General features: G+C 45.8%; 2 protein-coding genes across 3 annotated transcripts; one reads left to right on the forward strand and one right to left on the reverse strand.

The window, feature by feature from the left end:
• The first annotated feature begins 26,017 nt into the window (after positions 1-26,017).
• Positions 26,018-91,356, forward strand: MYO7A (myosin VIIA). 2 transcript variants are annotated; one of them, XM_084279532.1, is made up of 47 exons: positions 26,018-26,131; positions 27,929-28,081; positions 34,437-34,621; positions 35,100-35,221; positions 37,331-37,473; positions 37,571-37,684; positions 39,269-39,422; positions 40,053-40,129; positions 40,843-40,962; positions 42,124-42,266; positions 42,703-42,913; positions 43,390-43,525; positions 43,929-44,035; positions 52,577-52,714; positions 56,159-56,317; positions 56,651-56,743; positions 58,070-58,164; positions 60,159-60,243; positions 61,128-61,346; positions 61,514-61,621; positions 62,173-62,382; positions 62,907-63,110; positions 63,906-64,082; positions 66,138-66,227; positions 67,532-67,659; positions 68,953-69,079; positions 73,867-73,986; positions 74,696-74,869; positions 76,133-76,360; positions 77,413-77,583; positions 78,527-78,644; positions 78,935-79,061; positions 79,178-79,347; positions 79,452-79,642; positions 80,096-80,220; positions 81,036-81,211; positions 82,236-82,386; positions 82,503-82,658; positions 83,098-83,203; positions 85,220-85,333; positions 85,863-85,950; positions 86,580-86,686; positions 87,573-87,758; positions 88,497-88,613; positions 89,812-89,895; positions 90,421-90,540; positions 91,252-91,356. In XM_084279532.1, the coding sequence occupies exons 1-47, from the start codon at positions 26,033-26,035 to the stop codon at positions 91,339-91,341; spliced, it is 6,516 nt and encodes a 2,171-aa protein (XP_084135658.1). In that variant the 5' UTR covers positions 26,018-26,032; the 3' UTR covers positions 91,342-91,356. The 2 variants fall into 2 exon arrangements, with proteins under 2 accessions (XP_084135658.1, XP_084135659.1); XM_084279533.1 differs by having other exon boundaries at positions 26,021-26,131; positions 88,497-88,607.
• A 4,404-nt stretch (positions 91,357-95,760) lies between these two features.
• GDPD4 (glycerophosphodiester phosphodiesterase domain containing 4) lies at positions 95,761-118,717 on the reverse strand (the record flags this gene model as incomplete). Its single annotated transcript, XM_084279611.1, has 15 exons — positions 95,761-95,792; positions 96,165-96,247; positions 97,356-97,438; positions 98,494-98,641; positions 101,342-101,499; positions 102,302-102,526; positions 103,275-103,425; positions 104,286-104,368; positions 104,978-105,123; positions 106,447-106,540; positions 109,409-109,507; positions 111,367-111,426; positions 116,665-116,758; positions 117,776-117,879; positions 118,535-118,717. 15 exons carry the CDS (start codon positions 118,715-118,717, stop codon positions 95,761-95,763), a joined length of 1,743 nt encoding a protein of 580 aa, XP_084135737.1.
• Between the last annotated feature and the right edge of the window lie 24,997 nt (positions 118,718-143,714).

Below are 143,714 nucleotides of genomic sequence, written 5' to 3' on the forward strand. Positions count from 1 at the left end.
AGTTCAAAGGATCCTTTAGCCCCTTCAGAGTTGCCCCACTGCCTCCCTCAGATGATCTGTTCAGATGATGCTCAACTAATGATGCCCACAAAACTGCAAAATGAACCATATTTACAAAAAAATGCTTTCCAGAGGGTTGCCTTTGTGATTTTATGGTACATGTGAGTGATCTGGGAGATGTGCTGTGTACATTTTGCTAAGCCCAGCTCATTTCCCATAGCACAAGCAGCTGTAGAGCTTCACAAAGGACATGAAGGTGAGAACGAAGTCCCCTATGCTCATCTGCCAGCAAGGACTGGAGGGTCCAGATGGCCAGTTCGTTGTACCAGGACCCCCATGAATTAGTGTGCAGCTGATCTCCCTGGTGCTCAGACAGGCCCAATCCTTCTTACTGATCCCTGTGGGAAGAATGGAGAGCAGTCTACTGCTCCTCCCCCCCACACCCACCCCCCCGCACCCTTACATTTTGGGGTTTTCTCAGCTGGAAAAGCACTGGGGAAAGTTGGCTGCCCATTGTGCACAACTATCCTTGCAACAGCATTGCAAGAGGACTTACAAAGCATTGAAGATCAAGCCTGGTGGCTTGGGCTAAAGGACAGACTTTCAGAAAATGAAACAAAATCCACAACAGACTCTGGGTACCAAAATCCTGTTTAAAAGCAGGCTGATGGGTATGTAAATACTCTTCCAAGCCTGTCACAGCACATGCAGAAGTGATGCTTAGGGACATCGTTTAGTAGTGGACTTGGCAGTGCTAGATTAAAGGTTGGATTTAATAATCTTAAAAGTCTTTTCCAACCTAAATGATTCTATGACCCATTCAGTACAAGGCAGGTTTTATGCTGGGACTCAGGTCAACCATGGGATAGTGCTTTGCTTCAGCAGCAAAAGAATAAACGACGAAAGGAGCAGTTCTGAGACCCGAACCTGGGGCCCTAGCCCAACCTGAGGGGAAGAGATCCCCCAGACATGGCTTTTGCAACATGGACACCCAATGAGGCAAGCTCACTTAAGCCATTTGGCTTATTAGTATCTAAATCAATTACTGGAATATTTGTGAGCTACCCTGCTGGGTGACATCTTTTCAGAGAGGAAGACTGAGGCAAGGAACTCTCTGATGACTTGTCCATCACAGATATCCTTCAACCAAGGAACTCAAACTATTATCCAACCCAGCGTTCAATGCTGCCTCTACTAATCATCATGTTACAGACCTGTGAAGGACCTTTGGAGAACCTCACCCCGTGTCTGCTCTGAGTCAAGCCAAGACTTCACTGGCTGCTGCCTGTAGAAGACAGTTTTCAGCATCCCAAATCAGTCTCTCTCAGGGTTTACTTTTTGGCAGAGTTAGAAAGTTATTGTCAAGCCATATGAATTAAGTAGAATGTGCTGCAGAGAAGACTCAAACTGACAATTAGGAAAATTGCCTCACAGCCTTTCAGGTATTAAAGCAGGATTCAGATATTAAAGTGATCTTCTAGAAAGAGTAAAATTAATCCATTCATTCATTAAATATGGTCCGTGGCCAACGTTTTTCTAGTGAGCATTTCCTAATGAGTAGTGATGCCTTGGGTAGGTACCCAAGTTCCTTTTCAGGGCAATGCAGAAGGATCATGGAGATGGCTTCAACAGCTTCAACACCTTAGATGGAGAACTCCTGTAACTTTCGGTGACATAGTTGGTTATCTGCCCTCAAATATGTTGGTAAAAATGTGGAGGTGATGCAGGCAGTGTGGTGAGGAAAAGAGGAATAATTGGAAATGCTGTTGATGCTCTGCAGTCCCTGGAGGAGCTGACGGATATAAATCCTGCTGTTCTAGCTATGATGGGAACATCCATGTTTCCCACTGCAGCCGAGGAGCTGCAGAAAATTTAGCTCTCAGGAATCACAGAATCACAAGGTTGGAAAAGACCTTTAAGATCATCAAGTCCAACTGTTCCTGTCCTATGCTAAACCATACCCCTAAGTACTTCATTTACCCAACTGTTAAACACATCCAGGGATGCTGACAGCACCAAAGACTACATTACTGAATGGGATGAATACAGTCGCTGCTGGTGGGAATGAGAGATTGCTCTCCTCGCCATGAGGAAAATGTGTTGGGACACTGGCACAGGGCATTATCATTCCTTTGTTTTTGAAAAGACTGAGTCTGTCCCATATTGTCTCTTTGAGACATCTCACCTGGAGATGGTTGAGGGAGCGTGGAAAGACTTTGCTATTCCTTCCTGCGCCCCCGCTCCTCCCCACCCCAGGAAACGTTCTGCTTTTAGTAGGGAAAGCACAAACCCAAAAAATAGAGTTAAAATCTGAAAGAAAATATTTATGTTTGTATGACGTGTCTGTACCACTGGTCGCTGTAGAGGGAAATGTCTTGTGTTCTGCAAGATTATCCTTCACCAGCCTCCCCATCCCCAGTGTCTCATGGGAGCTGTGCCTCTCAGATAGAGTGCCTTTTTGCCTGCTTTTCAAGGCACAAGCATTTTTACCATACTGAAAAATGTTCCACGTCATAAATATAACAATTACTCATTTCCATGTAGCACAGATGACTTGGAGACTAAAAGCTGCGGAAATTCAATTCTTTGAAAGTGTTTTTCACTCATATGCACCAAACCCATTCAATACTGGGAGCAGCAACCACAAACTCAGGAGCAGCGTGGGACTTTCCCATGTAAAATATATCTGTAAATCACATGAAAGTACAATTTGCACAACAGGCACGAGCAGAGTATGGAGATACTCAGGTATTATTAGCTGCAGGCTTTAGTAGAGGGCTTGGTATTTTCTTTCATCTTCTGAAAGCTGTTTTGATAGAGAGATGGTAATCCATCCAGTCTTGTGGGCTGTAAGGACAGGGCTCCCCTTCTCCATGTGCTTTAATTCGTACCACGGGATCTGATGACACATGTAATAAATCAGCATCTGTCTGTTTGCTGGGTTAATCCTTGGATAACTTTCTAGGACTCAGTTTACAAAATATTCCTTGCATAAGTAACCTCCAGTCCCAGTCTCATTCACCACAGTGCAGGCATTAATCTGGATGTATTAGGGGATTGTCTCTTACTGTCTGGAATTAATATTACGAAAGTGTTTCTAGTTTAAGTGCTCCCAGCCCTCACCCACACTTAGGGGCTGCATCTGTCCCTTTAGGATTGGGACAGTCCCTGGGCTGGGGTCTATGAGTCTGGGTGTCAGTACATTAATCACTGATTTCTTTTGCCTTAGGTCCATTCCTGGTGATTGATTGCTGATGTGTTTATACAGGAACCATGGTCATTCTACGACAGGTAAGGGAAGAGTTCCTCTCTTCAGCATTTCTAATTTTACTCCATCACTCCAAGGACCAATAAAAGTCTTTTTTTGGGGAAAAGGGTCAAGACAGGCTATTTTTATCCTATTCTATTTCCCTAAAAGGACTGTTACAAGATGCAGAGATACTCATTAGCCTTAATCCTTGATTGGCTTAGAGGAAATCATTGCTCTGTGTGTGTGTGTGTAGTCCAGATTAACCTCACACAATGTTCCACTTCTATTTTCTCATCTGGGATGGCCCAGAAGCTGCACGTGAGTCCTGGATATGCAGAAGAATAAAACAGCTTATTGCCTGTGTTGAAGAATTACCTAGTCAAGAATTGATTTTCAGCTTCCAGAGACAGTGCTGCTTTGATTGTATAAAACTGGAGTCCTTTTGAACTTTTAAGAAGAAACTGAAGTTGTGTGTCAGGTCTCATGTTGACTCTAGAATAATATAAGGCTTCAAATTGTAGTGTTTTCCCTGTGTATAACGTGTCTCTATCACTCTCAGCTTCTGGGTTGTCTCATTGCCATGTCTTTCCTGGGGAAGCCTGGCAGTACTGCCATATGTCCTGTGTTGGGGCTGCAGAATGAGGCTCAAATTTGTCAACACAACCAAGTACTGAGGCAATGGAGAAAACCTACCCAACCATTTTGGTTCAACTCTATGTCTCATCAAATACACTTTGACTGCAATTGGAGAGAAAGCTCTGGACCTTTGAAACCACATGCAAGAACTCAGATGGTGCCAGTTTATACCAGTGGCAAGAAGACCTGAGGATAGCTTTAGGAGTGGAAAGCATGACAAAGATCTCATGAAACAACTGAAATGCTCTTTACAGTGTTGCCCTGACCTATCAGGAGCTGTGGCCCAAGAAAAACAGGCTGCACTTTGGTTAGGGGAGATAAGGAGGTCGGTCCTCCTTCCAAAAAGCTATGGTGCATTGGCCCCATGACACAAGCTCTGACTGATTCATTTTGCAATACCAGGGAAAACAAGTGTGGAAAATAAAATAAATTCATATGCTAATTTGAAAGCTCAGAATAGCAGCTGTGGCTCTAAGAAATACCTTATAACAGCTCTGTCTAGGATGGCACCACTGCAGGCAGCCTGAAATATCTCTCTGTTGGAGGCTACCCCTTTGTGGTTCAGCTACTAGTTCATAGTCCTCTGTACTGGCCTGAATTCACCATTTGCAGATCTTTAATTAAATAAACCATCTTCCTAGTTATCTAAATACAAAGTGTTTTGTCTAGGCATGGTGCTTCTAAAGTAATTTCCTTCCCACCTGTCTTATGGTAGGATGGATATCCTTTCTGGATATGTCTTTCTCCCTTGTCTACCTAAGCCCTAAGCTTAGGTGCTTGACATTTAGGTGGACCCAACTGTGAATAGAGAGCTGTGGTGCAGGGACATCATTATTTTCTTCTGTCACCTCTGCTATCATGAAACTAAATTATGTCAAAGGGGAAAAGTAGATGGCTCCAGTAACATCATCATATATTTATAAACATTAATAAGGTCACTCCTCAGTCTCCTCTTCTCCAAGCTAAAGAGGCCCATCTCCCTCAGCCTCTCCTCATAAGGAAGGTGTTCCACTCCCTTCATCATCTTGGTGGCCCTGTGCTGGACTCTTTCAAGGAGTTCTGTGTCCTTCTTGAGCTGAGGGGCCCAGAACTGGACCCAATATTCCAGGTGTGGTCTCACCAGGGCAGAGTAGAAGGGGAGAAGGACTTCTCTTGACCTACTAACCACCCCCCTTCTTAGACACCCCAGGATGCCATTGGCCTTTTTGGCCACAAGAGCACATTGTTGACTCACAGTCATCCTGCTGTCCACCAGGACCCCCGGGCCCCTCTCACCTACACAGCTCTCCAAGCATTACCTCTCTTATCTGTAGTGTTATGCCAGTAAAGCTGGAGCAGAGCAGAAGTGATGCTGCCCTTATGTTAGCAGATAAGGGGCATTATTTCTAGGATGCTGTAATGGAAGGAAAAACTTAGTGGTATTTCTGTACTGAAAGCTGAATGCTGGAGAATAAACCCAGAGCCACTTGTGTCTGATGCGTTCACATCACTCAACTGTTCAAAGCCCATCGCCTCCAGGCAGGTATCACAAGCACCCCTAACAGTGAAACGTTAACATTTGCTGTGCATATTCAGTCTCCTACAGGCTTTTTAGAGAAAATAGTTGTTTTCCATCTTTTTAGCTCATAAAAACTTGGTGTTGAAAGTGTGTAAGGGCCTCCAAGTGGACTCCCAGAAGCTATCAACAGTATTTCATCTATTACTTTGGGATTAGAGCTTCTTTTTATTGAAAAAGAAAAACCCCAGCCTCCTAAAACAACCTGCAGTCTTAAAAAAGGTCTTCCAATTCTTGCTGTTCTCAAAAGTTTTGAGACTAACTCTCCCTTTGGGATCAGATGCAGAGCAGGTGCTGACAAATACCAGGAAAATAAGCTTGTGTAGAAACTGTTGCTTACTGTAAGCATCTCTCTGCATTATAAATAAGGTGAGCAAGGATCCCTCCAAAATGAAACGTGGGAGATTGCCCAGTAGTTAGCTGATACAAGAACTTTAAAGTCACCTTATACCAGTTTTCTGCATCTAAAAGTCCAGCCTCAGTCACACTTGAACCACGATGCTCTCTGTGGTCCAAAGAGCTGCTGTTTATGGTGGTGCATAATCGTAAGTAGCACCAATATATGTATTTTGCCTTATTCAGTTTTGCTGAAAGCTTTTAGAAATATATCTATTCTGTTCCTGATCAGTATGATTTTCCAGAGAGCTTCCCTTCTGTCTTTTATTTTGGGGGTTTTTTTGTTTTTTTTTGTTTGTTTGTTTGTTTTGGGGGGGGTGGGTGTTCAATCTTGAATGTACACATTATGCTTAAGGTCCTCCCCTCCCACCCTTTTTCCATGAAAACTTTCATCACAAGAGCAAACTATTGCTCCAACTAGATCACTGTAGAGCTCTTGTCCCCTACAGCCTGTTTTTCCAGTCTTTACCTGGGTAGAAATCCAGGAATTTTGAAGATGAGTCCATGGAATTGCACTCCTTCCGCTCTCCCACCAAAACTGCTACTGCTAGGACCTCCTTTGGAGGTTGGCCCTGGGCAGCTGAGCTTGGAGTGCAGTGGATGGCCCTGAGCAATGAAGAGAAAATGCACAGAGCTCCTGCCCTGTGTCTTCCACCCAGTAATTCAGAAGAAAAACCAATATTGTTCCTCAGTGGGGGCCTGCAGGGAGCCAAACTTATCAGCTTTAGTCACTAGCAAATTACTCGTGGCAAGTCCATTTCTGTGCACAAAGAAAGGCAAGAATTAAAAAGGAAGGCTTCCTAAATTTCTGCCTTGGCAGCCTGACAAGCTCATTTGGCTCTGCAGCACAGCATCAGCTCGCCCCCGCATGTTTTGTCTTATTTAAAGCAGAGATGCTTTTAGAGCCAGAGCAGAGCCCAGGAGGGTGTGGTGGCCCTGGCCACAGATGACCACAGAACCTGATGAGAAGCACATCACTGCTCCAGGGTAAGGGCTTTGCCAAGGCCGCCGTTGTCCCTGTGCCAAATAAAAGATGTTTGCTGCTTGCTGCATGGCACTTTTTTCAACTGCATCTTCTCGCTCACGTAGACAAGCCTCCTGCAGCCTGATCTTAAGGCCAGGGTTTCCCAGTGCTGTAAATCTCCTACTGCTGGGCAAGACCAACACAGAAATCAAACCCACTTATGTGCCAGGGAATAAAGCATGGTCACAAAATTTAAGTACTGTATGTAGGATCATAGTTCAGCATCCCATGAAGCTCATCACCAAACTAGACTTGGCAGAAGGTTGTCTCTGTATTCTTGTGGTCTCCTGACCATGTCCAGACCATGTGAAGAACATTGTTGCTGTTGTGGGTTTCTCCAGCCTTAGAGGTACCTCCTGCTCCTGGAGTTACAGGAAAAGAAGTAGAAATAGGATTGAAAAGAAACAGCAGGCAACTAAGCTAAGCAGATAAAGGAAAGCAAAGCTCAGCCAGAAATTAGGGTCCTGAGGGATGAAGCACTGTGGATGCCTCATGTTCTAAAACTTGTTTTAGTTCAACACCAAGCCAAGGAAAGTGTCTCCAACTTGGTCACAGATTTCAGCTCTGCTCTCTTGGCTCAGCAGTGCTCCTGGTGGGGTGACTCTTGGGGCAATGCCACTGCTCACAGTTTCTCTGAAGCCATAACCCTGACAGCTCTGGAATTTGAGTATAAAACCTCCAACACAGCTTCAGTTTTAAACCCTATGAAATGAGTTTTACACAAATGACACTGTCCTCGATACATTCATGTCTCTGTTTTCTGAGGATATTTGTGACTTCCTGTTCCTGTGCCAGCATTGGCCTTTAGCTGAAATTGTTCTTTCCCCTTCTTGCCATTTCTCAGGTGTTTGTGTGGAGAGCAGACACTTTCCTTCCTAGCCTTGGAATTGATCAAAATCCTATGAAACTCTCTTTCCCCCCTTGTAAAAAGCCTCTGCATCCTTCTCCTAATGGTTGCAGCCCTTCCTGCACCTGCTCCAGCTTAATTTCTCCTTCCTAAGAGCTGAATTGCACATTGCACTTGCAGGTAAGAGAGATTTGCGCAGTTCATTAATGAGCAGGAATAGATTTTGTGACCACTGGCATTTACAGAGACTTGGTTTGATGCTCCAGGAGATGTTTTCCCTCCATGGAAGTAAGAATAGCAGACACCAGATTTCTAAATCATTCAGTACCTTCATAGACATCTCCCAGCTGGGGTCTGTGAGCATAGGTTTTACCTGGGCTGAAACATGCTGTTTGGGGTGTTATTGGATAATATGCATTCAGCTTTGCTAAGTGATTTATTATGCCATATATTTTGTCAGCAAGGAGGAAGGGGTGGGGGGAGAAAAACGTTATTGCAGGTCTTCTCAGGGCTGATCTGTAATCATGTTATTATAAAAAGCAAAGTGTAAGTCCACTGTTTGGCTTCTCTTTCTCATAAACACTGAATAATTTAAGTCTTCTCCCATTTATGCCTTGTATCTGTCTGATCTATGAGTCTGAGGCTTCCCTGGATAGCTGTAACGCAGCAATGAAAAGTCCAGCACAAGCCAACCAAAGGGCACATTTGCATATAGATTGAAACATGAATCGTTGGGAGCCATTCATTAGTTGCAGTGCTCAAGACATTTGGCACTTTAACAGCTCTCTGCATCAAATCCTTTCCATCAAATTTATGGGACAATTAAAGTGCCGGGCTAGCTGTGTGCAGAAAATGAAGCTGCAGGCTAGGGAGATGTTCTTGCAGTGCTATGGCTGCAGAATATAAATTGCATGGTGTCAAATAAAGGTAGAGAGAGCAATCTCAGCTCTGGTGTGGAGATACCCTGCCTCTCAGGGAGCCTGTCTGAAACATACTCACAGAATCACAGAATCACAGAGTCACAAGGTTGGAAAAGACCTTTAAAAATCATCAAGTCCAACCATTCCCATCCTAAGCTAAATAATATCTCCAAGTACCTCATCTACCCTTTTTTTTAAACACATCCAGGGAAGGTGACTCAACCACCTCCATGGGCAGCCTGTTCCAGGCCCTGACAACTCTTTCAGTGAAGAACTTTTTCCTAACATCTGATCTGACCCTGTCCTGGTGCAGCTTGAGGCCATTTCTCCTTGTCCCATCTCCTGTCACCTGGCTGAAGAGACCATCGCCCACCTCTCTACAACCTCCCTTCAGGTAGTTGTAGGTGGTGATAAAGTCTCCCCTCAGCATCCTCTTCTCCAAGCTAAATATCCCCAGCTCCCTCAGCCATTCCTCATAGGATTTTCTCTCCAGCTCATTCCTCTTTTTGATACTTTAGACAAGCACTCAGGATCTATCTTCCCCAAAGTACAGGTACTGAAACCTTAATCTATTCAATCGCAAGATACAGATGGCTTGGCGTGAGAGTTGTTGTATGTGTGGGTGAGTTTAATTTTGCTTCTTTAAGAGGCAGTAACAACATACCCAGCCAATGAGACATTCATTTGAGGGTACAGGAAACTTCAAAGGACACAATAACAAAATTTACCTTGAATTAAACTTGGAGCCTTAGGTTTCCCCAGGGAAAATCTGCACCCTCAGGGACAGCTCTTGCATAGCAGTTCACATATCATCTTGTCTGCTTGATTGTAACTTCTCTGTGTATGTCAGAGCCCTTAAGATGTGACTTAACTTGCTGAGACCTGAAGTCCAGAGCAAGAAGGCAGCCCTTCGAACTGCCTCTTTGTCTTACGGCATCTAACTCATCATTGCCTTAAGTTGTACCAGGGAAGGTTTAGATCGACTATTAGGAAAAAGTTCCTCACTGAAAGGGTTGTCAAGCACTAGAACAGGCTGACCAGGAAAGTGTTTGAGTCACCATCCCTGGAGGGATTTAAGAGACATGTAGATGCCACATTTAGGGACATGTTTTTGGTGGACTTGGCAGTGTTAGGTTAATGGTTGGACTTGATGATCCAACCTTTCCAACCTAGATGGGTCCTTTCCAACCTAGATGAATCTATGATTCTATAACCTGACTTTGAAGAAGACTCACTGCTTATATATGATTTATTTAAAGAAAAAGCCTGTAACAAATCTTGAATCCCACGTGGCCACTGTGCACCAGGTAGAGCTGGGGACTGCTGGGCCTTCCAGCAACCCCTCTCCAAGAGTGAGGATCAGGGATAGAGGTCAGAAATCCCTCATTTCCACACACACCCACCCCACCAATCATTTTATTCTGCCACTAGGGATGAACACCAGGGTTGATTTCCCTTGGTCCTCATTCCGGTCGTTGAGCATCTGAATACTTGTGGTGGTTTGACCCTGGCTGGAGGCCAGACGCCCACCAAAGCCACTCGATCACTCCCCTTCTCATCTGGACAGGGAAGAAAATACGTATTGAGAGGCTTGGGAGTCAAGATAAGGACAGGGAGAGATCATTCTGCAATCACCGTCACAGGCAAAAGAGACTCAACACAGAATAAAGGGAAGAAAACTCTCTAATTGATGACACTGCCCTGCACCCCCAGTGATACCAGAGCCGGATAATGAGAAGTGTGACCAGATCTTAAAACACCTCCCTCCTCCCCTCCCTTCTTAGCAGACTTCACTTTAGCCAGGATTTCACTCCCTTCTTCCCCACACTGTGGCACAGGGAGGGGCAGGGACTGGGGGAATAGGGGTTTCAGTCAGTTCCTCACAAGTTGTTTTCCCTCTTGGCCGGGGGGGGGGGGGTGGCATTCCTCACACCCTTCCCCTGCTGCACCATGGGGTCCCACCCACAGCAGACAGTCCTCCACAAACTTCCTCAATGTGAGTCCTTTCCCATGGGGCTTCAGCTCTTCCCCAGCTGCCCCAGTGTGGGTCACTGCTATGGGTGCAGTCATAAATCACAGGACGTCTCTCAGTCTCTCAGGCCCAGACTGCTCCAGTCTGGTCCCCCATGAGGTCACAAGCACCCCCAGCAAACCTGCTCCAGTGTGCATCTCTCTCTCGCCCATCTCTGTGTCCCTGTTTCTCTCCACATGCTGCAAGCGCTGACAGGGTCTTGCTCCAACACATGTCACAGCGCCTTCTGTATGTCTCCCCCTGCTCCAGCGTGGGTCCTCTCCATGGGCTGCAGGTGGGGTCTTGGCCTTTTCCATGGGCTGCAGGGGGACACACACTCCACCATGGGTTTCTCCAGGGGCTGCAGGGGCGTCTTTCTCTCCAGCACCTGGGGCGCCTCCACCCTCCCTTCCCCAGCCTTGGTGCCTGCACAGTTTCTTACATCTTCTCACTCCCTTCTCTGGGGGCACAAAGCAGCTGCTTGTGTTTTTTTTTCCTCCTGAATGTGATTCCCAGAGGTGCTGTGACCATTGCTGATGGGCTCGGCCTTGCTCAGCGGTGACTCCGGCCTTGAGCCGGCTGGTGTTTGCTCTGTGGGGCCTGCAGAGAGCTTCTGGCTGCTTCTTGCAGGAGCCACGCTGCAGCCGCCCCTTCTCCACCAGAACCCAGCCATGCAAACCCACAACAATACTGTCTGTAGTGGAAGGAAGTATCTCCATTCCCTCTGCAAACAAAGGAAAAAGATTTCTTGTCCTATCCCACATATCCACCTCCCTCTATCCGCCCTCCACTCTCACGCAGATGTGTGATACAGCTGTTGGTTGGACCATGTTGTCCACAGTTTCACCAAAATCACAAGACTTATAACTATTTTAAAAAATCATTAACATAATTTATTATTTCTTACTTATTACTGGTTTACTCAGATCATTTCTCTATTGGGGTACAGGGAGTGACAGTTGGAGGGGTCTGAGGGTAACAAGTAGACATCTAAGCCAACATGGCTGCTGTAAGAAATGTTTGTGGTATGACAACCTTAATGAAGTGTGGGACCATACTTTTAATCTGTTCCTTATACGAACGGCTGTGCAGCAGGCAGGATGTTTTCCCTGTTCAAGGAGACCTTCCTCTTCATCAAATTCCTCTTGCAAAATTGGAAAATATTAAACAACAGGGCAGTATGAAGGAAGCCCTCAACATTTCATGGATTTGGTGTCATAGGCACACCTGTGGAATGACCTTGATACACCCCTAGTGAAAGATTTGGCCCTTGTGGTATAGAATTTGTTCTTTTTCCAAGCCACAGCATTTGCTAGCAAAGTATAGATATGACAGCTGTTTTCATAGAAAAAAACACTTAGCTCTGGTTTCTGCAATCAGGTTCGAGAAACTGTGTGCAGCTCCTGGGGCCCAGGGGAAGGAAAGCAATAACAGACCTTTTCAATAGCACAAATTGAAAAATGGCATTTCTTTCTCAGGAGAAAGTTGAGCTGGGAGTACAGATAATATCTCCTGAGATGTCATTGTCTGGTCAATAAATAAAATAATTTTATTGGAGTCAAAACCTAACTTTGAAGACAGGATTCCAATGAGAATATCAAAATTATATGCTCCATGTCAGTCTTTAGCCAAACTCAACTGGTTTCACAAAAAGCTTTGTTTACACATTTTTCCTGTTGCATTTCAGGTTTTGGTGAAATGGGATTCTCTGGGAAAGATTTACAGTAAGAATTCTGGAGCAGTAGATTTATTTTTAGTTGTTTTACAAATGCTACTGAAACAGAAGGAGGATTTGGATGTTTGGTAGAAAACACATAAGGAGACTGCTCTGAAAAAAAAACACCCCAACCTGTTAAGAGCAGAGAAAACTCAGTACTGAGAGTGACATAGCCTGAGATATGCTGGCAAGCCAGGTGGTGCTTTAGATACCTCTACTGGGGCTTCCAACAGTGGGGAAGTGGGATAAACAAGTGTGGACTGGGACTCAGGAACTTACATGCTGATGCTTTCCCATTTCCATTTCACCACTCCTGGGTATATTTACAGATACAGCTCTTACGGTCAGCAGTACTGACTAGCTCGTACAGGGCTTGTGCATTAGTCTGTTGGAAGATAACAGGAATTTCCTTTTCCCTTTTGACCATGAGAAGGTGATAGGGCACATCAGTGTCCTCCTTCCCAAATCACCCATTTGCTCCTGTCTGCACACAGGAGGTGTCAGCGGCAGAGGAATGAAGCTGCTTTCTTGTGCTGGGGAAAGGTCAATCTTAAACATTTACAGGGATTTCATTCTCTGTTAGGCAGTTTGTTGAAAGGAAAATTTTCACCAGCAATAAATTATGAGGACTTCTGTTCCTGAACAGAATTTGTTATAAAATTCTGAACAGACTTACAGTGTGCTGAAGTTAGTTTATATTTTAACATGTATAAAATGACCATAGCTGTTCAGATCTAGGTCTGTCCCATCTGGCATTCCATATTCAAACTGATGGTGAACACCAAGGGACAAGGAAGCATATGGTGTAATTTTCTCACAATATTTTCCTATCCTTCAGCTAAGTTCCTGGCCTCCACCTATGAACTTTCAGCTCAAGGATTTCTTGAGCCTGATGCGATTTTTGGTTAGTAGTCCCTAATGCATCTCCCTTCAAAGCATTTGTCCACCTTCCTAACTTATCTAAGTCATCTCCATTGCTTTTTGCTGATCCTTGTACCTTCTGCCTTTGGTTGACATCCCCTTACTTTTGGACTGGAAGAATATTTCAAAGAAGTATCTCTACGGACTTTTCCACTCTACCCTGTCCACATGGGCCAGTGGTGAAGATAAAATGCAACCTCTAGATGGTCCTTTGGTGTGCCTTAATCTTGCACACTCATTTTCACACCCTGACTGAGGCAATCCCACTCCCATCCTGATAGCATTTCTACCTCCCAACTCCTTCACCAAGAAGCAGATGCCTTCCATCCTTTCCACGGTCACTTTAGCAGAACCCAGGAGAAAAAAAGATAGGCTCGTTTTACATGCTGAAGAAGAAAAACAATAGATCGAAAAAAGCTCCTTGCCAGTGATTTGCACACCACAACTTGGAAGCCTGTTGTGCAGCCAGTGTGAATACAGCATAAGCGATTTATGTGCATCTCCTACCACCCAGCCAGACATTTCATTGCGAGCACCATCGATGGCAAATTACTCTTAAGGTCACACACTGCATTTTCATGATCTGCAAATCACCTTTTAAAGGTATTTTACTGCCCCTTAACCCCATAAAACTTCTAGATTCGGTGCAAGACAGATGGACAGACCTTTCCCCCTCATTAAGTAGATGCTTGGAGTTAAACAGCATTTGTATCCAGCAAAATGAAATGGAGGCATTAACTGTATTTCCATGCTGATCTGTCAGCCCATTCCCTACAGGAACATAGGCATAATTAATATATCTATGTGACAATACTCTTGCAGTTACAAAACTAAGGCTATATGGCAATTATTGATTTTCCTAAAACAAAAATAAAAATGATGAGTGTTCTTCACGTGAATTAACTTCTTTTGACATGATTTAGGTTTTCACATGAGCACTAACCAGCTGCCTATTGCTGGACCAGGATCTCTCCCCTGCTAAGCAGCTTGCAAACCCACAACAAAGCCCAAAAGTTTGCTTCCAGGAGTAACATTTAACAAAACATATTTGTAATGCAACCCTTTTCATATGAAAGTGGATAAAATATGAGGGAAAATAACCCTTTGGAGGCTGCTTCCCCCTGTGGAGTATATGCAGAATGTGCTGTTCATGTAATAAAACATCCATGAGGAAAGTAAGAACCACCAAGAATACAGAAATTAGATACCGTGCCAAAATCATGCAGAACTTCTTTCTTTTATGGTTTTATTATTACAGCTACTAGAGTTCAGGACCCCTATGAAAGCATAATCCCGCTGGCAATCTTACTACCCACCATTATTTGATAATTTCATGCAAGAAATAGGTGCAACTTGTTTTTTCAAGCTGTGGCCACTGCTTTGTTTGCAATGGCTGGTGGTTTTTTGGTGGGACGGGGAGTTTGAAGACAGTTTCTGGGTTTGTGTGGGTAAAAAGGAATGGTGTTCAGGGTCTGCCATCTGATCGCTCTCTGAAAGCCAAGCCTCTTCAATATGTGACCAAAAAGCTATAAAGCATTATCTGTAAAGCTGTCCCAGGCTCACAGTTTGAAGGCATCCACAGTGCACATCTGTACATGTCCTGATCCAACCAGGCAACTGTCTTGGCTGGGTCTAACAACTGTGATTTTAACAGTGGTTATCACTATCTCTATCGCCTGTGCCAACCTAAAAAGGGTTTGTCTAGCTGAACCTGCTGACTGGTTTCTTGAGGCACCTTAATTCACTAGGTTGTCCTCTGGGGTCCCTATCCCAGATCCTCTGGGAATTTCACACCTCCCACAGCCCAGCTCTCATGGTGTGAAACTTGGGATTAAAATGAACACTGTCATTTCTCATTCTGCTTAGGGTTCTGTTAGCATGAAAGTTGAATTATAAAGCATGGAGAAATCATCAGGAACAAACCACCTGATGCACTTGGTAATTCCAGAGTTTTACAGCAGATGGGGCTGGTATTGTGCTGCCGGGAGTCCATGTCGCAGCTCTTCCTCTGGTCCACCTCCTCCCTCAGATAGACCCACCACCAGCAATTTGGGAAGTTTTCCAAACCTGATAGGCAGAGGGGCTGGAAGAATCCAGGCAAGTGTCTACAATTACCAACCTGCTCTGGGCTGCAAGTTCAAGCGTGATCTTCCATGCAGCCAACCCTGGAATCTCTAGACCCATGAAACTAGCAAGAAAATATGGTTTATTTTGCTGGTTTTAAAAATACTGGCAGGATTCTTCTTGTTATCTGTTTCCTGATGACAAAAAAAATTCCAGGTACTCCATGTTTTCAGGATTTTTTGGGGGCATCTGGGACTATCTTTTCTTCTTTTGGGGGGATGTTACTTGCACTGCAACAACTCTGTCCTTGTGGCTGGCACCTAAGGCACAAAACTCAGTATCAAGATATTCTCGATTGCATCAGAAGCATTGCCAGCATGATTTGTTTTGTTTTGTTTTGTTTTCCGTCATGCTTGCTGCTGCTATTCATTTCTCTCATGATTTGGCTTTACAAACACAACCCTGGAGAAGTCCCTTAAGCAGTCATATCACAAACTCCCTCAAGATGCTATTGACTGAGCTGCAAACTAACCTTCCTCCAGACCCCCACAGTCTCCTCAGTAACCAAGACAACCCTCAGTGAATAACCAAAGGCAGTGCATGAAAAAGAACAGTGCTGCTCAGATCTGGCATTGCAGAGAAGGGAAAGCAGCATTACTCCCCTTTCATTCAATATTTCTAAAGATGAGACATGATGTCTTAAAAGATAGGGCTTGTCTAGACACATCAGTGCCACTTGGGCTAATGCAGACCCTTAGCACAGATGTGTTTCTGCTGGGAAAACTGATGTATGTGAGGATATATTACTCCTGTATAGGAAAATAATACATTTTCACTAGGATTAAACACTTTCTTTTGTTTTTTACTATATTTCTATTTATGCAGGAATTGATGTGCAGATTACAACAGCCCCACATCCATTTGGTACACAGGAACTAATTGCAGACTAGATCTCAGTGAGTTTACAAAAAGGCAGGGAGGAGGGAAGAGAGGAAGCTCGAGTAAAGACACGAAGGAGAAAGGATCTTCCCACAGCACAAAAGGTGAAGCTGCCTCCACCAGCTGAAACTCTGAAAGATAATTTGACAGCTTGTGTATGAAAAGTAAAAGAGACTTTTATCACAGATGGTGGAAAAATCCTGGTTTATTTCCCCTGGAATTAAATCAGGTAAAACAATTGAATTCACGTCGTGTCTTTTAGATTTCTTTGAACAACCTTTCAGAGACAGGATGAAAAACATCCCTTCTGATTTGCATTTCTCTGTATGATCTTTTTTAAAAAATTATTTTATATTTCCCCTTCATCAGTATTGTACATTGGGATTCAAACTGTGTCCTTTTTTGTGAATCACTCTGATCTTGAAAAGGCTGCATGCCTCCGAGGCAGACAAGTCTTGGTTGGAAATACCTGGTTGCCTCCATCTGTTGCATAGCTCTGGAGCTCTCATGCTCATCGGCTGGGACTCTCCTTTCATGAATCAAATCAAAGAGCTCTCTGCCTTCACTTGGGAAATAAACCTTATCCATGCATGAGGCAGAGCCTCCACCAGCACTGCCTGGTGATGTCACATGTTCCACCTGCCCTCCCTGTTCCTTCACGGGAACTTTGCAGATTTGATGAGCCAGTTCAGGGGGCAAACCAGTGAGACAATTGGTAAAAAAACATGGAATTAGTGCCTCTTGGTTAATTCTCCTAACTGGTTCACTGTGGGATCAATCAAAGGATGGGAGCATGAAGCTAAACTGTATTGTGCAGCCATAGGGACCTGCTGGAACCAGCATCCCTCTAAAATTGTGCTCAGAAAAGGAGATGGCATTCCCTTAATCCCTAAAACCTGACATGCAGAACAGTTTGCATTTAAAGGAAAATGTCAAAAATCTTTGCTTCTGGGTGGCTACGGGCAAGTGGTTTCCATCATACCTCCCATTGCGAACGAGGAAGCTCTTAGCTGTGACCTCGGTTGTCTAGGGGACTGGGATGGCTGTTGTTGGCAGGTATTGCATGGGTCTGAGAGCTCCCAGTGCTGCACCAATGCAACCTTTCTACTTCTAGGACCTGAAGGAATCTGTCTTGGTCTAACAGTATGAAATTACATGCTCCCATCTTAAAGCATCCCCCCTCTGATTCCTCCTGGTCTTATTTTCCCCTCTCTGGTTTTCCGGATCTATGTGTCTTACGACTGCTCTGTTGTCTTCTTGTGGATTTCTTCTATTTGCATTTAGGACAGGACCCAGCCATGGGGCTAAGCCTGAGTCTTCATTTCCTGTTCTACTTCTGCGTCTTAGCAGATTTTTTCAATCACATCCCAAGCAGCCGCCACCAGCTTTTTGTGTGAGACCTGGCACACAGTGCTCTGGCACGGCGTTTGGGTAGGTGATGCCCAGGGCCAGCCTAATCTGCTTGTAACGTCAATGGATTGTGGGATTCTCTGCTTTGTCCACGACAGTAATGCTGTAGGAATCACAGATTAAATCTTCTATCTCTGTGTTTGTCTATGTGCTTAAAAACCACTCCTGAGCCAAGAGGCCCCAAAGAATCGACAACAAACTCCTTGCCAAAAGCCAGGGATGAGGGCAGACGTCACTGGGAGCTGAGCCTTGTTGTACCACACTGGACTGTGCCCCTGCAAATCTGATTAAATCCATCGTCTTTGCTCCTGGAGTCTTTTACTATCCCTCAGCACCAAACGGGAAAATGTCAGGATGGATGCCACGTTTGTGGGTTGTTTTTTTCCCTCCTGTCAGTATCAAAGTTACACGATGAGTGAGCAGTGCATTGATTATTGAATTATTTAACAATTCCTCTTGCATCTCTGCCTGTGCTTCAGAAAGCCTTTGTGTGTAGCACGTTGCCTTAACTGAAAGCCGGTGCCTGATGTACTACAAGAAATTGGGTAGAGAATCTTATTTATTTATGAAATAGGAAAATTATTTGGGTTGCTGACTACCAGCACGTGTGTTTCTTGCACTAGGGTTTGTTGTAAAGTAGAAATTCAAGCCCTTGTCTTCCTTTCCCACTTTTTCTTTATGCAGCTGCACAGCTAACTATGAGTGCAAGGAATAGAGATCAGCAGCCTTCATTCTCCCCTGGGTTGTACAGCTGCAGATCGAGAAACTGAGCAGGGCACACCTATGTAATCAAGAGCTGAATTGAATCAGATAGGTGATATCTAGAGGTGATATGTGTATTTAGTAGTGCACAGACATTATACTGCCCAAAGGATTCAGGTAGCTGGTGGAGTCTGTGCTGGCATAATATGCTGTGATGCGCTAGTGTGTTTAGATTTCAGTTTGCTCCCTAAATAACATTGAAATTTGGAGCTGTGGGGAATGCCTATGCTTGCACTTATGTCTGTGTGCCCTAAGGATTTTCTGCTTCAAATGTGAGCAGTAAGGAAGTAAAGCACTCAGCTTGGATCTGGCTCTCCAGAGACCTGGGTACATGATTGTGACTGTTGAAAAAAAATGACAAAAATTAAAAAAAAAAAACCTGCATAAAGAGTTTGGTTTACATCAGTTGTCAGATGTATGGCCCACACATCACATCTGGCCCACACAGTGTATTGAGACCCCATTCTTCAGGGTATCTTCTTCCCTCTTTTAGGAAGGTTTAGTGCTGCAGGGAGTAACTGGTGGAGCACTGCTGACCTGAGTTCAATCAGCCTCTGATAGCCAGTGACTTTCCATATCCTTCAGCAACTTACCTGCGTACCAGCCCTTAAGGCCCCCCATGCTAGGGGCAGGAGCCACCCAAGCTAGCTTTGGACACCTGTACTGCAGGTTTCTACCTCTAAACTGTTCTCTTTACACATCTCTTTCAACCAGTATCATCTGACCTAGTTTAAATACCTGCTTTGTGCAGAGGTGACTGTGGTGGTGCCTCTTTCTTTCCCTTGAATGGAGAAGAGAAGGGAAGAGAAAGTGAGAAGAGAGGAGAGGAGTAGAATAGGAGTATTTCAGTTGGAAGGAATATATAATGATCATCTAGCAAAGACCTGGATGTCTTGCTCAGAGATGGATACATGCACTGGGCTAATTGAGTCCCACCTGACCTGTTTCACTGAATAACTGAGCTTTTCAACAACAGCTGCAAAATAACTGGTACAAGAACACTTCCTCAGCCCTGGCAGTGCCTGTCTGATGCATTTTCTTTGGGTCTGAGAAACATACTGGGGCAAAGAAACCCAAGCTTTCATTAAAATAGGGTGTTCACATGCTGTAAGGGTGCTCCCCACAGGTGGCATTTCCTTTTTTTACTCCAGCAGTGAGGCCCACACCATCACGGCAGCACTTAATGGGAGCTCAGGTCTCAGCAGCAGCATAAACCTATCGCCTGGGTCACATCAGTTCCTTAGGATAAGCATTTACCTCTTATTGTGCTTGTGCACAAAGTGTGTCACAGCAGGACCTTGATCTCATCTGTGCCTGCTGCCGCAGAGGTGTAGTAAATCATCAGATCAGGGGCCAGCATGGCTCTTTGGGCTCATACTTCTGTCTCTGCAGTGAAGAGTCTAATGTTACCCCGGGGAGCTGTAACCTAAACCGGATGGTACAGCTGATGGGCTGCCAGCCAAGTTTGTTTTCCTCCATCATGTCCCTCCCCTTACTGTCTTAAGTGTGTTTGCTTCCCACATAAGCTATAGCACGTTCCTTTAGAAAAAGCACACTGACAGGAGATTTCATGCTGTTGCTCTGCCCTGTGATGCATACAGAAGGAAGGCTGGTTTCCAGGCTGGGCCATCCCTTCAGAGGGATGGGTTTTCCTTTTTCAGAGGGCTTCATGCTCAACTGTTCAGCCTGGCAGTGCTGCAAACACCAAATGCCTCTGGCTGACACACATGACTCCAGCTAACAAGTCCCACTAGGACTAGGAAAGGAGCGAGAAAGAAAAAAAAATTGAAATGTGTGGAATTACAGACCTTCAGCAGCCCAAATGTCAGGGAAAAAATGAGCATGCTCATGTAATAGGACTGCGGAGAGAGGATTCAGCTCTCCGGGCTTCCATGCCTGCTCAAAGGATAACCAAGAGCAAATCATTCCACTTCCCTGCTCCTTACTTTACTCTTTGGCAGCACATGGAGATAAACAGAAGTATGGTGCAAGGTGTAGATGAGTGGTGCTCATAATGTCTGCTCCAGTGCAAAACGAGATAGATACACTGACAGCTCTTTACCAGATCTGCTGCTCCCACTCTGCTCCACTTACCATGGTCTGGTAGTGACGGAAAGTGTGCTGATGAGCAAAGAGCATCTGTAGGACCCAGCTAAAATCTGAAGTACTCATCCTACACAACCCTTTCAATATATATATGTATCTATCTAGTCCTTCCTTTCACACCATCCCTTGATGTGTTTAACAGACGGGTAGATGAGGTACTTAGGGATGTGATTTAGCATGGGACAGGAAAGGTTGGACTCAATGATATTAAAGGTCTTTTCTAACCTAGTGATTCTGTGTGATTCTATGATTCATGTGCATCCTCTCATTGATTATTAACTATGATTGGACATCTTATCTTGTTTGCTCTAGAGGAGCAAAAATACAGTTGCTTAGAGCACTGTGTGTTCAGGCCATGCTGTAGGTCGATATCTCCTGTGAGACTGTTACAATTCTCTTGGATCTCATACACATTTTTGCTTGCTCCTTTGGTGGACTGTAGATATCTTTCTTATTAATCTCTAACCTGTCTTCTCATCCATGACACTCCACCTCTTCCTTCACCCCACTACAAGAATTAGACACCTTATTGTTTCAGGGCTTTGTAATATGGCTTAAACCTACAAAGTTATTAATCCATTATCTGTCCCTTAGGCAAGGATTTCCTCGCTGTTGTCATTGCTATTCACTGATGAGCAGAAGTAGCTCAGTTTGAGTTTGATGAACTGATCATCGATGGTTGTCCTTGGTGACTGTGTCGCATCAAGGGGCCTTATAAAGCTTTTGTTCTTCTAGATAACTTCACACCAGCAATATATCCTCTGCATCATGGACAAATGGATTAAAAACTTTATGGAATCAAGGCATCAGTGGAGTTCTGCATTAAAACAGTGGTAAATGAGAATGCTGCACCACTATCTAGGCATGCATTGCCCTGGTCTGTACACATAATGCTGAGTTAGATTCAAAATTTCCGTGGAAGAGACGGGGGGCTAGCTAGACTAGCTTTAAATTCTCTAAATGATCAGAAAAGCTTCCCTAGATGAAAATGAGAAATGTCAAGTATATCTAAGATAAGACAGGTAAAAGAAAAATGTGGGGTGAGTACAAAATATCTTCTGCTCTTCTGGTTGATCACCAGTCCTGATCAGTCCTTACGAGAACAGTGAAGGCGACATTGCTGAAGTGGGTCAGTAAAGCAGTCAGTGCGACCTCAATATCTCCATCTTCAGCACATTTTTCATCCATAGCCCCAGCTCTCCTCTCACCTATAGGCACAGAGGCTGTGCTGCTCTGAGCACCTTCTACTCAATTATTTAAAATTCAGTTGCTATGGATCTCCTCAAGGTGATCAGTTTAAAGAAAATGCAGATGGCCTCTGGTTTTGAGTTCCCGCTGTGCTTTGGTTAATTTGGTATGTAAAGGTATTAGGTTAATTAAATGCCATGTGTTGCATGGGGACCGACTGCATTTGTGGATTAATAAGTACCCGGGTGTGTTGTGTGCTGAAAGTCCTCAAGCTGGCAGATGGTTATTTCGCAAAGAAAGGAAGGTAACGGAGAGAAGTCACTGGGAAATGAAGAGCTTTCCTGTTAAATCCTGCAGCTATTTTTCCAGAATGGGTGATTGCAGTGTTCCTTCAGATCTCTGATTAAGTTATCACCCCTTACTGGAGACACTGGAAGAATTTAAGTGAAGAAAAGTAAAGTTGTTCAATCTGCTTAGAGGCTCCTGCAGTGCTGGTCAGATGGAGAGAGCATGCTAGCTGGCCAGTGGAGGACCATGGCTGGTGCATGGAAATTTTTCTGCTAGGAGAAGATCTTTACCAAGAGCCATATTGTGAATCAGGTCAGAGTGTGTCCTGCAAGCGGTCGGCATGGTCACACTGGAGGTCTGAAGCAAACCAGCTCTCTGGCTTTCATAGTGGAATTACATGTAGAAAGCAGAGAGAGAGACGTATACTGCTGCAAAATTTAGGAAGATGCTGAAGAGGAAGAAAGTTGTTTTCATGCAGCCATGTGCTGAGGTGGTGGAAGATCAGGAGAGAGACCAGGGTAGATGGACGCTACTCCGCAATGTCAACCAGGCCCTGAAGCCCACAACCATTTTAGCGGTAAGATAGGGGGGTCTGAAGCTCTGAGCATGGCTGGATGCTTTCAGGCCACTTTGAAATCGGTCTCATCATTTGATGGGATCCTCATACTGCTTATGCCAACTTCTCTTACCTTCCTCCTGAGTCTTTGTTCTCTCTTGCAAGGAGTGTAGCTCCCCTGTTGGGCAACCTTCTCACTCTTTGCATTTGGAAGCTCCTCCTAAAGATCCTCTTAATGGGTTGTGTTGATCTGTGTGTGTGCCCATCATGGTGTTTTCTCCTCTTGCACTGCTGCTTGGTTGTCACTGCTCGTTGTGGGGTCCTGAGGATCCCTCTCCAGACCATTTGAGTCCAGTGGAGGGCTACAAAGGTGATGAGGGGACTGGAGCATCTCTCGTGTGAGGAAAGGCTGAGACAGATGGGGCTCTTTAGCCTGGAGAAGACTGAGAGGGGATCTCATCAACACTTATAAATATCTAAAGGGTGGATGTCAAGAGGAAGGGGCCAGACTCTTCTCAGTGGTGCTCAGGACAGGATGAGGGCCAATAGGCAAAAGTTGGAAGACCGGAAGTTTCATCTCAGTGTGAGGAAAAACTTCTTTACACTGTGGGTGCCTGAGCCCTTGGACATGCTGCTCAGAGAGGTTGTGGAGTCTCCATCTCTGGAGATATTCAAGACCTGCCTTGACACAAACCTGTGTAATGTGCTTGAGGTGATCCTGCTTTAGCAAGGGGGTTGGACTAGATGATCTCCAGAGGTCCCTTCCAACCCCTGGTGTTCTTTGAATCTGTTTGGAAAGATACTTGGACCCAGCAGCTGTGTTGAGGAGGAAGAGCTGGACCACATTGATACTGTAAAGTAACTGGTAGTATTATCACTTCTCTAGTACTCAGCCATGTGTGCTGGAAAATAAACTGCATCAGTCAAGGCATGAGGCAGGTTACACAACTTAGAAGCCGTTGTGCCCAAGCTGGTAAATGCATGAATCACCGTGATTTGCCCTGAAATCCCCAATAATATTTGCTGCTTTTTGGGCTGATGTGAAGGTTATTGCATCAGTGGAAGGAGTGCAATTGACTTCTGTGGGGGTTATATCAAATTGATTAAAGTCAGGGAAGGAAATAGGTCGGCACCCTTAATAAGTGATGGGTTTTTTTAACCCTCCAGATCTTTCTGAGCTTACCGGCTTAGCCCATCCCATAAGACTTGCTTTTTTCACCAGTGTTAAGAACTGCGCTGTAATGTGTTTAGAAAGAGTATTTTGATGGGATGAACACTCTGTGCATTAGGGAGGCAAAGCACAGGAGCTGTCTGAGTGGTAGTACAGTATCACTTTACCTTGGGGAGAGCAGACCGCCTTTTTATCTCAGCTGTATAGTAACAGAACATAGGAAGCACGCTGCTTTCACAGCTATTTAAAACCAGAGATTTAAAGAAAAAAACCAAAAAGCATTGAAATTCTTGTTTTCTTGACTGAGGGCAATTTTTACTCAGGTGCTGAGGTGTCAGAGGGCTTTCTGCTGAGCAGGGACTGAGCAACCTGGCTCTTCTCTTGTTGACACCTTGATCAAGTTACCCACACTGTGCATGAATTTACCCAGCTATGCAGCAAGGATAATAGTGCTGAACAGTCTGAAATGCTTTGAGAGTCTTGGATCAAAGGAGATAACAAATTAATATTAATATATGTGGATTTCTAATGTATCTGTGCATGATTAACTGCATTCATTAATGTTGTTGGGTTTTTTTTTTTTCCTTAACTGAGTTATGAGATGTGAGGATAAGGCAGTTAATGAGAAAAATATCTGAATATTATATTTTTATGAGCTGGGTAAAGATACCTAGTGCTGTACCACACCCCTCTGAGGAAAAGGGAACTCAAACTGAGGGCTGGATTCTCAGCTCCATGTAAGGAGGATGACTTTTTTGATATCCTAGGTAAAACCTAGCAAGCAGGTGCCAGGGGTAGAATTGACCATAAAACTGCTGGGGACTTTTTCTCCATGTGTGGGTCCATCCCTGAGACACTCGCAGTTTAGTATCTTCCAGAAGTCCTGGTGAGCAGTGACTTGGATAGTGAACATCTCACTGTGGTTTATATTGCTAGATGTCTCCAGTTCCCACTGTCCAGAGTGGAGCTGAAGGTTGTTCAACAGCCCCTTGGGCCAAACAAAATCTGCAAATAGTTTGACCGCAGAAATGGTTGACAGTGGATACTCAGGAAAGGGGTCGTACCAGAGCACATGCAAAGTGATCCCTGCCATTTGTCACTTCCCCTACTCCCAGTAGTTTTTCAGGACTTCAGAAGGTAGATATTGCATTTGCATTGCGATTAATAGGTACAAGTGGAGCTGCCCCCCAGGAATGTGGCGTTAGGTGGGGTTACAAGTTCACAATATTAAGCTTGGCCGCATGAAACTGTTCATTTGCTTGCTTGATGTAAACTTACCTGACATAAATTTAACTAGATGGTTGTACAATTTTAGCACCTCTTCACATTGCGTGGGAAACAATTCTGCTTTGCATCAAAGAGTGTGGGTCCTGCTTGTGAGTGTGGTTTGGGGTTATTTGGGGGAGTTGCTTTTGTTTTGAGGAAAACAGCTTCTTTAAAGCCCTTTTTGCATTTAAGTAATTTAATACCAAAAGAACTGATGAGCAGATAGTCCCTGCCCAGCAGGACTGACAGAGGTCTATAGGATCACCAGCGACATGGACTGAGTGGGTAAGGGTCAACTGCTTGCTGTGTCTTCCAAAACAAAACACACGGAGGTCTCAAATGAAAGGGGTGAAATATTTAAAACATGCCAAAGAACACAGAGTATGGATGCTAAAACTTTCACAGCTTCAGGAAGCAATTGGGCATGCTCATGGTAGATAAAATTCACTGAGAAGTATTAAATGCACCTACAAATTGCTGTGGCTGGAAGATGTCCTAAAAAAAGATGTGCATATATACATCTCTTAACCACTTTTCAGCCATCCCCTTCTCACTAGTCTCCAAGGTAGGGGAATATATACCTGATAATAGTTATCTGCAAGAAAAAAATGTGCCACAAGCCTCCAGAGAAGGCTTCCAGAGTTTCAAAACCATCTCCCAAGTGTGGCTTTCTAGCACAGAGGGATTTTTCTGCCTGTATCACTGCTCTGTGACCTGCTTGCTGCTGGATGCATTGTGTGACCAACAATCACTCACAAGCTCATGAAAGAGAGATAGTGCAGTGGGTGTGTGCAGAGTGGAGCATGCCTTGCTGCTGTTACCTTGAAGGGGGTTTCCTGAGCATCTATGAACAAAAGAGGGTTCATGGCTTGACAAGGAAATAATTTGACTTGTACCAATGATTTGGAACCAAAACATCAGCAACTTGTGTCCCTAGGGATGATGAACCTTCTACAGCCCTGAGTGTAACTGTCCTCTCTTTGGTTCCAGGGGGATTATGTGTGGATGGACCTCAAAACTGGACGGGAATTCGATGTCCCCATTGGAGCGGTGGTTAAACTGTGTGACTCTGGACAGATCCAGGTTGTGGATGATGAAGACAATGTACGTACAAAGAACTGTGATAGTCCTTCTTCAGCTCCAAGGCCTGGTTAGGCCAGGTATTATAGAGTCATGATGACTTTGTCATAGGCTTCTCACATCTGGGAATCAATTGTTCCATGGTTTTCTATTTGTAGAGACAAGATAACATTATGTCCCTACTTTTGTAGATGTACTGGGAATGAAAGTTTGAGAAGCTTCTTGAGTGCAATGATAATGAAAGCCTCTGAGGTACATTTAGATAGTGGTTTGAACAAACAGAATCACATAATCATTAGTTTGGAAAAGACCGCCAGGAGCATCGAATTCAACCATCCCCCTACCACCTCTATTACTCACAAAACCATGTCCCTTAGCTCCTCATCCAATCTTTCCTTGAACATCCTGAGGACGGTTATTCCACCATCTCTCTGGGCAGCTCATTCCAATGCCCAATCACTCTTCCTGAGAAGAAATTTCTCCCCATTTCTAAACTGAACCTCCCCTGGCACAACTTGCAGCCATTCCCTCTTGTCTTATTGCTGGTTACCTGCGAGACAGGCTGACCCCCAGCTCACCACAACCTACCTCTACCTCTGATCTTCTATTATCCAGTCCTTCCTGACTTCCTACCAATACAGGATGTGTCCTAACACTGGTTCTCCTTCAATTTCCCTACTCTACCTGGTAATGCACTTGCAGCCCAGAAAACCTACTGTATCCTGGGCTGCATCCCCAGCAGTGTGACCAGCAAGTCAAGAGAGGGGATTCTCCCCTCCACTCCAGTGAGGCCTCTCCCTGCAGTACTGCTCCAGGTCTGGGGTCCTCAGGACAAAGATGTGGACCTGTTGGATCAGGTCCAGAGGAGGATGTGAAGATAATTCAAGGGCTGGAGCACCTCTGCTATGGAGACAGTCTGAGAGAGTTGGCGTTGTTCAGCCTGGAAAAGAGAAAGTTCTGGGGAGACCTCAGGACCCCTTCCAGTCCCTAAAGGCATTCCAGGAAAGATGAATAGGGACTGTTGACAAGGACAGGGAGGGATAGGGAAAGGGGAAATAGCCTTCAGCTGAAGGAGGGGAGATTTAAATTAGATATTAGGGAGGGTGATGCTGCCCTTGGATCTCTGGCAGGGTTCAAGGCCAGGTTGGATGGGGCTTTGGGAACCCTGGGCTAGTGGAGGGTGCTCCTGCCCATGGCAGGGGGTTGGGACTAGATGGTCTTTTCCAACCCAAACCAGACTGGGATTCTACTTCTATGCAGTGATGGCTGTTTTAGAGTAGCATCTACAACAGAAGCAGAGAGTTATCTGAGGAGATTCTCTGTTTTTTATTATTCTTTCTTCCAGACTGACATAATTTTAAATGCTCTGATTCCCTTTAAAGATGGTAGAAAGTGATTTGGTTTAGCAAGGTCCTTGTATCCCATTTGTACTGACTGTTGAAGCTCTTTAGAAGGGTTTGGTCTAAACAACACTCTAAATACTGAGTCAACAGTATTTTGTGTCAGAGAGTTAGCCAGCGATGCAAAAATATAGTTGTGTGAAGGGAAGAAGAAGCCTGCTGTTCATTTAAAACTCTGTATGATGCACTGGATATCCACGCTGCCCTGTGTGTCTCCTGTTACTCCAGTAAATCAAAAGATGTTTTCCTTTTGTTATGAATCTTTCAAATTAGATACTGCCATGCCCCAGGAATAGAAGCTGTGGCCTGTGTGCTAATACTCTACCATGTATGTTCTTCCATCTGAGGTGGGCTGTTTCTGTCACTCATCCCAGTGGTATCTCATTTAACTTACCCTTCTCTGCCCTTGCTATTTCCCCAGGAGCACTGGATTTCCCCGCAGAATGCCAGCCACATCAAACCCATGCATCCCACCTCCATCCATGGAGTGGAGGACATGATTCGCCTGGGGGACCTGAACGAGGCAGGAATCCTCAGGAACCTGCTGATCCGCTATCGGGAGCACCTCATCTATGTGAGTGTCCTCCCCACCTCCACCTCTTGGTCTGCACTGCGTTTCCCGCTCTCCTTAGCTTTGGGGAACCCACAAGGGGGAAATCATGATTGAACTGAGCATCTGGATTTCTACTTTCACCTGGAGCTAAGTGGTGGAGGCCTTCTGCATTGCTAGAGGTTATGGATGCCCCAGTGAAAGATCCCGTGAGCTGGGTAATAAGCAAAGCCCCTATCACCTCACTGTAGAAGTTTTGGGGACATGCATTAACTTTTTGCACACACAATAATCAGTTCAATCCAGACCATGTGCAAACTGTTGTAAACCTAAAGCCAAAACCTTTGACAACTGCATGCTGGATGTGGTCCTTCTGCCTTCTGAAGCATTAAATCATTCAACCCAAGTGGGTGAAGGCAAAGATTGCTGGAGGTGTAAGGAGTGGAGGAAGGATGAGGAGATGTGTGCATGAAGTAACTGAATACAATGAAGTGACCAACTCCCAGACAGCTCTAAAGTATCTCCCCATCTGTGGTTATGACTTGCTACCTCTGGGTTGCCCGGGATCCTGACAGCTGATCTCTGGGGACCACAGTGTTCTTCCTTAGGTCAGCTCAGTCATGTCATGCCCACTGGATCTTGTGCAGTCTTGCAAACCCAACCAGACATTCAGAAATCAAGGAGTTTACATGGAGCCAGCCAGAACTGCATCTCTTTTCTGCAGTTTCTGACACCACAAAGGTCAGCTCCCCAGCAAGACAAGAGTCTTTGCGATGGTTTTATCAGTGCGCTCCATGCTGTATGGTCCACAGCACATTCTTGGTGCAGAAGTATTGGGAGTGTGTGTGTGTGTGTGTGTGTGTGTTTGCCAGTAGCTAATGTGCTCAAACAGCCAATGCAAATATGGAAAATTTCATATTGCTCTCAGATCCTACAGTTTTCAGATACTCTGGTAAGTGCCTGCTGTGTTTTGAAAGCCTTTTCAAAGCCAGCTGGGAATCTAACTTTTAAAGGTTCCAGGAACTGCTAGATTTTCAGGCCAGAAGAAATCCCAGACAGCATAAGCTAACAGCCCACATCCAAGACTTTATCTGTGAAGTGTGCTTGTTCTGCTTCATTTCCAGAGACTTTTCAAAGGATGGTTTTGGATTAGAATTGGGCAGTGATGGGAAATATACCGCTCTATTACATAGGCTGTTCATATGGTTGACAGCCCCTTGCCCCCAACTCTGGAAGATTCCATCTTTTCTTTCAGAGATGGATTTCAAACCTAGAGGAATGGTATATTGCTGATGAAAAGGTACTCCTAATTTCCCAAAGCTTGGAGGAGAAAAGAGACCCCCAAACTCATCAGTCCCCAAAGCACCTTATTTATTGTACATGATACCCACATCCCCTGTATTGACAGTTTAGGAAAAAAGGCATGACCAGGAAATTATTCATTTATTAAATTAGCTGAGTTACGCCCTGGAGCTCTTTTGAGGGAGCCACAGCCATTTATAATGGTAAAGCAAAAGTTAGCAGGCCAAATTCCTTCTTGAGGTGGTGTCTTAATGTGCACCCAGAGCAGTCACCAGAGATATTGATAGAGCTGACAGAGCCAAGACTGCCTTTCAACTGTGCAAACATAGGTGTCTGTCAGATGAGGTTATTGCTTTAGAGCTGTCTGGAGCTTGGGTATCACAGAAGACCTTATGGTGGAAGGAAAATTCAGGCTGAGGGTCTCAGTCTAACCTCCTTCAGCTCAGAGAATGTCCATCTTCAAAGTGGTACTTATGTAGATAGCTAAATTCAACCAACCTGAATGCCACCCAAGAAGCAGAGATAGTCAAGAAATTGTAGGGTATTGGCTCATTCAGGGAATGTGCATTTATCCATTGAGCATTGCCCCTTTCTCTCCTGTTTGCGGGCACCCTGCAGTGGTACCAATTGGATCCTGCAGCGTTCTCTTGCTTTCTGAGAAAACTGGGATCAAGTTGGATATTTTTTTCAGTGATGTCCAGGGTTCCTAGGTTGCCAGGCTAGTGCTGAGTGAACAGAGGTCCTCAGATAACATTTCATGTGTGCAATATCATATAGTTTCTGAGTAAAACCACCTCCTTCAGTAAAGTTCTGCCTCTGAGCTCCCTCACCAAGACATTCACAGGCATCCAGGGAGATTACAAACACAAAAGAGCACTGGGCAGAGAGTTGTTTGGCAACATCATCCTAATAAGAGCTAATGTAAAGAGCAACTGCTAACCTGGAGGTGAGTGTGGGTGGCAATTTGCATTGAAGTGACTCAACAACCATGTGGTTTCTCTACTAGTTTTTTTGGGGTATGATGTTGACAGTGCAATGTGCCTTACAGAGCTCCTGCATAAGGGATGGCCACAGCCACAGAAAGATTTGCATCACAGAGGTTCGAGGTTACTGCACCTTGATGGTTCCACAACCACTAATGGCTTTGGAGCACCTGCCCACTTGTACCTGGGCACAAGACAGCAGTTGGTGCAATGCCAAAACTAGAATGACACTTTCCAAATGACATAGAATGTGTAGCTTGATAGAGAAGCATGTAAACCATCCCTGACTACACATGTATTTTTGGAGGCTCAGGAACCCAGCTTTAGATCTCACCTCTTAAGGGTGGTATCACTAGGAGTAGATTTCTGTCAAATATGGTAAATATTGATGGCAGTTTTGTAAAGCCAAGGTGCTGTATGGATGCCATGTGGGAAGGGAAGGTGGGTTCTTTTCTGGAATATACTATTTTAAAGGTGGTGAAGCTCAGTGTGACTTTTCCTTCACTGCTTGAAAGGATTTCTGAGCCTCCTGAATAACAGGTGACTTTTCCAATGAAACTTCAGTCCCTCTTGCTTCCTCATCTCCTTACCTTCGTGGAAGGTGTAATTCTGCTGTAATAAAATACAATTTTCCTTTTTCTCCTCCCTCACATTTTACTCACAAGACAAACTGCGGTGGGAGGGTAAGTATAACTCTTGGTGCTATCATTTGCAATCGCTGTCATGCTTTCCACCGGATCACTTACTTCTGTTCATCATTGTGGCTTCTCATTTCCGTTGCACCACCATTGCTGCTGCTTCACAAATGCACTGACAGCATCGTCGCCTTTGCCACAGAGCTTGACCATCATAATGAAACTGTAACACCTGCCCAGAGCTGGAAAGTCAACAACCTGTGAATGCATTTAAAGCTCTAAGTGCTCCTAAGGAGTAACCTCATCTTGAAGGAAAGAAGCTTCTGTAGCAAAATGAGAAAAGCTTCAAGAAAAGCTTGTTACCCATGGTTTGGCTTGCATGCACTAAGAGAAACTGTGCCGAATAACAAATGTGTCTGGTAGAGAGTTTGGACTCATGAGTCAGGTTATAGCTCTTTATCTGGAGACAAAGCCAATACCTGCCACTGCCCTCCAAGGGCTGACAAAGTGCAATGATGTTTGGTAGAGCTTTAACCCACTAAAAATCCAGATGAAATCAGCATGGTGTCCTGGGTAGCAAGGGAAGCAGGCTCAGAAAGGATTTGTTTGCAGCTAATTAAAATGTAGGCCATGCAGGCAGTAATGAATTTGCTCTGAGATGTGGTTCCTGTGGTCAGCTACTGCACAGCCCCTGCCTATTGGTAAAGCTTTATTTTCCTTAGACAGGAGGGCTTTTCCCTCACGCAGCAATAGAAAACAGAGATAATATTTCCTTGGAGGTGCCCTTTGACCCCTTGTCAGCAAAGTGGACAAAGCTTTGAGTCCCATCAGTTGTGAGAACTGGGCAAATTGTGAGTATTCATCAACTAGGAATGACCGACAAAAACAAGCTATAGTACAAGAGTTCATGCTTACTAAGTATTTTGTGGATCACAAGGGAAGGGTCAGCGAGAGCTTCCAGAAAGCACTCCTGCAACTAATGGTTAACTCCTGTAAAAGCCTCGCTGGCTGCATTTGGGGCAGGGCAGATCAGTGTGGCTGAAACACAGGGATTTCGGATGCCTCTACGAAGAGTCTGTCTTTTTTTTGAAGAAGAGACCCAAGAAAGACTAGAAGTGTTCCTAAAATTAATGTGGTCCTAAAATTAATGTGTTGCTAAAATTAGCATGGTAAGAAATTATGAAAACAGTCTTTCAAGCATCTCATTCAGAACTGGAAAGAGACAGGGTTCATTGGGGTTCTTGGTGACATAATCCCATTCAGGAATCAAGCTGACTCTTGTGAGCACTAAGCATATCTGCTCTGTCTCTGTTGAAGGCTGCTCTGGGACTTCTCTGCTCCCTTATTTCAATGCCTTCTTCTTCTAACATCCAGGCTACATGACTTCACAGCCAATTTCTACTCTTTGGATTTGTGACAACTTCGTTCCTGAGCTTAAAGAGCTTTTTTCCCTTGACTGGCATGCAACTCCCTATTACAGGGAAGTCTATTATATCCCTTCTTGGTTACCACTGTAAATTCAAACCTCACCTGGGACTGAACAGAAAGTTACTCTGGTTTTGGCCACGAGGCTAGAAAGCGATGAGCCCCTCAGGGCTTTCAGCATCCCTAGGATAGGACAAAATTGCCACCTACTGGCTGCCTCTCAGGAAGCCTGAGGTGGTAGGAAGTGTTGCACAGATGGTGGCAAGCAAATTGCCATCTCGCTCCACAGAACAGTTGAACAATACTAGACTTGATGGGACAAACTTGACCTGGGGCTGACAGCTCATATCTCCCTTTCCGCTCCTCTCCCCAGAAGTGGTAGTTACTGTCCTGCCTTCAGTAATGAGGAATAGCTTGGGCTTGTTTTATTTATCAGACATTTTTCAATAGGCACAAAAAGAGGAACAGCCAGCAGAGCATGAAGAGATTTTCATTCTATAGCCTTCCAGTACCTGAAGGAAGCAGAGAAGCAGGATGGGAATCAACTTTTTCAAAGGGCAGAAACTGGCAGGACAAGGGGGAATGGACTGAAACTAAATGAAGGAAGGTTTAGATGAGATATTAGGGGGAAGTTCTTTACAGAGAGAGGGGTGAGGGACTGGACCGGGCTGCCCAGAGAGGTGGTGGATGCCTCATCCCTGAAGGTGTTCAAGACCAGGTCAGGGGCCCTGGAAAACCTTGTGTAGCTCCAGGCCTGGAGGCTGGTGTGCCTGCCTGTGTCACGGGGTTGGAATTCTATGATCCTTGTGGTCCCTTCCAACCCTGACCATTCTATGATTCTATGATTCTCAGTTCACAAGCATCCTCACCTGTACTGCGTCACTGCTTTATGTTGAAGGCTTATTGTTGGCTTTAGGCTATACAGATAAAAACCCACAGAGATTATTTTTACATGGAGTTTTGAAAAGAGTATATGCAGCAGTGGTGCCACTTTCACTGTTGGTCCCACTAGGAAAGAGGCGAGATTAATCTTGTAACTTTACTTTCCAAAAGTCAACCTAGAGAAGGAGACTTGGCTCCTTTGAATTCATGGAGTAAAAGCCTTCATGTCATACTTGTTGGTTAGCCTGAGATGGGGCCCCATGTATTCACTTGCTCTAGACAGTAACTTAGACAGCAAAAGTAGGGGAAGAAGATGCTTCTTCCCTGTCTTCACCTTGTGCTAAGCCTCCTCACCACAGAGCTGCACATGAGTAAGATGACAAAGGTCATTGAGTCCATTGGTGAGAAGCTTGAGAGAAACAGTTCCTTAAAGAGCAAGACACCATAAAGGGTTTTTCGCCCAAGGCCCAGGACAGCTTTGCTCATTGGAGTGCCACGGAGAGCACGGGATGGAAAAAAAGGTCATTTTCCAAAATAACACAGAAATAGCTGAGAAGGGTCATGTCAGGACTTTGTGAGCCATATCCATGGGCACAGGACAAGGTTTAAATTGCAGCCTGGGGAGGTTTGGTTAGGTAGAAATGGTAGAGAAGAATGCACTGTAGGGGGAAGCTTAGCAGCTCTGTTCTAGATTTGTAAAAACAGGTGAGACAGACATCTGTCAGGACTAGTTTGGATCCAGCTGGTTCTGCTTTGAGACAGGGCAATGGTCTCCAGGCCCCTTTCATTACGACTTCCTCATATCTTTTTGCGATGCAATAAATATGTATGGATATGTGCTGGCTCTGGCAAGTTTTTTGCAAATATGAGCTCAACTTGAAACTCTGAATCTTAACCAAAGAACATCTGAAATATTAATTAAGCTTGAATCCATGTTGTGTGTGAACAGGGCTGAGTATGAACTGATTTAGGTAGTTCAGGTCATTTCTTCCAGTTTTGCTCCAGGCTCCACCCTGCAAGCATCTTTGACTTGAACATCATCTTTCATCCAGCTTTTGAAAAGCCTTCATTTTTCTGGCCTCCACACTCCATCCAAGCTGCCAAAGCCTCTCAGCCACTCTCCCCATAAACCTTCATGTGCTTCTCCTCTAGACATACACTGGTTCGATACTGGTGGCAGTAAATCCCTACCAGCTCCTGCCCATCTACTCACCTGAGCAGATACGCCTGTACACCAACAAAAAGATTGGTGAGATGCCACCACACATCTTCGCAATTGCTGACAACTGCTACTTCAACATGCAGCGCAACAACAAGGACCAGTGTTGTATCATAAGGTGGGTTGGTGAATTTCCAAATGGGCCATATCCTGTAAAAGGATGCTGGTGGTTGATAAGGAACAAGTAATCAAAATAGAATCAGAAATTTGAATGACGATTAAAACCTCTCCATGGGACCAGCTAGTCCCTGGACCATAGGCTCATGGTCTGGTGATTATACCTGGAAAAGCACTGTCTGACTTTCTTACTGCTAATTGAATGTTTATATTTGCTGGAGAGACCCAAACACAAGCCACAGCTCGAGCCAAATTGACTATAAAGCAAATATGGATCTTGGCTGGAAGCTGTCCAGTACTGTGTCCTACCATTTCTCCTAAAACCAGTCCATGGGATGTTAGAAAACCTCTCCTTGGTGGGCTCATTCTACCTGTGCTAACAGAAGAGGCACAGAGATAACAGTTCCTTTGGAGATAAAGGGACATGGGCAGGGATGCAGTAGGGTTTTCACTGACCTTGATTCCTGTTGTCTTCACAGCGGTGAATCCGGAGCAGGGAAGACAGAAAGCACAAAACTGATTCTGCAGTTCCTGGCAGCCATCAGTGGTCAGCACTCCTGGATTGAGCAGCAGGTTCTGGAGGCAAATCCCATTTTAGAAGGTGAGGCCTCAGATGATGGAGGCACTTTTTTCCTGGTAAAAAAAATATATATTCTGATTCAGGAACCACAAAATACAGCCAAATGTGAGTCACTGTTGTATTTTGAGTTTCAAAAGTGACTTTTTTTTTTTTTTTTAAATATCAGAATAATGAGGTAAACATTAGTTAACAGCATATTTGGTTTCTTTCTGTCTGAATTTATATTTCCCAAGACAAATGCTTTCTGATTTGGGCTCTCAAATTTTGGACAACTACTGTTGAAAGCAACATATCTGAGCTGACCCGAAATTTTCAATTGTTTTATTTACTTAAAATTGAAAAATGTGGGGTTTTTTTTCACTTAAATCAGTACTTTTTCTCCCCAAGAAATTTCACAGCATAAACCCAGGTTTCACCTAATTCTCTGTGTAGTCTGGGATTTAAAAAACACTGGTCACCAATACACAAAGCTCTTTTGAAAAAATCTCACCACCTCTTCCAGTGCTGGAATTATAGTTGTATGCAGCACACCAATATCCTGCATTCAGCTAATTAATTTTCTGTTTTAGTTGAGCATAGCTGCAAAAAATCCCATCCCTATTCTTTGCTGGTTCAGCAGAACATCAAAATTAATTTGATCAGATCTTCACAAACTAAACACCTTGCGCTGGCGATGCATAATAGCAAACCCCACCTTTTCCTTCCAAGATCAGTCAATGGTAGCAGGATGCAGAGAAAGAAAGAAAGGCAAGAAAAAAGCAGATAACAAGAATCGGTTCATGGCCTTAATAAGTTCATTGGCAAGATGTTACTGTGATCAGCCCCACTGTTTTAATTGGATGTCTGTAAATTAAATAGGTGATCTCACTCTCCGGCCCAATGTGATGCCAGATGTACCTGTTACACTTACGCAGAAAAACAGCATTCTCCTTAAAGAATAACATTTTTACCTCTCCTGCTACTTAGAGAGAGTAGGGCTTTGCTCCCTAGGAATCAATGGAAATATGAATATCCTAACACCTTTCCATGAGTAACCTTAACAGAGCAGACAAGAAAGTCTCTGGATCAGCTTTCCTTCTCCACGTGCTCCTCTGGAGCTTCCTTCTGTTGTGACATGAAGATGCAACAAGGGCACTGAGCAGCTACCTGACCACTGGCATCATACAGCATCATCGTGCATGTCATGCACACAGGGTGTTTTTGAACATGCACATCATCACTGATAGGACTGAGGAGAAGAGAGACTGTACCTCAAATGCACCTTCATCACCTGCCAGCAATCCTGGAGCAAGGGCATGCTGACCAAGGTGCTCGTGCCAGTGGCCCACACCCACACAGAGGACAGACATGCGTACCTTTCTCTGCATGGTCTGTTTGCAGAGCAAAGCTTCCCTACAAAATTGACTTGGTCCCTCTGTATCTCCCTAAAGGATGAGTTCTTTCCTTTCCCTCTCAGCCACCAAATCACTCACCACAGTTCTGTCATTTCCCTTGCAGCATCACCTCACGCACTGCAACATCCTCCTGCCAGCCTTGCTCAACCTTCTTGTATTTCATCGGCTACTGCCAAAATCCTGCTGTCCAAGCCCTTCTTCCTGGATGAGGTCATTCTGTTCCCATGCTTTCTCCTCTCTTTATTTCTGAGGACAGTCATCTGTGGTATATCCTGTTTCCCCATGCTGACATGAAATTGAGCCAGCCAAACTTAAAGGAAACAATTTACAGGATCACAGAATCAGAGAACGTCAGGAGTTGGAAGGGACCTTGAAAGATCATCTAATCCAACATCCCTGCCAGAGCAGGATCACCTAGACTAAATCACACAGGAATGCATCCAGGTGGGGTTTGGATGTTTTCAGAGAGGAAGACTCCACAAACTCTCTGGGCAGCCTGTCCCGGGGCTCCGTCACCCTCACAGTGAAAATGTTCCTTCTTATATTCCCATGGAACTTCCTCTGTTCCAGCTGCAGCCACTGCCCCTTGTCCTGTCGCTGGCTGTCACTGAGTCTTTAGGGATGATTTTACCCTCTCAGCCATTCTCTTTTGATCATTTTTTTCCCCCCATGAGACCAGAGCCACGATTGTCCCTGCATTAGGTCCTCTCTAATCCACTGCAATTCTTCCCCATAGCTTTTGGGAATGCAAAGACCATCCGTAATGACAACTCCAGCAGATTCGGGAAGTACATCGACATCCACTTCAACAAAAGGGGAGCCATCGAGGGGGCGAAGATTGAGCAGTACCTCCTGGAGAAGTCCCGGGTCTGCAGGCAGGTAAGGGAATATATCTGCAAGGTGCAGGAGTGGGCACTTGGTCAACCTTTGAGGTGTCATTCTCCTCACAGAGCAGACACTTGTTCTTCTACTGCAGGCCCAGGATGAGAGGAATTACCATGTGTTTTACTGCATGCTGAGAGGAATGACAATGGAGCAGAAGAAGAAGTTGGGTCTTGGAAAAGCCACAGATTACAACTACCTTGCAATGGTGAGAGCACAGCAAAGCAGAGGTTTGATGGGGTGATGGGGTGAAAGCTTCTTAGCAAGAGAGATGGAAATGAGAGGTGTTCTCCCTGCAGAGTTGTTTTGCTGGCTACACAATCACAGAATCCCAGATTGGTTTGGGTTGGAAGGGACATTTAAACCCATCTAACCCATCCAGTTCCCACCCACACCATGTGCAGGGACACCCCCCAGCAGCCCAGGGTGCCCAAAGCCCCATCCAACCTGGCCTTGAACCCTGCCAGGGATCCAGGGGCATCCCCAGCTTCTCTGGGCACCCTGTGCCAGGGCCTCACCACCTACACATTGAGGAATTTCTCCCTAATACCTGATTTAAATCTCCCCTCCTTCAGCTGAAGGACATTCCCCTTGCCCTGTCTCTCCCTGCCCTTGTCACCAGCCCCTCTCCAGCTTTTCTGGAGTGAGGGACTGGAATACTATCCTGAGGTCCTCCTGGAGTCTTCTCCAGGCTGAACAAGCCAAATCTTTTCAGCTTATCTCCAGAGCTGGGATCATCTTTGTGGCTTTCTCTTATCCAACAGCTCCATGTCCTTCTTGTCTTGGGGACCCCAGAGCTGGACGCAGTACTCTAGGGAAAGGACTCACCAGAGCAGATCAGAGGGGCAAAATCCCCTCCCTCGACCTGCTGGTCATGATTTTAATGCAGCCCATGGTTGGCTTTCTGTGCTACAAGTGCACATTGCTGGGTCATGTTGAGCTTCTTGTCCACCAACACCCCAAGTCCTTCTCCTCAAGGCTGCTCTCAATCGATTCTCCACCCATCCTGTAGCTGTGCTTGAGACTGGCCCAGCTCATGTGCAGGACTTGCCCTTGGCCTTGTTGGGCTTCATGAGGTTCACATAGGTCCATCTCTCAATCTTGTCAAGGTCAATGAGTCTTAGCAACAGGGTTTGTGAGACCTCTTTGTCCTACCACTCCAAGCCTCGCAGTCATAGCGCAAACTCTTAACTCCTGTGTATAAGACAAGTTATTTCCACTCTTCCTGTGGAGCAGGACACACACTTGGATGGTTTTTTGGCATTTGGTGCCCAGACCACTTGTTTGGAAATAAGCAGAGTATTAGATATGACCCCATGCTCTTGCAGCCATGATGGACAGGGAGGAGTGCATGGCTGGATGGCACGTTCTCAGCAGTATATGATGCTGAGCTGTTTCTGCTCCACATGTCTGGCAGAGCCAACAATCTCCAACCCCACTCCCGGAGCTGGTAGAAGCAGCTGTAATTAAAACTGGCTCAGCAGCAGCAAGGTGGTCTGTCATGTTTCCTTCTTGCTCTATATCTGTATCTCAGGGACCTTTTTCTCCTCTGCTGATTGCAGCCAGACGCAGGGGAGCTGAGGACAGGCCACAAGGCTGAGCACCAACTCACAGAACACGTCAAAGTGCAGAGCCAGGCCCACAGATTCAACACCATCTTTTGCTTATTCATCCCTTAAATAAAACAGCTGCTGATTTAGGGGGGAGCCCTGGATAGCCTAGGGTTACACCTGTCCATGCCAGACGCTCTCTGCTTTACCCCTTGTACTGTACGACCTCTTCGCCTCCCCAGGGTAACTGCACAACCTGTGATGGCAGAGATGATAGCAAGGAGTACGCCAATATCCGCTCTGCAATGAAGGTCCTTATGTTCACCGACACCGAGAACTGGGAGATCTCCAAGCTGCTGGCTGCCATCCTGCACATGGGGAACCTGCAGTACGAAGGTAGAAGGACAAAATACAGGGACTGTGGTCCAGTGCACTTTTACTCCTTATTCTGCATGGTGGGAGGGAGGCAAGCCTAGGGATGGAGGGCCGCCTGCCATGGTTGCCATGCCAGGGATTCAGGTGTTCATGGTGGTGTGTCAGGATAATAAAGGAGGACTCAGCTGACCTGCTCACTCTGCAGGGCTGCCAGACTCTGGCATGCCCAGTGACATCTGCCTTTCCTGAATTTAAGGAAGTAGGAAAGGACCACAGGCCACTCAATAGACTCATTTTTTTTCAAGGAGAGACTAATGGAGCATTTGACAAATGCCTGTGTAGTTGTATATGCTTTTGTAAAGGTACCAAACCACTCTTCTGCCAGAAGCCTAAAGCACTTAGATGCTAGAAACGTATTTGCCCCATCAGTCATTTAGTGTGGCTGGCAGAGCAGAGTACAGGTCCTTTGCAGGCAGCAGCAGGACTCCAGCGGCCACATGAACTTTTCTTTCCCTTTTGATGGCGAGATGTTTCCTCTCCATCACATGGATCCAATAGAGAAAGATCCTTCCCCTCTTCCCCTCACCCCATCTACCTTCTGCAGAGCTGCATCCCTTGCTGACAACGTTCCCTCTGCCTTATTTCCCCCAGCTCGGACCTATGACAACCTGGATGCCTGTGAGGTTGTTCAGTCGGCATCACTAATCACTGCGGCATCGTTGCTGGAGGTTGGTGGCTCTCCAGTGTGGCTGTCCTCTTTCTGACCTGCTCCAGTATTTCTAGTTTTGTGGCAAAGCTACATCTGAGCCAGGCTATGCTTGAACCTCCAGCTCTAGGAGGCGGGAGAGGTCTGGGTACACCATACTTGCACTGCAGCCTGAAGGTGGATGTCTCTATCTGAGCTGGGTGTCTGAACTCCCCTTCATGCCAGTGGAAACAGACACATGGGCAGCACGTCATCCTAAAAAGGACACCCAAAATAGCTCAGCCCTTAAAACAGGGTGTTTCCCTCAGTGTTGTAAAGAGAGTTCATTACAGTACCTGAAACAGATACACCCCTTATACTGTGTGTACTGAAGTGAGGTGAGGTGGCCCTCACCTAACCCACCCATGCAGTGGCTGGAGCGTTCTTCAGTGGCCTCCCTAGCAGGTAACAGGGCTCCTTCAGGGAGATCATCTCATCTCCATAGGCACTTCTAGTCCCAGAGGATGGTCCACAGCTGTCTACAGGCTGCTTTTGTGGACTTTACAGGGTGAATATTTCTTTGGCTTGATATCAGAAGTATGAAAACAGGTCAAGGGGAGGCAAAACTGGTAGGATACAACTTCTACAAGTTTTTCTTCATCTTCTCTCCCCACGCCTCATTAACATTTCACACTAAATCACAAGAACACCTTGTGTTATAGAGACAGCAGCAGTGTTTGGTGGTATCTTTGCCAGGTTGACCCTCAGGACGTGATGAACTGCCTCACCAGCCGCACTATAATCACCAGGGGTGAAACTGTTTCTACCCCTCTCAGCATGGAACAAGCGCTGGATGTGAGGGACGCTTTTGTAAAGGTAAGTCTTATAACAATCCCTTCTGCTCCTGTTTATAAGCTGGAGAAATCTGCCACTTTTGAGACCATCATGTCCACTACATAGTAGAAGTGTCTCACTTGGTGCTCATCTGAGCTCAGATCGGCAGATATCCTTGAAACTGTGTCCTTATTGGGATGCACAAAGAGTTGAGGTAGAAGGAGTCTAGATAGCCTGGTCTTCAGGGGATTTGCTAACTGGATTTGTGACTGTCTATACTCAAAGGTGACCAATGGAAGGAGCCAGCATTCTGAAATTACTTCGCCTCAACTTCAAGAAAACTTCAGCTTGAGCCCCAGGGATAGATCCTCAGCTGCTATAAATCAGAGCAGTTCTATTAACACCTGCAACACCCACACCTGAATTTCAGGATTTGGGCATGTCTGCAGCAGTAAATAAAGCCAGATGTCACAGGAATAGAGATTGAGCAGTTCAGCTGCCATCAGAGGACTTGATATCACTTGAGGCTTTGGGGTGATGAAGGTAGATGGGGTGGATATTCACCACTGCTGTGCTATTTGCAGGCCCATGTAAGGTTGTGAGGCAAATGTTGATGGCATTAGTTGGGACCCCCCACTCTATCTGTGGGGAGCTGGTAGATCAAGCTAGCTGGTTTGATACCTAACTAGTTTGAAAATCCAGACAGTGTCTTCTCTGGTGGTGAAGGGCCTTTAAATCAGGTTCCCCTCCTGGTAGTACTGCTGTAGTTTATACAAAATAAATTAATAATGCTAAAACATGGAGTTCTGGGATTAGCTGAACGTGCTTCATTAAATCAGTTCAGCCAGTGCTGCAACATTTAAGTTAACATCTTGTCCAGGTGAGATGTCTTTGGCCTGCCTAGCAGTGTAACATGGCTCTTATGATCTGTAGAGAGAGATGTTTAGAAACCAAGAAAAGGTTTAGACCAAGCCCATAGAGCCAAAATTTAGGGAATTTGCTTTCAGCTGACTTTTATCTAGGTTTTCAGGTCCATTATGATCTGTGTAATGGTAAGAGTCTTGTACAAATATTTGTGAGCCTGTGCTGATAGATTGTTCCTGGCCATTTTTTAGGGAGCCTGTGCTATCTAAAGTGGTGCTGCAGACTAGCTGGGTGAATTCCTAACCTGTCTTAGTGAGCTCCATCTTTTTGATGTTGCAGGGAATTTATGGGCGGCTTTTCGTGTGGATTGTGGAGAAGATCAATGCTGCAATTTACAGACCTCCTTCCCAGGAACTCAAAAGTGTCAGGAGATCCATTGGCCTCCTTGACATCTTTGGCTTTGAGAACTTCACTGTGAACAGGTATGGAGCCTGCAAAAGGAGAACCAGGTTTTAACCCCCCGTCACCACCCAAAGCTCAAGGTCTTGCTGTCCTTTCACCCCTCCTGAGATGAAAAGAACTGGACAAAGTGGGGGCTTTTTAATATGAGAGATTATGAGAACTAATCACATTTACCTTGCAGAAGTCAACATATTTCCTTTAGTTGTTCAAGTATTTGCCATGTAGTAGCTATAGGAGGTGACCTCCAACTGACTGGTTTAGGCTACACACATCTAATGGCTACATTATTGGTTTTGGGGAGAAAAACTGATTATCTAAAATAATAAGGAATTATCAGCCAGCAGCAACCTTACTGAGTAGTTTATGAGGTCTTAGACTATTGCTTCAAGCATGCAGAGATGGAGAAAGATAGCACAGTGGATCTAAAGTGGCCTTTCCTTTATCTTCCCTCCACAGTTTTGAGCAGCTTTGCATTAACTTTGCAAATGAGAACCTGCAGCAGTTCTTTGTGCGTCATGTCTTCAAACTAGAGCAGGAGGAGTACAACCTGGAGAACATCAACTGGCAGCACATTGAGTTCACAGATAACCAGGATGCCTTGGACATGATTGCCATCAAGCCCATGAACATCATCTCCCTCATTGACGAGGAGAGCAAGTTCCCCAAGGTGTGTTTTAGACTCAGCCCTACTGCCAGTGACTCTCCTGTTTTTACCTGCTTTGCACTTCACATGCTAGCACCTTATGAGAGAGCTGATTAGCCTCAAACACGCAATCACCAGTTGATTCCTTATTCATAGCTTTTATTGCACTGTCACATTTTCTTCCAAGTTACCATTTCTGGTGGAAGAATACACCTGCAAGAGGCTCAAGAATAGCCTTTGACAAAGCTCGAGAGAAAGTAATATTAAATATACTTCTCTTGATCATTATCTTGAATAAGGCAAAATTTACCAGTGATATTTCATCTATTTCTTTATTTTTTCACATTTTGAGATGTGCCTTCCAACACATCTCAACATAAATACACATTGTCACCTGAGACAACAAAGAAATGCACTACTGATTGGAATATTATCTTAATGGGACAAACCCATTAAGATAATTAATGGGTTAAACATTGGATCTTTTTCTGTGTGCACAGGGTACAGATGCCACCATGTTGCACAAGCTGAACTCCCAGCACAAGCTTAACACCAATTATATTCCTCCGAAGAATAACTATGAAACCCAGTTTGGTATTAACCACTTTGCTGGAATTGTTTACTACGAAACAAAAGGTATGGGGCAGCTCCTGGGGCATTGCAGGGCTGAGGAGTTGCTTGGGGGAAGGCGAACTGCTGCTGCATTGGAGCAGAGCAGGATGGTAGCCTGAAGTAGTGTCAGTGTACTCCTTTTCTGGCTGCAATGACTTGGCTCTTCAGTGCTATTCGTGGTGGTGTTCTTTCACTCTTGTGTGCCCACAACAGAATTGCAGTGCTTTGCACCATCTGCATCCTTGATCCAATCTCAAGAGGTGCCTCTGTCTTTCTTCTCTTGGTCCCCCTTTCTCGGACTGCCCATTACACCCATTACCTCCCCAAGAACACCTAGTAGTCCAGCCACCCAAAAGATGCTTGCATGGACATCTTGGCCCTGTTGCACTGAGTCATCTATCTATATGTTGTCGTATTATTCCTCTAGGTTTCCTGGAGAAAAACAGGGACACGCTGCATGGAGACATCATTCAGCTGGTGCATTCCTCAAAAAACAAATTCATCAAGCAAATCTTCCAAGCAGACGTGGCAATGGTAATGCAGGCGAGAGAAGATATTCATTGAGGGGGGGCGGATGTTCCTGGAAGGGGAAGAAGATTTGCAAATAATTATATTGCTCTAATGCTGTTTGGGGTGTTTCAAACCTGTTAGTGTGAGCCAAATATCAGAAAGCACTCATGCGGTGTCACAGGTACGTCCACACTCGCACCCCTAGTTCACTGCATTAGGCTCATCAAATGCTGTTTTGTGCTGTGATTGCTCCTCTCCTTATTGTGTGGGGGTGGAAACAATAAGGTTTTTAACTGTAGAAATCAGAGAGAGGAAGAGCTAGCCCCTCCAGTTGAGTAGTCCAGATCTGTGTATAATAGAATGAGATGTAAGATCCAAATGCTTGTAGATCAAAGCAGAGCAAAGGAACAATCTGGCTGCCCATAAAGCACCACAGCAGGTTAAGAGGGGATCTTATTAATGTTTATAAATATCTCAAGTGTGGGACACAGAGGGAAATGGCCAGCCTCTTCTCAGTGGTCTGTGGGGACAGGACAAGGGGCAATAGCCTCAAGTTGGAACAGAGGAAATTCCACACCAATATGTGGAAGAACTTTTTCACAGTGAAGGTGAGGGAGCCCTGGGACAGGCTGCCCAGGGGGTTGTGGAGTCTCCTTCTCTGGAGATATTACAGATCCGTCTGGATCTACCAGGTCTACCTGATCTACAGGTCTACCTGTGAGACCTGTCCTAGTGACCCTGTTTTGGCAGGGGAGTTGGACCCGATGATCTCTGGAGGTCCCTTCCAACCCCTATTATTCTGTGATTCTGTGACCAACCAACAGTTGTGTTCTACTTTTAATGACAGCCTAGACAGGAGACACCAGTTACAAAGGCTGAACTTTATACCTGCCCTTTCCAGAGTCCAGCACTCCAGAATGCCATGTGCTTGCTCCATGCTCAGTGTGGGATAAGACCATGTGCTCTGAAGCTTTGGAGAAAGGCACAATTTCAGCCTTAACTCTTCCCGCTACATGTAAGCATTTAGCAGAGGGATACCATCTTAAATGCTGAGATTAGTGACTATTTCAACATTAATAACACAAATATATGATATTTTCTTGAGTGAGTTGAACATCTCTATCTCCCTACCAAGACATCAGCAGCCCTGCTCCCAAAATTAAAGGAGAAACAGTTTTAAAATATCAGCCTTGTCAAACCTGGAAGTCTACAAAAGTCTACAAAGAGATATGAAGTTGTAGTCCTGTTTCCAAATGCAAGCCAATGCCACTGATGGTCCAAGGGATCTAGGAACTTTCAGAAGTGCCAAGCCGATTTAACTGCTAAATTTTTTGCCTGCTAAGGGAAAGAAATGTTTAAATTCCCAGGAAAATTATTTAAATAGGCTACGCTCACTTTTGCAAGCCTGTTTCCTAACCTTTAGCCACTCAGTTTTGCTCCTGCTGAAATGAATGATCAGTATCTTTTTTACTTCATTAAGAACAAGGTAACATTTATCAGCCCCAATTAAGCCACGAATTGGCATGACACTCCCAGTGGATTCAGAGCTACCCCCAGATGTGGATACTCCTGCTGAACTAGATGCTAACTCCCTTAGCATCAGTGCTGCCACTTGTTTTGCCTTTCATTTCTTGTTCCTCACTACTTTTGATTTTCAGTGCAAGCTTTGCAGTTCCCCTTGGAAATGATTTCTGGTAAATCAAAGAGAGGGAGCTCTCAGGTTTAAAGAGTTGTGCTGACTTCTTCATGGGAACACTTATCAAGCATCCTTAAATGATGCTGGAAGTACATATCAGGAAAAACAAGATTTTCACCTGGGCATTCACTAGGACTTGAGAATTGAGACCTTTCAAAGCATCAGAGCACTGGGTGGTTTTTTAAATAAACCTTTTATTTTATAGTTCCATTAAATATCTTGGGAATCTGTCCTGAGTGGTGGTCCCTGTGCTTTGATACTTCAATGATCTCTGCATTTCTTTTATGAATAAGATTTGTAATCTGAGTGTACCAGGTCCCTTAATCATACACAATGTTGGTGTGATTTGAGAGAGCACAAATCCCCTAAACACCTTCCAAACAAAGCTGCTCAGACAAAGAGGATCCAAGATGGAGCTGCAATGATTTTGCCATTGCTTTCCACTAAAATTCAACAATCTTTGCAGCCCCTTTCTTAAACACATTCCCAAAAAGAAGGAGGAAGTGAGCATAGGTCATGGGAATTGACTGCATGCAGCAAAAAAAGCCTTTTCTTGGAAGTGTGCACACTTTCCCAGATCATCAGTGAGACAGCCCATGGAGAAACCTTCCAGAGATACTCAGGACAGGTCTATTATAACTAACATCTTCCCTTTAAAAGATACAAGAGGCTGGTCTGCTAAGGACTAATTCAAATAAGGAAATATTTTGCTCACCAGCTTCCAACCTTGGGTCCTCAGGAACTCAATGATGAGTTTGTAGGGTTTCGAGAGTCAGTGAAAAGCAAATCCATGTCTGCATTACATTGAATCTTTCAAATGGGATCTTTGTATGTCAGAAACTTGAGAAAGCCACAAATCAGAGTTTGAAAACTAGTTGAGAGCATTATTTGAATATTGTAGTAACTGTATGGCCCCTCATGGGACTTGATGATCTCTCAAGGTCCCTTCCAACCCCTACAATTCTGTGAAAGGCCTAATATTAGAGCATAACAAAACCTGTGTGGTGAACTGGGTATTGGTGGAGCATGTGGGGCTGTGAAGCCTGATTTACGCACACTGGTCATGGAGGAGGTCTGTCTGCATGTGTTTGCTGAATCAGAACATTGCTTTCAGCAGTGCCATGTGAAATGAAGAATTCAGTGGGAACTGTACGCTGTTCCTCTGAGGAATCAGCTAGTACAGTCTGACAGCGCTGCTTGTTTGTGGAACAGGTAGAAGGAGCACTGGGGGGTGGAAAAATGTGAAAGGAAAAGCAAACAGGGGGCTTTCCCCTTGGCAAAAAAACAAATCAGTTCTGTATAATTTAGATTATTGGATTAAAATTAGAGAGGTAGATGAATTTCTTTAGAATACTTGCCAAAAATTGTTTTTCCCTGGCACCTCCCGAACAGCTGCCTGTTGAAAGCACTGGTCATGTAAGAGGAGGGAGGCATGAGGAAGAGGAACGGGGATGCTTGAAACTGGATAGATAAAAGTTGAGATTAAAAGTTGGAGGAAAGTTGTTTCCAGGAGGCAGGAGCTGGACACTGGTGGTTCTCTCAACTTCAGGGATGTGAACATGGAGATGAAGGAGAAAAAACAGGAGGGAGATAGAGGAATATCTAAGAATTAATGCATTTTTTGTGAGATATTTTAACAGCTGGACCTCCAAGATTAATAATGCCAGGCTCCCATTTCAGTTATTTCTTCTTTTCACTATTTGCTCTTCTCTGTCTCTGTTTTTTGGTTTTTTGTGTTGTTTTTTTTGTTTTGTTTTGTTTTTTCACCTGTGCTTCATGTAGTTTCTCTGTGGCTATGCATCCAGCACATTTGGCCAGTCGCCCACACCCACACCAAAGGTAAACTGAATACATGAGTTCCTCTGTTGTATATTCACCTCTCCTTGACAAGGGTTGTGCTTTGCTCCTGTGGGTTTATTCCTCTTCCTGCACTGTCTATAGAGGATCCATTTCAATGTGATGAGGAGTAATTTTACAGCTTGCTGAATAGATGCAGGTGTATGACTGTGTGGTTTATTTCTAGGATTCAACTCAGAAGAGCTTTGTAATGATGGGAATTTGGTTTGGATAAAATCAGAACCAGCCCGAGCCAAAGTCTGGGGGATTTTTTTCTGATATTTGAATCATTTCAATTAACTTCAGATGGATCATCTGAGGGATCTGACTGCTTGTTATGGTGCCACCATTGGCTTCAACGGGACATTATTCCTCCATGCAACTGCAAATCTGGCCCTGTTTTGCCCTTTTTGGAGCAGGAAGCCAACAGTTGATGTATAGAGTGAGACGCCTGGATTGCATTTCTGGGCCACTTGGAAATGCCATCATTCTTGGGAGAGGTTAGGTCTTGTTCAAGGGAGAACTCAAAATCCAAGTCTTAAAAGATGAAGTTAATGTTGAACTATGCAATGATCATCAAAACAGGCTCTTGGCACCTTTTTTAGGTCTTTTCTGTTGCATCTCATCTCCTGACTGGTTCTGATGGCTTCCCAAACCTTTCTTGATAGATATTTGGCCGTAGGGTAGCATACTGTGTGCTAAAGGGTTTGTGATGTTAAGCTTTGTGACTCTGCTCACATTTCCACAGCAATCTTCCAATAGTCAGAGGATTATGTTAGACATGAACCTGACTTTGAAAACTGAGATCCTTGCATGGGGCTGAATTTCAACCTTCTTACCTCTGCAGTGTCTCAGGATGTTTGGACTTGGAATTCCAATGAGGGGAGTCTGACCCAAAATGACCCAAATCCATTCATTCCAGGGGTGGATTGCTTCTCCTTTGTGTCATCATTGCAAATTGTTTGGATAGCAACATCTCATTGGACCTTGCTGTAGGGTTGTAGCAGTAGCACACGCCAAAAAAATAATCCTTCCTGAGTTAGGATATGGTGGGATTAAGCTCAGGAGACAGAGAAATGAGAGAAGTAACACTGATGATTTCTGAGTTTTGTTCTTGTCACATTTATTGTCATAATACAGACTCATGTTTTGTAGGTTTTCTAATGATAAAATAATTTATCGTATTTGTTAGTCACTGAGGCAAGGGTAGAACAGTGAAGCCAAAAAAGATTTTCTAAATATATCGACATCAGTAAGATCTATAAAATGGGGGTTGAGTCAAAATAGTGATAATCAGCACTGTTACATGGCTTATGCCAACTTTGCATCTGAAGGCATGATCCAGACTGCACAGCCTTTAGGAGAGAGACTATCTCTTCACCATACGTCACTGCTGTGAAGGGACATCAACTTTCAATGGTCACTTGAGGCCACCAAAGTGACATTTCATGTAACAGAATAATAAGCAACAAGCATTATTTCTGTCAGGCTGCAGAAAAGGATGGGAACCAGCATGTCACATTGGCATGGCCAAGTTTAGTGACCTCACAACTGTAAAGAGATGGGAGGACAGTCCTTCATCCAGACCTTTCCTCCGAAGTATTGCTGGTGGTACATCAATTCCTCGTCCTTCCTTAACTCACCTTAAGTAATTAATCTTTCTGCATTTCCACTGAAGCAGGTCACCATCTCCCCAGCAAACCTAGCACTAATCACAGAGACCCTGATGCACCATGCAGCCTTCTCCTTTAAGCAGGAGAAAATGCAGCGGTATAACAGGAGGAACTCTTACCATTTCTGACTCAATGACATTTCTCCTTCTACTTGCTTTTCTCCTTGCTTCTGTTTACTTGGTTTAACTGGTACAAAGGAGAAAAAATAACCCAAACCAACTGATGATTGCCCTAGCTGGAAGTCCCACTCTGTATTAAGACCATCCTACTTAACATAACTTCATGTCCACCTTAATCCACTGAACCCACAGGGTGCAGGTAGGCTGGTTATTGCTTTCTCAGCCCTGGACACATGATAAGTACATAAATATGTCCAAGATAACAAAAGAAAGAGTCTGAAAAGGCCCCTAGATATTTTATAGCTTCACAGAGATGCTGGGAAATATTCTAATGCTCCATTTGTGCCATTGGGGATCTCATGGAGAACACCCTCTTGTGTCCTGCTGCTAATGCTCTACCTTGGCTTTTGTCTTTACGTTACTGCAAACAGCCATCTACCTCTCTGCCCAGACTGGCTTGAGGTGGCAAAAAGAGATGATGTTGAAGCATGTCTGAATGTCATGCTGAGCTGCACATCTTTGTGAGCATCTCTTTTGAGATGGTGTTTCTCAGTAAATCATGTAATTCTCTTATTTTTCATATTTTTATCTTCTTTTTTATTTTCTTTGATGATGAGCACAGGCTGAGTGATTACTCAATGCTATTGCACCTGTAAATGCTGCTCATCCTTCTCTATGACACACAGGTTATATTCTCCTGTATGCTAGGCTCTGTGTAGACACCAGTGAAGAGATAGTCTGTGTCCCAAAGATGCTACAGTCTCAGATTTTGAAAGCTAAAACATGTCTAGCCAGGAGAAAAGAATGTGTTCAGCTCTTTCTGCTTCAAGCTACATGGACTGTGCTTGTTTTGAGCTAAAAAATGCTCCTTCTCTGCAGTAAAACCTGTGGTTTTGGTGCCTCACTAGACTGTGTAGACAGGCTACTTTTTTTTGGTGCTGTATGGTTGGAATAAGGGAAGAGGTGTGATTCTCCCCATGCTGGTGTTGAGGTGACAGGGGAAAGGAACCCTAATGTCCAATGCAAAGCCTTCATCTGAGGTTTCACTGTGAAGGTGAGAGCCTAGTTAGTGCTTGTTTAGCTGGTGTGTACCCAGCATTGAGAAGGGTCTGTGCACAACTGTCAGGCCCTGGAAGCATGGGAATGGCTGGGATGTCTCACTCTTGAGAGGAGGAGCCCAGACAGCTCTGATGATTTACAAGAAAAGTTGCTTTCTGGGCGCTGTCCCTTTGCCCCCCTCTCCCAGCAAAAATCTCTCACATGTAAGGATGGAGATGGCAACAGTGCTTTTTAGCAGAGCCAGATGCATGTGATGAATAAATGCAAGGCATCAGCAACCTAGAGAGACAGGTCCTACCATCTAGGAGTGCACCATTCATGTGTTTCCCTTGTAGACCCCTGTACAAAGTCTTTCTACTACCATGGCTAAAAACTTCCAGCCAAGTCCCATTGATAAACCTGGCTAACATACAGTTGCTTCCAACTTTCAGCCCTGCTCCTGCATCTGTTGCTGCTTTTAACCCCTGCAGGTATCCTTTCGTGCAGAGCTAACCCCTTGCACATAATTAGCAAAGTGATAAGAAAACATTAATCAAAGCTATCCAAACCAGGATTCTTGCTGAAACAGCCTATTTCTCATCAAATATGTGATAGAATGTGACCACCACACTCTACAGTGCTCTGTAGAGCTGAGCAGTTGTATCCATTAATTACTCAAGATCTTTTAATGGTTTGTCCTTTGGGAGGGGGTATTTTGCTGGGAAAAATCACTGAAAGCCCCTGTGCCAAGCTCTGCTGGACAAGCAGGCCAGGTTTATCTGGTGTGTGCATGAGCTGGGTTTTCTCTTGTTGGAATTCCATGATAACTTTCTGTTTGTGTTGATTGGATTTGTCTCATCATCACATCCAACCTGAGCTGTGCAAACTCCTTCCCCATGGCAGGGAGGTTGGACTAGATGATCTCTAAAGTCCCTTTCAACACACACCGTTCTGTGATTTGATTGAATTTGTCAGTTTTGGGGTGGGGGGAGGGGGGATGAGGATGTTATCTATCAGGTTATTGATCATATACAACGAAGCATATGTAAAAGTTTTAGTAAAAATAGAAATAAAACTCACTGTCTTGCAAAACGTAGCAGCAAGACTAGTCCAAATGTAGACTTTATGACTCCACCCATGGCTTGAAATCCTGCAAAGAAGAGTAATTTTGGAGGAAACATGCAGTAGAACACTTCTGGAATCCTCCCTTTGCAATACCCCTGGCCATCAGGTCATGCCATAGTTTTCCCTATTTTTGATTCAGAGGAAGTCATATCGTGGTGCCCAACTCTTCCTTCAGCCCACCAGCCACACTCACTGCCCCACAAAGGCTCTCTGAACACCAAGCCCTACAAGATACACATCACCACTGCGGCTGATGTGTAAGGAGCTCAGGCAGAAGGGGCTATTTAGGGAAACCACTCCACTCTGCTCTGGAAATGCTTGCCCCAAACTGGAGATTGGATTATAAATTTAACCAAGGGAGTTAAAACAAGGAAAATGCTCAGAATCATCCTGATTCACCCCAAATACCCACCTCATTTGGTTTAGTTAATATTCTTTTCCAAACACAATTTGAAATTTCCATGTAGTACAGGCTGAGGACTATAGACTTTTTCAGCTCCAACTGGAGCTCTTGCAGTCACCCCACAGTGAATATGCCTTTAGCTTGTTTTTTCACCCTGCATGGGTCTCTGGTCCTACACCCCAGGGAGTAGAAGAGGCTCAGCCTGACATAAGGAACCACAATAGAGGGTTGGCATGGTCATGCTGCGAGGCATGGGGCCAGGGAGGCCCAAGCCATTCCCCAGGAGCATCCCTGGGCAAATGCATCATCCCAAGCTGCAAAACAGAGATATCTGATGGCCCAGAAGGGACTATCTGTTCTCACGGGCAGATCTTCCTCGTGGATCTGCACAGGGAAGTGGGGATTGCCACTCACACAGGGAGGTTTTAGCAGGAGAAACGAAATCATGTCACTTTTCCTCCCTGGGTACCAGCATATGGAGCAGGCTGCCAGAGTCTGGCCGTTGTGAGCTCACTAGCTCTGCCCTGCCCCTCTCCTGCTGCAACGCTCAACCACCTCTGGCCCCGATCCCTCCTCCAGCCCCGGCTGTCACAGGAGGTTCCCAGGGACGTGGCCAGAGGGGAAAGGCACTGTTATCCTTTCATTTCCTGAGCCCGCTCTGCTGCGGTTTTGCAGGGAGCAGAGACGAGGAAACGCTCGCCGACACTCAGCAGCCAGTTTAAGCGGTCTCTGGAGCTGTTGATGAGGACTCTCAGCGTGTGCCAGCCCTTTTTTGTCCGCTGCATCAAGCCCAATGAGTACAAGAAGCCCATGGTAAGTCCTGCTTTTGTCTCTTGGTAGGTTTTTGTACAGGGAATGCCTTCAGGGTCACTCTGCCCTGGAGCCAATGGCAAAAAATTCATGGAGCTGGCATTGGCCCTGGGTGCTTAGATAACCAACCTTCAGCCCTTTCTGCAAGCAAGGGAGTCATCAGAGGATTGGCAAAATAGGTCACTTTCTTTGTGATCCAACAGCACCCCAATACTTTTTGCGGAGAGGAGCTCCTGCTTTTGTCCTTCTTCCCGAGGACAACCTCAAGGAGCCCTTTATCCTGTAGGAAATGCCTCTGGACTTCTACAGGGTATAGGTGCCTTCCTACTAGAGGCTTCAGCTGAGCTGTAGGACCCTGGGTTTGATCATATTGCAGGGTTCAGTGTTTCCTAAAAGTGATTCAGTGCTCATGTGTGTTTTCTACCAAATCTTTGCTTCCAGGGACTCTCACTCTTTCACCACTGTTAGATCCTTCCAACTGTTTGGGGCATTTTTAGTACCAAATGTGAAAGCACAATTCTAAAAGCAGAGGGAAAAGAGGCAAAACAGCACACAGGAAAGGTGAGAGGAATTATTTTGCTGATTCCCTGAGAGTTGCTACAAAAGCAGTGAACACTCCAGGGACAACTTGGGGAGCAAATGAAAAGGGATGAGATGGCTGTAAATCCTGCTGACCACAAACAGGTCATGGAAGGGACTCTGAGCTTTGCACGAAAAAGTAAGCATTAGGCAGGTGTGGAATACTCCATACCCACTGCCAGCACCTTGCAGGATGGGACCCTCGTGCTGTTAGCAATCACTGTTAGCTGCTCATCACTCTTAACAATGATACTATTTGGGGAGGGAAGTTTTATTTAATAACCATTTCAGCTTCTGTGAGTCCCATGCCTTTGCACTTCAGTAGTAGTTAATCAAGCCAGAGCTGGAGCTTTATCTAAAGTCTGTTAGCAAAGCTCAGCTGAGAGCAAAAAAAGCATAAATTAATGAATTTCAGAGTTGATACCTAAAAGCAGTGTTTTTCTGCAACTTATACTTGCTGTTTGGTGAACTTAATATGATGCAGGAGAAAGTTTGGTGGCTTTCTCAGAGCAGTTTATGGTACCCTTATCCTGGTTTTGGTGAGCAGAAAAAGGCACCTAATAGCAATTTCAGGGAATATTTTGGGTTAATATTTAACAGTATGTCTGGTTTGAGATTATAATCTGAGTTGAGATCAAACCAAGAACATGGGAGATGTTGAAAAGTCGATGTACGTTCTGATGCTAACAAATTATTCCCAATGCCCTTGCTGACTTTGAGCTGCTTCTATCCTGCGATACTTATGATTCAATCTGGCATTTTGTGTCCCACACAGCAGGTCTGTATTTCATCAGTTCTTAGAGGTGCTAGGCCAGAAGTCTCTGTCCAACCCTCTTACCTACAAAACTTTCAGTGGACATAAAAACAGCTATAAGTTTGAGAGAATCAGGCACAGAAAAATTAATTGCCCCATTAAGGTGGATGAACTAGATATAATTTATTGCTAAATTTATTTTTGGCCCTGGTTTAATAACACAAAGGGGAGAAAAAATCCCAGATAACGGTACACAGAGCTGTGCAGGCTGATTGCAAAAGAGAACATTTTCTGGGAGTTCATTTTCTGTCCCTGACTTTGAAGGAAAGTGTACTGATAGTGATAGGAAATGGAATAGTGGGAAGTGAAAGGTCAGTGGAAAGTCCTGACTGTTACTTTATGTTATTTTAAAACTTTGCTTCCTTCTAAAATGTGCTTTGGGGAAACAAAAAATAAATTGTCTGTATCAGGATGCTGGCTGGAGTGCTTTGGGTCTGTACCTTGTCCCATGCTGCTGCTCCTGAGCATTGCTCTGTTTTTCTGGTTAGTCTGAGAGAAATGCATGGGATGAATTAGGCAAAAAATAATGCAGAGAAAGCCAAAACTGTCTCCTACAGTCCATTAACACGGGTGCCTCATCAGACCTTGATGCCAGAAAGCTCACTGTTTCCCATATGTGCAATGACCTAGCCCTGCAGACTCTGGAAGGTTGTTTTGAAGCCCACAAATACCCTTCTGTTTCACGGTGGGGGGAGACAGTAACACACACCTCTTCCATTTGCACAGCTCTTGTCCCCACTCTTCAATACACACTGTAGATAATGGTTTGGGTTGGAAGGGACCTTAGAGATCATCTTGTTCCAATTCCCCTGCAGTGAGCAAGGACAGTAGACCAGGTTACCCAAAGTCCCATCCAGCCTGGCCTTGAACAATTCCAGGGATGGGGCATCCACAACTTCCCTGGGAAACCTGTTCCAGAGCCTCACCACGCTCACAGTGAAGTATTTCTTCCTTATATCTAATCTAAATCTGCTATCTTCCAGTTTATAGCCATAGTCTTTGGGGATCAGGATCTGTCTTATGTGAATCCAGCCCTTTCATTGTTAAGTGGCTGCTATGAGCTAGTCAGGGCAGATAGATAACACCCTGGCAATAACTCTTTGGCCAAGGCTAGGGTTTACTGTCCCAGCTTTCTGTGGTGTGCCAACACCATGGTACATCTGCCTTTATTTTACACTTTTTGGATGCTCCCAGCAGACAACATCAGGTTCCTAGGAGGTGCACTAAGGGCTTCAGGATCCTCCTCAATGCACTAAAGCATTGAGGCAACAGCAGGGATGTTCCCAAACCTCTGTTTCCTTCAGAGGATCTGCCCATCTAGCAACACCATTCACTATCCACCCAGAGGTGCCTAAAACAAGGGACAGCAGCAAGGTTTATAACCAAAAATCTTATAGGACTGACTGGGTTACCTAAGTCTACTGTCTGGCCTTGAAACAGTCCATCACTTGTCTGGAGCAGCCATGGACACTGGTCTGAGATTTGTCCTTTCCCTAAAACCTTCAGCTGGTTTCATTTCATGTTAAGCTCCTCAGATGTCCTTCTGACTACAGGGTGGTTTGATGATTACAGGCTTATTTCAGAGCCTCAACATCTCTAAGGCTGCATTCTGTGTGACTTTGGGGTGTCATCTACTGGTACAGACCTTTGAATGTCTGAGCCTTCACTGATATAGTCTGCTTCTTCTGCCTGCAAAACAGTACTGCCTTGCCCATGCAGGAGTGCTGTGATCATGCTGGCTGGTAAAGCTCAGAATGGTGGTCAGAAGTTTGTGACCATGAGGGGTCATTGCAAGCATGACTGTACAGTTTGACCCTTGTAGATAAGGCATTCTGCCCATTTTTCCAAAGCAATGTTCACTGTTGCATCTTGCTCTCCAGTTCTCTCAGGCCTTTGTGTAATGCATAGGGCACACTCCTGGGTCCACCATGTGAAGGGTTTGGTTGGATGCCTGACTTGGTTGACCAACACATCTTCAGAGTCACAGCTCTTTGATGGCAGACCCAGGCCAAGATGTGCAATCAAACCACTGTGTCCTGTAACCTCCCCCCCAGCTGTTTGACCGGGAGCTGTGTGTCCGTCAGCTGAGGTACTCAGGGATGATGGAGACCATCCGGATCCGCCGAGCCGGCTACCCCATCCGCTACACATTTGTGGAGTTTGTGGACCGGTACCGGGTGCTCATGCCTGGGGTGAAGCCAGCGTACAAGCAGGTCAGCATTTTCTTGCACCAGTAACGATTGCTCTCCAGAAATACTTACAGGGTCCATATCCTCTCCAAAAGCAATTTTCAACATTTGATCCTCAGATGTTGCAGTGGTGCTCTGGGCTTTCACAGTGAAAGAAAAATGGTTACGGGGCTGTGAGGGACAGGTGGCAATATTCCGCCTGTCCCTCTCTGTCACCTTGAATGTGGTGACAGTCAAGCCGTGATAACTTCATTAGCAGAAAACTGCTGGAATTGGGACCAGAAGAGGTCCCTGATGGGCTTGGGAGGAGCAATGGGTGAGGCTGGTCCTGGTGAATCTCACATCCTCTCCTTCCAGGGTGACCTGCGTGGTACTTGCCAGCGCATTGCTGAAGCGGTGCTTGGGAAGGATGATGACTGGCAGATTGGCAAGACAAAGATATTCCTGAAGGTAGGTGGTTCTCCATGTCCCCCCTGCCATCTGGGACCTTTATACGTGAAGGGGTCTCCTATCATCCCCTTTTTCATCACCAGACCCTTTCCCATGGTCTATGGGCTGTTGTGCAGTGGGTTTGGGGCCGGTTTAGGAAGCATTGGGCAGGAAGAAGTCCTGATGCTCTGCCAGCATTGGTGCATGCACATACCCATATGGAGACAGAAATACACAGAGCACACAGCCTATTGCCTCCAGGGCTGAGCCACTCAATCTCACTTCCTGCCTTCACCCAAAAGGCACAGCAGCTGGAGGGATGTCCATGCAAAGACCTGCAGAGAGAAGGACTAAGAGCACAACAGGCTTACTGTGATTTCAGCATGTCCTTGCACAGCCCAGCATATTCCCACAGCCTCCCTCTCTGCTTTGGTCCAGCTGACACAGAGCAGCCCAACGTTGCAGGTTGCAGCCCCATTCACACTCAAGTCTCCTTACAAATCCACTCCTGCGTTGCTCTGGGAAGGTGAGGCTGAGCTGGCCAGGAATTAGGTTGGAAGTTGCCTCTCTTGCACAAAAATCTCAGCAACAAACCCTGACTGCTTATGCCTAAATTAACCCCAACCCCATCACCAGTACAAACACCCCCATCTCTTACCCAGAAGCTGTTCCCACTAGTTGCTCTTTCCAGAGCCTGTTATCAAGATCTTGCAGCTGTCAGGGCAGGAAACAGAGAAATCAGGAGGCCCCAAGGGACTGCATGAGATTGAGCAAAGCAGGAAACGTGTGGAGCTGCCTCTGCTGCACCCAGCGCAGCAGGGCTCAGAGTGTTGTCACTGTGAAAGAAAGAGGAGTTACAAATTACATGGGAGGAATCGATAGAAAATGTAGACTGGTGTAACTGAAAGCCTCAGGGCAAGGAAATTCACTATTTTGAGGAGCTGTTTTGACCTTAAAGTATAGAAGCATGGCAGCCTTGCTGGAGGGAGCAATGGGACTCGAGCAGCCTGGAATTTGTTCCCAAACCTCTCCAATGCAGCTAGGAGCTGTTGGCACTGTCAAGGAGATCTGCATGAAAGGAAAACATACTTTGCTTGATTTCAGACTCTAAAGTACTGTATGTGCAGCTTCTGGATGCTCTGGCTCTCTTGGGAATAAAGACAGTAGATCACTAGGGTTTAGGTTAGGATTTCCCCAGTGCATAGGTGAGGTGATACATGGGATGTAAAATGTCCCAAGAGTTTATTTTAGACATCTCCTCTGGGGAAGTGCCTTGTATGATCCCTCCTGCCACATCAGGCAGACGGAGAGCTTCAGACATGGGTGCTGTGTTTTTTCCTCCCACAGGACCATCATGACATGCTGCTGGAGATTGAGAGAGACAAGGCCATCACGGATAAAGTCATTCTCATCCAGAAGGTGGTCCGTGGGTTTAAAGACAGGTAGGTGTGAGCCCCACTGCCAGGCAGGAGGTGAGCTATGTGAGATGCTTCATCCAGCAAGGAGCTCACCCAGTTCTCACCTGACCTGTCTTGCCTGCTGCTAGGGAGAGGGGACCCTGATGTGTTGGCGCACAGGTGCAGCAAGTATTGGAGGAAAAAAGTAGAGGAAACGAGAGGAAGACTATCATCTGCCTCAAACATGGACAGAATAGGACCTTCTGTCCCTGTTCAGTCTTCGGGGAAACTGTTGTTTGTTATGGCCATGCAGCAGTGGGACTCTGAGCCTGGACTGCAATGGGACCATTGGCTTATCTGTTGTGATTAATGTTGCTCTCCCCAAAGTCCAGTTGGTTCATGACTCCTTCCTTTGGAGACCAGTTGCCAGACAAGTAGGAGGACAAGTAGCCCATTAGAAGCTTATGGAATAGTTGTGGAAGAATAGGAGGGGATGTAGCCAAGGACATCCTTCATCAACAGAGGAGAGACAGTTCTTGGGGCTTTGTCCTCTTTGAGTGTCTGAGCCATGTCTGTGACTCAGGTTGTGCCTTGGGTTTTTGTCATGGTTTTGTTCAACCCAACAGCTAAGCTCACTCCTCCCCTCCAAAGGTGATTGGGAGGAGAATGAAAAAAAACCTTGTGGGTTGAGATAAAGATAGTTTAATAGGATAACAAAAGAAGATAATAATAATCACAGAATCACAAGGTTGAAAAAGATCTTTGAGATCACCAAGTCCAACAGTTCCCATCCTATGCTAAACCATATGCCTAAGTACCTCATCTACCCTTTTTCTAAACACAGCCAGGGAAGGTGACTTAACCCCCTCCCTGGGAAGCCTGTTCCAGGCCCTGACAACTCTTTCAGTCAAAAAAACTTTTTTTCTAACATCTAATCTGACCCTGCCCTGGTGCAACTTTGTGCCATTTCCCCTTGTCCCATCTCCTGTCACTTGGCTGAAGAGATCATCGCCCACCTCTCTACAACCTCCTGTCAGGTAGTTGTAGGCAGTGATAAGTTCAATTATTAAAAACAAACAAACAATAAAACTAATAAATATTATCACAATAATAATAATAAAAATACAATTGTGCATCACACATGCAAAAGAAGAATAAAGCAATCTTACACCCAGTTTGTTTCCAAGCAGTGATCCCACTTCCCAGCTTGCTTCCCCAGGTATATCTGGAGAGTGATGTTCTACAGTCAGGAATATCTCTTTGGCCAGGCTGATCAGCTGTCCTGGCTGTGCTCTCCTAGCTTCTTGTGCACCTGTCAGGGTGTGAGAATCTGAAAAGTCCATTACGTAGTGTAGACACTACAACAACCTAGCAAGTGGTAACTTGGTAAAAGCACTAACTAAAGCATCAGTGTGTTATCAATATTATTCACATACTAAATCCAAAACACAGCACTATGCCAGCTACTAGAAAGGAAAATTAACTCTCAGTTGAAATCAGAGGAGGTTTGCAGAAAGGTCATATGCCAAATAACTCAGTAATCCTTTCCACAGTAATCCCAGTGAGATCCCAAAGTCCTTCCAATGCAGTTGTCCCCAAGGTGTCTACAGGTTAGATCAGGTCAGTCTAAAGAGGGTGGGAGAAGAAGAAAGGGGTAAGACAGTGGTGCTGCTGAAGTTTGCTCTTGATCATTTGGGTGAGATAGAATCTGGGACTGAAGCAGGGAGAGCAGGCAGGGAAGGGAATTTAGATGAGAGAGGAGAGTACAGCAGGGTAACAGAAGGGGACCAATCTCAGCATCTGCTGCTTTGCCATTCACATAACCTGGCAGATTCTGCCTGCAGAGACCTATCAGAGAGAGCCCCTCCAGATCTTTTTACGATAGCAAGGAGAGCTGGGGGGGAGGGAGAAATTTTGAGACCGAACGTGCAGTGTTTACTTCACCTGGATGCTCAGTTTCAAATCTCCAGAGAATGAGGCCCAGGAGATGATAACCTGCATCCAGACCTCAAAGGCAAGTGACTGAAATGCCTTTGCAGGTCCAATTTCCTGAAGGTGAGAAATTCAGTCCTGATGATTCAGAGATACTGGCGTGGACATAACTGCAGGAAGAACTATGGTGCTGTAAGTATGGGGGTGCTTTGTCACACCTCTCACTTCCTAACTTTTTCATCTGGGACATATGGAAGAGTTTCCTGGCTCAAAATATCTCACTGAGTATAGGAGGGGGTGGGATTGGCTTTTATCAGCTGGTACAATGAATGGGGGTCTGCTTTTGCTGCTTTGCCTTCTCATTGAAAAGAGCATCTAACCACCTCCTAGGTATCCTTTTCCCTTTTAGATGACCATTGCACAAACCGTTCACTTGGGGTTTTAAAAGTCTTCCCCTAGTTTCCAGGTGACTGAAAATTCAAGAGCAGCTTCCTCTGAAAAACAGATTCCATCTCCAGGTGGGATTGTACCTGGGTTTCTCCTCAATCCAGTCATGGCCCTCTTCTCTCCCTATCCCAGCTGATACTAACATAACTGCAGGACATTGGGAAAGTGTGTTTGGGTTTTAAAGTGTTTTGATATCATCCTCCAAGCCTGCAACCTGATAGGAAGAGCCACTTCCAGGACGTTCAGGATGCTGCCTCCTGCCATGAAACAGCACCTTGGCTGTCAGGCAGGAGGTCTGCAGATGTTAGACCTCCATGGGAGCAACCCTTATGGCTTGTGGCTACCTTAAGATGACCAACCAGATGTCCTGAGCCCTCTCAAAAGCAGAAACTCTGTAGGACTCGGTGGGGAAGAAACTGCCCTTTTCCTTCCTGGGCTTTGAATCAGTGTGGCAGCAGGAGGGCTTAATTTCTCCACCCTCTTGGAGAACCTCCCTCCCAAAGTCCTGTCCTAGTGGGGGCTGATTTCTTATTTACAGCAGTGTAAGAAGGAGATTAGCAATGTAAATCTGCTTAGGATGGGGCGAGCTCCTGGGCAGCGGGGTGGTTTCATCCTGCTTCCTCTTGCAGATGCGGATTGGCTTCCTGAGACTGCAGGCCCTCTACCGATCCCGCAAGCTCCACAAGCAGTACCACATGGCTCGTCGGCGCATCATCGAGTTCCAGGCGCGATGCCGGGGCTACCTGGTCCGTAGGGCTTTCCGCCACCGCCTCTGGGCTGTCCTCACCGTCCAGGCGTATGCTCGGGGCATGATCGCCCGAAGGCTGTACAAACGCCTCAGAGGGGAAGTAAGTAACATGGAGGAGAGGTCAGTCATGGGAACTGGAGGTGGGGAGAGAGGAAATCAACATTCTTCTGCATCAAAGATGCAGGGATAGGTTTTTAAAGAGCAAAAATAGAATTTAAAAAATATATATATGATTATTCAGAAGGGCTGTTGTGTTTATTCCCTCAGTATCATCGACGCCTGGAAGCAGAGAAACTTCGTCTGGCAGAAGAGGAACGACTCCGTAAGGAGATGAGTGCCAAGAAAGCCAAAGAGGAAGCAGAAAAGAAGCACCAAGTATGCGGGGACTGATCTCTTTCTGGGGCTCTTTCTCTGTTTTCCAGGGACTGTTTTTGCTCCTTTGAGAGGGAATGCCAAAAATATCTGAGGGATTTCTGCCTTGCATTTAGTTCATTAAAGCACTCTGTGCTGTAACTAGTTTGAAGCTGCTCCAGAATTTCTGATCTGCTGCACAGGAATGCCAGAGATTACAGTTATTACTTGCTTGCTTTTGCTGCCATACAAAGGCTGAAGGGTGAACTGGGACACTGTGAGTGTGTGCACGCACACAGGGTTGTTGTATAAAAGATAAAATTGAGGTCAGTGAGAGTTTTTGTGCATGGACCAAGCCCTCTAAACAGGCACTAAAGAAGGAGAAAATGCTGTTGCTTTGTCCTTCCGCAGTTATGAAACCGAGGCATGGACGTGTCACTGATTTGCTCCAAGTCACATTGCTGGGATACTGCCCCAAGCACCAGGCAGCTTGCCTTCCTAAAGCCAGGCTCTGCAGAATTTAGTCCCAGCTCTTTGGATGGATAAGTTTAGTCATTGTACTTGTCCTCTTTCAGGTACGACTGGCCCAGCTGGCACGGGAAGATGCAGAGAGAGAAGTAAAGGAGAAGGAGGAGGCACGTCGGAAGAAAGAGCTCTTGGAAAAAATGGAAAAAGCACGTAATGAGCCAGTGAATGACTCAGAAATGGTGGACAAAATGTTTGGATTCCTGGGGACGACCTCCTCCCTGCCTGGACAGGAGGGACAGGCACCAAATGGCTTTGAGGTACTGGAGATATCCATGAGCTTGGCTATGACATGGAAGACTAGCAACACATTAGTGAATCAGGGGGAAGTGGGGCAATCCAAAAGGGGCTTTGAAGGCTTCCTTCAAGACTAAGCTATTTGCATGGCCTCAGAGGGGATCCATGCTGTGGCTGGGGACAGGCAGGCAGTTTGCAGGCTTTCTCTGGGGCTGCTGTATGGAGGGAAGCAGTATTGCACTTGAGATCCTCTGCTTTGTGGTTTGTCATGGCTCATGACATTTAGCTCTTAGACATCCTTTCCCCATGCTAGGAGTGGGGCCGTGCTTGATGCTTCTCCTGTGTCTCTGGGGACATGCCTGGGTACAGGCATGCCCTTCGTGACTTGGGCTTTGCATGGGCTATAGAGTTATATGTCACAGCTTTCCCTCTAGATAGCTGCTTCTTTTGGGATGGGAATTGAATGGGCAGAAAGTCAGGCCCAAGGCAAAATGGTAGTTCAGTATCCAAAGGCAAGCCAAATGCCTCACATGTCCTTTCCCACCAGGATCTTGAGAGAGCTCAGAAGGAGCTGGAGGAAGAAGACCTTGATGCAGCATTACCTCTCCCAGAGGAAGAGGAGGAAGACCTCTCAGAGTACAAATTTGCCAAGTTTGCTGCCACATATTTCCAGGGCACAACAACACACACATACATCCGCCGACCTCTCAAGCAGCCTCTCTTGTACCATGAGGATGAAGGAGACCAGTTGGTGAGGCAGGGGATGAAAAGCCTCAAGCAGGGCAGGGTGGGTTGGAACAAGCCAAAGGGTACCAGAAGTTTCTCTTGGGGATATACTGGTATGCTCATGGTCTGATAGAGACCACAGCCCTCATCCACTGCTCCTGTGTCAGTAGACATTGTCCCTCTAGCATGCTTTGAGCACTAACAAGGTAAGTGTTGGCGGGACATAGCGATGAGTTCATCTCTGTACCTTGATATTTGTGTTAGGATAATTAATGACGTTCTCTGGGCTCGGGGCATAGATGACGCAAATTGTTAAGCAATTGTCACTTGTGAAGCAGCTGCTTGGCAGCTGGAAAAGCTGCTTCTTACCTTACCAGTGCAGAGCTAACAGAGGAGAAATGCTTGCCCTGTAACCAGCAGAAGAACCATAATGAACTTGGATGGCTATAGTGAAGATTACACTGGCCATGAACTTGTCTTCATCATGGTTCTCCTTCCCCTCTGCAGTGGGTTAGGAGCTGCCAATTGCAGCTCTTCTGCAAGTTTGGCATCTCCTAGCTAAGAAGCAAACTTCTTGCAGTGTGCACAAAGACACCCATGATGGCAGGAGCACAGAGGCTGAATTTGTGGTCCCAGCCACCAGCCTGCTTGGCTTGCTCAGGTGGGATGTTGATTGTGGGGAAAAACTGTTATGTTTGGCATGGGAAAGTGTTTTATCTCCTGTAGATGTACAGGGAGATCACAGTGGTGATCCTGATGGACTCAGCACAGCTTGACCGCCCCATCTTTGGCTAATTAATGTAACTTTCCTTTCAAACAGGCAGCACTTGCTGTGTGGATCACTATCCTCCGTTTTATGGGAGACCTCCCTGAGCCGAAATATCATACAGCCATGAGTGATGGTGGTGAGAAAATACCAGTGATGACAAAAATCTATGAGACTCTTGGGAAGAAGACCTATAAGAAAGAACTGCAGGCTCTGCAGGGAGAAGGAGAGGTAACTGCTCCAGCTGTGAAAGAGATGCTGTTGTTAGGAGCTGGATATTGAAATGTGTTGGAAATAAATTACTTGTGGGGCTTGCTGCAGGCAATCAGTTTGTCAATTTTATTTGCAATTGTGCTATGAAGGGAGAATTGCTTGTGTCAGGTGATGATCCTGTCCTTTCTTATTCATTTCCCCCACCAATACAGTAGGGAAAGTGCCCCAATATCTCTCATGGGGACTTTGATCTCTCTCCTCATCCTTGTAAGGCAGAAATACATGGCAGGGGAATGTGATGTCCTGCGTCATCATCCCTCATTTGGGGATTTCTTTCTGATCTGCCCTGGGTGAGAAGAGACTAAATTAAAAATGTGCCCTTAATCTTGGAGCAGGAAGCAAAGAGTTGCCAGGAGATTAAGCTGCTGAAATAATTAAAGAAAAAAAAATCCCTATTGCATCCTCAGTGCATTCTGGGATGTCACTTTGTTTTAAGACCCCTCCCAGATAAGACATTGTTCTGGATAAATTGCTGTCCATAGCACTGATATGCTTTCATCTTTGACAATTGTTTTATTCAATCAGACAAGATATTATCTAGTACTGGGGTCTTCTAGATGGCACTGCTGCGTTTTCCAAGAAGTTTTCTGTGGTATCAGGACAAGCCCCTACAACATTTGGAGATGTAAACTAACAAATCTCCTAGTTTTTAGAGACAGTGATATTATTCAGCACTTTCAGTGAATTACCTGAAGAGAGTAGCTTCACCTGGATTGTAATTCTGTAAGAATATACACCAAGAATCACCTTTAGTTCCTTCTGTCTATTGTTTCTTCCTTGTTTATTACAAAAAGTCATATTTTGGCCAATTGAGACATCAGATAATACAGAAGAGAAGGAAAATTTAAGCTGTCATTTTTGCCTGTGATTACATCTGCTCTGCAGTGTACACAAAGGTGCAGAGAGACGTCTGAGCTGACCCTGAGCATGATGGTATACAAATCCAGGTTTGCAGTATCAGCTTGGTTTTATAATGGATATAAAGATACAAGTGGATATTACACCTGTGCAGCTCAAAGTGATGATCTGGTATAAATGAACAGTCTTTTCAAAACTTTTTAATGGGGAGAAGTTAATTGAGTTAATTATCCATAACATTTTAATCCCACAGTTGGCATACAGTTGACATAAAAGTAGAAAGCCAACAGTAACTTGATGGTATGTAGTCAGTGCCTGGGTCTGTCATCAGATTTGTTCTTCTGGGAAACCTGATAGACGACGGAGGTGGTTGATGGTGATGAAAACACAATGGGTAACTACCTGTCCATGAATTGACTTCCAGCTCACAAGCCTGCTGTGCAAATGGCTCATCTCCAAGAGTGGTCTTGCTTATCTCATTTGTGATGTATGAACAATTCTGAATGGGACACAGCAGAACTGGGTAGACAGAAGTTGAAACAGACACTTACCCTGTAGGGATGGGATGGGATATGATAGAATGGAATGGAATGCAATGCGATGCAATGTGATGCAATGCGATGCAATGCGATGCAATGTAATGGAATGCAATGGAATGGAATAGAAGAGTGGGGAAGAGGGAAGAGGGAAAAGGCTAGAGGGAGGGAAGGAAAGCAGGCAGGGGAGGAGAAATGAATAATATTTCAGTTGAAAGGATCAATAATTCAATTGAAATGTACCTATAATGATCACCATCTGTATGACCACTTTAGGACTGACCAAAAGTTAAAGCCAATTAAGGACATTATTCAACATAACTTTTTTCAGATATCCCCAATATGTAGTTTTGGTCTTGGGGGGTGGTTAGTGTTTCACCGATTAGAGAGTATCTACAAAATTCAGAGTCAGATCTGGGTTATCTCAGGAGGCACAGAAATATGGGTCCACACTTCTGCTTCCAGCCAGGCTCTGAAAGAGCTCAATCAGTGCCCAGGATTATTGGAGTTTTGCAGAAGCCCAGGAGAGACAGATAAAGCACATACTTGGCCAGGGGAGCACTTACAGGGCAGGGTGCTGTGTCTCACCTCATTGCACCTCACGCTTCTTTCTTTGCAGAGTACTCACATTGATGGGCACAAGAAGAACAGTGTGCGGCACAAACTGGTCTCCTTAACACTCAAGAAGAAATCCAAACTGACGGAGGAGGTGAGAGGAGACATTTGGCCGCCTGGCAGCACAAGTGCCGTTGGATTGTCTGCAGCCCTCTCTGACTCTCTTCTGCTTTTCCCTAGACAACATAGAACCAGCCCTCCTCTGGGTTTGGCGCTACCTGTCTCTCTGCCTGAAAGATTTAAGGAGTGTTTAAGGGGAAAGGTTGGCTTCCCGTGTCTCCTTGAGTCATTCTGCACTTCGCGCCGGCCTCCCCTCGGCTCCCGTTCTCCATCCATCCAGCACCTTCCCACCCCTCTTGCACTGCCCTCCCTCCAGCTATTGATACCTCCCACCACTCTGTGATGGTCTGAATGTTATCCCTGCTTTTAGTTTCCTGCCCTTCACTGTGGCATAGGCAGCAGATGTGGGGTCTCCAAAAGCACTCATCCATCCTCTGCTCCTCTCCAGTGCCAGGGAAAAAAAAAAAAACCCACTCTGTGGAGGCAGTTTGCCTAAACTGAGAGCTTTAGAAAATCCCATCCCAAAACAGTGAGGAGCAATAATTATTTTCTTTTTTTTTCTTTTGGGAGGGTGGGGAGGAAGTGAAAGCAATGCAAAGACATGCATTCAGTATTCTTTTACACACTGCCTTGTCCACTTCAGGGAAGGCATCATCTCACCTGGCTATAGCTGCTTGAGAGCATGAAGATAGTCACCCTTCTCTCTAGAGTCAGTGGGGTGAAGTAGGACACAATCCTGCTCACCTTAATGTGGATTTAAACAAACTCTAGAAATGCCCATCTTTCTGCAGTGTCTCTAATGGGACATGGGGCTGACTAGCTAAGACAGAGAGCTGGAAGGTGGAAGAATGCCATCCCTGTTCTCAAAAACAGCACAATGCTGATGTGCTTTCAGCTGCACAATTAGCATGGGGAGCAGGTCCACTTTGTCAGTGTTTTAATTATATATGTTTTTAAATATGACTAAGTTAAAAGGACAGGTCCTCCTTGGCAGTAAGCTGGAGTTAGCAGTGAGCTGGAGTTATTCCAAAGATCCTTGGTCACCCTATCCCAGCTACAGGACCAGCTCAGAGCTGTACAGTGCCAATGTAAAAAGCCTGAGGAAAGACCAAGCAGGTGGGAGTGTCACTAGATAGGACTATTTTTAGGTTCACCCATACGTGATTCTTGCCAACAAAATCAAACCCTCCCATTACTGTTAAAGTGGTAGATTGAAGAACTTCTGAGACCCTTTCTGGCTGGTGGAGTCCTCCTCCTGGGGGGGAACCATTTGGGGTGGGGGTGGGGGGAACACAGTAGCTAGCAGTACTGAAAGAGAGCATTGTGTCTGGTTGGCAGGTGACAAAGAGACTTCATGATGGTGAGTCCACGCTCCAGGGTAATAGCATGCTTGAAGACCGACCCACGTCTAACCTGGAGAAGCTCCATTTCATTATTGGTAATGGCATCCTCAGGCCAGCCTTAAGGTTAGAAATCAAGACAAAGGCATGAACATGCCATTCTTCTCATTCCTTCTTCCTTGAGCTATTCTTGAGATGTTCAAATGATTTTTCTACTGTGTGCAGCTTTGCAAAGCTCTCATTATATCATTTTCCTGGTTGTATCATGTAATATGGGCTGTTCCTTACTGTCAGTTTCAGGCCTGATGGAAAAACCATGCAGAGAGACTCAAATAGTTCTGTGAAAGTGCTAGTGTTTACTGGATTGGTTTTTCAATGCTCACTCTTGCTGTTCATTACCCTTTGTTTGCTGTTTGACCATTCAGATGTCTTTTGTTTGCGTGAATAATTTTAATGAACTATTGAATGAAAATATGAATGCAAACCTCTAACTCATTTCAGTTGCTAAATTAAGCATTCAAAAATTGGAAAGTGCTGAATTAAGGCCAACTGCCCATCTTTGATTTAGCACATTTATTTGTGTGTGTTTCAGTACAGTCCTTGTTTATGTAGACTCATGTTCTTTCCACTGACAACTATCTGTTCACTCCCAGTTCACCATGAAGCCCTTAGCCTTACTTGTCTGCACAAAGCCTGCTCTGAAGGCAGACCTGCTAGCATTCCATTGACCTTCCCATGGGGTTTGGCTAATGTTTTTGCTGCCTCCCATGTAGATGAGGAAATACCCTCATTTTGCATGGAGAGAACTAAGGTTAAAGTCAAAAGTGGACATTAACTCCCAAACTGAGATACCCATCAATGTACAAGCCTGTTTATTTGTAAGAGCTGGACAAACTTTGACCTCCACTGTAGCTGAGAGTGCTCAGCACTTTCAGAAAGCAAGTTGAGGTGTCTCAAGAGGAACAGCCAGCAAATGAAGACTCCTAGCTGATGGCCCTCTATCAAATTTTTTAGAAGACTCTTGGTATCACTAGGAAACCTTTGTAAGAAACCAAGGTAGACTCCGTCATCTAGAAGAGATATTCAGCTGCCTGAACCTTGAGACTTCCCTTTATTTCCCTCTTCCTCTATGCAGTGTCTGTTCAGCTGTGGGAAATCTCAACTAAAGCATAAGGAAGACTGAAGCATAGGGAAGACTCAGCAGACATTACAGGACTGTTGATGGATGACATGTTAGAGATGGTGACACAATCATGGTGACCCTCATTAGGGCAGTGAAGTTAATAGCCTTGTGATTCTAAAATGAACTTTTAACTACCAACCACATGCAGTCAAGGTCTAGCTCTACCTCTGTAAATGTTGAAAACACCACCTTGTTACCTCTAATGTTTGGGGGGGGGGTTGTGTTTCCCATTGCAGGGATGAAATCTATTGTCAAATCTGCAAGCAGCTGACCCAGAACCCATCCAAAAGCAGCCACGCCAGGGGTTGGATCCTGATGTCCCTCTGTGTCGGATGTTTTGCTCCTTCTGAAAAGTTTGTGAAGGTAAATTGTAGATTATATTTGTCTTGTGAATTATCTGCCAAAATGTTTTCTTTTCCATCCATGGGACCAGTTTTCTCTTGGGTTTCACAGTAGAGGGAATCCTGGTCTTTATTTTTGCAAGGACTGTAAATGACATAAGGCTCTTAAGAAAATTGTGTGTGATCCCAAGCTCAATGCGTAAAGTGGATCAGATGATCTCTTTCCTGTGACTCTACAGGGAGTATAGACATTTCAGTTCAGATGATGCCTCCTGCACTGCAGATGTGTGAAGATATGATTATGTGATTTCTGGCAGAAATGTTCATTGTGGTAGGCTGCAAGTGGAATTTCCACACCCAGAATAGCCCACATTTCTCCCCTGCAAAGGTCTAAGCGTTCATTCAAGCATCTACTGGCTTTGAAAGTATGACCTCAGGCATGTACTTTTAACAGAATTGGCAAAGAATGGTACTACACAGCTAATTATAAATATAATTTGATATAAAAAAAATCCACGTGGAAAGGGATGGGTTTAATTTACCTGGAAGTATGTTTGCATAGTGGCTTTCTGCATGCTACAACTTGTCCCACCATGTGTCATACTGAAAATGTCCAAGTCTACATAGATGACATGTAAGGTATCTTCAGAAACACTGAAGGTTCAGCAGGCCTGAAGTCAGTTGGACATGCTAAATGGCTGACGCTTTTGAAAATCAGGTTGTTCTGAAGGGTGGTGGGTGGGGTTTTTTTCTGGGCAAAGTTTTCTTGCCTGGATTTGAACAGTCTGCCTTCCAAATAAGAGTAACCAGAGACTAACACCCACTGGACTGTTCAAGTTAATCCCATGCCTAAGAGTTCAGCTGAAAGAGGGCAAAGGGCTCAGCACTGTGTCCTTGCATTGCCATGACAAGACCTCCTTTGTCCCTTTCAGATCTTTGCAGGCTGGAGCATGGACCAGCTCCCAGCCTGCTGGAGTTAAAAGTATTCTATTAATTTCCATAGATATCAGATCAGGTAATTGTTCGTCAGCACTGAAAGAACTGAAGCCAAGAATAGAAATCCTTCCTTCATCACCAGGCCTTGCCAGCATGAAATCTAATAAAGCACATAAATTCCTGGCAAAGTGTAAGAAAAATAAATTATGTCTGGAAATGAGATCTGAGAAAGCATGCCACAGGAGGTTGTGTGGGTTTAAATCTTTAATAGTGGAAGATTATTTTGGGCGAGTGAAGCACTTCTCAGGAATAATTTATGGGTAGCTCAGAAGACTCAGACATGTCCCTCAATCCAAAGTTAAGGTCCATGCTGAAATATATGGCAATATTCTCAAAATCTTTGGAGACCATTTATGCTAATTCTGCCCTTATTCATCCTGGAGAGTAGAGGCACCTTTAGACCCGGGGTCCTACTCTGAATGTCCTTCCAAAGAGGTTTCTGTCCCCATAGGAAACCTGTGGTGACTGAAGCTCTTTGAGTACCAATACCCCACTCTGTGGTTATGCTTCAAAGTCCCAGCCTTGCAAACAGCAACACACAGGCAGTGACTCTGACAATGCCTCAGAGTTCTTCTGAAGCCACTATATAGTTATCCTTTGGCCATCATTTGCACCTTCTAGCTTAAGAGCTACAGATGTCATCTATCTGTTTTTGTGTAAGACCTTTGACATGGTCCCACCCAACATCCTTTTCTCTAAGTTGGAGAGATATGGATTTGATGGGTGGACTGTTCAGTGGATAAGGAATTTGCTGGATGATCGCATCCAGAAGGTGGTGGTCAAAGGCTCCCAGTCAAGATGGAAGAGTGTGACAAGTGGTGTTCCTCGGGGGTGTGTGCTGGGACTGGTGCTGTTTAACATCTTTATTAATGATCTTGACTGTGGGATTGAGTGCACCCTCAGCAAGTTTCCTGATGACACCAAGCTGAGTGGTGAGGTTAATGTGCTGAAGGGATGAGAGGCCATCCAGAGGCTCCAGAGAGACCTGGACAGGCTGGAAAAGTGGGCCCAGGGGAACCTCATGAGGTTCAACAAAGCCAAGTTCAAGGTCCTGCCCCTGGGTTGGGACAATGCCCGTTATCCATACAGCTCAGGAGATGACGTGCTGGAAAGCAGCCCTGCGGAAAAGGATTTGGGAGTATTTGTGGATGAGAAGCTGGACATGAGCCACCAGTGTGCATACGCAGCCCAAAAGGCCAACCCCATCCTGCTGCATCACAAGGAGTGTGGCCAGCAGATGGAGAGAGGGAATTCTGCCCCTCGGCTCTCCTCTGCTCTGGGGAGACCTCACCTGCAGTGCTGTGTCCAGCTTTGGAGCCCTCAGCACAAGAAGGGCATGGAGTTGTTGGAGTGCATCCAGAGGAGGCCACAAAAATTACCAGAGGGCCAGAGCACCTCTCCTATGAAGATAGGCTGAGAGAGTTGGGCTTGTTTGGCTTGGAAAAAAGAAGGCTCCAGAGGGACCTTATAGTAGCCTTCCAGTCACTGAAAGGTGCCTATAGGAAAGCTGGGGAAGAATTGTTCCTGAGGGCATGGAGCGATAGGACGAGGGGTGATGGTTTTAAACTAGAAAAGGTAGATTTAGGTTGGGTATTAGGAAGAAGTTCTTCCCTCTGAGGGTGGTAGATCACTGGCACAGGCTGCCCAGAGAGGTGGTGTAGGCTCCATCCCTGGAAATACTCAAGGTCAGGTTGGATGGGGCTCTGAGAGACCTGATCTAGTGAAGATGTCCCTGCAGGGGAGGTTGGACTAGATGACCTTTAAAAGTGTCTTCCAACCTTACACACACTATGTTTCTATGAAAATGTTATGTTTTGAGATAAAACATTCTCATGATGAAATGTTAACTCTGACCCCCAACCATATATGTTCCCATCAAGAGCTGTTTTTTTGTTTTTTCAAAAAGCAGAGGAATATTAAAAATTTGTTGAAGTTCAATGACCAGTTCTGTTTTAAAGCTACATTAACCCAGTCCAGTCTGTTCTGGTGTGGGAGACAGACTCCATGTCAGTGCCAAACCTTACTTTCAGATTCTTAATCTACTAGTATCATGTTTTCAGGAGTTAATAGTCAGCCAAAATCTGATTCACTATGAATTCACTGACTACTGCTTCAACCATGCAACTTCTACTATTGAATGTATGACAGCCACACACGGGCTATCAGCTGTTTAGCTAGATGATGCTTTGGTAACCCCCTGCATTATTCAATTGATGCCCTCACTTCTTATTTAGCAATAATTATCCACCATTTTAATAGAAGAAAAAGCATATAAGGGTAAATATTTCCTCCTATTTCCTTCCCACACTCTTCTGTGCAGTGAATGGTGTATCTGGCTCATGGTTACTTTTCTGCTGAAATCTCTAAGCTTCAACTTTAATAGCAGCAATATTATGGGGGGAAAAAATGAGAAATATCAGGAAATTGTTGTGCCTGGAATTTTTTCCACAACTTTCAAAAGTGTCGATTATGACTGAACATTTTGAGAAGTCTTTAGCTGATAATGAGGCAGTCTTTGATATGTTTTCCTGCTCCCAAAGATGAAGGTCACACTTTGAATCCCATTAGCTACCTTTATTACATCATATGCTAAGCATGGGTCAAGACACATTAGCACTCCTGTTCTTTGTACCTTTCTTTCAACTAATAATAGACTTCAGCAGGAAGGATCAGTCAAAAGGAAGGAGGAATACAAAAAATATGCAATTTGCATAGTTCATTATTAACAGCATAATTAAAACTACACTTTTACACAGAATCAGCTGCAAGCAATCATTTGTAACATCTCCCACCCATATAACGTGGCTGTGTTACTTTGTTATTTCACAGTATAATAATATTATAAAATAATCAATTTTATAAAATATATTATTATAAAATAATCCTATAGATTAATTATGATTGATTGACAGAAATGTCTGTGTCTGCTCCTGTTATTTATGGACTGACAGTGTTATAGAGTGGTCTGTGTAACTGAGGGAACAGTTGTGTGTTATCATTCAGAGAACTCTATCTACAAAGTCTGTCTGTAAAATGGGATTTACAGAACTATCAGTCTTAGCTACCTTTTTATCTAGATATTTATGTAATATTTTAAAAGTGTATTATCTTTCATATCATGGAAGTCACTGGGTTTAGTTTTCTCTACAGTAATGTGGTTGCATTTTTTACATGTGGTGAAGTGCTTCAAATTCTGATTTAGTATCTTCTAAAATGCAATTTAAAATCTGACCAAAGAAACATCTGTTGAATATCATGTTGAAAGATCTTTTGCACTGACAGCTAAGTGTTCTGAGTGGCATTTACTTATACTTCCAGTGTTGGATCATTACTTACAGGTCTTTTTCATTCACTCTAATCTTTTTGGCTAACAATTAATAACTTACAATGCATCTTTAAAATACAGAAATAGAAATAAGAGGCAGAAATAGCAGGAACAGAAATGCTGCTGCACTAGCTTTGATCAAAGGTCTTTCTAGGCTGGAATCTTATCTCCACTGAGGCAAGAAATGGACAGTATAAGAGTGATATGTCCTAGGGAACCTGCTTTGGCAGGAGGGTTGGATCTGATGATCTCTCAAGGTCCCTTCCAACCCCTACAATTCTGTGATTCTGTGATAAGACAAGGATGCAAACTGTCCTACTCTCTAAGCCTTCAGCAATGTGGTGTAGGAACATTCTATGCCTGAGAGGTATCACTGCCATTGGCAATCCCAGAGGGCTTTTCTCCAATGAACCAGTGCTTTTTAACTTTTGCAAATGCCTAGCCCCTAGAGACGATGGTCTAACCAATGTGTTCCCTGCTGCCAAAAGTATTTAAGGAACTTTATCAATGGAGGTCCCCCGGGTTATGCTCCCTACTGCGAAGAGAGGCTAAGGCGGACGTTTGCCAATGGAACCAGGACACAGCCACCCAGCTGGCTGGAGCTGCAGGTATGAGCCCCACCATCCCCTCCCCAGGTATCTGGAACTCAGGGTTTGAGCCTTTCATTATGACAGGAGCCACATCTCTGGCAGGGCAAAAAGTAGCATGAAAAAAATGTTTATTTCTCTCAAGAATATTCAGATATTTCCAAGGTACTGCATCCTGGATTTGCTCCAGAGCATGTTGAAGATCAATCCCTTTGACTACAACAGTACTTGTAAATTAAATGTGCTCAAGAGTGCTCTCAGGCACTGAGGCCAGCTGGCACGGATCAAGCCACCATGTATGCTAGAAAACTCTTCCAGGTGAAGGTGGCTGCAGGCAAGATGTGTACTGAGAATAGTCCCTGGGACTTTTTTGGGGATAGCTGTAGCTTGAACAAGCACAGTTTGTACAATAATTGCTCCATTTCTACACTGTTTACTAGCACAGACAGCTGTGCTCCAGTGCCCAGGAGCATTCCCAGGCATGCATGGATTTATTGGATTAGGCACTTTGATGAATTAAGGTATTAAATAAAAAGAGTCTGGGACTTCCAAGTGCTTCCAATGGCTGGCCATACATTATCCTCTTGGAAAGTATATTATGGTAATATTGAAAGCAGTCAGAGGGATCAGGAATTAGAAAATAATTACCACAGTTGGGTGGAAGAGTATGTAAGCAAATAGTCTGGATGGGATTGAAATACCTTTATAAAGTTTGACTTTAATCCATTAGGCAACCAAGTCCAAGAAACCGATCATGCTGCCTGTCACATTTATGGATGGGACAACAAAAACACTGTTGACTGACTCTGCAACAACTGCTAAAGAGCTCTGTAACTCTTTGGCCGACAAAATCAGCCTGAAGGATCGATTCGGCTTTTCGCTTTACATTGCGCTTTTCGACAAGGTATGTCTGCAGTTATGCTCCTGACTAGCTCTGGGAAAGAAAAGGGAGGTTCTTGTTGCCATCACGTAACTTCCAGAGGGCAGAAGGACCTTGTGCCATCAGCAAATGGCTGGCCTTGAGGTCAGGGATGAACATTACTACAGTGCAAATGACAGTATTATTTTCACGGATAAGAGTAGTCAAATGCTGGAGCGGGGTTGGAGAGACACGTATATCTTCCTCCTTGGAGATATTAATAATTTAATAGCAGAAGGTGCGGAGCAACATGATCAAAGATTGTGGTGGGTTGACCCCAACTGGAGGACAAGTGCCTACCAAAGCTTCTCCATCACACCTTCCCCTCCACAGCTGAACAGGGGAGAGAAAATATCATGATAGGCTTATACTGTCAGTTAAGGAGAGGGAGAGAGCATTCATCAATTGAGTTGAATTTCTAGTAAAACAAATAGCCTAGATCTTTATGCAAGGGAGCAACTATTCTTAATTGGAAAGCTAATCATTAAAATTAAGTTTCAAAAATTAGCTAAAGTCTGAACTGCCATACCTGCATTAGCATTTATCCTAATTTATTCAATCTAAAAAACATACCCTTTTTTCAAAAATGCCATAAAAATAACGGTGAGCATAAATGAGAAGGGAAGATGGACCTAGGGTAAAACTTCATCTCATGAGACAACAGCTGCAAGACAGTGAAACAGAATTATTGCCATGGCTGGTGTATATTCTCACTTGCAGATATGGTCACTTCTGCCTGTGGGTGAAGAAGAAAATGGTTTAAACTCGATCTTCTTGGTCTTTCGTGACAATATGTTCATCTAGGGATGTTGTCTCTGAGGAGATACAGTGTTTTAGGGCCTCATACAAGATGATGGTGAGGAGAGGTGATAAATCTTAGGGAACAGGACAAGTTTTTTATTCTGAGTTTGTCTGGTGCTTAGCATGGTGGTATCCAAGTCCATGATTTTGAAACAGGGTGTTACAAAGCACAGTGTGAATAAACAATTTTTATAATGGGACCGTTAGTTTTGCTAATTCATGTTGATGCTCTCCTTTCATTCTGGATGGGAAATTGTGGCTCAAAACAAAATGGCTCACCTAGATATGTGTAGATCTATTCAATCTTGGCTGTCGAGTAGAGATATATACTTTGATTTATCTTAATTAGAAAGGAAGTCTGGACAGATGACTCAGAGATAGGTATCTCTACCTAGAGTGGTCAGAATTTATTCAGGTGAATGCCAAATTTCTTTCTGCACTGCCTAGGTGTCCTCACTGGGAAGTGGCAATGACCATGTGATGGATGCTGTCTCTCAGTGTGAGCAGTATGCAAAAGAGCAGGGAGCACAGGAACGCAATGCACCATGGCGGCTCTTCTTCAGGAAGGAGATCTTCACTCCTTGGCACAACCCAAGTGAGGACAATGTGGCCACCAATCTCATTTACCAACAGATTGTGCGAGGGGTGAAGTTTGGGGAGTACCGGTGTGACAAGGTAAGTGATCTCAGCAGCTACTGGTCTGGTCCAACATTTATCTTTGACAAGGTGAAATAAGTGTCCTCCCTGAAACCCTTTTAGCTGGGGGTTTACAGTATTCACTTGGGAAACAGTAACTGCAGGAATACTAGAATTATAGAATGGTTTGGGTGGAGGGCACCTCAAAGCCCATCCAGTTCCAATGCCCTGCCATGGGCAGGGACACCCTCCACTAGACCAAGTTGACCAAAGGCCCATCCAAGCTGGTCTTAACACTTCCAGGGATCCAGGGACAGCCACGACATCCCTGGAAACCCTGTGCCAGCGCCTCACCACCCTCACAGTAAAAAATTTCTTTCTAATATCAAACTTAAATCTCCCCTCCTTCAGTTTAAGGCCATTACTCTTATCCTATCACTCCTTGCCATTGTAAACAGTCCCTCTCTAAATTTACGGTAGGCCCCTTTAAGTACTAGAAGGTGCTCTGAGGTGTCCTGGCAGCCTTTCTCTTCTCCAGGCTGAAAAAGCCCACCTCTTTCAGCCTGTCTCCAGACCAGAGGTGCTCTAGCTCTTTCATCATCTCTGTGGCCTCCTCTGAACTCGTGCCAACAGCTCCATGTCCTTCTTATGTTGGAGGCCCAGAACTGGATACAGAACGCCAAGGGGGTCTCACCAGAGAGGGCAGAATCCTCTCCCTCAATCTGCTGGTCATGCTGCTTTTGATGCATATCAGAACATGGTTGGCTTTCTGGGATCCAAGCACATATTGACACCTCATGCTGAGCTTCCCACCCACTAACACCCCCAAGTCCTTCTCAGTACTGCTTTCAATATATTCGCCACCCATCCTGTAGTTGTGCTTGGGATTGCACCAAATCATGAGCAGAACCTTGCACTTGTTGAACTTCATGAGGTTCACATGGACCCACCTCTCAAGCCTGTCAAAACTCCATCTGGATGGCATCTCTTCCCTCCTGTGTATTGACCACATCACACAGCTTGGAGCTATGAAGGATGGATGTTGAGGTAGTGGCCTGGTTAAACATTGTTTGCTTTTCTGGCTCCCACAGGAAGAAGATCTGGCAGAACTGGCTTCACAGCAGTACTATGTGGACTATGGGTCAGAGATGGTACTGGAAAGGCTGCTAAATCTAATTCCATCCTACATCCCTGACAGAGAGATCACAGCTTCAAAAACAGTGGAAAAATGGGCTCAGCTTATTATAGCTGCGCATAAAAAGGTGGGGACAATTGACCACCTGGCAAAGGCCAAGATGTGCTTCAATAGCTTTGTGTGCCTTTTAAACATACATCAGACATCATAGCTCTGTTCTTAGCCTGGCCTGATCAAAGAGAAAGGGCAGGTTTTGTACTAATCATATTCACCTTTACCTCTAGTCCTGAGGCAAGATCTGGCAGAAGAAAACAGCCTGCAGAAATTCACTGTATCACAAAGCCATCTCTGTGGTCTCATTCCTGTATCATACGATTGTGGTTGTATTATAGTGGCAGTTCATGCCTCCAGACAGTCAGGACCTTATTGTGCCAGGCATTGTCTAAAACTTCCCTGAATTCCATAATAATATTTATTACACCCTCTCACAGCAAAACCTTCCATAACTCATTACCCATAACTCATGATCAATCGTGAGGATTGGTCATCCAGGTATGAGAATTGGCACTTATGTAACAGTGAGACTCATCTTCAGATTAAGATGCCTAAAATGTAGTTCAGTTGGATCTTGCAGGTCCTCCATCAGCCTGCTGGCTACATACACAAGTCTCCTGTATCTGAGGATAACTTAAGTGAAGCTAGATGCCTGTGCTTATGGGAGGCTATTGAGCGTCTGTTTCCAACTAAAGGACTGTCAAGCTGAAAGGTAGATGCCTATGTACCTTAGGAAACCCAAAGTTAGCCAAGATGAATCCAACCCAGACTGATCACTTTAGATGCAAGCACAGTCTTCTCACTGTTAAATTATTCCCTGAAGTGGAAACCAAAATTTTGCCAGATCCTTGTCCAACCTATCACACATTCCTGTAGGACTTCAGCCCTTAGCCTCACTAGGACCTAAATTCATATTAGTTATAAGATCCTCAGGTGATGTGAATTAGCTTTGTTTGCTCTCTTCCTGCTTTCTTTGGTTTGTGCTTCATGTTGTCTTTAATTTGCTCTGTCTATAGGGAATTTATACTCAGAAGAGAGCAGACCCCAAGAAAGTCAAGGAAGAGGTAGTGGATTTTGCACGTTTCAAGTGGCCTTTGCTGTTTTCTCGGTTTTACGAAGCCTTCAAATTCTCAGGTAAGTCAACAGAGCACATCCTTGGAGCACAGGATGCTCCTCAGCAAAAGAAAGGAGAGATACAGACTCCACAGACAAAAAGAGTTATTATCCATTTAGCTGGTCTTTTTAAGATCTGTTATTTTTGGTGCATCTTTATTAGCAGTGGCTTAAGCTATGAGTCTGCTGCTATTTCTCTAACTAAAACTAGCACTAAGGTTTTTGACCATCGCATCTTCCCTTGAAATGTCCATGTTTCCTGCATCCTAAGACCCTTCATGAACTGATTGCATGTCTTGTCTTTAACCCAGGGCCAAGCCTGCCTAAAAATGATGTGATTGTAGCTGTCAACTGGACGGGGGTGTACTTTGTGGATGAACAGGAGCAGGTTCTCTTAGAGCTCTCTTTCCCAGAGATCACAGCTGTGTCAAGCAGCAGGTAAGGAGGAACAGACTTAGCTGGTGATCTTACCCTAAAACAGCCTTTTTCCAGGTTTTGCCTCTTGATGCCATTATTTTTCTTCTTTATGTCTCCTATTAAAATATATATGCCAGAGGGGGAAAGCTGCAAGGGCAGAGTTTCACCTTGGCCACCATTAAAGGTGATGAATACACTTTCACCTCCAACAATGCAGAAGATATCCGGGACTTGGTGGTGACTTTCCTTGAAGGACTAAGGAAACGATCCAAGTATGTGGTCACTCTTCAAGACAACCCAAACCCTGGTAGGTAAATGGCCCAGCCTGTGACTGGTAAACACAGATTATTTACTCCCAAGGAAATTGTGGAGGGTTCTAGAAAATAGAACTAATTGCTGTTTTTCTTGCAGTGGGAGAAGAATCTGGGTTTCTCAGCTTCCTCAAAGGAGACCTCATAGTTCTGGACCAGGACACAGGAGAACAAGTAATGAATTCGGGCTGGGCTAATGGGTTCAATGAACGGACCAAGCAGAGAGGGGATTTCCCAACAGATTCAGTCTACGTCTTGCCTACAGTCACCATGCCTCCACTGGAGATCGTGGTAAGCTGTCTTTGAGAATGACACAACTTGATACAAAGTCTGAGGAGGTCAAAGGCCTTTCTGATGAGATCAGATCTAGACCAGAATCTTCCTGACAACAAGGTGGATGTAAGAGTGGCTGAGAGAAGTGACAAGTCCAAAGCAAAAGTGATCTCACCTTTTTCTCTGGTTTTTGAACATCTCAGTCTTATGACTTAGAATATCCATGAACCCTGCTACGCCCCTCCATCTGGCCTGATTACTTCTGGGTGTATTTAGGGTTGGTGGGTACATTCACATATAGAGCTGTAGGACCAAAAGCACATTCTCTTCATTCTTACTATTAATTGGAATTAATGGATTATTGTTGCTTGCTGGATTTCTTTTCATTTTGCACCTGTTTTCTCTTTCTGGATACATCTAATACATATTATATCAAATATACCAGGTGACAGAGAATTTTTCATCCTACAGGCACTGGTCACAATGACCCCCGATCAACGACAAGATGTTATCAGAACCTCTCAGCTGGCAATTTCTGACAGTGAAGAGAGGGTAAAGCCATACACCTTGGAGGAATTTTCCTATGATTATTTTAGGTGATTTTTTTTTTAAAGCATCTTCAAAAATTTTAAGAGTACGAATTCATCTCCAAGTAGCTTGGGAATCAGGGATTATTTTTGCTACTGGAAAAGAAGCTGAATATCCCCTTGTATAACTTTGTAGAACTACAACCTCCTGTTTAGTTCATGGCATTTGAGATGTAGGTTTTCCACAGATAAGGTTTTATGAAGAATTTTGTCAGTTTGGCTCAGCACAGGTGGAACAGTGCGAAATTTGGTACTGTACGGGAGGCTGTGCTTAGTGATCTGATATTGTTCTTCTGTGATCCCATACACAGCCTCAGGCCATACAGGCAGCAGCAGATTAATTAAGTGTGGACATTTTCATCTCAGCTCCAAAGATTTAAATGTGCACCACTGCTGACCAGGCTGATCCCAAAACTCCCACACCTGTTCAGGTGGGCTGGCAACCCAAAAAGGCAGACCAGAGCCTCTGGGATGTCTTCACCCGGGTAGGTTTGTTCCACTAGGCAATGTTCTTTCAGCACTCCTGCCCTGCCCGCCCATCACCACAATCCTTCCTCTTGTAGTTAGAAGCTTTTTTTAGAGGAGTAGAGAAGGTTGTTTTGGTGACAGTGCTTGAGTAAGGTCCTTAAGGGACTGTTTTGAGCCCTAGGAAAGGAGAAATGGTTATCTTTGTGTAGAATTGGAGCTAGCTACTTGCTAAACTGTATAAGAGTTTGTTAGCCAGGTGCTGTGAGCTACCTTCTGCGGTGAAGCATTGGCCACCAGCAGTCCTTTTCAGCCCTGTAACCTCTGCACCTTTCCTCTTGTTTTGCCTTTGCCACCAGGCCGCCTCCTAAGCACACCCTGAGCAGGGTCATGATTACCAAGAGCCGTGGGAAGGACAAGCTGTGGTGTTACACCCGCGAGCCGATCAAACAGCCATTGCTGAAGAAGATCCTAGGAAGTGAGGAGCTGTCTCAAGAAGCCTGCATGGCCTTCATTGATATCCTTCCACTGGCTAGTGCAAGTCCTTGGGCAACAGATCTGACATGCAAAGAGATGAGCAGGCTCTTTAGGGCCCCAAACAAAGCTAATGGGCAGGTCTCTGGTCCCTCTTGAGGGCTTTGGGACCATGTCACTGGCTTGTGTCTGATCCTGAAATTTGTACTCCAACATTCTTGAGATCTGAGGGGTACTTCTCAATAAATGAGGGCCATGAAGCAAGTTATTGAGTCCTGCTGGTCCTCACTGCTTAGTGTTGAACTCACCAGCTCATGCAGAATAGTTGCAACATGGCATGATGGTGAAAGTCGTCATTTGGCTTATGTTACTGCAGCTCCACTGGTGTCTGACACAAACTGAAAATCTGGTCTCTTACAATAGTACCTGTACAAGTGATCAGGTAACACATGATCACATGCACCTTGCGTAGGTCTGCATAGCCTGACTTCAAAACAATTTTTTCATCCTGAGATCACAGAATCACAGAACTGGCAGGGTTGGAAGGGACCTCCAGAGCTCATCGGGTCCAACCCCCCCTGCCAAAGCAGGGTCCCTAGGACAGGTCTCACAGGTCGGCGTACAGACGGGTCTGGAATATCTCCAGAGAAGGAGACTCCACACCCCCCCGGGCAGGCTGTCCCAGGGCTCTGTCACTCTCACTGTGAAAAAGTTCTTCCACATATTGGTGTGGAATTTCCTCTGTTCCAACTTGAGGCCATCGCCCCTTGTCCTGTCTTCACAGACCACTGAGAAGAGGCTGGCCATTTCCTCCTGTGTCCCACACTTCAGATATTTATAAACATTGATTAGATCCCCTCTTAGCCTTCTTTTCTCAAGGTTGAACAGCCCCAGATGCTTCATGATAAAGGGTGAGAGCTTGCTGGACATCTCCTAAATCAATTTAAAGTCTTTACCATACACTGTGTTCCCTCCACAAAGCTGAATTCTGTAGTCATGTGTTAGATGTCTTTAATGACATCATCCACTCAAGGGCTTCCCCAAACATCCTGGTTACCTGAGCCTTGACTCCTACCTCCCACCAGTCCTGAAGTATATGGGTGACTACCCATCCAAAAGGACCCGCTCAGTCAATGAGCTGACAGACCAAATATTTGAAGGTGCCTTGAAAGCTGAACCCCTGAAGGATGAAATCTACTGCCAGACCCTCAAGCAGCTGACGGACAACCACATCAAGTAAGAGTTGTTCATTCTTCTTGGCCCAAATGCACTAGCCTGTCTTGGGCAGAGCAGATCTGTAGTGTCCATGCTGTGAGTGATTTTTTTTAATTCCTGGGTCTCTTCTTGTGTAGGTACAGTGAGGAGAAAGGCTGGGAGCTCTTGTGGCTGTGTACAGGCCTTTTCCCTCCAAGTAACATCCTCCTGCCCCATGTCCAGAGGTTCCTGCAGTCCCGGAAACATCACCCCTTGGCAGCAGACTGCATCCAGAGACTCCAGAAAGCCCTGAGGTATGGAATCAAATGACCTCCTAGTCCTGGACATGATTCAGCATCCATATACGCATGAGAAAATATGCAATAGGAGATACAACAGTGCTTGGGGGGACAGTGAAAACTCACAGCATCTCACTGCATTCAACCAAGTTGAACAAAAGGGGCATTGTGGGAGGGATGCCGCTGATAAACTGTGTGGCCAAAGACAGATAAATTAAGTTGTCTCTATCAAGGCCCACTTAAGTCACCTACAACTTATTCCCCACCTACACCACATTCCCCATTACAATTTTTCTTTTCAGGAGGGAAAAACCTAATATTAAGGGTTTTTTTTAAAAGGAAAAAACTTAATGAATAAAAAAGAATATGTATTAAACACTAAATTGTTTAATTTAGATGTAAACACTAAATTCTTACTTTAATGCTGTGGCACTTGCCACCTCCTGTTTTCCAGGAACGGATCCAGGAAGTACCCACCCCATCTGGTAGAAGTGGAAGCCATTCAACACAAAACCACCCAAATTTTCCATAAGGTTTACTTCCCTGATGACACCGATGAGGTAAACAGGGGGAGAAGGAAATTCTTCATTTCTGGCAGGATGGTTGTGAACTTTCTTATTAAAATCTCAGAAGTGGCAAATACTGGTTCTGATTCAGAAAATTCAGCCTTCCCTGAAGACTCTAGACCAGAGCAGTGTAAGGAAAACTCATCCTTATCTATCCTGACCATCTGAGGGGGTCGATGGACTCCAATTTACATTTTTTAAGATGCACAGATTCACAGAGTTGTAGGGGTTGGAAGGGACCCCCAGAGATCATCAGGTCCAACCCCCCTGCCAAAGCAGGGTCCCTAGGACAGGTCGCACAGGTCGGCGTCCAGATGGGTCTGGAATATCTCCAGAGAAGGAGACTCCACACCCCCCTGGGCAGCCTGTCCCAGGGCTCTGTCACCCTCACTATGAAAAAGTTCTTCCACATATTGGTGCAGGACTTCCTGTGCTCCAACTGTAGGCCATTGCCCCTTGTCTTGTCTCCACAGACCATCAAAAAGGGGCTGGCCATTTCCCTGTGTCCCACACTTCAGACATTTGTAAACAAGATGTGGGTGCTGTGCTGGTGTTTATGAGAGTCTTTAGAGTATGACCCCAGTAAGAAGGAAACCAGTTGGGTTCATCTCCATTCACTTGGTAGTTCATAAGCTTTTGGTATCAGTTACTTGCAGCCTAGGCCAACAGATACTGTCCACCCTATTTCGTACGTCCATCTCCCCATGATGGGGCTCCCTAGGGACTGGGCAGACTCTGGCAGCACTGGAAAGTAGGTAACTGAAATTATAGCTTCTGACCTGAGGTGACACAGAAATCATACCTGCACTTGGGAACCTTTCATTAGGCATCTTACATGCTAATAAGGCAGCTAGTTATGCTGATGCCAGAGCAGATATGCATGTCCTTGCAGATACTGCTGTCTCATGATACTGATTAATCTTCCTGTGAGGCTTGCATCTTTCTCCCCACTCCATGCCCTTGGGCACAACTAAATTCTTGTATTTCCAGGTGGGTTTATGTGCAAAGTAGTGTGCACCCATGGAAGAAAAAGAATGATTCCTCTCCAGAAGCTGTGCATACTTTATTTTTAATCTGTAATGGAGAGTTAAAAGAACTGCTGGGATTTCTTATCACTTCAGTTGTTTTTCCTGTGTGGCCAGCAATAAGCATAAGTCTGCTTTATGCACTTGCGTCTGCATGAGAGCCAGTAGAAGGAGGCAGTGGGAACTTCTGCAGTTGGATGGGTTTGCTGTGATCCTTTTGGCCAGTCACTAGGTGGACTGGTAGAGGAGCATCACTCTGGTACAACATGCATCCACAGCAAAGGTCTGCTGAACAACCAGCAGTACTGAGCTCCAGGCTGGTCTCTCACAAGATTTGGAATATGGGCCCTGGTGGTTTGGTGGTTCAGGCTGAGTCATGCATATGGTGTTCAGCAGCTTAAATTCCTTAAACTGCTATGAACTGAATCTCTTTTAAGTGGGCAGAGTGAAACTGAGGCCACAAAAATGCTGAGCACAGCTCAAAAGGCAAAAGAGGTGCCAGGATCTGCAAGCAGGTGGCACAGTCCTTTGGATGTCCCATCCACACATAGAGCAGGAGTCATCTCACCTCTCCTCAGCTATCCAGAAGTCAATCATTTGGCCTAAGCCAGGCATCTGACCTCATCGTCATCAGTGGAAAGACATTCAGGACAAATCCACCTGGAGGTATCTCTCTCTCCACCACCTAGACTAATGGCTCTGAGACCTAACTGTCAGCTCAGAAAAAATCTGTTGCATTGACTGGGGTCCTTTTGATAAACCAGCATAGGATGTAGGTCATAAAGCACAATGTTGCAGCAATAGCATGGCTGAGATTCTGCAAAAGTCCCTTCCCACATCGAGCCACATTCCACGATGTCACTGACTTCATTGGTGGTGGGCACCTAAATCCCTTCATGTGTCTGAGCCCAGAGTTCCTCAAAGAGAGTATAAAGTGGAAATTACTAGTGACATAGCAGTGGTGAGGATTTTCTTTTCTTTACAGGCATTTGAGGTGGAGTCCAGCACAAAAGCCAAGGACTTCTGCCAGAACATCTCCAACAGGCTGCTCCTAAAGTCCTCTGAGGGCTTCAGCCTCTTTGTCAAAATCTCTGACAAGGTGAGTGGCCCACCGAGAGGCTGGGGTAGCCCCAGCTGCCAAAGAATACTCACTGGTGGTGCAGAGCTATCTGTACCCTCAGAGGTGAGATGCCTTTCTCAGCAAGCACTGTGGTTATATCCAACCATTACAGGTGGTCTGGCAGACCTGGCTTACAGCAGTCATCCCAAAGGGCTCAAGACACAGACAGGCAAAGTTCTCCAGAGTTGTTGCTAAGCCAACTTGATATGAAAGGACTAAGAAAAGCTTACAAGCTTAGAGCTGCCTTGAGCAAGTGAAAGAAATCTATGGAGATTGCCATCATGAAGGGAAATTAATTGCTCTGGTTAAACAGGAAGCTGTAATAAGGAGTGATGGGTGAAATTAGAGACACCAAGGTGCTGGCTGTGGCTTTCTCAGTTTGCAACACGTCTGTGTAACTGGGATAAAGCAGTGAGTGAGAGGTACAGGAGATGAGGCAACGGCCAGCCCTGCCTGTGGTGTCTTGTAACCATACCTAGCCTTTGTAACGATGTGCTGTGCCCCCCAGGTCATCAGTGTTCCTGAGGGAGATTTCTTCTTTGACTTTGTGAGACACCTGACAGACTGGATAAAGAAAGCAAGACCTGCAAAAGACGGTAACAGTGGCTTTTCTCCATTGTGGGTCACACGGAGCTCTCCTAGAGCCCTCCAGCCCTTTCAAACAAGGTTGACCCCACAGTCTGCCATGTATGTGGGTCCATACTACTGTGGATGTGCTGTCTACACCAGCCCTGGGGACGTCACCTGGGAGATGATCTATCCAGGAGCAGCAAAACATCTGTCTCAGGGTTATAGCTGGCTTCCATAAGGAGCATCTGCTGGCAGGCAGCTCTCCAGGGCCTGCCTGGAGGGTTTCAGCGGTGGGATTCATCTCACCTTGCTGTTCCCATTTGCAGTGGAGCTGTCTGCAGCTCTGCTGAATGTATCAGTGGCTGCAACATACAGGTGCCTCCAGGAGGCAATTCCTCCTTCCTCCATTAGTCATGAACACTGTCATTGAAGCACGGGGGTGCAAATGAATCCAGACACTCTGAATTTTATTAAAGCTTTGCAAGGGAAAGATGTGGTTTTCTCTGCAAGGTCAGAACCCATGTGGCCTTGTGAGTGTCCCCATCCCTGCAGTTTATGAGAACACATAGGCACCACTGGCTTGGAGGGACACCGATTGCCAGCTGGTACTCACATCATTGCTCTTGAATATCTGCTCCCTGCTCCCCTTGCACAGGTATAGTGCCTTCCCTCACCTACCAAGTGTTCTTCATGAAAAAGCTGTGGACCAACACAACGCCTGGAAAGGACTCGATGGCAGACTCAATCTTCCACTACTACCAGGTATTCCAGGAGCCTTGGGAGAAATTGGGAATGGGTTACAAACACATTGGCCCTCTGCAGATGGACAAACTCTTGCATTAAATGGGAAGAATTCTTGCCTTAAATAGAGCACTACAAAAAGCACTGTTGAACTGTGTGGCAAGGAGCAGCCTTCATGTGCTTTAGGGTAAACAGCTCAGCTGGGATTTGGGCTTTAGGTGGCAGCAAGAAACAGGAGAGAACATGTCCTGCTGGCAGCCTCAGCAGGGAGGTTCAGATAGCAACATCCTGAGAGTTTTCAGTCACCTCCATTCATGGTTATGAGCTGTGATGGCCTCAGAAGTAAGAAGTTACAGTTCTTCTGGTCTTGTTTCTCCTGGGATGGAAGAGACATCTTCATGTCGTAAAGCTCTCTCTCACATATACTTCCTGTTTTCTTGCCTGGATAAAGTGGTTATCCCAAAATGACTGTATCCATTAATGCCTGAGTTAGTAACCTGACACATTTTCAGATACTTCCAGTAATGAGGAAATAGGTATTTTTTTTTAATTGAAAAAAATATAAGAAAGCACACTCAATTCCAATTGGCCATTACTAGGGGTGGATTTCCTAGGATGAGGGAGGGTGAACAAGACTGTAGGTTCACACACCTGACAGCTAACATAGGGACCTTTCTGTTCCACATAACAGGAGACTGTTTTAGACCCGAGAGGATCTTTAAACGTCCGGTGTGGTCTCAGCTGAGCAGCTGCTTTTCCAGCACACTCAGCACAACTACTATGAGTGTTTCCCTAGGCACAGACTCTTATCCAGGGGCTGGATACCTCCACGAACTCCTTTTAACATCTGAGGGTGAAGGTCCATGGTCATCCCCTCTATCTCTGAACTGTTCTTTCCTCCATGCAGGAGTTACCAAAGTACCTGCGTGGCTACCACAAGTGCACGCGGGAAGAGGTCCTGCAGCTGGCATCTCTCATCTATCGCGTGAAGTTTGAAGATGACAAATCCTATTTCCCCAGCATCCCCAAGCTCCTGAAGGAGCTGGTGCCTCAGGATCTTGTCCGGCAGCTCTCTCCAGATGACTGGAAAAGGGTAAAAACAGCTGCTTGACTCATATTGACCTGTTTGGGGGAAGCCCAGAATCTTGGGTAGCTAGTTTGATATTCAACATTGAAGTGGGGCTGCCAGAATGAGTGACCCGTGGTCCCTCTTAAACCTTAGCAGAACTGCAGCTTCCCCAACATCTCCAAGAGGAGGAACTGTATGTGCAAGTTCATACACACATGCCTTGCAGTGGGTTTTGTTTGCCCAGCATATTGCTGCAGCTGAAGTGGTGGATGCAGCACCATATGGACATACATAAAGGCCAACTGTTTTAAGTCCAACTACTGAGTAGAGGGGTAAGTCTTCCTGGTTTACACAGGGAGAGCTGTGACATAGACCCAGGCAGGTCTATAGCCATAAAATAATCTATATGCTTCACTGCCAAGAAATAGCCTAAGACCTATCTGTTTCCTGAGACTTGAACTCATCCATGTGAATAAAGAGCAGGCTATCGGCTTTTCTGGGTTGAAGGTCTCTCGATCTCATCTGCTGCATAGATTCAAGGATCAGAATTTATAATCTCTTTAATGGATTCTCCAGCACAGCTCATCTAAAGAAAGAAGGACCTGCCTTGGTTCCAGGCCCTGCTCCAGTGACCAGCCAGCACTTCTGTGAAGTGTTGGTTGGAGCAGAGGCTTAGAAACAACCATCTTTGTGGGACTGATGCTAACATCCCCAGTGCTAAGTAGTGCAAACCCTCCATCTCTATTGTGTTCTCTGTTGCAGTCAATTGTGGCATACTACAATAAGCATGCAGGCAAAACAAGAGAAGAAGCCAAGCTTGCCTTCCTAAAGATTATCTTCAAGTGGCCTACATTTGGATCAGCATTCTTCGAAGTGAAGGTACCTGCCCTGTTTGGGCATTATTTTGCAGCTTTCAGCCAAGGTCAGGAGCCCTACATCACAGAGTGTTTCCAGGTATTTAGGGTTGTCCCTGTGTCTGGACCAGACTGGGACAACCTTGATGAAGCAGGGAAAGAGTGTGAGACTCTCCATCAGTAAAGAATCCACACACTCGTTTGTTGCTGCGCTGCCTCTTTACACAGACAGAGGCACTGTAGAGCTTCAGCATATCTCAGTCGTTGGGTCTGTACTGGTAGCTGTGCTCCTGAAGAGCCAAGAGCCATTCTCTGATTTGCCAAGGCAAAGGGGAATGTTCAGTTTTCCAAAGGATGTGTCTGCATTCACCCAAACCAAATCCAGACCACCCACCACGGCACCCGTCTTCCATCAAAGACAGTAGAGTCCAGTAGTCAGTAAGTCTGTCCAAGTACTCTGCACACCTGGCTGCAACTCCATATTCTCAATGACCACACAGGGAGCCTGGGCTGGAAACAAACTGCTGAAATTAATCATCAGTTCCTTGAACCTGGGCACCCCATTTTCACAGATTCACATATTTGTAGGGGTTGAAAGGCAACTCTGGAGATCATCTAGTTCAACCCCTATTTTCTGTTATGTCCATCTTAGGTGGCAAAAAGGATCTGATAATATCCTGTGATTTTTTTCCACCAAAAGTGACTTGGTAGCCAAGAAATCTGTGGAAGGGCCAGGAGCTGAGCCCCATATTCTGTGCACTATCTCATCAATAGAACAAAATTAAGGTCCTTCATAGCATGGGGCTAGAAGAAAGGTTTACCAGCAGGAACAAAATTCAATGTAGAGGTCAGAAGGGGACATAGCAGTATAGTCTTGCCCTGGAGGTCCACAGCAGCAGGCTTGAGGAAGACCAGAGGGGCTGGAGGGGAAAGAAGACGTCTGTGGTTTGTCAAGCTGTCACAGCTCTTCCTTGCCAACGGCAAGGAACTTAATGCTGTCTGAAAATCTCCCATTGGTTATCATGCATTTAGGAGATCTATACTTAACTAGACAGTCCTAACTATTGCAGATACCTTAATGAGCTCTATGTTTATCTTTAAAGGATAAACTGGGTAGTAGTTAATGGGCCACTAAATGCTGACAGAGCACAGAGTGAAAGAAAATAGGAAGGGGTCTGATTTTGCATGACACATCCCTAATCAGTTAATCTCATTTCCAACAGCAAACTACAGAGCCAAATTATCCAGAAATCCTTCTAATTGCCATCAATAAGCATGGAGTCAGCCTCATCGATCCCAAAACCAAGGTAAGCAAAACTGAGGTCTTCACCAGATGTTCCTGAGCCCACTCCCCAACCCCTCACCGGGATCATCCCAAAGAGTGTGTTGTTCAAAACCTGGGGACTTCTCATTAAGCCTAGTTAGAAAGGCTGGACAGACAGAAAAGTTTCTGGAGGCAGAAATTCACTGTTGCACAGAGCCAACCCAGCCTTTTTCAACAAAGGATGGCTTGGGAACATCAACTATTAGGAGGATACAGTCCTTCCTTAATCCTTTCACAGACATTAGGACAGGAACTGGAGTAAATGAGCTCCTACTAGTTTCTTGCACCAGCCACATGGTCATTCCAGTATGAGAGTCCTCCTCAAGCACTGGAAAATCCAGAGTCTTGCATCTCACTGCCATTTCCATGAGGTTGTGGTACAGTCTCATCTCAGTAGACATCCTTGGTCTGCTTTGATGGACATGGAATGTGGATATGAAAGGTCTCCACAGTGCCTTGTGAAAGTTGAAGCTCTCATGTATTGACTGTCAACCTTGTGTTCCCACAGGATATTCTCATCACTCACCCCTTCACCAAGATCTCCAACTGGAGCAGTGGCAACACATACTTCCATATAACCATTGGCAATCTGGTGAGAGGAAGCAAGCTGCTCTGTGAGACCTCCCTGGTAAGGAGCATTAAAGATTATGGGACGCAGATAGACCACAGCCTGACTTGTCCAGGCAAAACGAAGTGTTTCCAGAAAATTGTGTCTCAGGGATTCTCTGGGCTTAAAGTGGTCTCTTAGAATAACCCCAATAGGTTTTATTTTTCTGGATTTCCTATGGCTCTGCTCAATGGATGAGGTCCATTATCCACCTTAAGAGCAAGTCTGAGGTGTTTGGGACATTGCCATCTGAGGAGCATGGGACATTGATCCCTGTTACTGAACTGGGCTCAGGGGGTACTTTTGAGCCCTTTCACCAAGATCCTTTGCCCGACTTGTCACTAATAACAGTCACAGCAACAAACCTCCTCCTAAACTATCTTAAACCCAAAGCATGATGGACAAAAAATCCATCTGGATTGTTATTACTTTGACACATTTTGACATATTTTGTTGTCCATTTGAAAAGCCAGATTCCATCTGAAGTTCCTTTTGTCGTTCACCTCAACAGCATCATGAGATGGTGAGTTCCCCCATCTCAACACTGCAAATTATGTTTGGACTGTGTTCACACTGGTGGTGTGATTTCAGTCAAGAAAAATGGTGGAACAGGTCAAAATGTACTTTGAAATCCTGAAAGGCAACTATTGGTAACCAGTTTGTTCAGGAGGCACAAGCCAGAAACTTTAAACTGTGCTCTAAAGGCAGATAACAATTCTCTCTCCTCCTCAGGGGTACAAGATGGATGATCTTTTGACCTCATACATCAGCCAGATGCTAACAGCCATGAGTAAACAGAGGAGTGCAAAGGGTAGCAAGTGAACTGCAAGAAGCCACTGGCAGGTGGCCATGAGGCTAATTCACCAGCTGAGGCCTGTGGGATACCCATGCAGCTGGGGGAGAACCTTTGCCTCCCAGATGTGGAAGATGAGCCGAACACCGTCAGGGAGTTCACTGGACTCTGACCTTGAAGTCTCAAATCCCACATCCCCTTCCAGCGAAGATGACTATCTCTGACCTTCTGTTCTCCTTCCCCACCCTGCACCCTGACTCCATCTTGCACCTCAAAGATTTCCAGGGGACACCACAGCTCTCAGATACCGACTGAGTAAAGATACTCCAGCAGGAGGTTAGCCTGAACCCAACGTCTGGCATCGCAAAGGCTCTTGGAAGAGGATTTTGTGTGTGTGTGTGTGTGTGTGTCTTGGTTTGTTTTGGTTTTATTTTTCTTAAGTAAGAGAGAACTATTGGGATGCTAATGGCTTTGATGATGTTATGGGTATTTCAGGTTTGAAGAGGAATAACAGCACCCTAACCTATGCTGGAAATCTATCTAATGAACACTGAAGGGCTTGTTTTTTGACATTACAGAAGAATATGTGGTGTTCTTCAGAAGGACAGAAAGAAAAAGCAGGCTGGGAGGAGCACATTTTAACTAGGAATGAGAATAAACAAACCACTGATCGAACAGGCTAGAGTACTAAAGTGCTGTCTGTGCAATGCTGGAAATATTTAAAGAACAAATTTTACAGTTCTGTTTCTTCTATTTATTTTTTAAAATATTAAAAAGAAAAAAAAAAAAAAGCCCTGCATTGCATGCTGGTATCTGGATGCTGATGTGGGGCTGAAGGCAACCTGCAGGACAATCCCTTGCCCAGGGATTTCCCCAGAGCCATGACTGCCAGAGGCTGACACATCTTTCCCAACTTACAGGCTCATCTGCACATGAAGCTTGGAAGACGAATTATCTCCTTTTGCTCCCTGTGCACAGGCAAAATAACCTTGTGAGGATCTTTACTGAAAACTTCAGTATGGATGTGAGGGGTTTGAAGTTCCCATGCTTGGAAGACTGAGACCAAGCCTGTGTTGAACTGTAATTCAAACACAGACTCGGCTGTAAGGGTTGGAAACAACTACTGACTTTATTGTGCTTTTGTATGTGTTGCTGTACAAAATGGCTCTTTTATGGGTCCCAGCTGGACCCAAACCACTCACAGCGAGGGCAGGCCCTTGATTTTGGTGGGCTTTTATCCATCTTTGGTTAGCTGTACTAATCTGCTGGCTGGCTGTCCCATCTTCCACCTGATGTCACAAAGGTTGGGGCAGCCCTTTTTGGAGCAGAGATGGGACCAGAGAAGAGGCTGAAGCCCTGTTGTGTTGGGAGGGCATGCAGGGGAAGGAGCCTGGAGTGTCTTTCCAAAATCCAGGCTTCAAAGGAACATGTGCCTGGGTGTGTGGCATCAGGAGGGGCGACAATTGTCCACCGAGATCTGGTGCTGGCATCACTAATGCTGAGTGGATCTCAGTAGATGTGTGAGACCTCTCTTGGTCCCATGAATTGGGCTGAGTTTGGCTGCTTTCATGAAAGTCCATATTGTAGGGTGTTGTGTGTTGTTATGTTCAGCTCAGCTGAGCTCAGTCCTCCAACACCATGGCGTGCTGGGCAGTCAGCAGCACTGCCTATCAGACCTCAAGGAACGTGACATCCAACTGGGATGTAGCAGTGTCTTTGGGTCTCAGTTGTTCCACCAATGCGAATGAGATGCTGCACAGAGACATCCACCATCCAGCCAGGGCTGCTAGGAGATCCCCTTCCTCCACCATCCCCCCTACCCAAGGCACTCTGGTAATGGGCATGGTTACACCAGCCAAGGCTACACTGTGAGCCAAGCTGCCTTTTCACCATCCACCTCTGATGCTTCTCTCCCCTCCCCAGCTACCACATGTAGCCATGATCCAGCCATCCTAGGAATCCCATCTGCCCTTGAACACGTGTCCATCATCCCCCACCACCACCACCACCACCACCACTGCTTTTTGTGAGTCTCCAGCCACCCCTGCCTCCCACAGCACGCTCAGTAGACCATGCAGCACAGCAGTGCTTTAGAGCACTGTCCTGGGCCAGTTATCCTTCGCCACCGCCCTCATACTTCCACTCACAGCTCTGTCAGCCTCCCAAGCACCCCACCTGTTGGCTGGGGGAGGCGTTGCCGGGACTCTGTGTGTGTGTGTGTGCCTGTGTGTCATATGTATTGTTGTCTGCTGGCCTCTTTGTATTCACACCAAGTGATGTAACATGAAACACGTATGTCCAAGCTAAATACTCAAATTAAAAAAGCATCAAGTGTTTTGTGGGAGGCTGTTCTGCTCTGCGTGGCTGGGGTGGGGTCTCCGTGGGGAAAGGTGGGCTCAGGGCTCCCAGAGGGGCAGGATTTCTCCTTGCAGAGTGGGAGTCCAAATGAGAGTATCTAGCAACTGGGAGCAACTGGAAGCTAAGTGAAATCTTTTGGGTAAAACACTGGAGCCTCAGAAGTCTCGCTCACCCTCTAAAACAAGGTCTGGTTGTCTAAGACAAAGGCCAGTTTTGGGCTGAATCACTGGATGTAAGAAATACTGGCTAAAAAGTTTATGTGTGGGAATCAGGCTACCAACCACATGCTTCATGGCATTGCAGACCCTGCTAGATGTGAAGCAGCAAAAAAAAATAGCTGAGATGTGACAGAGCATAAGGCATTGCAGGAAGCCACAGGTCTGATTTTCCAGTCTTGGCCTGGAAAAAGTTGCTGAGGATGAGGAAGGTGAGTACAGGAAGATAACACTGCACAATGGCCAAGCAGCAGTTAGATACGTGGATGAAGGTGCATTGAGGTGGCTTTTCCTAACACCTACTAAGAGTAGTGGTTGGGGGATCACAGCCGAGTTCCTCAGCTGGGCATCAGGGGACTGGCTGAGGACCCCATGATGCTTCACCATGGCTGAACACAGACACTCTCCACCTCTTATTTTTTGCTCCTTACATACGTCCACATGAGTGACACCCACAACAAAATAACACCATCAGTAGCATCTTCTCCCAATGCTTCGTAGATCTGGAGCTGCTCTACACTAATCTAAGAGCCCTTTAGCCCCTTCCCAAAGGCTAAATGCTGCTTTTTGCATGTCTAGCCTCCAAAATGCTCCTAAATTGCAACTTAGGATGGTCTGAGTGCTTCCCAGTACCATTAACTCTGAAATTTAATGCTTCCCTGTCACAATTCACTTGTGATAGCTTTATTTAGCAAAAACATCAAGCTGCAGGAGACTTATGTAGACTTATATATGAGAAAATGTTTATAACCTGATTGGGGCAAATAGTACTATTTTCTTCCTCTTTCCCAGTCCAACAGAATAAGAACAAAACAGAATAAGAGAGCTAGAATGTATTTAAAACAGCACTTGAAATTTACCAAAAAAAATAATGTGTTGTTATCTGTTCAAGTAGAAATTTATGGCTTAAACCTGGGAGGTGCTCACATCTCCCCACAGAGCAGGGCAGAGACCCCCTTCCCCCTCTGTGCCAGCAGCAACTGGGAGAAACAAACATCAGAATAAATCCCAGGGTGAGAAGCGTATATAGAGACCTTCCCAAGGGAAGAGCAAACAGCACACGTGGTGGGACCAATTCACATGCAGCTCAGTCCTTCTGGAGAAAAGTGTTGTGCTCCTGGTCATTGTCCCAGGGATTACATGGCCAAGGCATGAATGAGTCCTTTAATGTCTGGAGAAAGAGATCCCTTTGCCAAGGGGAAGAGGCAGTCCTGTTACAGTCCATGGCAGGGCAAGAGTGGGGAAAGGGAAAACCTAAGCTGCTCCTGCCTGCATTATAAAGACGTACGGTCCATGGTGAACCAGCCAGCAAAACTTGACCATTGTGATGGGGTTGGTGTGCTCTTGCAGCTGGAGGAAACCTGTGAGGGGGGAGGGAGCATGTGAAGAGTCTGGTCTGACAGGAGAAATGTGGGTAGCCATGAAAAAGGAGGACCAGAGATGCTCAGATATTTGCAGGGTGTGTAAAACAGCTGTGGAAACAGAAAACTTGCACATGGAAGGAGGTATCACTGTATGATTGCCTTGTGAGGTGCCAGAGGTCTCAAAGGGAAATGGTGGTTCCCGTGTGGTTGTTGCATCTCATGATGGTGCACAGTTTCTTCATGGCTGCAACTCTATCTGGGCTCCCCTGCATCCCAGGGATCCCAGCCAATCACAGGATTTCAGGAGAAACTGTAGGAGAAGAAACTGCTCATGTCTAGCAGGGTCATGCAGGCAAATGACTTGTCCTCACCAGGAGGATCTGAGTCCCTCCCACCCCCTCAGCTGGCCTCCATGGAAGGTTGATGTTTGCATTGCAGGAAGGGGCATCAGGGGAGGGTCTGTTCTCCAGTCCTCATTGAGATGGCAGGTCATGTTCCCTCCCCGTCCCTGTCAGGCCATGACAGTAGGCATGTCACTGAGCTCTGGAAAAGAGAACAAGCAATGAGCTACCAAAACATCTACAGTTGTTTTGCCAGCTGTCATGAACAAATAATCTGACTGAAAATGCATGTAGCCCAGGCCAGGTCATTTTATCTAGATGATAGCTCCATGGGTGCAGAAACCTGGGCAGGGAGTGTCCCCAGCCAATCCCACCCTGCCTTGGTCAGAGTGCTCAGCACCTCCGGGCTGTCTTTTCACAGCATCATAGAGTAATTGGAAGGACATTTGGATGTCTCTGCCTTAACCTCTGCCTGAAGAAGGACCAATTAGGCCAACCAACTGCTCAGGGCTTTGAGCCATTTGACCCTGGTACCCCCAACAGAGTTGGCTCTGACCCTCCTTGCCCTGCTCACCTGTCCTGAACTTGTTGTAGGTGCCGCTTTCCAGCATCGGGCCACCATCTTGGGCACAGCAGGAGAAACTCCTCTCTCGCCACCTGCATGGGGCAAATCACCTTGGTCAGGCCAGTGCTTGCTGTGGTTCCCCTCACAGCTCCCTGGTGCCCTGGACAACGTTTTTTCTGCTGCTCATGGGTGAAACTGCCCTGGTATTTTGGGATTTGCTCAGGTCCTTCCCAAGAATTGACTCCACATGTGCAACAGCATTTTGAAGGCAACCTTGCTACTAAGTCCTGTATTCTAAGAGATATTTAAGAGCTCAGAAATGTTTGTAGTTGCTGGTTCCTAAGCAAATAACAGAAATTTAATAATAGTGATATTGGTGCATTCATAAAGCTGACAAAGAAGACCATGCTCTCAAGCACTAATGACAGCTCTTCACTCCTAGCAGAGCCCTTGCTGCAATGCCAGCCCAGAACAGGTCGTTACTTGGCAGGGCCCTGGGAAATGCACACACAACATGAACTGAAGCATGGAGGAGACAGGCATGATTGTGAACCACCCTGCAATTTGAAGCCTTGAAAGCAGGGTGAAAGCGTCTAAAGCAGAACCTGGGAAGGACTGCAGAGAGCAGGGCAGGGTGAGGAAGGGAAGGAGACACTTCGTGCCTCTCCCAGTTTCCCCAGTTATGAGATTCAATATCTTTGACAGCCTTTGACAGGGAGGAAACAAAACACAGTGTCTGTGACATACTCAGACATTTTCATCTGGGATGACGAATTTCCTCAGGGGCTCCGACATATGCAGATAACACACAGGGTGCTCAAATATTAACACTGAGACCTTTCCTCCTAAGTCAATCCAATGCAACAGTATATATATCAACAGTAAGAATAGAAAGATCAGTTCCTCTCTCAGCCCATCAGCTTTGGTCACTGGTTTATGTCCTTACTTTCAATATACCAGGCCTCCACTGATTCCTGATGGTAGATGCTGCCTGAGCTGCCAAAATGGAAGGGGGAAATGAGAGCAAGCAGGAGAAAAAATCGAGAGATATCTGGAGACTTTTAGAGCTTTCTTCTAGTTCCTGAAGACAATTTTCTCAGGAGTAGTTTTGACCGTTCAGATTACCTGGAAGCATCCCTACTTCCCTCCACCTGGCACAAAAGATCAGGTTAGCATGGCCATGAGCAACTTAGTAGTTACCAGTGCAGAGCAAAGATGAGTGAGATGAGGAGCACAGACGTCAGATCTGTCAGGATCCACATGATGTTGTACTGTTGTGGAGTCTGGAAGAGAACAACAGAGAATGTGTCCACCACCAATGACCCCATGATACACAAAAAAGTTGCTCGAGCTCTTTCTTGCTCCTCAAATATGGCCATTCAGATGCCTGGTTTGCATGTGCCCTGACATCCCTCAGGTGTTTGAAACATTTGGTGGCATTCCAAAGAGGCCACTCACCAGTGGGGCCTGGTGCCAAACCATAATCTTTCATAAAAACAGGGCTGTTGTGCAGTCAAGGAGATTGCATCACATCACAGTGAATATAACGGGGAACTTCGGTTTGTACGAGAAGGCCCTTTAGTTCACTCCACTTCCCATCAACTGTTGGTATCTCATTTTCCCTGGCAAAAATTGTTCTTTAGTGAACACCAAAGGGTCTGGAGTGGCTCCTGCTTTAAGTCTAAAAGCATCGGAAGATTCATCCTTAGACTGGGCCTCCAACCTCTCTCAGAAAGGACTGAACCACTGCAGCTTTCTGGATAAAAGCAGCATAAAACCTACTTCAGAAGCATGAAAACAGTTATTCAGTAATACTGGTAACCTTTAAGCTGGGACCAGTGTCCAGGTGCATCTTAGCCCTACAAGTTATCCAAAGCAGAGCAGGAAATAGGTAAATTATATGAAAAGTTCCTCCCTGCAAGGAAGGGTTATTTCTGTGTTTTTTCCCCTTGGGCAGTGGGAAGCCCTGAGAAATGAGGAAATTCTGACATCAATAAGGTGCTTCAAGGCTTAGAAATGGAAATTCTCATGCATCAGCATGTGTCATCAAAGGCCTGTCGTTTCTCCCGGTACAAGTCTCAATGTGGCTTCTTTTCCCTCATTCTCAAGCTGATTCTACCTGAGCCAGGATAAAAGAGAGGAAGGGTATGGTGGTACTTGGAGTGGCTCACTGGTGTCAGGTAAGGCAGGTTTCAGCTTCGGTCCTTTTCTTGTGAAGGGTCGTATCCTTTATCTGTGCATGAACTGGCCCAGGGTCTCCAAAGGTAACCATGAACATGCCAACCTTACTTCCTGCCCCTGGGGGTGGTTAGAGGGGATGGGGGGAATTTTTGCTTACCATGAGGAAGAGTGGCTGGCTGAGATTCTTCAGTGTGTGGATGGCATTGGTGGTCACAGAGTGTACTCCAGAGCACCATGCCAGGGAGAAAAGCCATGGTTCATTGACCACATAGAGGTTGGTGGTAATGTTTGCCTCAGCGTATTTCCTTTAAAAGACCAAAAGTCAATAGCTTTCATTAGGCAAGGAGGTTAGTACTTCGGGCTGAATCAAGAAGCAATAGCAATTTGCTTTAGGAACAATTTGCTTTAGGAACTAGATAAGGAATGGAAAGGAAAGCCAACCAGTCAATAACTCATTGTTCACAATTGCTCAAAACAGAATACCTGTTCTGCTGGAAGTAAATGCAGTTAAAGCTCAAAACATTGCTTATCCTTCTGCCGTATGAATCTGTGTAATGATGTATTTGTAACCCCCCAAGAATGTGTTCAAAACCACCTCAAAGCTGGTCACTCATGTTTGTTATGTTAGCTGCATCAACTCATCATTTTTCAAGTTCTTATAAACTATTGAAATTTAAGATGAATTAAGACTATATTCTGTAAAGGAATGTATCATCAATATCAGCATTTGTAAATCTACCTAGGATCCACCCAGGGTTTACCCAAATGGGATCTACCTAGGATTTTATATCCTATGAAAATTATCATTGAGAAAGCAGGAATATTACTCTCATTCAAAGGTTTAAACTTTTTGTTTTTTTCAAATATTTTTTGCAAGGGAAAGAGTAAAAAAAAATTATTTTTTGGCACTCCAGCCAGTAATTCAGCTTCACTGGGGGGGCAGCTTAATGACTCCATCTTCTTTATTCCCTCCCATTAGATGGTTGACTCAAAATGGGGAAGAATAACCCCCATTTTTAAAAAAAGGGAAAAAAGAAAGTCCTAAGGGACTAAAAGCCAGTCAGTCTCACCTTTGTGCCTGGCAAGCTCATGGAGCAGATCTTCCTGGAAATTATACTCAGACACATGGAAAATAAGGAGGGATTTGGTGACGGCCAACATGGCTTCACAAAGGGCAAATTGTGCCTGACAAATTTGGGAGCCTACTACTACTGGGTTACGGCTTTGGTGGATAAGGGAAGAGCAACTGATGTAATCTAAATGGACTTGTGCAAAGCCTGTGTCACACCGTCCTGCATGAAATCCTTGTGCCTAAATTTGAGACACGTGGATCTGTCAGACAGACCAATCAGTGGATAAGGAATTGGCTGGATGGTCATACTGAAAGGTTTATGGTCAACAGCTCCACGTCCAAGGGGGGAACCAGTAAACAAGTGGCATTCCTCAGGTTCAGTACTGGGACCAGTGCTCTTTAACATCTTTGTCAGTGATGTGGACAGTGGGATCTATGCACCCCCACAAGTTTGCTGACGACATCAAGATGTGTGGTGCAGTCAATGTGCTGGAGGGAAGAAACACCATCCAGAGGCGCCTTGACAAGCTTGAGAGATGGGCCTCTGCAAAACTCAACAAGGCCAAGGGCAAAGTCCTGCACATGGGTCAGGGCAATCCCAAGCACAGCTACAGGCTGGGTGAGGAATGGATGGAGAGTACCCTTGAAGAGAAGAACTTGAGGGTGTTGGTTGATGAGACTCTCAACATGTGCAGCAGCAATGTGCACTGGCAGCCCAGAAAGCCAACCATGTCCTGGGCGGCATCAAAAGCAGCATGGCCAACAGGTCAACCGAAGGGACTCTGACCCCCTGATCCACTCTGGTGAGGCCTCTCCCTGTAGTACTTCAACCAGCTCTGGGGTCCCAGGCACAAGAAAGGCATTGAGCTATTGGCACAAGTCCACAAGAGGCTACAAAGGTGGTCCAAGGGCTAGAGCACTTCTGCTATGGACACAGGCTGAGAGAGTTGGGATGGTTCAGCCTGGAAAAGAAAAGGCTCTGGGGACACCTTAAAGCAACATTGCAGTACCTAAAGGGGCTCCAGGAAATCTGTAAAATGAGTGGTTACAAGGGCAAGGAGGGACAGGACAAGGGGAATGGTCTTCAGCTGCAGGATGGTAGATGAAGATTACATGAGAGGCCAAAATTCTTCCTGTAAGGGTGGTAAGGCCCTGACACACAGTGTCCAGAGAAGCTGGGGCTGCCCCTGCATCCCTGGAGGTGTTTAAGGCCAGACTGGACAGGGCTTTGGGCACCCTGTCCTGGTGAGGGGATGTCCCTGCCCATGGCAGGGGGTGGAACTAGATGGGCTTTAAGGTCCCTTCCAACACAGACCATTCTGGGATTTGATGAACCATTCTATGATGGTTCATGTAATACAGGGTTTGCCTTGTTTTGGGTTTTGATAGAAAAAAAATATTTTGGAAACTCCTGCAATGAACATGGAGTCTTCCACTGGAGACATGATATTTTCAGAGTGTCTCAAGCAACAGAGAAATAGTAGCAGCAGAGACAAGAAATGAAGTCTCCAAAACACCAGCTACAAAGGGTGATGTTCTCTCACCACAGCACTATGCACTCACACTGATGTTTGTGGAAGAGCCATGGGAGGTTAAATGGTTGTTCATTCTCCATGATTCAGTGTTGGTGGGACTAAGGATGACATGAATAGAAAGACAAGTGATCAGGAGATAGCTGTGTTTTTCTATTCAGATGATCTTCAGAACCTTATCAAGTAAATATGGACTCAGGTACCTAGGGGTGTATTTACATGTGACACCTCTTGGCCACACACAAGGTCAACAGTAGGAGTGAACTACAGTCCAACAGGGATGGCCACCTGGTGTAAAGCAGCTCTTCTCAAAATGCCATAGATCCTGGAGCTGGTCACTGGAGGGAGACATTGCCACACGCATGAGGCAAACAGTATTTGGGGCTGAAACTGCCACCTACCTGATATCTTCACTGGACATTTCAGTGTAGGCCAGATTGAGTTTGACAATATTGTCCATCAATAGGTCTTCCACTGGTGCCTTACTGCCCATCGTCTGCTGAAACCCAGGGGCAACAGACTGAACAAAGGACCTCATGTCATTCTCCAGCCATAGGACCTGAAGGCAACAAGACAACCAGTGAATTCACAGTGGACTTACTAATACACCCTGCCCTTCACAAAAACCAAGTAAAGATAAATCTTGAGGCACTTAACCCTGCCTGTCAAATCACACACTTGTTACAATGATCAAAGAACACTGGATGCAGGGTTAGAACTTTCACCAAGAAATAAGTGTTCACTGTTCCCTGCTTATCAACTTGAAATCAGTGAGCATGTTTCACACAGCCCAACAAAAGATGTGGTGCATGAAATGCATGAAAAGTCAGCTTCAGTTTATGGGAAAGGCCACAGAAAATACTCTCTTCTCCCATTCTCCCAGCACGGGAGAAAACCTTCAGCAGACAGAAAGCAGGGTAACTCCCCAGACAGCAGTGGATAAACTGATCCACATGGATTTAGCATCCCCCCCAAGCAGAGAATTGTCTGGGGAATGAGGAAGGCAATGAAGGCTCACAGCTTCATGTGCTTTAATTTAAGCCAGGAATTTCTATGCAGTATATAAAATAAGCATGGGTGGCAGGGATTAGGCTACCAATTCTTACAGCAACAAAAGGATGGAGTTTGGGGGGTTAAGGTATCAGCTGGTGTATATATGCTTATTTCTGTCATACTGTAGGGTTACCCCATTTTGTACCTGCTGAGGAACCAATAGTAGGAAGATACTCCAAATGATGCCTCTTAAAACAAGTTAAAGTAACAGGGCCAGACTTTATGTAGATGAAATTGTGAGGGTATGATCTCAAAGTCCCAATTCAGAGAGCAAGAAAAAAAGACAGAGAGGAGTGAGGCCACCCTACCAGGTGGGGTCTAATCCCCGACTCATTGAGGATGACTTCCAGGGTTCTGTTGATCCATGAGTTCCTGTAAGGATGTTTCTCTGGAGGGCGGTAGAGATCAAAGATCACAAGTTTATTCTGACTGTCTGCGAGGCGCAAGAAATTACTTAGCTTGTAAACTGACTGATTCATTGCCTGGTTTTGATCTGCCCTTGACAGTGAGCCCATGCATGAAAACGGTTTGTCCTAGAAATAAACAGATACAGAAACAGCAAATCAATCAGGCAGTCAACTCTGGGAGTCAGCTGCATGCAAAACCCTCGTTACTCTAAGGGAAAAATGTTTGATACCGGCCTTCGGTCGGTGATGATTTTTGTTCTTTTGCTTAGCTCTTCTACAGGAGAAAGAAGGGAAATTAGCCCAGGCTGTGATGACACTGCTCCTGAGACCTAAACCGTGTTGTTCACAGCTAGTTCTGTTGTGCTTCTCTGTCCCACTGTTATACACGGCACCTTGCAAAAGTAGCTGTTGTTTTCCTCCTCTAGACAATACATTCTGCTGCTACCACAATGAGGAGCCATAAGAACATCCACCAGCCAATTGTTACAGGTCTCCAAAGTCTAAAGGCCATCTGGACAAAGCTAGGACACCCTAATTGAAGGATTTTTACTGACTTTGAGTTTTGGCTCAACCTCTGGTCCCTAATGATCAAGCTATTAAGTTTTTGACTCTGAGGGTGGTGGATCACTGGCACAGGTTACACAGAGAGGAGGTGGAGGCCCCATCCCTAGAGAAATTCAAGGTCAGGATTGATGAATCTCTGAGCAATCTGATCTAGTTAAAGGTGTCCCTGCTCACTGCAGGGGGTTGGACTAGATGGCCTTTAAAGGTCCCTTCCAACCTAACGCAATCTGTGATTCTATGACTCTATGAAGTAGTAGCCAGTTGGTGCCACTTCCACACCCAGTTCATGACAGTACTTTATGGTGCTTACCTTAAGGAACCATGTTCCAGCATTCAACTCCTTCAGAGTATCCCAGGAGAATAACGCAGCATTTTGAGCAGTGTCATTGGGGTAGACCTCATTGATGTTAGTTGTCCTCCTCAAGGTGCTGTCATGCATGAGGAAAGGAACCCCATCATAGCTGTTGGAGAACAAGAGCTCAGATCACATGGGGTGCGGGATCATTTGTGGCATGAGCATTGTGGCATGAGTATGTGGGCCACTATGAAAGCAGCAGTGTAACCTCCTTCAGTGCTGAGGGTAGGATAAGGAGGAAGACTGGGATTCAAGACACAAGGTTATTTCCAGCTTAAATACTGCTGGGTAAATTGGAGAAGTCAGGCCTGCCTGTGCCTCAGTTTTCTCAGGGGTAAAGTGGAGATTGTGGCATTTATGGCTTCCAGCCACTTCCAAAATGGATAGTAACTTACAGTTGAAATCTCTTTTTCCTGTTCCCAAAGTGTTTATATGGGTTTCAGAGGACTGAAGTCTAAATGGACAGTGATAGAAAGGCAAAATTTTCACTTCTAGAAAAGTCTACATTAGTAGAATGTCTAAGCATTAGTATTTTTTTTTTCATTCAGTGCCTGGAAACTGCTCATCCTGCACAGCACGTTGGCAATTCACCTCAATGGGTCTTCCAAACAAAAGATTAAAGATCTTATAATGAGGGCGATGCCATCACAAGTCTGAACACAATCTTCTGTAGGTTTGTAGTCCAGATGCAGTGTGGCCTGGAAGTCAGACTAGGGTAGGGACTTGTCTTTATACTCTGCAAAGCATTTAAAATATACTGTAGAAATAACAATTGTAAAATCAATAGCTACAGCTTATTGACTTGGCTGGGAACAGCCATGCCCTACAGCCCCTATCATCATGCGCCAGCTGAAGGGCCCTGTCCCATCCATCAGTAAAACCTAATTGTCTGGAGCTGTGTATCTTCAAAGGCAACTCTTAGAAGAAAAAGTGTGTATTCCATGAGATGCAATGTTTTCCCCTTACCTAATGGTGACATCTGTTTCAAGACCATCCCCACCATGTTCAATTGTCTTCTGAAATGACATCTCAGTGTTTTCTGGTGCCAACTGGGAAAAAAAAAAAAAGAGCAGATCATTCTCAAACACATTCTGGAGGATTTAACAAAAACTCTGTAAAACACCCGTGGTTTTTATTAAGGAGCCATCATTATCTTATTGATGTCTACTGCTTGATTTCATCCACTTTAGCCACCAAATCCACCCTGTTCATCAGGAACAGTGTTATCCTTGCTAGCAAACCCATGCAGCCTTCGGTGTGTCTCCCCTTCCACCCTCCACAGATTTCATGGGAAAAAAACAGAAGATGATGATGAAGGTAGCAAGACATACGGTAGAGAATCACAGAATTACAAGGTTGGAAAAGTCTTTTAAGATCATCAAGTCCAACTGTTCCTGTCCTATGCTAAACCATATCCCTAAGTACCTCACCTACCTTTTTTTTAAACACATCCAGGATCCATGATTCAACTCCCTCCCAGGGCAGCCTGTTCCAGGCCCTGACAACTCTTTGAGTGAACAACTTTTCCCTAACATCTAACCTGAACCTGCCCTGGTGCAACTTGAGGCCATTTCCCCTTGTCTTATCTCCTGTCACCTGGGAGAAATGGAAGAATGGGAAAAATAGAAGAAATTAGTTAAAGTAACATCCAGACCTACCATTGGTGCTCCACGGTGTCCAATGAGAGCTGGCTTTGGTCCAAGTGTCCCCATCTCTCTGATGCAAGGAGAGTACATTCCCAGAGGTATCAAGAAAAGAAAGAGAAGGATAGCCAGGTATGGACCAACAATTATCACCTGAACAACTGAAAGAATTTGAAGGAGGAAGGCTAGAGTTAATCCATGTGGTAACATAAGGGTCCACCTTGTGGCTTGACTTTTAACACAAACCACCTGGTAAATAGCTGTTGGACTCTGTCCCATCCCTTTTCCCACCCCTTCTTCCTCTAATTTAATCACTTTGTCTCCAAACAAGGCAACCCAGGGAAAAAAAATGGTCAAAGCAAGGACATGGAATAAGTCAGGACTGCAGGTTTTGTGCCCTAATTACATCTCATTATGCCTTACATCCACACCTGGTCTTATTCCCCATCTGTGCAATCCTCAAAATCCTCAAAAGAAAGATGCTCATTTTTTATCTGACTCAGATAAGAACAAACAACATTTTGAAATTTCATTCATAGTGAAGAGGAGGAATCTTTCTCCTTCAACTATGTTACATCCCCTTAAGGTGAATACTTCCCTGGTTCATTCAGATTGCTGACAGTGACCTTCTGTCTGTGACCTGCAGTATCCTACAGACTCTGACTGCACAGGTATTGAATCTCAGAAACTTGCCAACTCATTTTACCTGTTATCTTCTCTGCAGTCTGTTCACATGTTGCCCAAGAGCCCCAGTGAGCCTTCACCCCAGGGAACAAAACAGTTCTGCTGAGAAATGAGCTCCTATTCACCAACATCTCTTTCTTGAATGGGCACCATCACCCGTCTGCACGTTGTGCCAGCGGCTTAGAGGGAGCTTGGGCTTACACCAAGCTGATGTATTGAACTGAGAGACCACTGGGATAGGGTGGACTGTCATGTCTAGGGTACCAGCATTTCCTCCTCACAAGCTCCACAGCTGTAGTTCAATAAGAAAAATCCTGGGCAGGAAAAAAATATTTTCACCTGCCCATTCTGTACTTTTGATTACAAATCAACATCTGCAGATGGGTGTCATATAGATAATTTTGGCTATATGGAGAGACTAGGTCAGAGAAAATCAGCCAGTCCCAGAGCCAGGCAGTTGATTTTGGCATCTGGTCTTGCCCTTACACTACTCTGTCACACTTCTCAGACATGGACTTCCCATGAGATTACACTAGGAATGCTCTTTCCCCTATCTCAGATGGCTTCTCTTGATATGCACTAGTCTGAAGTGGATTGACTGGACTGGAGATCCCTTCTGAGACAGTGAAACTGAGCTTAGCAAGCCAAGGTCCACCAAGAGAGCTTCTGCTGGCTGCTTTCTCCTGCAGAGGACTGACCAAATTTCCATGAGTGACTCAAAAGGGGCTCCTACACACCTGCTTTCCCACACTGATATTTGTCTTTTATCACATAGAGAGCAAGAAGCAGAGCTACTGTACCTTTCTTATCTGCTCTGATGGCATGAAGAGCCACGGGCCAGGACAGAAGGACCATGATGGTTATTGCCCCTATGTGGAGATAGGGAGCTGTTATCTAGCAAGGAGACAAATGGATTTTTGTCAAAGGATGAAGCATGGAGATATATAGAAACAAACCCCAACATGGCTACAGCCTTTCAGCTGGATGGGCTCCTGCTGCAGACATCAGTTCAACCTCTGTCCTGCAACTGTGTTGCATCCACCAAAAAAACCTCTGGAGCTGGAGGAGAGGTATGTGCCTCCACCCAGGCTGAGGAGTGCTCCTCACTGCACTACACAGATCTGTCTTCTCCTACATCAGTGGAAGGAGACAGGGCTGTTCTCATCCATAAGGACACAGTTGCCATTACTGCAATGCCATAATCTATGAGCATCTTCCAAGGAGCAGCCAATTCAATCCAATCTAACCCAATCCAATCCCATCCAGGTAATTGTCATCTCCATACCAAACAGCAGCTAAATCATTAAACTAATCTCAACAAACCTGAGTGATAAAATGTAGTATTTACACCTTTGTGGAACTAACTATAGTTGTATAGGACTAGTAGTTAATCTAGTACACGACCAATCACAGACTTTATTAGACTCATGTACATCCTGCAGTGCCTTGTTTCCCATATTATCAATATATTCCAGAAAAAACAACTTATTTTCATTCATTTCAAAGCTTTTAATTCATCTGAATGAGGGCTAATTGCATTTTTTCTCTTTACTTTTGCAGATATTTTTCTTGATTTATTAACACAAAAAATATATTCATTTAATGCTTATGATATATTACAGAATGTCTATTGCTGGACAGATATAGCACTTGGACTTGATTTATTTTGTCCTGAAGATTAGACAAGAAGATCAGAAGCTAAGAAGCCCTTTTGCGCTTATCAGAAATGCACAAGCAGAGCTGGAAACCCAGCAGAAATAGCTTGTCACATGTAGAAACACTGAATGCATGTTGGTATGACACACTTTTCATAAAACTAGGAAAATCTGTCAAAGAAACCAGTCCATTATTTTCTCACGCTCATCAGAGCCCATGGATTCTGTTCCAGTTAGAACCAAGAGTTATTAAAGTATGTGCTACCAAAAAAAGCTATCCATATTCAAGTTTTTCCTATTGCTTACTCCATGCCTGCTTCTCTAAGCTGGAAGGGTGGAAGAAAGCAGCAGTCATTGAGAGATGTTACTGCATATAGCACTGTCTGCCCCAGACACTCGATACCAACATCTTTTGATCAGAATCAGCATTCAGTTATGTAAACAGAGGTGCCATCTGAGATGTCCAGGATATTTGAGATAGCCCTTTAAGGCTAATGGACATGAGGGAGGATCTACAGGATCTACAGTTCTGTTTAATATCTCCAGTTCTGTTTAATATCTCCATTGACGACCTTGATGAGGGAATAGCATCCACCCTCAGCAAGTACGCCGATGACACAAAGCTGGGAGGAGTGGCTGACACGCAGGAACACTGCGCTGCCATCCAGCGAGACCTGGACAGGCTGGAGAGCTGGGCAGTTAGAAACCAGATGAAGTTCAACCAAAGCAAGTGTAAAGTCTTGCACCTGGGAAGGAACAACCATTTGGATCAGTACAGGCTGGGGGATGACCTGCTGGAGAAGAGCTCAGTGGAGAAGGACCTGGGGGTCCTGGTAGATGACAGGTTGGCCATGAGCCAGCAGTGTGCCCTGGTGGCTAAGAGAGCCAATGGGATCCTGGGGTGCATCCAGAGGAGTATAGCCAGCAGGTCAAAGGAGGTGATCCTCCCCCTCTACTCTGCCCTGGTCAGGCCCCACCTGGAGTATTGTGTCCAGTTCTGGGCTCCTTGGTTTAAAAAGGACAGGGATCTCCTGGAGAGAGTCCAAAGAAGGGCCACGAAGATGATTAGGGGTCTGGAACATCTCCCCTATGAGGATAGGCTGAGTAAGTTGGGACTCTTCAGCCTTGAGAAGAGAAGACTAAGGGGGGACCTAATTAAAGTCTATAATTATCTTAAGCAGGGGATGCAGGGGGAAATGGCCAGCCCCTTTTCAGTGGTCTGTGGGAACAGGACAAGGGGCAATGGCTGCAAGTTGGAGCACAGGAAGTTCCACACCAACATGCGGAAGAACTTTTTCACAGTGAGGCTGACAGAGCCCTGGGACAGGCTGCCCAGGGGGTGTGGAGTCTCCTTCTCTGGAGAAATTCAAGACCTGTCTGGATGCCAACCTGTGTGACCTGTCCTAGGGACCCTGCTTTGGCAGGGGGGTTGGACCCCATGAGCTCTGGAGGTCCCTTCCAACCGCTACAATTCTATGATTCTATGAGATACACATCCTTTGGGAAAAGCATCTGGAGAAAGGTGGAGCATCTCATATGTCATGAACACCCAAAATAAACAGCATTTGGGTTCCCTGCCAAAAAGCAGGAATGTGCAATTAATTACATCCTACAAACCCTACATTTGTGGTTCCTCTTCCAGTCCATATGCACTGTTCTCCCAACATTCACAAGGAGTAAGACACATGGGGGTGAAGTGGTAAGCCCAAATAACATCTGCAAGTCAGCTGTGTAGTCAAAAGCTATATGTTTCTTCCTCCTCGATAGATGTGGGGACCCAGATGCTCAGACACTAAACAGCACTGGGCATCACCATCTTCAGATATGGTAAGAGCAGAGGAGGCCAGCAGACCGTGCAGCAGAACATGCAACCAGCATGTTCCAAACTGAGACATGTTACATCAGATAGCTTGAAAGCCAGCCTCAGGTCTTGGCTTCCTTTCTCCCAACAGGAAATGTGGAGTCATAATAAATGTTTACTCAAAACCATGTACCCTGCCAGGAAAACACATTTGAAAAACACTCACATACACAATATTTTCTACCAATTACCAAATTCTTCTATAAACAATTTGTTCTTTCAAACAGACCTCCCAGCCCATTTTACCTGGAATGACAGGCGGACAGTTTTCCATTGATCTCCCCAGAGTACTGATAAGATGAAGAGGGCTGTGATAGAAAAGCCCAGGACAAGAAAAGTCCCAATCTGGGGAGACAAAAAACAAAAGACATAAATCAGTTTCAGCATTTCTGCTGAGGGTGTGCCATCCATTTGACTCACAGGCTTATTTAAGCAGCTTGGACTCGATAACTTTGGGATGCACAAGCTTGACCGTGCCAGTTCAGAGACAGAGAGAAGCAGTGTGACTAAAGCCGGAACAACAGTGCTAAAAGAGACAGCAACATGGCTTCTTTATAGCATCATAGAATCTCCTGAGTTGGAAGGGACCCATAAGAATCAAGTCCAACTCCTGGCTCCACACAGGGCTGGATGAGTCAGAGCATGGGACTAAGCGCATCGTCCAGATGCTTCTTGCCCTCATCCCAGCTCGGGGCTGTGACCCCTTCCCTGGGGAGCCTGTGCCAGTGCCTGACCCCCTCTCAGTACAGAACCTCTTCCTAACATCCAGCCTAAACCTCCCCTGGCACCGCTTCACACTGTTCCCTCGGGTTCTATACCTGGACCCCAAAGAGAGGAGATGGGCACCTGCCCCTTTGCTCCCCCTCATCTGGAAGCCATAGACCACCATGAGGTCTCCCATCAGCCTCCTCTTCTCCAGGCTGAACAAACCCTGGGACTTCAGCCTCTCCTCATAAGACTCCCCCTCCAGACCCTTCCCCATCCTTACTGCCCTCCTCTGGAGACTCTCCAAGAGTTCTCTGTCCCTCTTGTCCTGTGGCACCAAAACTCAAGGTACTCAATCTGCTAGCACAGCATAGAGCAGAACAATCACCTCCCTGGAGGTGCTCATAAGCTGCTTTGCAACATAATTCAGCAGCAGCTAACACTCCTATAAATATGATATGAGAGTTCATTTTTTAACCAAAAAAGCAAGGATGTACCTCAACCTATTTTTGGTTTCTTGCATAGTTTGTTACCAGCACAGTTGTTCTGTCAGTTTGTTCTTGATACTTCATCTGTCTGCTGTAAGCACAAGTAGAAATTGAACCCATGTCCTAACCATTCTTCAGGGAGATCCTACAGATCAACACCTTAATAATCCATCCCTAATCATTTCCACCCAAGGATGCAGTTTCAATTTTTTTTTACAGATTATTCTACATCCTTCTGGTTCTTCTAGAAGCCAATTTTCAGTAGTAAAGATGACTGTGTTTCCATTGCTTAAGTGAAGAAACACAGGATGTCCAGCTATTCCCTTCCACTGCAAGATTTGCAATCGCATTATATTCTCCCCTAAACTGCATGGCTAGAGACTAATTTTCTAAATTACTCTTACAGCCTCAAGAAATTCTTAAGGAAAGTGATTCTACTGCATCTTTTTGCAGCAACAGCTCTCTGAGGATTTGTTTCTGCACTTTCAAAACTTCAGGTAGTGTTTTCCAAACCACGTAAAGATGAAAAAGCATAAGGCACTAACATGCCTTGGAAAAGCCAGATTCCCCTTCTGCAGAGATAGAAGCCACTTTTTTGGTTGGTTGGTTGGTTTTGTTTTTACCACTGCTGGACCCTGCTACACAAAATTACATTGTTTTTCTTGGAAAATTTGTGCTTTATCTTCATCTTAATGAGTCACCACAAGCTCCTTATGGAGTCAGTGGGGGAAGAAGGTACTTTAGGTGTGATTCATCTCAATTTAGGTGTCTGTGACCAGCTGGATGAATTCTCAGATGAATAATTTCCCTCCACTGACTAAAAGGTAGTTGAGGTGATCAGCTCAGTTGGAGACATCATTCTTATGGGCATATAAATTATCCTAAGACTAACCTCTTCCCTACCTTCCTTCTCTCCCATACTACAAGTTGTTTATCATGCAGAGAAACACCACAGACTCAATTGGTTTAAAGCATGGAATAGAGATACCAGAAAACCCTGACTCTCCTCACCTTGTGACTCCAGTGGAGGTACAGCTGCTGACCTTCTGCAAGCAAACACATCGCTAGGACCTGGGAAATCAAGAAGAAATTGTTTGCATCCTTTGTAGAAAATGGTGATATGTGTTCAGGGAGATACTTCTGGAACTAATTTTGCATTGGGAAATCACTTTATACTAGGTCTCCCTGTACCATGTCAAGGCTGTTAGCAGCCAGGTACATGGAGAGAAGTGTTTAATGCTTCAAAAATGCTTTTGAAATAGCCAAGCATATATCAAGGCTGCAGTGCAGGATCAAAGGCCTTTCCCAGGTAACAAATAATTTGGCACTTTGAAGTACACAATTTTAATGACTTTTCCTTGTGGCCAGGATCAACTTCTATGGTAGGAACCCAGTCAGCACTAACCTCACCTATTCTCTGTGTATTTGTTGTGATCAGAGGTGTATCAGCCATGGGAGAGAGGCCAAGGATTAAAAAATGCCTCCAAAGCACCATAAACATACAGAGCAGACAGCAAAGGAGAATACACTTCCACAGTAATCACAGGAAACACAAGAGATAGACACACCTCAGAACTGGGAAAACTGCCTTGAAGGTTAAAGGACTCTAGTTTTTGGTGACTGGCACTTTCCTTCCTCCTGCTGGCAAGTTGGAGCCCTTGGGGAGGGTTGCTGTGAGGCATGGCACAAACCCCAGCCAGAGCAGGAGACAAGCAGAGAACCTTTGGACACCAAGAAGCAAAGAAGGAGGAAAGCCAGTCCATGGTTCTGACAGAGAGTTTCTTCAAGTTGTCCCAGACCTAAGCAGCCAATGAACCTGGTGATGAATTTCACCAGGAGAAATACCCTGCTGCTGTGAACATGCATGGGTCTATGCTCAGGAATCTGTGTATCTGAGGCAAGCTTCCCAACCACCATAAGGGACAATCTGTGGAGCAGTATCACCAGATCTCAAGGATTAAAGAAAAGTATCTCCTAGCAGACATCAGTGCTCCACAGAAGGACATTCATGATCCAGGTCCCTTCAGATTCTAACACAGTGGTGCTGTGTGAAAGCAGAATGTACAGATTATGGGGAAGGGGCTCTGCTGTCCCAAAACACAACTACAAAGGAATCTAAGCTGGTTTCCATCCAGCTACAAAAATACTCTCTCTTTACAGGATCATGTTGATTTGAAGTGAGATATAAGCTCAGCAGAGAACACGGATCACTTAAAAAGTGCTTCTTGACATGTTAGCCTCCTTTAATTGAATCCTACACCCTGTACATGATGAGTAACCATGGGAGCAGTTAAGATAGAATTTAATTACTGCTGAAGATCTTAAGCCATTTAAATAAGCCATTTCAGAAAAGGGAAGAAGACACAAAAACACTTTAAAAATTGTCCCTTTTCCTCAAGCAATGTTACAAAGACCTGATCTTTGCCTAAGGTACAGCCAAACACTTCACAGACTGTGCTCAAGTGGTACCTCTGGTCAGTGTAGTACAGCCCACCTTGATGAACCAGTGAGCTGATATGATAAGGACAAGGTTTGTGCTCTGGCAAAATCAGCTTGAGCTTGCTTTCTTTGGTGCCCCTGAAGCTTATAATCTCAAGTCATAATAACCTAACTGCATCCTGCTCCTCAAAAGCTGATTCAGGAACTGTCCAATGTGCTCTTCCATAGAGAGCAGCTGCCTTTAACAATGTCCCACAGGCTTGTACCTAGAGCAGGACCTCCTCAGGTAAAGGGATGACCAGCACCTGCAGGTCTGGCTCTTCCAAACTGCTGCCATACTTATCCTGGGACTGTCTAACACAAGTACACAGACATGTTTAGGTGACTGATACATGTCTGACTACTACTGCTGAGGCTAGAACCCAGATCCCTCTTGTCAGCCCTATCACCTCTCCGAGTCTTACAGCCTCCAACACTTGGATTCTTCTCTTCTTTACTATGAGGTGTGGAACTGTCTCCCCTGCACTGTGTACCTGCAAAGTGGTAATTAAGGGATGCTTTCCCATGGCAAGAGAGATGTATTCGCTGCAACGGGGAAATTACACCTCTGCCTCCCTCTTTTTTGAGTTGGTTCAATGAACATAAAGCTGCAAAAGGATGGACGGTAGACCTTTAATCTCACTCTGCTTCATGGGAATGGCTATGTGGTGATTTCAGTACTGCTGGTGAGGCTTAAACAGGCTCTGAACTCACCACCACAAGTTGCAGAGGCAAGCACTTAGACACTTAGCTCACCTAAAACATCTGCTCACTTAGATGTTCACAACAACAGAATTCAGGCCCTTCCATCCATTTTCTGGCAAAAAATGAACTTCTTTTGCACCCTAGTCTCTTAAGAATGGAATTTTGAGATCACTTTTTGGACTTCAGTGCCAATGCATTATTTTGAGTGCTTTCTTAGCCTACAAATGAAGAGGCCACAACATATCTGAACCTCTTCCTATTGGGCAGTCATGAGTCACCTCCTCAAAACACTTGGAATAAACATGCTTGAACTGCAGAGAGGAAAATATTGTGTTGGTGCTTGAAAGACTGAACAAGAAAAGTTTTCTTCTTCTCCACTGAGCATGAAGTGTTCTGCAATGAGACCCCCCTCAGTTTAACCGTTTAATGCGGATGAGAAAATTGCCTTGCAGAGTGATAACAATTGAATTAATTGAAACTTATTGTCTGAAAAAAAATTACAATGATGCAAGCAGACAAGAGAGCATCTTTGCACATGCCTCAAGTGCTTTGTTGTGCAGCATTGTGTTCAGCCACTGGTGGGCAGAGGCGTTTGCTTCAGCGGTTCACAATAAGGTCACAGAAGCAGGCTCACAGGCTCCGCTTGGGCGCCATCATTAAGAAAGAGGCTATGGTGCTCACAAACAAAAACCCAGACCTCCCACTGGTTGCTATAAATTCTCTTTGCTCCAACAAGGGCAACAGTGTGCTCAGTTTTCTGATGCAATGGGCTGCTGATGCCAAACATCGCAAGGGAACATTGTCTGGGAGAAGGTCTCCGGTCCTTCCTGCAACATGCACAGGGATATTCTCCATCCAACGCTGTTCAACCAGACCATGGGATGTAGTTCATCATGGTGGGCAAACTATTGGGCCATCAGTTGTCTGAAATGTATGAAAGTGATTCAGCTATCAGATAGTACCACACCGATAGATTTATTCGGATGTGGAAGAGGTGAATTGCACTTAGCCTGTAAGGCTGCTGGTGTTTTCTGGGTGGTTTATCAAAGGCTACAGTGAAAGGCCAACCACAGTGGCAGGGAGGCTCTGCAAACAACAACGGAGTGGTGATTCCTGGCAGAGTCCTTCTCTGAAAGGAGCCCTTCTGGGTGAGCACCAAGCCACAGTTGTCATCACCAGACCCTGAATGCAGGCATGTGACTCTCATGTGGCCCTGCATAACTTGAAACAGTGTGAGCATGGATTGTAGTGGTGATTACTCTCCTATGTCCCTTTTCCTTCAAGACCTAATCCTACTTCAGTAACAGCTCTGACAGCATGAGGTGTCATGCTTTCCAACAGTCACTACTCAACACAGATGCATGCAGCGATCTTGCCAAATGAGACATGATGACATGGTGATGCAATCAAGCAGGATGCATGCCCTTAGAAATACCCAATAGCTTTGGGTGGGTGCTTAAGAGCTTCATAAAAGCAAGGAACAAGTGGACCCTCACTGCAAGGGCTGTCCTCAGAGCAGAGGCGCCTCTGAAGGACTCCTGTAGGACTTGGATAAAAAATCCTCATATCCTTTCAGCTGTATCTTCATCTCACCCTCCTGAAGAAGGCAAATGTTGCTAGACTCAGATACAGCTGAGATGCTGAGAGGAGGAGGATGTATCTACCTGATGAGAAGTGGGCCCAAGGCTGAACTGAACCATGTAGGACACCAATTTCACCTTGTATTTTCCGCCTACCTTTCTGGTTTTACTTTGCCCATCACCTGCCCTGGTAAGTTGTGACCATCTCATCTGTTCTGCCAAAGACATTGAGCTCCTCTGAAAAAGGTCACTGCTTGGACACTGGCTGATGTTGGATCCAGAGTGAGTATGACCAAGCTGACACACCAGCCCCAGGGCTCTCCTGGCTCCTCAACACCAGGAAATCCTTTACAATCCATTTCTAAAATATGCTATGATGGGCTAGTCTGATCCTTAGTTGACTCCAGATCCACAGTCTGCTGAGGTATGATCTCAGAGGTATCCGTGTCACATGGGCATCACTGTGAAAGCACAAAAAGCTGAGTTGCCCAAAACAGCACCAAACCACTCACACTGTCCCACAGCCACTGGGAAAACCAGGTAGGCTTTGCTGAACAATAGCCATTGAGGCCTAGAGTCACCAGGGTGTCACAGAATCCTTGTAATTAAATGCTGTTATTTGTCCTATTCAGAGCTGCCAGCCTAGTCCACAGCATTTAGGATGCTATTGATTGCTGTGGGCATGGCCAAGCAGCTGCTCTATTTATTCCTTTGATATTTTTATTGCTAGCCCTAGAATGAAAATGACTATTTATTTGTACTTCAGTAGGGACAAAGGACCCTGGAAACCTACTGTGTTAGGCACCACATGAGCAATTTACAGACTGACTATACGATGACACATCAGGGAATGGGTAAGAACAGCAGGAACTGATGGTAAAAACTGATTGTCATGGTCACAGAGGTGAGTCAAAGCCATAACCTCATACTTGGCACCTGGAATTTCAAATGAAAGTTGGAGAAGGCATAGGACTCAACATGGACTCCAGTCCCTGGAGTTAAAGTGATTTCTTAGCCTATAGCTCTGGATGCAGAAAGTGGAAGCACAGACACAGGTCTGTCTGTATTTGGGGTGACCCTATGAGAGAAAGGGAAGGGAACCCTTCAGCCAAGCAGAGACAGTCAAAGCCTCCTTCTAATGATCATTTTTCTTCAGGACTAAGGGAATAACTCAAGTCTGACAACGTATCACCACTGCTACATGAGTAAGAGCCCTTTACTTCCCTGCTGTAGGAACAATAACATTTAGCTTACCCTAAATATAGATCCAGCAACTGCTTGGCACATCTTTGCTTGGGTTCAGGGAGAGACTCAACAAATTCAAAGGGAAATCATAGAGAGATAGCACACATGGCTTGGAGACCCACAAGCTGAAATCCAGAGGTGGGTATGAGGAGGAAGAACCTCGTGTTGCCAATACTCCCTAGGTATCCACTGTCATCATATGCAGGGCGAGGCTGAACTTTGGTCTGACACATTAAAACCATCTCTGTGCTTACTTTTTAGGGCTATAAATCATGGTCAGCTTACAAGGAGCTTTACTTACCAATAACAGTGTAATGTACGTAAACAAGATTGCAGCCACAATCAGGAGAACAAGAGACCAGAGAAACCAGAAGCCCAGGTTCCCATAATTATACCTAAAAATCAATAAAATATTATGCCAGTGTTTATATTTAACATATTGACCGAGGGGAACAACAGCCCTGCTCCTTGAAATTTTCAAAGCAGTAAAACAAAGAGGGAGAGAGTAATAACCTACCCTGTAAAATGTAGAAGGGGTTAAAAGCCTCCTTCCCCAAATCCATGACTGCATTAGCCACCTGACTAATACCCCAAGGTGCTAGGGTGGTAAAATACAGGACCACATGGATGGTCTTGCTCCAAAGAGCTCTTGGTCTGACAGTAAAACCTTGCTGCAGGCAAAGTAGACTGGGGAAACAGTGAGATGTCATGAATCAGCCCAACAGCCCACCTTGTCTGCCTTCAGTTGTGTGGGGCACTGCAGCAAAAAAGGGGGATTCAAGACAGATTTTGAAGGAGAAAACACCAAAAAGCTGGAGGGTCTGAAGAAGGGTTGCCCAAGGAGAAAGAGAGGGAGGCTTTACTTTCTACCCAAAGGCTCAATAAGCATGAATAACATTATTTTCACCCTTTCTGCCCATAACATTTGAGCTGCTTTGATTTAATTTTAGGGGCCAGATTTGTATAACTGTTACCAACATGCTGCAGATGGAAAGGATTTGCATAAATCCCTGCTGGTTATTTCTTACTTTTGAGCCCAGGAACATGCAATTCTCACTGCAGCGAGATAGCTGGTGTGATGCCTTTGATGACAGCCACTACATTTCTTCAGAGGAAATGGGAGGGTGGGGAGGAAGACTCAGAGAAGGAAAAGAGAGACATTCAGTCCCTTGCACTCACGATTTTTGTGGTGTCCCTTTTCTCCCTAATTCACACTTACATCTACAAACTACAGCCAAGCAAAGGACAGACCCTCAGCACCTCTAAAGTCACTGGACATTAATTTTGGATTCTGTAACAAAGAGTTCAAGGAACCAAAGTTTTGGCTCCCTGCTGGGGAGGGTGTTCATCTCTTTACAGCCATGCTGGGGACATGCCTAAGGGGTGAGAGAGGAGGAAAAATGGTTACTTACCAGTCAAAGTTATTGTAGTCATTTTTTGCTTCACCCCACATGTACAGAAAGATCAGAGAAAAGCAGAAAGCTCCAACAAGCAATGGGAAAAACACACATTCCCGCTGCAGAGGGAGAGGAAGGACAAGTGGTCAGAGTCTTGTCTACCCTAAAGCAATCAGAGCAAATGTCTGACACTTTTAGGCTGTGCCTAAAACATGGCTTGGTGCTGGACCACTAGAAGCAGAGATGGAGATGACTTCCCTCCCTGTCCCCCGTGAGTGGGGAAAATACCCTCAAAAGCATACTCCACAGTATTTTGGGGAAAAACAGACCACACGACTTTGCAAGTGTACAGGATGTTAACCACCTCACTGCACCAGGCAGAAGTCCTCTGTGAAATTCTTCGTGTACACCCATCCCGAATTTTCCTTCATTAATTTGATCTCATGGCTTTGAAATGTTTCACTGACCCGGAAAGTTTGGTGCCACCACATAATTGTTAGCTACATGGTGGCACATACTGGATGTTAGGAAACATTTCCTCACAGAGGCAGTTTTTAGGCATTGGAACAGGCTGCCCAGGGAAATGGTATAGTCACCATCCCTGGAGGTATTTAAAAGACGGGTAGATGCAGTGCAGAGGGACGTGGTTTAGTGGTGGCTTTGACAGGTTAAGTTGATGGTTGGACTTGATTATCTGAAAGATCCCTTCCAACCAAGACAGTTCTATGATTCTACACAGGAATAAATGTTGGGACTGATTCTGAGCTAATTTACCGTCTTGCAGCAGCATTTCCCAGGCTCGGTCCTTCTGCGCTGGTACCGCTTCCACCGGCAGCTGTAGAAACCAGCCAGGCAGGAGATGAAGGGCTGATGTTCATACCTCTGCAGCAAGTGCCTACGTACCACCTTCAGCTTCCCAAACTTGATCCTCTTGAGGCTGGCGGAACTGGCCTCCATCTGAGTGGCTTTATCTCATCTTCCTCCTGAAACAAGACCACAAGGATTAAGGGGAGACCCTCCTTCCCTTTTGTGTAAGCCTTTCACATCAGAAAAGAAAGAGAGGAAGTTTTCTCAAGAGGATACTGCAGGAAAGGGTGCTGAGGACACCCCGCCTAATTTTATATACCTCAAGTGAGATGTCTAACAGAAAAGCATGGGCATTGCACTCAGTAGTCAGTGGTGCTCCCAGTTGTAACTTGAGTGCTCTAAATCACCTCTCTGAGGGAACCTCTGCCTCCTTGTGACCATACAGGGAGCTCCGGGGAAACAAAATCGCTAACTCAACCATTCTGTGCAGATCCCCAAATTATGCCAGATGAACCTGAGCCTAGGCTTAGCCACGGGAATTAACATCACCGTGACCTGTCTGCAACCTCCTATCAGTTGATTTAGCTCTGCAAGAAAGGCACTAAAACAGTCATTTAAGAACAAGAATTAACCATTTGCTGCACTACTCACATGGACAAAATGCACACATAAATATTATGCAAATAACTCAGAGCCTAGTGTGTCTTTATGGAAATCAGTGGATGAGTCCTTGCAAATTGGTACTTCCAAAAAACAATCAGTTTGCAGAAAGCATAAATAATACAGAGATGTAAGACATGAGTCAAAACTGAGATGACACATTCTTCATACTCTCCAAATGTCCCAGTCTATCTGCAGCTGGGGTGCAAGGAGAGAGGATAGAAATGCAACAAAAGGGGGGTTGGTTAAGACTGTTACTAATGAGCAGTGCCCAAGCATGCCATGTCCTGAGTGCTTTCCTGAGGCAGACATGTTTCCCCATCCAGGACAGGACATGGAATCACACACTCTGGGATATGATGGGGTCAAGCCACTGCTAGAAACTCAGTAGTATTGGATCTGGGCACCAGTATGTTACCACATAGTAAAAAATTGATGCCAATCTCACATAGCAACATGGGGATCCTGCTCTTGAATTACCCAGAGCACAGAGCAGGGGATGAGAGCATTATGCCACTGGTGATTGGTACAAATGACAGCTGATCCCACCGTCTTCATCAGCCATCCTCAAGGATACCTGGCATATACCCAGAAGTTACCCAGTTACCCCAGATACATATTTGAATATATCTGTCCCCTCAGAGCTCCTACTAGAAGGGTGTCAAGTGCCATGGGGTTGCAGTATTTGTTACTGCAACCTGTATCTGTTGAGGATCACGAGTTTCCCTATCAACGCAGCACAACATCAGTTCCTCCCCAGCCCACCTCCTTCAGCAATAGGAATTCAGGACACTGGAACAAAACCAGCAGTTTTGTTGGCTGAGAGACAAGGCGTGTCCCTCATGATGCAAAGTCCTGGTGTGGGCACAAGGCTCACACATCAATATTTACCTGTGAGCACACAGGAGTCAACAGGAAAACAGATTACAGAGAGCTCAAAACGTTGCTTGCTCCATCTGTCTGATTACAGTAGCATGTCAGGTGTAAAATCTAGGGGTTAGTCTTACCTACCCATAAAAAAGGCCAATGATGGAGATCCCAATAGCTTCCAAGGCAGGCTAATTCTGACCCATGCAGGTTTTGTTTTTCCCCCCAAAGCCTAGTCTCCTGTAGTACAGATTAAGCACACAACCTAATGCCCTGTTCATGGTGGATATAGAAAACAGCCTAAAATTTTCTTCTACTACATATTTCATGTATTAACCTTTGGGTGCCTCCTCTTAAGTCTTCTCTAGCCTGAACAACCTCAGCTTTTCTAGTCTCTCCTCATAGTTCGCACTTTCTTCTCCTCGGAGCATCCTTACATGGAGTCCAGAGTCACCTGCTATTTGGGGTTTGCATTTCCTTTGGGTTTTGGCACCTTTTAGCAGTAACAGGATGTGGTGAAAAACCCAGTCCCTCCAGGGCAGACCTGTTCCCCATAGCACAGGCTACTTGATACTTGTAGCATCCAGTTTCTTGCACATATCAAACACATCATCTGGCCTCGGCCTTCTGAATGCTTAAATAATTCACCCTGGACTCATTCCCAGCAGCAAGGGAAATGTGTTTTCAGCTTTCTGCATCAGACAACTCACAGCATCACTATAATTAAGAATTTTGTGAAGTTCTGTCTTAGCCTTCCCATACATCATCTCTCCAAGCCTAGGTGTTGTTAGGGAATTGATCCTTCCTCTCAGAGGCAGCTGGGGAAGGATGGAGAAAAGAACATAGCCTCCTTTCCACAACTACCTCCGCTAACCCCTGACCCTCTCAAAAATATCAGGCTAGCCGAAGAAGAGGAAAACCCTTTCATGTCTGGCATTCCCTGAATCCCCATTGCTGCTGTTGTCTAAGATGTTTGGCAATAAGACCTTTCAGTATCAAAATATTCAAAGAGCTTTGGGCTCTGGCTTTTGCTGTTACAGCTTGCTTGCTTGTTGCTTCCTTGCACTGCCCCTTCTCCTTCTCTGCCCAGAGACCTTTTTTGTCCTCTCCCAGGACCCAACAGACAGAGCTACCTTGTCCAGATACTCCTCTGCAGCCTGAAAAGGGTCAAAGCATCCCACAAAGGCAATAAAACTGGGCTGAACATTCATCTTGTTGAGCACAGATACTATCTCCATTCAAGTAAATGGAGATATATTGGACTATACAAGACAGTCTGGCCCACTGAGGAGATACATGGTCCCCACAGACCAATTACTCTCAGCTGTCTCAGTGGTTCTAGGCTGAAGTTACAAACTGTTTTTATTTCAGGAGCATTTCACAAGCTTGGGTGTTTGAAGGCTGTTTCCAGTGGGAGGAGAAGATATGGTTGAAGTACAGGAGCTCTTGGATGCACTGCAGTATCTGAACATACAGGGGACAGTACAGCAGAAGGAAGCCACTACAAACATTGTGTCACCCTTTTCCTTTTCTTTGGGATGCCAGTCGAGGGCTAGGTATCCGTCATGGGTTCAAACTTTGGAGTCCCCAGTGCTAAGAGAGGATACCTTGTCCAAGAGCTGAACCCAAGGTCCTCAGGGCATGCTAGCACTCAGCCCTTGCCAAACCTTGGGGAACAGCATTTAGAAAGCTTAAGCTTAGGCCTTTGAATCCACAAATTCTGTTCCCAAGAAATGGATGTTTGAAGCTCTTTATAAGAAATAGTCCATCATTCTCTCCCATACTTTATCAGCACCTACTATTCCTCTCCAACATGAGCTGACTAGGGAACAGCTCATGTGGATGAAGTCCTCCTCTGCTCAAAAGAGAAATGCACAAAAGACCTTGCAGTCACCTGCCAGACCCATCCAGATATACAGCCAGAGGCTAGTGACCAGGGAAGCCAGTAAACCCATTATACCACATCTACTGGGGTCAGCAAGCTCTCAGGCAAAGAGAAAACCAACCACCCAAGCCCCAGAGCGTGACTTGACCCAAGGCTCCTCCTACTCCCTCTGGGCATACAAGGGTCACCTAGGAAATGAGAGACTTTGAGCTAATCTACCCCATCATTATAGGAGAGTGATGGATCTCTGCAAGACTGCTGGGTCTCTGCTGAGGAACAAAGAACAGAGAGAGAGACACCAGACAAAAGTCAGTACTTGTGGGTAGATGCCAAGGAAAGAGTTGAAGGAAAACCAGAGATTACTCACCAAATATTTGGGCTAGTTCACTCTCAAGGTAGTGAATTCTAAGAAGAGCTCATCTCCCTCTGCAGCCCTGCAGGTTACGAGTATCTGCAGTCTGTGCTCTTGCTGGTATCAGCAAACAGTCCAAGAGAGGTCCAGGAGAAACCCATCTTAGAGGTGAAAAGTCCCATGTGATGGGGCATTCAGGAACCATAATATCTCTCCCAAGGTCTGTCTGAATCTGTCATGCCTCAGATCACAGAATAATAGAGCTTAGAAGGGACCTGTGGAGATCATCTGGTCCATCCCCCTGCCAGAGCAGGATCACCTCAAGAAGGCCGCAAAGGACAGTGTCCAGGCTGGTTTTTGAATGTCTCCAAAGATGGAGACTCTACAATCTCTCTGTGCAGCCTGTCCCAGGGCTCTGCCACCCTCACAGTGAAGAAGTTCCTCCTCATGTTTGGGTGGAACTTCCTCTATTCCAGTTTGTATATTCAAGTTTATTTAGGATCACGTCAAACACTGAAACATTTGAATTCACAAGTGTCTGAATAACAAATATCACAGCATCTGGACCCAGCAACCAACTGTGGATCAAACACCACCCCAACACAGGGCAGACGCAGAGGCCAAAAAAGAGGAGGCTTTTGCATTAGGATTTGGAACAAGGACACAGCAAGAGACTTTACAGTGCTCCCACCTAGATCTGATGCACGGTGCTCCTAACTTTTACAGGTTGTCTGCAATCCCTGCCCACCTCGACCAGGCAAATGGAGCAAACTTGAATACACTCACTGGGAAAGCCACAGGAGGAGAGATCAAGCAGGAAAACCTGCATCAGTAGGAGAGCAGAGTCTGGGACTCCTTAGCAAGCGAGCCATGAAAGCGGTAACATATGTTTTTCAGCCCTATAAACCCAAGAGATCTCAGGTATTTCCCTTGCAAACAGAGACTTTGTTTGCTTGCAGATAAGAGCCCCCATGATTACAGGCAGTTGAACAGGGCTGCTCATTTCCCACTGCTTGGCAGAGAGTGAGGAAAAGCACGAGAAATAGCCCTGGAGGGATGATGGAGGAAGGAGCAGGGCAGAAAAAGCAGGAAACATTCAGCTGCATGAGCTGAAGGCAAGAGGTACTGGAAGAGGGATTTGCCTGAGAGGACAGTGCACAAGCAAAGAGAGTATCCTTGCCTTTTTTGGCGCTGTAGAGCTAGGACATCCAGCTTTGAAGGGGCAAAGAGGTGCAGCAGCCAAATTTGGCATTGCCCTATAGCTTTTTCCTTGTTTTTTTTAAGATTTTCCTCTTTTTGCTTTCTGCATCTACCCATCTTTCTCCACCACAGTATCCTACAACATGTGGGCAAATGGGTGCAGGGCTCTTTTCAGATATTATATACTTCCCAGTCAGCTGCAAGAAGCAAATTGGGGGAGCAGGGTGGCAAAAAACTTCCATGGGTACCAGCAACCGTGTGAGGAAAGTGGAGATGGTTGCTTCTCAACACCTGAGCATGTCCAGCTTGCCTTGAGCATCTTAATGGTGTGGGAAGACAGCAGATAGGAGTGATGCCCACTTTGCCCATACCATTTCCAAGTGATATGGAGAGAAGATGAAACCTGTACTAAGGGAGGGGCATGCCTTGAGGTTGAGCTGGGCCTCCTTGGCACCTGCAGCTCTCTTACATGGGGATTCCTGGTGCCACCCCACCACTCTCTGGGGCATCATTTCCTGCCCTTCTACACAGGCGACTCTTCCACAGCATTGTACCAACACAGGCAAAGGAGTAAAATCAACCTCCTGGCAAGCTGCTGGTTGATCACCATCACCACAATCTGCACACAGACCTTGCCACCAGCCAGAAAACCTCAGCAAAGGGTATCTCTTATACCTGCATTTCAGGCCAAGGCTCTGGATCACAGTCTAGGATCACTTCTATTTCACCATCTTCTGCCTTCAGATTCTTTTCAGGGGATTAATGAGATTTAACACCGGAAAGGAAAAAGGATCAAATAAAATAAAGCTAGTTGTGATCTCCCTGTGAGAGTGTATATATTCTATATCCTTTCCCTGGTAGTTGATAATTATAATTTATGACTAAGACTCTCAGCAGTTTATATATAAGCCTTAATTAGACCTTAATTCTGGGTGGGATCCTAGGGAATATGTGCAGCCTGGGAGAAATACATACAAAGTATGCCTCATGAATTGATTAGCCTTTGAGGTGAAGATCACAGCCATCAGCACAAAGAAATGATAGGGATTAACATAGGAGACAACTAACAAATGTGGAAGTAGAGGGGGTTAACGAGGAGTAACTGCTCCTGTGACTGCAGGGACAGTATTTCTCCTGTTTGTTGCAGTACATCTCCAACATGCAAAGGGTGTGGTTTTCAAAGCAACAGGGAGTTTTCCATGTTTTTTAATATGCCACCACACCTTCAAAAGGTAGAAATAATCAAACCCATTTCAACCAAATTAACCTACATATAGAGCCAAAATCTTACATTGGTTCACAGAATCACAAGGTTGGAAAAGACCTTTAAGATCATCAAGTCCAACTGTTCCTGTCCTATGCTAAACCATATTCCTCAGTACCTCATCTACCCATCTTTTAAGCACGTCCAGGGATGGTGACTCAACCCCCTCCCTGGGCAGCCTGTTCCAGGCCCTGACAACTCTTTCAGGGAAGAACTTTTCCCTCGTATCTGATCTGACCCTGCCCTGGTGTAGCTTGAGCCCATTTCCCCTTGTCCCATCTCCCATTCCCTGGCTGAAGAGACCATCGCCCACATCTCTACACCCTCCTGGCAGGTCAGTGTAGGTGGTGATAAGGTCTCCCCTCAGCCTCCTCTTCTCCAGGCTCAACACCCCCAGCTCCCTCAAGCCGCTCCTCAGAGGATTTGCCCTCCAGCCCCTTCCCTGGCCTGGTTGCCCTTCTCTGGACTCGCTCAAGGACCTCCATGTCCTCCTTGTTGTGAGGAGCCCAGAACTGGACACGGCACTCAAGGTGCAGCCTCACCAATGCCCAGTACAATCCCCAGACCTACTGGCCACACTATTTCTAATACAAGCCAGGACACCGTTGGCCTTCTTGGCCACCTGGGCACACTGCTGGCTCATGTTCAGTCAGCAGTCACCCAACATCCCTAGGTCCTTCTCTGCCTGACAGCTCTCCAGGACTGCACAGGGACTCATCCCCATCAAGAGGACACTGTGCTACAGTCCAAAGCTCAGATACCCAGGAGGAGCTGTGCTGGAAACCGTTGTCCTGGGCGGCTCAACTTTCAGTCCTGGTATCTGCTGAGACCAGTATTCATCTGTGGTTGCATGCAAATACTTTAGAGCAAGATCTTCTAAGGCAACCAATTGATTTTGTGTGTTCAGTTTGACAAGTGCTGGAGGAACCCCCATGGCTATGAATAATACAGGTTTGGTAACACATCATGGTGAAGCAAGCCTCCCACCAAGGTGGGATCTATTAATATTAAAGCAAAGACATATTGACCATGAGAATTTAGGGTAGAAAAGGCACCTTAATCCGTGGTTTTATTGTTTTATTCCAGAGTAATCATAAATAAAATATAAATAAATAAAACAAAGTTCAAAGTTGAATCACACTGCACACAGATAATTTTTCCCTCTCCCCTCAACCCTCTCTCAAAAACCGTTTGGTCTCTATCTACTCCTCCAAGGAACCTCTCTCAAAAGTCTCTCACGCCTGGAAGCATGTTCAGTCCCCAGGGATGACTCATTATCCACAACCACTTGCAGAAATCTTGTTTAATCATTATCATCATTGTTTGAAGATGAAGAAAAACAACTGTAATTTCTAAGTGCTTTGCAGGCTACATTAAAAACTGTGTGCCCAGGAAATTACTGGCCAAGCCTCAGAGCATTTACAAATGATTTTATACAAATGCTTTCAGCCTTGTATGGAAACAGGCAAGGGGAAATCATCATGCTTGTGAAAGGGTCTCAGGGAGGTACAATAGAATTTCCCTCTCTCCTGCTAGGAGAAAAACGAGTGTTTTGAACAAAGCTGATCAATAGAAGCTTTAAAAAAAAGAAAGAAAAGAAGGGGTGGAGAAAGTCTTTTCACAAACACCACATCTTTGGCTGGACTCAAGCACATTCCTGTCCATTATCTTTAACATCTCAAAAAGGCTGGGTGCTTTTGGTTCTGTAGAAGTTTGCGGGCCACTGGCATCCCTCCGTTGGAAGGAGCCCCCCCGTCTGCAAGGGGTATGTATGGTTTTCAAAGCAATGGGGAGTTTTCCATGTTTTTTAATATGCCACCACACTCTGAAAAGGTAGAAATAATCAAACCCATTTCAACCAAATTAACCTACATATAGAGCCAAAATCTTGCATTGGTTCACAGAATCACAAGATCGGAAAAGACCTTGTAAGTCCAACCGTTCCTGTCCTGTGCTAAACCATATCCCTACGTACCTCATCTACCTGTGTGTTAAACACATCCAGGGATGGTGACTCAACCCCCTCCCTGGGCAGCCTGTTCCACAGCCCCACAACTCTTTCAGGGAAGAACTTTTCCCTCACATCTGATCTGACCCTGCCCTGGCACAGCTTGAGCCCGTTTCCCCTTGTCCCATCTCCTGTCCCCTGGCTGAAGAGAACATCGCCCACCAATCTGCACCCTCCCTTCAGGTCAGTGTAGGCGCTGAGAAGGTCTCCCCTCAGCCTCCTCTTCTCCAGGCTGTACACACCCGGCTCCCTCAGCCGCTCCTCAGAGGATTTGCCCTCCAGCCCCTTCCCCAGCCTGGTTGTCCTTCTCTGGACACGCTCCAGCACCTCAATGTCCTTTTTATGGTGAGGAGCCCAGAACTGGACCCGACAGTTGAGGTACAGCCTCACCAATGCCCAGTACAGATGCAGAAAGACTCAGGATGACCAAATTGAGGTGAAACCTCCCACAATAGCATGGTCAAGAGGAGAAGGGAAGAGCTTTGTCCTCACCATGCTTGTTGCTATGTAACATCCCCAGAAGCAATGCATGCAGCCATGCTCAGCTCAGCTCCATGCAGCACGTGGGGCACAGCCCCAGACTCTGCCCCTGGGTGGCCTGCGGCTTTCTAAGAAGTCGCTCTCCCACCGTTGAAAAGCCACTGTGGGGAGGCAAAAAGTGCTTCCACGGCTCAAAGCCTGCCTGGGGGGAGGAGGGGGAGGAGGAATAGGAATAAATCCCATGGAAAAAAAAAAAAAGAAGGAGCTCAGAAAGGGGAGAAATATTTCTTTGAAGATAAATCCTACTTTGTGCAATTCAGCATGCCCTGGCTTGAGTCCCTCTCTGCTCCTGTGAATGCCTAAGCAGCTCTTTGTGTCCTGTTGTAAAGAGACGAGGAGATTGGGAGGCAGCGTGGGGGACCCTCTCCAGCCCCACAGCCTTGCACACCGCCACGAGCATCATCTCCAAGGGAAGATTTTGTCCTTTGGCCAAGAGGAGGGAAGAAGAAAGGTTTGCAGATCGCATACCTCCCCCAGGCAGCTCTGCAGAATGCTATTCAACTCAGACAAAGGATGGGGGCCCTGGATGGCCACCCTGCCGAAGCCCTGAGTGCTGGCCCTCCCCCAGGCTGTGAGTATTAAAGTTCAGACCTTGGAGCAAAATAGCTCTGCAAGGAGAGGAGGAAAAGGGAGGAAGGGGTGCTTTCTGTGCTGCCAGCTAGAGGTTTCTCTGTTTAGACACCTACAGTATCCAACTATGTCAGGGCTGGCCCATTCCTGCAACATAAGAATGTGGCTCTGCTGTTCCCAGGGGAAAATCCTTTCTAGCAAGCTAAACGCTACCACATTTCTGTGTAAGCTACCTCAGAAAACTCTTGAACCCACCACAGAGCAAAAGCACAGTCTGGCACACAAGGTCCACGCTCAAACCCCCTGAACTAACTCCAACCTACTGACACAGAAAAGCCTCAGTTTCCTGTCTTAGGGATGCACCAACAGTGCAAGATGAGCAGCAGATGAGGCCTGTGAAGCTCATTTGATTTTCATCCATCTACTGGTGTAAGCCATGGAGTTTGCTTAGTAAGGCAAGAAGACCAGTGTAGACAACCCATGGGCAGAACCTTGATGGACCTCCCCCAGGCCCAGAACACCCAGCAGTCAAGTCAGCACCCACCAGCAGTCACTTCCCAGCAGCCTTGAGGAAGGGAGTAATTTGTTTAATTGCAGAGCTTGGGGTACATGTTTTTATTCCTCCCTTGGTCTTCCTGGAAGAGCAGTTGGACTCATCTCCTCTGTGTTTTGAGTGGTCACCCTGAGCTCCCAGTACAGCCAGCAAAGAGCAATGGGTACAACTCAGCTCATCCAAGGGCAGAAGAACTGTCTCACACAGGTCCAGAGTGCCAGGGCATGAACCCAGCACAAGACAAAGGGACATTCATCACTCCAACCCAGCTAGCCCAGTTAAGCCCTGTGACCCTTCCAGCTCACCTTCAAGGAATTTCTGCATCCTGGGCTTCACAAGCTGCCTTCATATGGGCATCCAATCACCCCTGTAGAAAAGCTCAGACTGGGCAGACGTCAGCTAATGGGATGAGGGAAGTGTTTCCCAGGATCAGGGAGAGCCAGGCACCACCAAGCACATGATGGACCTTGCCCTGCTCAGTTTTTTTTCCCTGCTCAGTTTAGGTCCTGCAGTGCTGGGAGCCAGGCCTGGACATGTGTGCCAGGGTTGAGGCACAAGGGTTCTGTGCCTATGTCTGACGGTGACAAACATGCACCAGCATGGTGCCAGGAGCCAGCAGGCAAGCTTCTGATGTCCCATTCGGGTTCTCCTGACACCAGCCCTGGTGGCATTTCCAGATGACTATGTTTCCTGGACCTCTGTTAAAGCCTTTGTTGTTTGTAGCTTGTGCTTCACTTCCGACCATGTCTTTCTGCCACTTGCATCCCTCCCCACTCTTTACAGGGACAGGTGTGGTCAGGGCCACTTGTTGCCACCCAGTCAGCAGCATGGAGAGGTCAAGGCCACCACTGCCAGTGGGTTGCCTTCCCCTTGGCTGTAGGTCTATCCCTGCTGCCATGCAAAGGGCGGCCACAGAAATTCTCCCACAGGGTTACATGAAACAAGTTATGGAGACCACGGATTGTGCCACATAGAAGATACCAACAGGCTTATTGGTCAGTAATTCTCAACCCTATAGCACCTCATTCACACAGAATGGCCAAAAAAGCATGCCCCTCAAAACAGCCTTCACCACGAGTTGTGGAGGAATATGGGACAAGCTCAGCTTGGTAGCTGGTTGCCAACTGGCAGCAGGGAAGGAAGGAAAAGGTCTCAGCATTAAAGCACTAATATGGGGGCTGGAAAATCTGTGGGATGGAGAAGGTAAATGGGTTGGTGTCACCTGCCCTTCTTGCAAGAACTGGGTTTCGCTCAACCAAAAGTTCTTAAAAGCTTCACAGGGGAAGCAAGCTCTTAGGAGAGAGCCCCTGTGACCCCATGGAACCTTTCTGACTGCTCTAAGGCACGAATCAATTAAAGCAATCATGGAGCAAAGGTTAATCAGCAGCAAGTACATCTTAAGAAATAAGTAGTCTTTGAAAAAGCAATTGCTCTGGCCAAATTCTCCCCCTCCTCCCCTCTTCTCTAAAGTGTCTTTTATTTCTCCAACTCTGGAGACCTTCCAAAATAAGTTCAGTGATTAAGGGCAGCTGCTGAAAAGACCAGACTGAATCATGTTGCAGCAGCCAGGGCAATGGGAGCAGAGGAATGGACCTGTTATTGTCACAGAGGTTCGTTTCTGTACAAACATCTTGGGGACTGAAAAACCTTCCAGGGATTCCCAACCTAATTAGAGCAGATGGAGGCTGGAGAAAGAAGAAATTGCTCACAGTTGCTTGGGAGAACAGAGGAAATGAAGTGGGAGAGTAAGGAAGAGACTGACTCCAAAGAACTTCCACATAAGCAACGAGACTTCAGACTGAGTGTGCAGGTGTCCAGTCACGTTTTGAGATGCTCCTGCACTGTGTCCTGCTTGCAGATACATTCTTCGTCCTTCCTGCTCCCAACAGTGGAGTTGGCATCAAAAGATTACCCATGGCCACAACCTCATTCAAACATGTACACATTCCTCCCACCCAACTCTGCCCTGTCTTCCTGCTTGCTGCTCTTATAGCGCACCACCATCTCTTGTGCTCATCAATTCCCCATGCAACTGTTGACTAAAGAAAAGAGTTGGTGTGCTGTGATGGCCCCAAGAGCCTCCCCTGGGCACCAGACCTGCAGAGGACAAGTCCCACAATGGGGTTCCTCACCTCTCTACTGCCTCATGTGCACTCACAGAAAGGACCTGGACAGGAGGATGGAAAGTCTGTCCTGACCCTAAGGGCAGGTCCTCACCATGCTTAGCACAGCATCTTCCCTGAGGACACCACAAAGGCTCACAAGGCAAACAATGACAGGGGAATAGGACCAGTAGGAGACCAGGACATGGGCAGGTTCAATTTGTTTGGCTTTCTAATGCATCACTCTTCCTTCTTCCCTCCTTTTTGCTGGAGAAGATGATAAAGGTTTGAAGCACAGAAAACACCAATGTCCTGCTGGTGTGGAAAATCATAGGGAACAGGAGCCAAATCCACCCTCAGTTACTGGGATCTTATCAAATGCTAACCGATCAGCCACCAAAAATCAGTCAGCTGTGGCTTCTCCTTGAACGCTGCTGGGAGAGCAGGACCCAGCACATGAAGGACAGGATGACAAAATGCTGAAGATAAGCACCTGCAAGCTCAGCTCTCTCATGCAAAGTGTCTGGAGCTTTAGTAGAAGTTGCAATATGGAGCCAAGACCATGCTGCCACATGGCTCAGCCTGCCATAGAGGCATCATGGGTCACCTGTCTACCCATGCCACCTCCCTTTCTTTCCTTCCAGTAAGATCTGGAGCCCAAAGGATCTTCCAGACTTCTTACCCTATCTGCTCTTTTTAAAAATAGCTCAAGATCCTCATTTATCCCACACCTCAGAGGTCTCTGGGGCACTCCTACAAGCCAAACCGTAGGTGGTCACTCCGAGATCACAGAATCACAGAACCATAGGGGTTGGAAGGGACCTCCAGAGCTCATGGGGTCCAACCCCCCTGCCAAAGCAGGGTCCCTAGGACAGGTCGCACAGGTCGGCATCCAGACGGGGCTGGAATATCTCCAGAGAAGGAGACTCCACACCCCCTTGGGCAGCCTGTCCCAGGGCTCTGTCACCCTCACTGCCAAAAAGTTCTTCCCCATATTGGTGTGGAACTTCCTGTGCTCCAACTTGAGGCCATCGCCCCTTGTCCTGTCCCCATAGACACTGGGAAGAGGCTGACCCCTCCTCCTTCAAAGTATCCCAAAGCATGGAGTTAGGTTTGGACTGTAGCCAAGCTGCTGCTGCACGCACAGTGAGGCTCTCCATAGGCACCAACCATCCCAGAGCTTCCTCCAGGCAGTCTCCCACTCAAAGCCACCGAGCTGGGACTTTGCCACTGGGCAGGATCTGCTCCACGCTGCGAGGGGGCAGGACCACACGTATCTCAGCTGATGGGTGGCAACGTCTGAAGGCAGTTGCACACAAGGAATGTTTGGCTGAAGGAGGGTTTCTGGGCTCTCACACAGTGAGGAAATGAAGAGCACGTTGTCAAAGGGCCACAAACGTAGAGCAAAACACTTCCTCATCTATTTTGCTGACACTTTATCACACTAAGCACCACCCTGCAGCAACGATTTGCACAGAGGTGTTTGGCAAGCTGCAAGTAGTCTCACAACAAGCTACCACCACCAGATTTAAAGAACTGTGTTTCCATCACCAGAAACAGCACATAAAGCTCAAAAGACACCATTCAGTCCATTCCTTGGTCCAATGTCATGGCGTAAGGAAGGCCACAGAGCTGGTCACGAAACCCAGCTTTGTATTTCCCTGCAAAGACTTCAAATTGCCCTGGAAACCTTGCATACTTTTTAAATAAATCAATAGCAAATTTGGAAAGGAAACCACAGCTTTGCCTCCCTTCCCATTCAGAACATTTTTTTAATTAAAATCCAGCTGGTCCCGTGGCACATTATGCTTTTTTTTTTTGGTTTTTGTTTTGGTTCATTTTTTTGAGGGGGGACGGTGTTAAATGCAGCTTAAAAGCTCTGAGCAGCTGTAGGAAATTATTTCTGTTCTCTCTCACACTTCCACCTGGTATCACGTGCTGGAGGATAAGTCCTGAAAGACATTATACTGTGAGACCAAGATTCCCAAAGGAAGCATAGAAGTGATGTATACCACAAGCTGGACCTCCAGCTGCTCAAACTTTGCCCTGTTCATCCCAAAGTTGGCCTAGTCCTGACTCCCAGGTTCATATCACCCTGAATTAAAATTCACTCTATACCAGAAGTGAAAAGCCCCCTGTTTCACTGCTGACTATGGTAATGCTTAGACGTGATGTGGAAGCATTTATTGTAGAATGGTCTGGGTTGGAAGGGACCCCCAAGGACCCATTTCATCAGAAGCAGGCTAAAGCCAGGGCCAAATCCTGTTTTCAGTTTCAAACTGAGCTGCTCTCCAAATAACTGTGTATTAAAGCTCTCAGGGTGACGTGCAGTGGTGGGGCAAATGTTGGACCAGAGGGTTGCTTCCAGCCTTTCCCATCAGATCCTGATTATTTACAGCAGTTCCCAGAGGTTGCCCTTTCACGGGTTATTTGTTCCCAAGTCAACCTCCTCGTTCACACGCTCGGCGTGCTCAGGGGAAGAAAGAGAGAGGCTCCTTTCTCCCTTTTTACTATGGAAACAGCCCTTTATCCCAAGCATTGCAAATGCTTGGCTGCTATTTCCCTCCCACCACTGCCCCAGCTCCAGCCACCCCACCGGCCACCCACTTCTCACGTCTCATCCCACCGCCTGTTTCTTCCCTCAATTGGTCACAGACAATTTATACAGGACAGACCCCAAAAGTGAAGCTGGGCTGTTTAAGCACCTTCTCCCCAAGCAGCCATGACAACCTTCCCCCCCACACACTCACAAATCACCCACTTTTGCTCCCCTTTTGTTACCAGTTCTCCCCATTCTCTGGCTCTTCAGCCTTTGTTTCTCACTGCAACCCCAGCAGCAGCCGGATCAATCGCCCGCTGTTGCATCCCAACCAACACACTCAAAAGTCCAAAGAGAAAGAAGGAAAAGTCAAAGAAATTCCCCCCCCCCCCCCTCCCCTCTCTGCTAACTTTTAGGACAGGCAGGAAAGAGCAGGCAGAAATGCACCTCACCAGGCAGGAGGATCTTTAGGAGTTAGGAGAGAGAAGGCAACTTACCTCACCAGGACACACATGGAGGGGTTATTTTTGCTTTCTGCTGCACTTCAGTTGCTGTGTCCTTTGCTGTCCAGGACCTGAATGGTGGCACCGCTGTGTGACACCCAGCATTAGAGAGGCTGCTGGAGCTGTCCCTCCCACGGTAGGAGGGGCCACGCGGAGCTTAATAAATTCAGTCCCCAAGGCTGGAAAAATTAAAAATCTCACCCTGGGACATGAGCAGTTGTTCATTGAGAGACACCAGGGACTCGTGGGTGAACCTGGGTTTGATTCATTCCTTGTCCATCCAGAACAGGAGATGCTGGTATTCAAACTCTGCCTCAGCAGAATTAGGCTTCCAAAGGATGGGGTCTGAGGAAATATCCTACAGGAGATGCTGGCAAGATGTGTCACCACTGACCCTCAGAATTAAAAGTCCTGGACTTCCTCTGTGAAAAAGTTTTCTGTGGTTGTAAGACCCGGGTGGGGATTCACTGCACCAGATTTCTGAGTGACCCTGCATGCAAAACCTGCTTCTTTTACTTTTTTTTTTTTACAGTTTGGGGCTTTAATATCTAAATCCTATTAGAGGCATAACTTCCTTTGGAGGGGGAAAGGGGCCAGGTCAGCACAACAAAAGTTGTTTGTGTGGCTGTATTTTGTAACCTCTAATGCGCCCTGGACTAACAGAGAGGCATCCAATAAAGTTTCTTGGACTAGGAAGCTGCACAACCTTGTGGATCTCTTCCTGCTCCTAAAAAGTTATTTGTTTTATGAAAACATCCTCTTCAGCCCTGGAAGGATCTCTAAAAAACACACTGGTGCTGTTTTTTCACCCCTGTCATCTCTCATGTTGGGATTTTTCTTGTTGGCTGAAAAGACAGATCAGAGGGTCCCTCAAAAGCAAAACTAGTAAACTGCCCTTGCAAACAGAGAGGGGAAGAACAGGGCAGAAATGATGACTCATCAGGTTTGGGGCAGCTCACATTACAAAGAGAAACCTTTAATTAGAAGATGAGCTACAGCCTGGTTCACTCTGAAACCTAATGATGACCAGAAGGCACATGAAACTTCCCCTTTAAAGCAGCATTGTTTGTTAATCCTTACTTAGCACAAGGTTCTAAAATGACATCATCTCCCTTTGGAATTGTAATATTAAATAAATGAGGGAACTGCAAGGTGTGAAGGTAGAAATGGTTGTTGCTGCTGATCGTCTTCCAGGTAACACTCAGCTGTCAGGAATAAAGAGACATGGGATCATGTGTGAGCCTCTAGAAATACCACTTACATTGTTGTCTGATTCCTGGAAATCTGGGCAGGGAAGGGTGAGATTCAGAAGTCTGATGGGACTGATGAGATGTAGGGAGCAGCAACTGCAGCTTTCCCACATACCTTGTGGTTTTAATCTCCTGAGGTGATCCACTGGATTTTTCTTATACATTTGTGGCTGTGTTGAGCCCAGCTTTACCACAGGGACACATTAAGGTCCTGAAGGTCCATGCCCAGGGGAACCATGGCATGGAGATGGCCCAGACAGTTTGAGTAGCAGTGGAGAGCCCAGAAAGCCTGAGAGATTTGGTCTGCCTTTAAGCCAGTAGCAAGGTCAGAGCTCCCCAAAATACCTTGTGAAGGGGCTTCACCATCATCCTTGCCTGGGCTGCCTTTCTTCCATCTGTTTTATCATCATGGCATGGGTGGACTCCAAGGAGCATGTGGGGGACCGGGGGACAGGGTTCAGCAACACTGTCAGTGCAAAAAAGCTCCCTGCAGCAGTGGGAAGAGCCCTGTAAAATAAAATTTAAAAAAAGTAATTTAAAGCACAGCCATAGCCCCACCACCTCACAAGCAGAGAAAAGCCCAAGTATCTCTGTCCTCTGCCTTAAAACAACACCACAGCTTTGCTTGCTGCTGCATGCAGAGATACAAAGCCTTCAGCACTGCAGGTTTACCCTGCAAACCCCTGGCAAAGGACTCACTGGCCGAGCAGAGTCTGATCTGGCTTCAGTATCTTCATCTCAGAGTTCATCAGTTGATCTCAAGCGCAAATTCCTCGCCCGGTGTCCCAGCTGGTGTCCCAGCCCTGCCCACAGCTGGCAATGACAGCAAGCAAGGAGCTGCTGGAGCCCTGCCACCAGCGAGCCCAGCCTTGGAGTTTATGACCCCATAAAGAACATGCCTGCAAAGGGACTGGTGCTGCACAAACCCGCCCCAAGGATATCAGCAGGGCAGGTCAGCCTTGAACCCCACTTTTTTTTTGACTCTGTCTGTGTCAGGAGAAGATAAAAAGAGGGAGAAAACAGCACAAACTGGGAGTGGGGATGATGTCACTGCCCAGCTGCCAGCCACGGTGCGGAGCACTTGGTTGGGAAATGTGTGTATGTTCACGTTCTCCCACCCTATGTCCTACCCTGGTTTGGACTTTTGGCCTCTTGCAATGCCCTGCCCTGGCAGCACGAAGGGGCCGATTTGTATGTCCCTCCCCAGCCTGTGCTTGGGTGTCCCTGTCCCGTCCCCCCACACCAGTTGCATAACAAGGTGCTGCAGAGCCTTGAGAGCAGGTGACTCACACAGGTAACAATGTCCCTGCGAGATTAATGACAGAAATGGCACCATTTATGGCATTGGTCTTTCCAGAAATGATAAGGGAGGTGGGGGGAGAAGGAGAAGGTGATCCAAACTGTTCCAAACTTCAGCCCTTGTTCTCCTAGGGGACAGCAGCATGCTGGCACAGATCCCCATGGGCATGGGTGAGCAGCATATGCCCTGTGCTGTGAGTGGTACCCCACCAAAAAGCACAATCATCAAGCAGTGGAGACACAGGGGATGGGCTTGGGGAAGAAAGACACTTTGGGTGGCTCCAAGCTCCACGACTGGAGAGCAGAGATGCCATCAGACCTGCAACGTGAGGCATGTCCAAGTATAAAGATGCTGACAGACAGCTGCTTTGGCGGGGGGGGGGGTGTGGACCTGATGATCTCTGGAGGTCCCTTCCAACCCCTTACAGTTCTGTGATTCTGTGATTGACACTGAGGCCTGGGAGACATTGGTTCCATGTGGTGCTGAGGGACATGGTTTAGTAGTGATTGTCAGGTTAAGGTGATGGTTGGACTTGTCCAACAAAGACAAAGAAAGAAGATGAGGATGAAGTGGGTGTCTCTCTCCCCATCTCCCAGCCTGAATGCTTTAACATTCAGCTCTGAAACATCAGAAATCAAGGAGGACATCAGCATCCCAAAGCATCAGTGCAAAAAAACTCAGGGTAAAGTGGAGGCACCATACAAATGGGGAGCAGCAGCTTTTGCACAGTGCTGGTAAACCTCCAAGGGAAGGAGGTTGCTGCCCTTGCTCCTGCATCCCTAGATATCTCCACCGTCATTTCTCAGGCTGCTTGGATTCATCAGGCTTTGAGCCTGCTTGCTCTCAAGAAAAGCTGCTGTCCCTTCCCCAGTGATAATGGTGCAAAGCCCATATAGATGTTCCAACGACCTGGCAGTTTCTTCTGGAGTGAGCAACCCACTGGGTGCAAAACTTACCCAAAGGGTCAGAAATTCAACTCAAAAAAAAAAAAATCAACCCAGACAGGGACCCTGAGCATCCTTTTCTGAGTGAGCAGCATCCCCTGGGCAGGCAGAGTCACTGCACAACCTGACCCCAGGGAACAGCCAAATAGTGCTGCGTGGATGGAGGTGGCCATGGGAGCTTTCACATCGCCCTTCAAAGCATCCGGCAGTGACAAACTCTGCCTCTTGCAGCTGTTGTTGCAGCAACTCGGCTGCCTGCGCTCCCACGGTGGGGCTGGCTGCTGCTGGTGCCACAGACCAGCTGATAGAGCATTATATAAAGGTGGGGAGAGGTGGTCCTCATCCTTCTTCTTCTGTATTTTATGGCTGTCCTTTGGGACATTGTTTTGTTCTTCCCTGGCAGGAATCAGGGGGTGTCATACACCCGGGAGGATGCAACTTGATTTACCCTGAAAGGGCCAAGAGAGTGTCAGAAGGCAAAAGCAGATGCAAGGACCAGTGAGGAAGAAGAAGGCCCATAAACCATCCCTTGGTTCTGTACCCAAGCAATGTAACATGGTAAATGCAGTGGCAGCACCATGATGGATACCAGGAGTGAAGCACATCTGGGGGGTTGTTTTGTGAGTGCCCGGGCAGCTGTGCTGTGTCCAAGCGCAAGGGGAAATCCAAGCCGGACAGTGCGTGGCAAAACCACCATCTTCCTGTGTCCCAGCACCACTGCCAACCTTGCACTGGTCCTACTTGGGCTGGAACCTGCCTCTCGGCTTCTTCATGATGGCAAAGGAGATAGGACAACCTATTGCATCCCTGGGTTGGGCCTGGGGTGCCCTGGGGTGCCTACAAAACACAAAGATGTTGTTGGGTAAGAGGTGGGGTTAAAGCCTGACATGTTTGAGAAATGTGGGAAATAAGGAAAGTGGTGGATGTTTCCCATCTGGGGGACCATCATCCATGCAGCCATGAGCTTGGGGAAAGAAAAAGAGTGGGGCTGGGGTGGAGGGAGTGTTTTACCCCCCAGATCACTGCCCTCCTGTGCCAGCTCAGCCCCCAGGAGCAGCTTCTGAGCATTTCATCTCTCCATCAGTGAGAAATCAGAGGGCTGTTACCTGCCCACTGCCCTTCATGGCATCATCCAGGCACACCAAGCCCTGGACACCATTACAGCTGCTCTCGTGGACAACAGGTCTCTGGCTTTGATTTGCAGCTGAGCTTCTTGCCCCAAATTTATTCAGTTTAGTGGTTTGGGGACACAAGATGAGGGGTGACAGATGGGTCCTGGTTGACTTCACCTATTTGGGGAAGATGAGCATCTGCTCAGAAGCACCTCCCAGCCTCTCTCAACCCTGCTAGCTGTCACGACATAGCTGTGACATGTCCCTTCTCTGTTATCAAGCTTAGCATCAGCCTGGACATGGCTCACCAGAACGCCCCACCAGCCCCAGGGGAAGGATGGAGGCTGGACTCGATGATCTTCAAAGGTCTCTTCCAACCTTCTGATTCTGTGATTCTGTGAACACCCACCCTGTTGGCACACACAGAAGTCCCAGCACCAGCGACCTGTGCTGCGGTGGGAGCAGAGAGCTGTTCCTCGATGGCTCGTGTGTAGCTGTTGCCATGGGAGGGACACACAGGAGGCTGCTGCCACACCTAAATGTCAATAATAACTTAAAAATGAGGCAGAAACAAAGGTGGAGATGAAACGATCATAGGGAAATGGACACACCAAGGCACCAAAGTCCGTGTTATGACCATCTCTTTATCCCTGACGGTGTGTGCCAGCTGCCCTCGGCGTGCAGCCTCCAAAAGAAACGTAAAAAGCTTCTTTTCACATTGCTCCTGGAAGCAGAGCAGCATAAAAGGACCCGAATCCTCAGTGCAGCTACCGGGAGAGGGCATTACAGCCCCAGGAATGGGGAAGGTCCCGACAGGGAAGCTCAGCAAGCGCCCCTGCTCCCGTGTTGAAGCTACAGATCCTCCCAAAAGATGAGTTCGGGAACCGAAACTTGGAGGTATTCCAAGTGCTGCTAAAAATGAGGTAAGAGCATCACCTGCATGGTGAAGCATCATTGCACGGGGTGCTGCAGTGTTTCCCACACAGTGAGATCATAGAGATAAGGTCCCCACACCATGAGCTAGGGAACATCTCTTCTCTGTTGTACCCAACAGTGTGCTGCTGCTCCAACCACCAACTCCCACACTTTGCTCCTAAACAAACTCATAGCACAGAACATTAGGAGTTGGAAGGGATCTCGAAAGACCATCTAGTCCAACCCCCCTGCCAGAGCAGGATCACCCAGACTAAATCACACAGGAACACATCCAGGTGGGTTTGAATGTCTCCAGAGAAGGAGACTTCACAACCTCTCATATCCTGCAATTGCACACAGAATAATTCTTCCCACCAAGGTTTAGCCACCACTTTACTCCATCCGGCTCAGACCTGAAGGTGTGTGTTCTCCAAAGCTTCTCCCCCAAAACTTCTCCCCATCTTTCCTCCCCTCTTTTCCCTCTGTCGATTAGCTGGTCTAGCACAAGGCATCATCTCTCCCTGTAAATCTTACCTCAGAGTCACAGTGGAGGTAAGAGGGCAAGGCAATAAATTTAGGGATGAACGAGTAAAAGTGATATAAGCATCTGGAGGAGTTGCCACAGAAATAGCAGTAATTGTAGCTTCAGGACACCCCTCTGTGACCATGACATGGGGATTTCCCCCTGTGCAGAAGGAAGAAAATGCTGCACTGGGACTAGACAACCAGGACATCTTGACCAGGACTGCTACAGAAGCTCACCTCCTTTGCCTTCCCACATGCAGCTGAGCGGGTCCTGTCCTTTCTCTGTTTAAAAAGGGCCACCACAAACCTGCTGCACATACCCGAGAAGACGATTGTCATATTCTGCTGGTTTGGATCTCAGAAATGCACCCACACTGGACAGGTATGAAGGTTTGAGAGGGTGACCTGTGCCTGGGCCAACTTCATTAGAGGCTTCCAAAGCAGAGATGTGTTGACACCTCAGTTTGGTAGAGATGGTTGGTTAGCAGCTGAAAGCTTTGGAATTAAGTATTTGACTCTGAAGCTGATCCATCCATGAAAAAATCCCTCCACCACTAATTTGTTTTTTAATTTAGTCATTAATTCACCTTTGAGAAAAGCTCCCTAGGGCTCTGAAGAGCCTTCAGATGAGCTATACTTCACTGAAATCAACATCAACCATTCATAGAATCACAGAATCATAGAATGGTCTGGGTTGGAAGGGACCCCAAGGATCAGAGTTCCAACCGTCTTACCACAGGCAGGGCCACCAACCTCCATGCCTGGATCTACATAAGGTTGCCCAGGGCCCCATCCACCCTGGCCTTGAACATCTCCAGGGATGGATTTTGATGTGAGACATACAACCCCTGCTTTTGAGTAACCCCCATTCAGTCCTACATCACTGCAAGGGTCCCTGGAACGGCAAGTGAAGGAGAATCAAGTCATTTGTTCAGGTTTGATTTCAGGTTTCAGATTTATTTTAAAATGGCTGTGCTGACCTCACCCATTACCCACCCCTGGCACAACAGGCGAGTTAGGCCAAGGCAGTACGAAGAGAAAACACATTATCTGGCTGATTTTGAAACAGGAGCAGCCCCTGTATTTCCAGGTGGGACATGACATGAAGACATTCACCGGCAGGTTGAAGCTGCTGCAGTCAGAAATCTGTAGGTGCAGAGTGACTGAGTCTTCTTTACAAACACGAGAGCAAAGCCCAGTGGCAGCTGATGCCACCCTAAAGCCGTGTTGACGGCGGAAAGGCGCTGTAGCGACGCTGCAAGGTAAGTGGGAACGAGCTGCTTGTCCTCCACGGAAGCCCATGTTAAATTTGCTTGTTTCACACACCCATGAAATCTGGCCTTCCTCTTCAGCTCCTTGGCACACCAAGGCCGTCTCCTCTGCTCTAGCTCCTGTTTTGCCTTTTTAGCTGAATTTTGTCACTTTCTGCGAACTTCCTCGCTTAACTCCAGCTCCCTTAGCATGGGCTGAGAGTCAAAGCCAGGTTGCTGCTCCAAGTCTCCATTCCCAGCACCTCTTACTTTCCCAGGGTCCTTTCTGCTCTCCTTCAGAGATATTGCTGCCTTGAGATGCAGCAGGCTGCTGCGGCACAAACTGTTTCCTCAGCAACTGCACAGTTGAGGTTTTAACCTTTGCATCATCCTATCCCAGCACTCCTTGGACCATCTCAAAGGTCCTTTCCAACCTTGTGGTTCTGTGACTCTGTGATCTCCATCTTCTTCTGTAGCATCCATTTGGGCAGTGAGTCTCAGTCCAGCTCCCATCTCTGTATTGCAGCTCCATTCCTGTTGGTTATTCCCCATCGGAGTTGGCAACTGCCACTCTTAAGACCCCATCTTCGACGTTGTGAGCTGTCATGAGCAAGAAATTATTTGGTCCTAGAGCATTAATTATCCATAATTTGAACCAGTTGGGCTTAGGACTCCAAAATACACCTGCAGGCTCTCTGTTACTGCTGAAGTAAGAAAGAGTTAAAAAGTCTTGTGATGGTGGGAAGATGGAGAACCAGGCTTTGCCTATCACAATTTGACATTGAAGATGTCATCATCCATGGTACATATGGATTAAGCAGCTCTTAATTAGGTATGAGGTTCAAACAAATATTATTCTTGGACTTTGGACCAGTTTCACTGTCAGCCAAAGGGTGCTGGGCGTGAAGGAAGCAAGTGCTTACTAAGAGGCCATCGCAGTCTGCTCTTGCACAGTACTGCAGATGTGCCCTACTTACACCAACCCGCAGCATTCTGAGAGACAGATGGATTAGGATACTAACAGAGATCGCAGCCGAGAAGCAACAGCCTTTTCCACGCCTCACATTTCTGACCGGGCAATAGTTTTGGCACTATCTGAAAACCTGAAAAGGGGCATCAAGTTGGGAATAAAGCACTGCTGCAACCCCAGTTGTTTTGCAAGGTTGAGATTCATGTTGATGGTGTTTATCCCCCAAAGCCTCAAGTCCAAACCAGATCGTTTAAATCAAGTTAAGTATCTCCATGGAAACCCTCTTTCTCAAGGAGCATCCTTGTTGGGAGAGAACCACGCACCCCGTTTATTTAGAAGGGGAACACAGTTTGGTAGGAGCACAATGCCTACCTAGAGAGGAGCCTGTGACAACTCACCAGCCAGATTTATCTCCTTGAAAAACACATCCATTCAATTGAGACATTTTAGGAATGGCTGAAGGTGGGCTATTGCTGCCACAACTAAAGCAGTAGGTTCTGCAGTCCCCTCCATCCCTCTTGACTCTTAACATCATGGGGTCTGCCTACCCCTCTCCCACAAACTCCCATTCTGGTGAACTCCAAATCAATTGTTTGTTTAAAGAAAACTTAGAGCCCAAGTAATACAAATCAATGCCCGTTCTTGAAATATAGGAAGCATCTTGATGGAGCTACTAATTGCTTCTTAATTAAGAGAGTCTTTTGTGTTTTGGAGAAGGTGGTGAGTTTTAGCCTCTCCCTCCACCAAGCCCTTCATAGGCTGTAGCACATTACATCATTTCTGGCATAGGATTGCTTGAGATCCCTTAAAAAAGAAGCCAGTTTTCTGAAAGGATACTCAAACAATTGAATATTTTATGTTCTAATATGGAAGATTTTAATATTAATAGGCAAATAAATAATTAAGGGATTCAAAATGGTTTAAACTCAGACAAATCAGTTCATAGAGGGTTTTTTTTTTAAAAAAAAAAAAAAGCTACTGAAGTTCATTTGCTTTCAAATCACAGCAGAGTCAAGATGTTCTCAGAAAAATAAGCCCCAGAGGTTGATTTTTAAGTTGGGGAGAGCTGCTACTGAAAGAGATTTCTTTAGAGAGCAAGGTGGAGGAAAGGGCTACACGAAAAGGGATGCCAGGTGATGCACAGATGAAGAGAGTGAAGGAAAGGATGTGTGTCACAACAACAACAACACAAATGATCCCTTCTTGGAAGCTTCATGCAGTTACAAAATTTTTTAAGATTGTCTGAGGATGTAAAAAGGTGATGTGCCTGTTGTCCTGGAACAAGGTCCATGCACACTGTAGTAGTTGCCTCCTTTTCCCACGTTATCACGTGTGGGAAAAATAAAAGCCTGGGACAAGATGACACACGTCCATGGGCACAGCTTTGCAGCTTCCTGTGGAGAACAAAAGGCTTTTGGCAAAGTCCCTTTCAGGCAGCTAACAGAAACCAGTCAGGACCAATTCAAAGAAGAAGTCAATGAGACAGAAGCACATCAGTAGCAGAAGAGGAGGGATAAGCAGTCATTCCGGATGAGCCCGTTCCGTTTATGCAATAGAGAACGCAGAAGAGCAACCTAAACACAAACAAACAACCTTTCCTCCTTTCTTTGGGGAAATTTAGTAGAACTCACGCTCCAGAAAAACCAGCTCACGTGCTTACTCACAGATGGGGTGTATGTGTATTAAGGCTCTCATCTCACTGGGATGGAGTGGGGAAGGCAGCTAGGGAGAAGTCAGACATTAAACACATCTGCGGACTGGGTTTAATCCCATGCTGTCAAAAGAAGGCAATTGCTAAATGCGTAAGATCAGAGCAATATGAGATTTTAGATCAAGTG

Source organism: Gallinula chloropus, assembly GCF_964237585.1.
Source record: "Gallinula chloropus genome assembly, chromosome: 1".
Classification (NCBI taxonomy): Eukaryota; Metazoa; Chordata; class Aves; order Gruiformes; family Rallidae; genus Gallinula; species Gallinula chloropus.

What these genes read in the sequence shown, in the direction of transcription:
- MYO7A (XM_084279532.1), top strand. Translation starts at nt 26,033, where the DNA reads ATGGACCTCAAAACTGGACGGGAATTCGATGTCCCCATTGGAGCGGTG. An exon ending in GACCAGTGTTGTATCATAAG is followed by an intron (nt 34,622 to 35,099) that starts GTGGGTTGGTGA and finishes TTGTCTTCACAG; the next exon opens with CGGTGAATCCGGAGCAGGGA. An exon ending in GGGGAACCTGCAGTACGAAG is followed by an intron (nt 39,423 to 40,052) that starts GTAGAAGGACAA and finishes TATTTCCCCCAG; the next exon opens with CTCGGACCTATGACAACCTG.